The 144,179-nt window shown below is 37.3% G+C and overlaps 2 protein-coding genes, 1 long non-coding RNA gene and 3 pseudogenes across 3 annotated transcripts; 4 read left to right on the top strand and 2 right to left on the bottom strand.

The window, feature by feature from the left end:
• Window positions 1-504: 504 nt before the first annotated feature.
• Window positions 505-2,444, bottom strand: LOC147498979 (pentatricopeptide repeat-containing protein At1g18900 pseudogene; annotated as a pseudogene).
• A 49,654-nt stretch (window positions 2,445-52,098) lies between these two features.
• Window positions 52,099-53,244, top strand: LOC147498978 (F-box protein At3g22700-like). Its single transcript, XM_086563388.1, has one exon. The coding sequence runs from the start codon at window positions 52,099-52,101 to the stop codon at window positions 53,242-53,244; it is 1,146 nt and encodes a 381-aa protein (XP_086419514.1).
• Window positions 53,245-71,073: 17,829 nt separating this feature from the next.
• On the top strand, window positions 71,074-77,739 carry LOC147498977 (endoribonuclease Dicer homolog 1 pseudogene; annotated as a pseudogene).
• Window positions 77,740-77,766: 27 nt separating this feature from the next.
• On the bottom strand, window positions 77,767-84,811 carry LOC147498976 (endoribonuclease Dicer homolog 1 pseudogene; annotated as a pseudogene).
• Window positions 84,812-109,839: 25,028 nt separating this feature from the next.
• Window positions 109,840-112,412, top strand: LOC147498975 (uncharacterized). The gene is made up of 3 exons (XR_015194390.1): window positions 109,840-110,134; window positions 111,861-111,914; window positions 112,023-112,412. It is a non-coding gene; the product is annotated as an uncharacterized LOC147498975 (long non-coding RNA).
• A 5,702-nt stretch (window positions 112,413-118,114) lies between these two features.
• LOC147498974 (glutathione S-transferase F13-like) lies at window positions 118,115-119,866 on the top strand. The gene is made up of 3 exons (XM_086560800.1): window positions 118,115-118,428; window positions 118,556-118,604; window positions 119,307-119,866. The coding sequence occupies exons 1-3, from the start codon at window positions 118,282-118,284 to the stop codon at window positions 119,753-119,755; spliced, it is 645 nt and encodes a 214-aa protein (XP_086416926.1). The 5' UTR covers window positions 118,115-118,281; the 3' UTR covers window positions 119,756-119,866.
• The last annotated feature ends 24,313 nt before the right edge of the window (window positions 119,867-144,179 follow it).

Genomic DNA, 144,179 nt, shown 5'->3' with positions numbered 1-144,179 from the left:
ATTTGATTATATATTTGCAAGGGAATGTAGTAGAGACTTTCAATCGTTTACAATGGGACTAACAATAAAATGCATCTAGAATTGAACTACTGCTACCTGCCAGACAAATTTCAGTTCTGAAATGGGTTTAACTGCTACTGCCTTATGGGGAATCATGAACAACATTGATTCTAGAATACCAGCTGGTGGAAGAGAAAAAGAAACAAATATCCATGTACTAACATTTGATCATAGCGTTAGTGGAAGAGAAAAAGAAACAAATATCCATGTACTCCATCCTAGATAAACAGATGCCTCCATCCATATACTCCATACTAGATAAACAGATGCCTCCTAGTTTTGCATTTGCAACTCCACAAGATCATTCACTAGAGGAACTTGGGTGCAGCAGCAGCAGCAAAATAAAATGGGTTCTTTTCCTTTTTCTCTTTGGTTTGCGCAATCGATAGTATGGATTTTCATTCGGCTTCTTAGTGTTCTAGTGGGAAAAAACAAGAACGAATATACATGTAGTCCAGACATAAATAAACAAATACGTCTCAAGTAAGTATTTACAACATCCCCAGAGTTACTAAATTAGAAATATACAAACACTCGACATAAATAAATAAACAAACACTTCTATCCCGACCAAAAAGTGCACTACCACAAACAATGAAGAACAAACATTCTCAAGCTAAAGTAGGTGCATTCTTTCCACATAAGACTGGAGCAACCATCTGCTGAGAGCCTCCCCTCGCCCAACAAAACACCCTGAGTTACCGTTTTCGGTGAAGAATCGAAACCCGAAGATATGTAGCAGCTCCTGCACAGATTGTCTGACAAGAGAAGTTCCTGTAACCCTGCTACGTCGACCCCAACCTGTCACAATATCTATCCATGCCAGCGTCCTCGACAATGCTGTAACAGCAGTACCATCAGACATAACATAAAGATTGATAAGCCAATAGCAAGAACTTTTCTCCCTCAATGCATCAGGGTACACATTTCGCTGAGAAGCCACTTCCCATACTGAACTGGCCTCCGCCTTCAGACCTGACTTGTGGAGGAAATCTATAACAGCATCCACAAGTCCTCTTTTGCTTTCTCTATCCTCACTGTGCATTAGATCCATGAAGTTGCTTGCATGATCTCTCACGTTCTGACCATCTAGTCCAGCAGCTGGCATGGACACCAGAAATGCATGAGCAGCGTGGCCAGTGATTGTCATGAGCTCACCACAAAACATCATATCACCATGAGTTCTTGTGTCTGTACAGCAGCTGAGGAGCAATGTGTAAGTCTGCAAAGAAGGTTGCAGACCCAAAGCCAGCATACTCTGAAGCACTTCATAAGCATCAGGGAACCGGTGTGCCCGAAGGAATGCACTAAGAAGAGAGTTGCATGTGGGAACATTAGGGCACAGCCCTGCGTCAAGCATAGCTTGAAACCATATGCGAGCTTTATCAGCATTTCCAGCCTTTCCCCATAAATCTACCAGGTGCCCGTACACAGGTTCATCTGGAACCCAATTCTTCCGTTTCATCTCTTCAAAAAACAGCTTCTGCTTCATTTAGATAACCACAATGGCCAAGGACTTCCATCACAATGCTGTATGTCACCTTGTCAGGTTGGAATCCAGCATTCTTAATGTCACTGTACAGCTTTAATGCACTTTGGTAGTTTGTAGCCTTGGCTTGCAACGCAATCATAATGTTGTATGTGACCAGATTTGGAACACAACGCAGAGAAACCATTTCCGAGAACAGCTTGTTGGCAGCGTCCAAATGACCAGCTTTCCCAAGGCAGTTGATCATTACACTGTATGTGAAAGTATCAGGCGAAACTGCGAAAGTCCTGCTTCCTGCATTCTTTTGTACATGTCCATTGCAACATCAAGAAATCCCGCTTTAGCATGAATGTCTATGAGGGTGCAGTAGGTGACTCGGTCTGGTTCACAACCTGCTTCTTGCATCTTGTAGAAGACTTTAACCGCCTCATCCATGTAATTAGCACGCCCATAGCTATGAATGACACGATTATATGTCACCACATTTGGCGTGCACCCATCCCTGACCATCTCATCAAGTAACCTGTTCATAGCATCAAGAATGCCAATCATGGTAGTAAAACTATGCCCATCATGTTTAAACCCAGGCTGCTGTTTCAACCAATAAAAAAAGCCAAGAGCAACAGAATGATCTTGGAGCTGTTTGATGATCTGGTTGGCTTGGTAAGCATCCAAGTGACACTTGAGACTCTTCAAAGCCTCTTCTGCCACAGGTCCCCTTGCTACGTTGCAAAACTTGATAAACACGTTCAGCAGAAAGCCTCGGATTAACAAACTGCTTACCCAGTGGGCAGTCTCTGCTGTCTTTCTCACAGATCTCAAAGGCTTCTGATTGTCGTTTGCAGTTTTAATGCCTTCATCATAAAATTTCATAACCTTTTCTCCACTCCATCTACTAGAATTAAGCTTTGGATCCGACCCATATGTATTTGTTTTTGACCTCTGTGGCAACTGGCATCAACCTATGCCTTTGCATCTGAAGGTACGTTTTGGGTCCCCACTGAATTTTCTGTCCACTTAACATGGTTCAAATCTTTTACTGAACCAGCTCCTTGGGCTTTACGTTTTGGGCCTTTGAACTGAGGTGGGTTACACTTTTTAACCGTTGGTTTTACACAAACTCTGGAAATGTTTCCTCTGGAATGAGGTTTTACATAGGAATTGGAGACACGGGGAGTGGTATCAACCACAGAACTTTGTGATGATTGATACGTCCCATTCCCATCTAAGGTTGGAATCTTATAACTTACTAAGTCAGAGAGAAACCCAACTGCTACAATACCAGCCTTGACAAAATGATCCACGATATGACCAGATGATTCCACCATCTCTTTTTGGGAAGAATGAACATCTCCAAATACGGAACTATCACCATCTGACCTTCGCAAGGAGCTGGGATCCGATGATACGGGAGCAGAAACTGATGATAATTCCACTCGTGGCAGACCACGTGCCTAGACTACAAGCAGGTCGTACATACGACCTAAGGTCAAGTCGTCCAAACGACTTAGGAAATGTAACCGCTACAAGCTGGTCAACAACATCATTAATAACAGATCATTACTTCGTAACGGAAGAAGTAAAAACAATCATCAAAACAGCACAAAAGGGGGATCTACGCCTATAAAAGGAGGCATCTTCTCCATTCTCAAGGAGGCTGACATTCTCTCCAACTCCAACTTCACTAAAGATGATGAACTACGTCTGACTTGATTCCAGTTCATCAGAGAACTGGATACGTAGGCAGCTCAGAACACCGACCTGAGTTTAGTCAAACATCTTATACAAACTCTATTCTCCGAGATTGTAAGGTCATGCCTAAAATGTACCTCCACATTGGCGCCGTCTGTCGGTTCGTTTTCTTGGGAAAAAACATTCACACCATTTTCTCAAGCCCACGAAACTTGGTAAAACCACCAGGAGAAGAACAATCTGCATTCTTTCATTTAACTATCAATGGCAGCAAGCGAAAAATCAACATTCTAAGAGATAAGTCTACATTCAACTATCCTTCATTTTTACTAATCTTTAATCTTAGATCAATTCGGATAATTTGTGCACACTTCTATGTTACAAGATATACTTCATATTTACAGATCACTTGCAGTCGATCCAGTACGTACCAACTCAAGGGCTGCAACTACCACCGTGTCACACATTCCTTTATGGCAAATCGGTGACAATACAGATCCAGGTATCTAGCTTACAGGTCGCTCATTACTAGGTCAACTAAGGTGTTGGTTTAGCCAATCTCAAACAGAAATTTCAGAGCATGCTAATATCAATGAGAAAAAGTGCACACCAGCATAACTCATCACAGAGCTATATCAAAACCTCAGACAGATCTCATGCAAAGACCTCAGCCAGGTTGTCCTCCTCCAGGTCGTTCTCAGCTCAGGTCGTCCTCAGCCAGGTCGTCTGATAAGAGCCAAAAACTGTAGTTTTAACCCCTTAATAATACTATTTTTAGACTAATTATGCGAGTAATAAATAAGAGTTAATGCTAATTACGTGCTTTTATGTATTTCAGGCATGAAACTCAATTATGTGCAGAAACGTGCCACTTTGGCGATATAAAGGAGCAAAGGGTTGGTTGCTAAGAAGTTCTGTGATAAAGGCCAAGATTCAAGGAGACAAAGCCTTTATAAAGCCTGGTCAAAAGCTACAAAGTCAACACGGGCAAAAATAGTGCACAAGTCAGCAGAATTTCCGAAGACCATATCTTTGGACTCAGGCCTCGGATTTGGGCCTACCTTACGTCAAAACGACCGGCTCGGAAATAGCTTTCTAATGGTCTAAGCCTTGACCCAATCAGAGGAGCAAAAGTGGACGAAAAGTCTGCTAAAGTCAAAGCTAGCTAAAACGGGCTCTGTGGACTGAAGATATTAGGCTTTGGGCTCAATTTTCCGGGCCCAAAACATGGCTCCTCAGCCCATACACGAAATTATGGATCGGGTCTCCTCCTTTACATAAAACAAGACTTAGCTCTTAAGAAATATATAGTTAGAGAATCTAGAATAGATAGTAGCCATTAAAATAGCTTGTAGATATAGTTTTTGAATTCAATTAGTTAAATTAATTAGTTTCATACATTGTTTTAGATTAAATTCTTTGAATCATAGTTCTTCATTGATTAGATAAATAAAATAGTTATTTTTTGTTTATTTCAATTTTGTCATTTAAAATTGTTAGATCTAATTTCAGTTGTTGTTATTCAATTCTTAGTTATTAATATAGAATTCAATTATTGTTTAGTTAAATTTAATAAAGTTATAATCTTTATATTACATCTAGTTTTAATTCACATCGTAGTACAATTCTCACCATTGCTCTCATTAGACTTTGAATAGATTAGTCAATCTAGGAAACTTGAATGCTAAAGAACTAAGAGTGGAACGAACTTTTTATTTACTCTATTTCGATAGAATTGGGAGTATAGAAATCTTTGATAGCAACGCGTAATTAAGTTTAGTTTCACTTGCGTTTTGAGTTTCATCGTTCATTTCATAGGTAAATTATTCAATTTTACGTTTATCAAATGGCGTCGCTGCCATTTTAGTATTCTTTAGTATTGTTTTCTGTAGACTTGATACTTTTTCAAAGTCCCATAACCCACCCACCCTTGTTTGGATTCTCACTGTGGTTTTGTCGTTTCACTTTGCAAGTTTCCACGAAAAATTACTCGGGCGCTTTTTCCTGGGCAAAAGCCAAAGTGGAGCGCACCCCCGCGCCCTGCGCTGGAATCCCACCCTTTGGCTGAAGCCACCTGCCTGCGCCTACCAAGGCCAATTTGAGCGCCACCTGCGCCCACACGCTGGAATCCTACCTTTTGCTGGTAGCGACTGCGCCCCGCCTAGGCATATTATGGCGCACACCCTCTCTGCTGAAAACCACGATTTCCACAAAGTTTGTTTCGAACTTCCATTTCTTCAAAGTTTTCAGTGTTCTAACTTGTTATATACACTAAGCACGCATAAACAAAACCCTATTCATAAGCGAAGCAAGGAGGCTTTCAGGTACTCTTTTATTCCACACCTCGTATCTTCTGTTAGAGGTTCTTACTAGCATATCAGGATTGTTTGGAGTGTACGTTGTTGTGTTTCATTAATATTGGTCTTAGCCTTGCATGAGATTAAGGTCGGGCCGAAGAAAAACACCTAACGTAATTAACCGACAACGGCAACAAATAAGTATTTCTAGTATACCACTCACTACACCTCTAGCTAGCATACCACACACACCACCTGAAGTAATGGCTAAAGAAAGAGAGTCTCCTCTCTCTGACTTTTACAAAGCCTTGAACGATAGCCCTAAATCTTGCATCTTTCTATCAGACCCAGTAGGGGATTTCCGAATCCCCTCAAATATATTTAATTTGCTACCCGTTTTTCATGGGTTAGACCATGAAAAATCTTATCAGCACATGCGTATTGACCAAGTCCTTACTACTTTCCACCATCTTTCGGTTGGTGTTGAACAAATTAAACTGAGGGTATTTCCCTTCACCTTAGCCGATAAGGCGGTGTCTTGGTTAACTGTCCAAGCGCCTAATTTTGTGGACTCGTAGGCTAAACTTGTTCAACTGTTTATGGAACATTTTTACCCACCACTGAAGACCGATGAAATGCTTTCCAAGATTCATTTATTTCAATAGAATCCTCATGAATCATTTTCAGAGGCTTAGAATCGTTTCACCGACCTACTTATAGAGTGTCCACAGCATAACCTCGCGAAAGACATGTTAGTTCGTGCCTTTTTCAAAGGACTTCTACACCACCATAAAGAACTCCTTAACATAATGAATGGGGGTAGTTTCTTAAGTAAAAGAGCCTCGGAGGCTTATAAATTTTTAGAAGATCAGACTAAGCAGAATAATAATTGGGGTAGTGATGATATCTCCGTTCTCCGCTTAGTTCTTCTAAAACAGCTAAAGTCGCCGGTATGTTTGAGATGAAACCCGATCCAGAACTTAAAAATTTAATCGAATCTCTAACTAAAAAGGTAGATGTTATTTTTGTCTAACAAAAACCTATCCCCCGTCATGAATGTCAACTCCAACCCATGTAATTTCTGTTTGAGTCCAGAGCTCCCCGACTCCTATTGTCCTTTAATTTACGAACAACAAACATTACAATAAGATAACGTTTGCTCAATTAATAGTTATCCTATTCCTAACGCCCCTTGGAGACAACACCCCAACTTCAGTTGAATAAATAATCAACAAGTAACAACTCCAGGATTTAATAATCAAAATGTTAGGCAAGCAAACAATTATAACCAACCTCCACCACGACAAGGACAAGGTCAGGGTAATTATAATAATTATAACAACCAAGTGCAACCACAACAAGGTCAAGCACAAGGTCAGGGTAATTATAATAATTTTAACAATAATAATTATAATGCAAATTGATATATCGTTCTGGTTAATAATAATAACTATCACAACCCACCCATAAATAATCAACGTGACATAGTTCCTGTCACACAACCTATAGCTAACACTCTTCCACAACCGGATCATTTCGATACCTTTATGCAATCTCAACAACAGATTTTGCAAGCCATCCAACTTTCCTTACAACAGCTAGCTCAAGAGAAAGTACAACCCAAAGGTGTGTTTCCAGGACAAGCGATACCTAATCCTAAAACACCAAACACAGCCTTTGAGGTGAACGGTAATACTAGTATGGAAAATGTAAACGTAGGTGAGCTAAATGCCATCACCACTCTCCGTTCTGGTAGAGTGGTTGACAACAATGTAAATATGCCTATAGTTACCCCACAAGTATTCCCTACACAGGAGATTGAACTAGATACCGAAATGGAAACTGAAGAGCCTACCCCTGTAGAGGTACCAGTTAAACCACAACCTAAGAAACAAAAAGCAAAGGTTAGACATCCAGTTGAATCATACGCTAAGTATAAAGAGATACCACCGTTTCCCTAGAAATTAGCTATGTTAAACAGAGATACAAACTTTTACGAGATTAGGGAAGTATTCAAGAATCTAATGATTAACTTACCCTCTCTCAAAGCAATTAAAAAATTACCTCACCACGCTAAGTTTCTTAAGGAGTTGTGCACTACTAGGCGTAGGACAAATATTCCTAAAGACGCCTTTCTAACTGAACAATTTCCAACTTTAACAGAACATAATGGAATTGTAAAGTACAAGCTAGGACCCTGGTTGTCCTACTGTACAATGTACCTTAGGAGATTCTCACACAACCACCGCTTTATTAGACCTGGGGGCAAGTGTCAACTTACTCCCGTAGTATTTATACAAACAAATAGGTCTACAAGAGATGCAACCTACTCAAATGATGTTGCAATTAGCGGATATGTCTATTAAGTATCCTAAGGGTGTGGTTGAAAACGTGCTAGTTAAGGTCCAGGATTTTTACTATCCTGCTGATTTTGTTATCCTCAATACAGAAGTCGTTAATGACTCTGCTCCGATCATCTTAAGGCGTCCATTTTTGGCAACTGCCAACGCGCTTATAAACTGCCGAAATGGTTCAATGTCCTTGTCTTTTGGCTATCTTTCGGTTGAGGTAAATGTTTTTAAAATGATGAAACAGTTACCAGATTCATTTATAGATGGAGAGATTAGCATGATCGAGAGCTTAGCGCAAGATTACTTTAATAACACATTTCCAGAAAACCATATGCATACATTCTTTTCTTTTGGAAGTTCAGATTTTGTCGATGACTCCTACATACAAGAAGTCAACACCATCTTCGAGTCTACACAAATCGTAGAACCTTCGATTGCTCCATATACAGAGTTTGAAGACCTACTGCCTAAGCAAGTATTCATTACTCAAGATGAGGACACCCCAGAAGCTTTTATTGACATACCAACTACCCCGGTACTTAAACCTCTTCCTCCTGAGTTAAAATATAATCAACTTGATCCGGATGGTAGCTATTCGGTAATTACATCTTCTCTGTTATCTAAGGAGGAAGAGACACGTTTAATTAGGGTGATTAAGGAACATCGTTCTGCGATTGGTTGGTCCCTAGCCGATATTAAGGGAATTGACCCTAATGTGTGCACTCACCGTATCCATTTGGAGGATAACGCAAAGACTTCTCGCAAACCTCAGCGTCGTTTGAACCCGGCCATGAAAGAAGTGGTAAGGGAAGAAGTCTTTTATTTATTTGATCGGTATATCATATACCCAATCTCACGATAGCAAATGGGTGGATCCCATTCATGTAGTTCTAAAAAATCGGGGATTACAATGGTGCGTAATGCCAAGGGTGAATATGTTGCCACACATGGTCCTATGAAATGGAGGATCTTTATTGATTCTGACGTTTAAATGCCATGACACGAAGGATCATTTTCCATTACCCTTTATAGATCGATGCTAGAACGCCTAGTCGGGTCATGTTTTTTACTATTTTTTGGATGGCTACTCTGGCTATTTCCAAATTATTATTGATATTGATGACCAAAAAAATACTACCTTTACATGTCCTTTTGGAACATACGCCTATAAACGAATGCCTTTTGGCCTTTGTAATGCTCCTGGTACCTTCCAGCGATGTATGCTTCATATATTTAGTGACATGGTAGAGCGTTTCATGGAAGTATTCATGGATAATTTTCTATCTATGGAGACTCGTTCACTGACTGCTTGTCTAACCTATCTAAGGTTTTGACACGGTGTGAAGAGAAGAGTCTAGTTTTAAATTGGGAAAAATGTCATTCCATGGTAAAAAAAAGGGTATAGTACTAGGTCACATTGTATCTAGTGATGGCATAGAAGTTGATAAGGCCAAACTAGATAAGATAGCGACTCTACCTATACCACGGACTGTCCATGATATTAGAGCCTTTCTAGGCCATGCAGGTTTTTATAGGCGCTTTATCAAAGATTTTTCGAAAATAGCTAGGCCGCTAACTAATCTGCTTTTAAAGGATGTCATCTTTGATTTTAATTTTAACTGTAAATAGGCTTTTGAAACTTTAAAAGCCGCCTTAACTTCTGCACCCATTATACAGCCTCCCGATTGGTCTAAACCTTTCGAACTTATGTGTGATGCTAATGATTATGCAGTTGGTGCTGTCTTGGGACAGAAACTAGATAATAAATCCACTATTATTTATTATGCTAGTAAAACTCTAAACGATGCTCAAGGAAATTATACAACTACTGAAAAAGAATTCTTAGCTGTCGTTTATGCTTTAGATAAGTTTCGTCCTTATTTGGTTGGTTCTAAGACCTTAGTTTACACCAACCATGCAGCCCTTAGGTACCTTCTCGCAAAGAAGGATGCTAAGCAGAGATTAATCCGATGGATTCTCCTTCTGCAAGAGTTCACATTAGAAATAAAGGACAAAAGAGGGGTCGAAAACGTAGTTGCCGACAACTTATCTAGACTGACAAACGACGATGATAGTGATTTGGAGTCCATAACTGACTCTTTTCCTGATGAATATTTGTATGCTATTTTTTCTACACCATGGTATGCTGACATCGTGAATTATTTAGCGGCTGATGCTATTCCTTATGATTGGTCAAGAAATAAACGTAAGAAGTTCTTGGCCAGAGTTAAGTTATACTACTGGGATGAGCCCTACCTTTTTAAGTATTGTACGGATCAGATTATTCGTCGTTGTATTCCCCAGTGGGAATATAATGAGGTTCTCTCATTCTGCCATGAAAAAGAGTGTGGTGGCCATTTCAGTGGTATGAAAACAGCTGCTAAAATTCTACAATGTGGGTTTTATTGGCCTACTCTCTTTAAAGATGCCCAAGTGCATTACAAGGCATGCATTCATTGCCAACAACTTGGGCGAATCATGAAGCGTAATATGATGCCATTGAATCCAATCATGGTGGTAGAAATTTTTAACGTATGGGGCATTGATTTCATGGGTCCCTTTCCAGTTTCCCATGGTTTCATCTATATTCTAGTTGCCGTGGACTACGTGTCTAAATGGATAGAGGCCATGGCTTGCCGTAGCAATGACCATAAGACAGTTGTGTTTTTTGTTAAAGAGTATATTTTCTGTCGATTTGGCATTCCCAAGGCCATCATTAGTGATAGTGGAACACATTTTTGTAACAGAGTTGTTGCATCTCTTGTGATGAAATATGGAGTTACACATAAGGTAGTAACTCCATATCATCCACAAACTAGCGGACAAGTAGAAGTTTCTAATAGGGAAATCAAAAAGATTTAAGAAGCAATTGTAAATCCTGATAGGAAAGACTGGTCAAAGCATCTATCTGATTCCTTATGGGCATAAAGGACTGCTTTCAAAACTCCTATAGGTATGTCTCATTTTAGACTTGTATTTGGGAAACCTTGTCATTTGCCTGTTGAATTGGAGCACCGTGCTTTGTGGGCTATAAAAATCCTTAACTTCAATTTTGATGAGGCTGGTGTCAAGCGCAAGTTGCAATTGAATGAGTTTGAAGAAATCCGTAGCGATTCTTATGACCTCGCAAAGGATTATAAAGCTAACATGAAACGTGTTCATGATAAGGAAATTTTGTACAAAAAGTTTGTGGTAGGTCAAAAGGTCTTACTTTACAATTCCCATCTACATATTTTTCCAGGGAAATTAAAAACCCGTTGGACTGGTCTTTTTCTGGTTTCTGAAGTCACCCCTTACGGGGCAATCACCTTGGTAAATCCCAAGAACAACAATACCTTTCAAGTAAATGGCCAACGGTTGAAACATTTTCACGAGCTATTGTCCCCTGATGTAGAGGAAGTCCTTTTACAAGATCCTGTCTATGAGGACTGACTTTTTCATTGATGTACTTCCTTTCATTTCCATATATTGGTAAGTGCACCATTAAGGTAATCGGGCCCTCCCTATGGAGTGTGTGGATGTAAGTATCGGATCCTAAGTCCACATTTAATATAATTCACGTTTTCCACTCTTGTATGTTTTCTCGGTTTTTGAGTCATGTTCTTCTATGGTGTGAGTTATTCATTTAATGCTTTCTTGTTTTTCTTATATTAAATTTTATTCATAAAAAAAAAAAAAAAAAAAAAAAACTCTGTTGTCAAAAATTTGTTTGTGGGTGGGGTGTTCGTTTCCATTCTGGATTGTTTAGCTTTCTAGTGGTGTCGTTTAGGCCGTTTAATTGTATTCCGATTCGGATTGACATTTTCTATTTACGTTAGATTTCATTCATTCGCATAACTTACGTCATGCACGCACTACAAGGCATTTTCCATGTTTTTATATGTCACCCACGGTCGGAATAGAGTGTTTTATAAATCATTAGATTGGAAATTCTCTCCTGATCATTTCCATATCTCATTCGCAAAAATCGGACCGGTAACGAAGCGGCAAATTAAGTTTGAAGTTGCACTAAAAATCGAATTTTTTATGGGATTCGAATTGGGCTTGGGCCCAAGCCCACAGTGCAACCCAAGAACGCATCCCACAGTGCAACCCAAGAATGCATCGCGTTCTTCTTCCTCCTGTTTTTCAAACCGCCATTAACAAAAAAATAAAAAAGCTTCAAACCTAAAATAAAAATAGAAATAAAGATAAAACCTAAATACAACCACGCCCCAAGTTTAAACCCACCCCAAATCTCCTCCTACCTACACCCACCACCACCTCCACCAATTTCAACAACAAAAAACCACCGAAATTTCAGAAATTTTGAACTGCCACCACCACTACCGCGCCTCTTTCCATTATTTTTAGTTAGAGTGTTTTAAAACAAGTCTCCCTAGCTTATTCCAACCAACAAAACTTATCAAAACTCCAATGGCCCAAAGACGTCGGATATTGCCGGAGCACGCTTTTACTGCCGACCACTTCGTGCCATTTTATGGTGATGAGATGGTTAGGAGAGACTGGAGTGGTTTGTGGTACTCGACAGACGATTTTTACCATGAAGATTTGGTCCGAGAGTTTTATAAGACGAGGGAGTTGAATGGGAATCAAATTTTTGTTAAGGTGGCTGGGCGGAGGAGAGAGGTTACTACTGGGTTGTTGGCTGAGATTTTAGGCATTCCACCTAGACACCATCTTGATGCCACATTACAGGATTCCCAGTTTACTGCTGTATAACCTTTGATAAACACGACTGTTGCGGAAGGGAACTACAATGCGAGTTCGCATTGTGTTCGCCAATCGTCTCTCCGAACCAATCAGCATGCTGTAGCTCAGTGGATTAGTAGGAATGTCATAGGGAAGGAGAAAGTCAACGATATAGGTCTGAACTGCCTTCACGTTCTATGGATACTCCAGGAGCAGAAGTATGAGTTCTGTATTTTGGATTTTTTGCGAAACATGATTATGGGAGTTGGAAAGAGTATTGCACCTCTCCCTGTTTTGATAACGAAGATCATGATAACCTTGAGAGCGACTCTGAGGTCTGATAGAATTTGCCTGAAGGAGCACCGAAATCATCATATTTATCACGGTGTATCCAGAGTTTGGAGGTTGCCTGAAGAGAGGGTAGTCGAGGAGACTGACTCGGAGGATGAGGATGACACGACATGTTTTGATGCCGATGCCTTGGAGAGGTATAGGTCGGATGCAGAACGCATGGCTGTGATTCACCATGGCATACGTTCTCTCAATACTATTTGTGAAGACCTCCGAACTCGGCAGGCTACCATGCATCATAACTTCGAGACTCGTGCCCGGCGCGAGGATGAGCAATGGGAACAGATGAGGGCTGAGATGGAAGCTCATCGCCAGTTCTGAGATGACATGCTTGCACACTTCCCACCCCAGGGTGGTTCTTCTTCTTCAGAGGAGTCTGTGAGGCACGAGCGTCGTCGCCGCAAGATGGATGGCTCTGGCCCATCAGAAGCCCAAGGGCCATCTGCTTCTCGAGCACATTCCACTACTAGCAGCGAGTGGTTTAGGGATCTAATAAGTTGATTTGTTTTATTGTATTTGTTTTTATTTAGTATGGATGTAAAAAGATTAGTTCAGTAATTAAATTTGAATTTGGTTGTCGTATGTTATTTGAATTCAATTTTAATATAAGTTGGTTAATTTCGAATTATGCGTTGTTTTTATCATTAATCCCACCTACCCGAATTGTTTGGGGGTGGTACTATTTAGCCTAGCATAATTCGTTATATGATCATCTATTTTAAGAATTTGTTTTGGAGTGAGGGTTGAGAATATTGTCGATATGGGCATCGCTATAAATAGATATTGTGTTAGGATGAAATCTCGATAAATTAGGTAGTATCTAACCTAAATTCAACCTAAAAGATATTAGGTTTGTTTTGGAATAGAGAATATGGGTAGTTTCCGTTTTCGATTTTGGAAATTTTATTATTTCCGGCAATTGCCTTAAAACTTTTTGGTAACTTCCCGATTCGTTTTAGCAATTTAAATCCTATAAAAACTACATTCATTCTATACTCACAACCCCAACTATATCTCACATTCATCTTTCACGTTTCATTCCCACTTTACCTTATTTTTCCTTCGCGATCTTCGCCTAACAGCCTCGAACACTCGCGCCTTGATGGAGCCACCGCACCCTCAAAGATCGCCGAGAAATTCTACCCCGAAATAACATGCATCATCTCCAAACCAAAAACCGAAAAGTGCCACCTGCGCCCAAAACACTGGACTTCCAGTTTTCATCCTGAGCGCACCCCGCGCCCATCTCAGAGTAAAAGTGAGCGCACCCTGCGCCCAAGTGCCTGGAATTCAAAATTCAACAAAGCGCACCCGCGCCCATCCTAGGCATACATTGAGCACACCTGCGCCTATGGGCCCCAAAAATTTCCAGTTTTCCGAGGGTTGTTCTAGGATAGTTGCAGCTGTTCTAGAGAGTAGTTTTGTGATGACTTCTCCTATAGTAATACTGGAGCAGTCTTTCGAACACTTGTTAGGGAGCGAGTCTTATGGACATTGGTTCTACGAGAGGATCATGCAGTTCGGATGGAGGCATCTTCTGGTAAGTGAAGACGACTCGTATTCACCTAAGCTTAATGAATTTTTCTACAATAATGTTAAGTTCTAATGTTACCAGGATGGAGAACAAGAATTCTCCGTCACGGTTGATAACACACCCCTAGAATTCAATAAGTATGTGGTAGCATTAGTTTCAGGAATACCAATACCTGATCCTATTCACACATGGGGATATATGACCGATAATTCATACCTCTATGACTATACATATTTCCATGAGTATTATGGGGGAGGGGTATTTCGTATAATGGACCAAGGGCGTTACAACATAGCCCTTGGTAGCCTGTCCCTAAATGTAGGCACCACCATGTTATTCATCCTCATGAATATTCTAGGGGAGTGGCAGTTTACTTCTGCAAATAGTACCGCTGGTGACGTTTTCCTTGCTTTAGCTGAGGGACGTCACCGATATTACATTCCCCGAGTATTAATGACTAGTCTTAAAAGAGCCCAAAGCATGCGCCATAAGTATCTTCTTATGCCTGTTTTAGTTTGCCGCATCCTGCTCAGTTGTCTACCAAATTTATGTACCTAGTTCACGGATTGGAAAAGGGTTAAAGTCATGAGACCCACCAATTGGGTGGTTCACTCATTTCGAGTAATGACTTGGCCGGGATGGCAGGTGCAACCTCATTTGGTTGCTCCTTACACCCCATCGCATAGTAACACTAGACAGGTTAGCACAAGTTGACGACACATGGCGGCAGGCTTGGCAAGTTATCATGGCATGGCAGGATGCGAAGGAACCTCATCTCTTTGAAGAGGGAAATGAGGAGGGAAATGTTTAAATGGGAATGCAGGTAAGTGTTAGTTTCAGTTAGTGTGCGCCGTCCCCAAGCAATCTATTTCTCATTAACCCCATAACGGGTGGAACTCTTATAGAGTTGCGTCAGTTTTCTTTTCTATATTAGTATGTTATAACCTTGTTTTGCAGATGTTCCAAAATTTCACGCGTTTCAATGGTATTTTCTTACCCTCTTTATTTAAAATACTTTGAGGATAAAGCATTCTTCTTATTTTTCGGGGACATAGAAACTTCGTGTAATTAAGGTATCTGTTAGGATATAGATATGTAAAATATGCACTTGTTTTCTAGCTAAAAAAAATTCAAAATTTTTAAAAATATAAATAAAAAGTATGCTATACACTTAGGAACATTAGTATTGTTTTCTTTCTTTATGCTCTCAATAATCTAGAAGTCTCACGTAGCTTTTGCATTAGAATAGTTTTTAGAAACTTAGCCTAATATGTAGGTAATAATCCTTGCATCCAAATATGTTACATGAGTATCTATGATTGTTGGAAGTAAGTTTCTGAAATCTAGGCTAGAGTACTTATTCTACAAATCCTGTGAGAATATAGCCTAAGGCCTTATATGAGTGAAACATTTGAGAAATGACACAAGGGATAAGTAAAATCCGGATAGAGAAATCACACGTCCATTTGCTTGATCACTTTACCATATCCTAAGCGAGAATTTAGGCCATCTTTGGATCGATATAGCCAGAAATTCAAACCTATGAATTATTTTCCGCTAGTCACCCCTCTAAGCCTTTCTTTAGCCTTTCATAAACTGCAAATCCTTTACCATGTTACAAAACAAAACAAAATAAAAAATCAACCTACCCAATTCTTTGAATAAGTCTGAGAATAGAGATGAAGAATAGAAAAGAGAAGAAACTCTGAAATCAAGAATTCGTTAGTTGCTTCAGATAAGAAAAGGAAGTTTCCATCCAAATAAAAAACAAAATAAAAAGTTAGAACTCCAAAAAAAAAAAAATAGAATCAAAGGAGTCAAAAGCCAAAGAAAAGAAAAATATAGCTAAGAATGGAAACAAAGTGTAAAAGCAAAAGTAAGGAACAAGGTCTAATATAGTTACATAAAATGAAGAGTCTATTATCTCAGACTCGTCCTTTTTGAATATCCATTTCCTTCCTTCTTAAACCATCTCCTAATCTCCGCAATACCTAATAAAGACCTCTAGCTCAATTAGGAATAGGTTAGTGTGATAGTAAGTGGCAGATGTGTTTGATCGACTCCGGCTTCCTTGTGTGTCATAGAGATTGTAAGGTAAAGTGTGCCCACTGCACACTGGAGTATCAAAACTTGAGCGGAAAAATCAGAGTGGTTTTTGTCTTGACATTTATATGAGGACCTACTTAAGGACGCTATTCCGAGTTTTCAGAAACGGACCTGCTAGTTCATCTCATAGTATTACTCATTGTATATATGTTTATTCATAGATGATAGATTATTATGCATATATTAGTTTAGATTTCGACTTGATTATTCTATATTCATTTGCTAGTGAGATGTATAGATAATTGAGACATAGATAAGGAAACAATAGTTTTATTTCTGAGTCAATGTAGTATAGATGAAGTTTGTGAGTACCTTCACTGGAAAACTCTCACGAGGCTATAACTCGTCCACTAGGGAATTCCTAGTGGTTTAAGGCCTTGTTGCATATGGTCAATGCAATCGCACTCGGCGAAATGAGATTAGTTAGAACTCCATTTTTGGTCACTTATGCTAATTTCTCATATTTGCTTGAGGACAAGCAAAATGCTGTTTGGGGTGGTTTGATAAGAGCTCAACACTGTAGTTTTAACCCCTTAATAATACTACTTTTAGACCAATTATGCGAGTAATAAATAAGAGTTAATGCTAATTACGTGCTTTTATGTATTTCAGGCATGAAACTCAATTATGTGCAGAAACGTGCCACTTTGGCGATATAAAGGAGCAAAGGGTTAGTTGCTAAGAAGTTCTGTAATAAAGGCCTTTAAGGAGACAAAGCCTTTATAAAGCCTGGTCAAAAGCTGAAAAGTCAACACGGGAAGAAACAGTACACAAGTCAGCAGAATTTCCGAAGACCATATCTTTGGACTCAGGCCTTGGATTTGGGCCTACCTTACGTCAAAACGACCGAATCGGAAAGAGCTTTCCAATGGTCCAAGCTTTGACCTAATCAGAAGAGCAGAAGTGGACAAAAAGTTTGATGAAGTCAAAGCCAGCTGAAACAGGCTCTGTGGACTGGAGAAATTGGGTTTTGGGCTCAATTTTTCGGCCCAAAACATGGCTCCTCAGCCTATGCACGAAATTGTGGATCTGGTCTCCTCTTTTACATAAAACAAGACTTAGCTCTTAAGAAAGATATAGTTAGAGAATCTAGAATAGAAAGTAGCCATTAAAATAGCATGTAGATCTAGTTTTTGAATTCAATTAGTTAAATTAATTAGTTTCATACATTGTTTTAGATTAATTCTTTGAATCATAGTTATTCATTGATTTGATAAATAAAATAGTTATTTCTTGTTTATTTCAATTTTGTCATTTAAAATTGTTAGATCTAATTTCAATTGTTGTTATTCAATTCTTAGTTATTAATTTAGAATTCAATTATTGTTTAGTTAAATTTAATAAAGTTATAATCTTTATATTACGTCTAGTTTTAATTCACATAGTAGTATAATTCCCACCATTGCTCTTATTAGACTTTGAATAGATTAGTCAATCTAGGAAACTTGAATGCTAAAGAACTAAGAGTGGAACGAACTTTTTACTCCACTCTATTTTGATAGAGTTGAGAGTATAGAAATCTTTGATAGCAACGCGTAATTAAGTTTAGTTTCACTTGCGTTTTGAGTTTCAACATTCATTTCGTAGGTAAATTATTCAATTTTACGTTTATCATCGTCCTCATCTAGGTCATCCTCCGCCAGGTCGTCCTCATCCAGGTCGTCCATTAGATCAACACATCATCAGCTCAGGTAAGACAAAAACAGAAAAAAATGAATTTAGAGGGGAAAAGAGTGGATTTTGACATCGAAAATGGCCACCACAGAGTGAAGCTAGTTGGTGGCAGTGTGCACGCTGCCGAGATCTTTCTGAATTGGGCTCACACGCATGATTCTGACGACTATAGCCAAAGTTATGGCCAAAATACTAAAACACAACCAAACTTACTCCAATTAGCTAAAGAACAGCTCATCTTCAGATCAACACATCCTCAGCTCAGGTCGTCCTCAAGTCATCTCATCCTCAGAACAGCTCATTCTCAGATCAGCTCATTCTCAGCATAGGTCGTCCTCAAGTCAGCTCATTCTCATATCAGCTCATCCTCAACTCAGGTCGTCCTTAAGTTAGCTCATCCTCAGAATAGCTCATCCTCAAGTTAGCTTATCCTCAGAACAGCTCATCTTCAGCTCAGTTCGGCCTCAAGTCAGCTCATTCTCATATCAGCTCATCCTTATATCAGCTTATCCTCAGCTTAGGTTGTCCTCAAGTCAGCCCATGCTCAGAATAGCTCATCCTCAACACAGCTCAGGTCGTCCTCAGCTAGGTTATCATCAAGTCAGCTCATCCTCAAGTTAGCTCATCCTCTAATCAGGTTGTTCTCAGCTCAGGTCTTCCTCAGGTCAGGTCGTCCTCAGATCAAGTCATCCTCAAGATAGGTCAGAGCAGGTCTACAACCTGGAAGAAGCAACCAATATTCCAACTATCAGTTCAACTCGAACACAATCACTGTCAGTTCAGCTTGTACACAAGTTGTCATCAGTTCACTGGAGCTTGAACGAACATCAATATTCTAGGTCGTCCCAGACTGACCACACCACAAAGCTCGCATCGATGATGTCAATCAATCTAAAAAAACTCACCCGCCATGGAGTTATACCATACACAAAAAGTTGCCAACATATCCATCATCAATTGAAATAACAAATCAAGGGGAAGCAATACTTTGTCAAATCAAGGAATCAATAATTCCAAACCGAGAAGCATCCAAGTGTTCCCGAATCAGGCTGGGGGCTAGCCATAGCCATCTCCGAACTGGGACAAGTTATTTCACAGGGGCTAAACAACATTAACACCCACAACAAGCTGCTTCTACTACGAACTGGGGGCTAGTGATATGCACTCCAGCGAAAGGATAATGATCAATCATAGTAATGCCCCCAAAAGGCTTATTATCAGCCAACCAAATTGGCATTTACGATCATAGTAACCCCCAAAAGGCTTACTATCAGCCAACTCAAATGGCATCTACGACAATAATAGTGCCCCTAAAAGGATGGCTATCAACCAATCAGCTTGACGTCCTGCTAAGGATCAAGTTCGAACCACGCACTACGATGTCAGATCGCAATCAAGGACACTCAATGGGAAACAACCATAGTGACGCCCCCAAAAGGCTAACTATCAACAAAAATGCCCCCAAAAGGCATACAATCAACTTAACACCAACGGCATGGTTAAGCTTGATTAAACCATAGTGATGCTCCTAAAAGGCTAGCTATCAATCATAGTGACTCCCCCAAAAAGCTAGCTATCAACAAAAATGCCCCCATAATGCGTACAATCAACTTAACACCAACGCCAGGGTTAAGCTTGATTCAACTATAGTGGCGCCCCTAAAAAGCTAGCTATCAACTATAGTGACTCCCCCAAAAGGCTAACTATCAACCATAGTGATCCCCCAAAAGGCTAGCTATCAACCATAGTGACGCCCCCAAAAGGGTAACTATCAACAAAAATGCCCCCAAAAAGTGTACAATCAACTTAACACCAACGCCAGGGTTAAGTCTGATTCAACTGTAATTACCACTCAAAGGCTAATTATCAGTCAAAACCAATCTACGAACTGCGATCTACGATCTACACACTATGAGCTACGACATACGATTTCCGATCTATGCACTACGAGCTACAATCTATGCACTACCACATCAACACCCAACAAAGTTCTAAGCAACAAACAACATCCAGCCTACAAACATAGAAAATTCAATTCACAGCAATCTCTATTTTTAACCAAGTAAGACACGCGGTCTCCTTTATTATCTTTCTTTACAACACTATTCTACAAATAGTGATATAAAGAAATGGGGCTATGTCAGTACCCTCCACTCTCAACCACTCATGGAAGACCACGTGTTCAGACTATAAGTAGGTATATGTCAGTACCCTCCACTCTCAACCACTCGTGGCAGACCACGTGTCCAGACTACAAGCAGGTCGTACATACGACCTAAGGTTAAGTCGTCCAAACGACCTAGGAAACGTAACCGCTGCAAGCTGGTCAAAAGCATCATTAATGACAAATCATTACTTCATAATGGAAAGAGTAAAAGCAATCATCAAGACAGCACAAAAAGGGGATCTACGCCTATAAAAGGAGCCGTCTTCTCCATTCTCAAGGAGGCTGACATTCTCTCCAACTCCAACTCAATCACTCAAGATGATGAACTACGTCTGACTTGATTCCAGTTCATCAGAGAACTGGATACGTAGGCAGCTCAGAACACTAACCTGAGTTTAGTTAAACATCTTATACAAACTCTATTCTTCGAGAATGTAAGGTCATGCCTAAAATGTACCTCTACATTGGCGTCGTCTGTCAGTTCGTTTTCTTGAGAAAAAACATTCACACCATTTTCTCAAACCCACGAAACTTGGTAAAACCACCAGGGGAAGAACAGTCAGCATTCTTCCATTCAACTATCAATGGCAGCAAGTGAAAAGTCAGCATTCTAAGAGATAAGTCTACATTCAACTATCTTTTATTTAAACTAATCTTTAATCTTAGATCAATTCGGATAATCTGTGCACATTTCTATGTTGCAAGATATACTTCATATTTACAGATCACTTGCAGCCGATCCAGCACCAACCCGAGGGCTGCAACTACCATCGTGTCACACGTTCCTTTATGGCGAATCGGTGACAATACAGATTCAGGAATCTAACTTACATGTTGCTCTTTACCAGGTCAACTAAGGTGTTGGTTTAACCAATCTTAAACAAAAATTTCAGAGCAAGCTATTATCAATGAGGAAAAGTGCACACCAGCACAACTCATCACACAGCTATATCAAAGCTTCAGATGGATCTCATGCAAAGACCTCAGCCAGGTTGTCCTCCTCCAGGTCGTCCTCAGCTTAGGTCATCCTTAGCCATGTAGTCCTTAGCTCAAGTCGTCCTCAGCCAGGTCGTCCTCATCTAGGTCATCCTCCTCCAGGTCGTCCTTATCCAGGTCATCCATCAGATCAGCACATCATCAGCTCAAGTCGGACAAAAATAGACAAAGACAAATTTAGAGGGGAAAATAGTGGATTTTGACCTCGAAAATTGCCACCATGGAGCGAAGCTAATTGGTGACAGCGTGCGCGCTATCGAGATCTTTTTGAATTGGGCACACCCACGTGATTCTGACAACTGTAGCCAAAGTTATGGCCAAAATACTAAAACACATCCAAACTTACTCTAATTAGCTAAAAAATAGCTCATCCTCAAATAAGCACATCCTTTGCTCAGGTCGTCCTCAAGTCATCTCATCTTCAGAACAGGTTATCCTCAGATCAGCTCATCCTCAACTCAGGTCATCCTCAAGTCAGCTTATCCCTAGAATAGCTCATCCTTAAGTTAGCGTATTCTCAGAACAGCTCATTCTCAGATCAGCTCATCCTCAGCTTAGGTCGTCCTCAAGTCAACTCATTCTCATATCAGCTCATCCCCAGCTTAGGTCATCCTCAAGTTAGCTCATTGATAAGAGCCCAAAACTGTAGTTTTAAACCCCTAACAATAATACTTTTAGACCAATTATGCGAGTAATAAATAAGAGTTAATGCTGATTATGTGCTTTTATGTATTTCAGGCATTAGAGTCGATTATGTGCAGAAATGTGTCACTTTTGCGGGATAAAGAAGCAAGGGTTGGTTGCTAAGAAGTTCTGTGAATAAATGCCAAGATTCAAGGAGAAAAAACCTTTTTAAAGCACAGTCAAAGCTAAAAAGTCAAAGTCAACGCGGGCAGAAACATCGCATAAAAGTCAACAGAACTTCCGAATGTCGTATCTTTGGACGCAGACCTCGGAATTGGGCCTACCTTATGTCAAAACTACCGGCTTGGAAAGAGCTTTCCAATGGTCTAAGTCTTGACCTAATAAGAGGATCATAAGTCGATGAAAAGTCTACTGAAGTCAAATTTAGCTGAAAAGGGCTCTATGGACTGAAGAAATTGGGCTTTGGGCTCGATTTTTCTGCCCAAAACATGGCTCCTCAGCCCATGCATGAAAATGTGGATCTGGTCTCCTCTATTTCAACATACAAAACTTAACTCTTAAGCATCTAGCTTTGTAGGTAGCCATTAGCATATAGTTTTAGATCTAGATTTTAATCTCCATTAATTAGTTTTAATATCTTGTTTTAGATCTAGTTTTACCCTTCAATTAATTAGTGTTAGACAAGTAGATTATTATTTTAGAATCAAATATTAGTTCATAATAAAGTATTCAATTTCATTCCAATTTAGTTTATTGATTAAATTATTGTTTAAGTTTTAGTTGTTTCAAATTCATAAATTAGGTTGTCTTCAATTGATAATTAGTTAAATTATAATTATAGTTCCAATTAGTTTTAAATCTTGTTTTAGTTCATTTGGAATCATTATATTTTTATTGTTTAGATCAAATTAGTAAATTTACAATCTTTATATGATGTCTTGTTTAAATTCCATGAGAAATGATAGTTTAATGACTCTAAGCTAAACATCCATTAGAGGGGTTTGAGGAAGCCTTGATGAAAGATTGATTGTTGTTAGCGTAGAATAGTCATAATTTTCCATTCCAATCTAGAAAGTAATTAGTTCACCATGAGAATGAGTTTGATTGCTTCACATGCTAGTTGTTAGTTGGTAGAGATTACCATGAACAATTAGGGATTAGGAACACCCAATTGCTATGCGAAAACATGGCAATTCGGATTACAATGAATCTTCGCTAGTTAATTAAGTCGAGTTAAGGTGGAATCAATCCCCCTTAATTCTTTATCTAGTATCAATTTAGCATTTCGTAGTTGAGTTTATCGTATCTTGTTAGCATCAATTGCATCGTAGTATAATTCCCTTCATACTCTCATTAACTTTGGTAGGACCGATAATCTTAGAAGCATTGAATACTAAAGAACTAGGAGTGGAACGAACTTTCTACTCCAACTCTATTTCGATAGAATCGAGAGTGTAAAAAACTTTGATAAACCCCGTAGTGTAAAATAGTTTTAGTTTTACTTGTGTTTGAGTTTCGTTATTAATTCGTAGGTAAAACTAATCATTTTACTTTTATCAAATGGCGCCACTGCCATCTTAGTTCCCTTTAATATTGTTTTCTTTAGTATTGTTAGTCTTCCAAAGTCTCATAACCCACCCACCCTTGTTTGATTCTAACTGTGGTTCTTTGTTTCAGAACTGAATTTTTCCTCGTAGGAATACACGGAGCGCGACCCACGCCCTACTAAGGCAAAACTTGAGCGCCCCCCATGCTTGGAACTTGAGTTTTACCTGAGCGCGACCCACGCCTTGCCAAGGCAAATTTCGAGCGCCCCCCGCGCTGAAGTGCCTGGAGCTCGAATTAGACCTGAGCGCTACCTAGGCTGATTCTGAGCGCGCCCTCTACTATGAACCGCCCGGTTTCCACAGGTTAGTTCAAACTTCCATTACTTCAAGTTATTCAGTGTTTCTAACTCGTTATACATACTGAGCACGTATATAGAAGACGCTATTCATAAGCGAAGCAAGGAGGCATTCAGGTACTTCTTTCTTCCACACCTCACATCTCCTGTTAGAGGTTCATACTAGCATATCAGGATTGTTTGGAGTGTTGTCATGTTTAGTTAAGATTGGTCTTAGCCTTGCATGAGATTAAGGTCAGGCAGAAGAAAAACGCCTAACGTAATCAACCGACAACATCAACAAACACGCCTTTCTAGTATACCACTCACTACACCTCTAGCTAATATACCAGACACCACACCTGAAATAATGGATGAAGAAAGAGAGTCTCATCTCTCTGACTTTTACAAAGCCTTGAACGATAGCCCAAAATCTTGCATCGTTCTATCAGACCCAGTGGGGGATTTCCGAATACCCCAAAATATATTTAATTTGTTACCCATTTTTCATGGGTTAGACCATGAAAAGCCTTATCAGCACATGCGTAGGATTGACCAAGTCCTTACTACATTCCACCATTGATAAGAGCTTAAAACTGTAGTTTTAACCCCTTAACAATAATACTTTTAAACCAATTATGCGAGTAATAAATAAGAGTTAATGCTGATTACGTGTTTTTATGTATTTCAAGCATTGAAGTCTATTTTGTGCAGAAATGTGCCACTTTGGCGATATAAAGGAGCAAGGGTTGGTTGCTAAGAAGTTCTATGAATAAAGGCCAAGATTCAAGGAGAAAAAGCCTTTGTAAAGCCCGGTTAGAAGTTGAGAAGTCAGAGTCAATGCGGGCAGAAACAGCACACAAAAGTCAGTAGAATTTCCGAAGACCGTATCTTTGGACTCATGCCTCAAAATTGGGCCTACCTTATGTCAAAACGACTGGCTCAGAAAGAGCTTTCCAATGGTCAAAGCCTTGACCCAATCAGAAGAGTAGAAGTAGACGAAAAGCCTGCTGAAGTCAGATCTAGCTGAAAAGGGCCCTGTTGACTGAAGAGATTGGGTTTTGGGCTCGATTTTCCGGCCCAAAACATGGCTCCTCAGTCCATGCACAAAAAAAATGGATCTGGTCTCCTCCATTTGTATGGAGAAGACTTAGCTCTCAAGCATACCTAGATCTAAATTAGAAAATTAGGTTAGACTACATTAATGAGTTAAAATAACTTAGTTTAGATCTAGTTTTTACATTCAATTAATTAGTTTGTTTTAATTTGATAAGTAGTTATTCATAATCTTAGTTCTAAATTAGTTTTAATTTTAGTTTTAATTCATTTTGAATAATTATTGTTATTGTTCAAATAGATTAATAGAGTTTAAATTAGTTATTAAATTATGACTTGTTATTATTGTTCTTGTGTTGGGAATGATAGTATAGAAATTTCACATCACATATTACTCTCACCATTATTCTTTGTGTTTGTTCAATTGAATTTGTTTAAGTCTTGAGAGTTAAGAGTGGAACAATTCTGTACTTGATATATTGCATGAATATATATGTGAGAGTAGGAAATAAATAGTTGATACCGTAAGAATGAGGTTAGAGTAATTTAGTTTAGTTTTTATTGGTTATCAAATGGCGCTGCCATCTTAATCTCATTCAAGACAAGAATTCAATTGCTTGAATTCAAGGGGCAATCCCCCATTCTCTACCCACCCACCCTTTTAATTTTTCATTCTTATTTCTTGAATTTTCGGAACTGTTCACTGTTTTAGGCATAGGGGCTGCGGATTCACAGAAGAAAACACTGCCGTAAAGGTATTTGTAAATTTCGAAAAATTTTAAAAATTTACAGGCGTAATCCTTAAGGTGTTATTGATTTACTGTAATTGTTTCAGATTTTTCCTAGTTGTTTTACCTAGTGAACTAATATAATATTTATAGTGCTGCATTTCAATTTTCAAACCGTAAGTTCTTGAAAAACAGACGAGTAAGGTTACTTAGGAAGTTCTAAAAATTCTAAAAATTTTACAGGAGTATCTACCTTATTCAAGAGTTTTCAATAAAAAGTTGACGAGTTTTTTATTTGGTTTGACCTCCTAACTAGTGGAGTGTTTCCAGTGTGTTTCTGCAGTTTTGCAAACACTTAATTTCTTGAACAACAGCCGATACGGAAGGTTTATAGAACTCCAATTACTCTAAAAAAATTTCAGGAATACCCATGATCTGTCTTGAGTCTCCAGTAAAATTTTAGCGATTTTTGTCTCTGTTTTGATTGGTTAACCATTCGGTTGTTTTTATTGTGTCCGAAAACTATTTCACAAACTTTGAAGGGCAGTAGAAGGACTTTCATAGCTCCGATTGATCTGAAATTTTACAGGCTACTTGATAGACGTCTTAGAAATCTATTGTAAAAATTTCAAATTTTTTGGAGAGCGCAACCTGCGCCCATACAAGGCCAAACCTGAGCGCGACCCGCGCCCAAAACACTGGAATTCCAAATTCCACCTGAGCGCGATCCGCGCCCTAGGTAGCCTATTTCCAAGCGCGCCCTGCGCTCAACTGCCTGGACATTGTGTCAAGCATGAGCACGACCCATGTCCTAGATAGCCTATTTCCGAGCGTGCCCCGCGCTCAACTACCTAGAACTTGAGTTAGACAAGAGCGCGACCCGCGCCCTACCAAGGCCATTTCTTAGCACGACCGCTCCCTCTTCTGGAGCAGCCCGATTTTAACAGGTCAGTCCAAATTTTTATTTCTTCGAGTTATTCAGTGTTTCTAACATCATACAAACATTGAGATTGCATATACAAGACGCTATTCAAACGCGTAGCAAGGAGGCATTAAGGTACTCCTTCTTCCACTCCTCGACTCTTCTGTCAGAGGAGTTTTAATTCTAGTATAATCAGGCTTGTTTTTCATAGACATAAATACCACACGCCTATCTAGAATTTCACACACTACACCTGCATCAATGGCTAAAGAGCAAGAGACTCCTCTCTCTGATTTTTATAAAGCCCTAAACGATGGCCCTAAGTCATGCATCGTTCTTGCAGACCTAGTGGAGGATTTTTGAATTCCCCCCTAATATATTTAACTTGTTACCAGTTTTTCATGGTTTAGACCACGAGAAGCCTTACCAGCATATGCGTAGGATAGACCAAGTTCTTAATACATTCCATCATCCTAGCGTAAGTCCGGATCAAGTTAAACTTAGGGTGTTTCCATTCACCCTAGCCGACAAGGCGACGTCTTGGTTAACTGCCCAAACGCCAAACTTTGTGGACTCATGGGCTAATCTTGTTCAATTGTTCATGGAATAGTTTTACCCACCATTGAAGACAAATGAAATGCTTCAAAAGATTCATTTCTTCTGCCAGAATCCTCATGAATCCTTTTCAGAGGCCTGGAATCGTTTTATTGATCTTCTCATTGAATGCCCGCATCATAATCTTGAGAAGGACACGCTTGTTCGTGCCTTCTTCAAGGGGCTTTTACATCATCATAAGGAGGTTCTAGATATCATGACTAGGGGTAGTTTTCTTAGTAAAGGAGCCTTGGAGGCTTATAAATTCTTAGAGGATCAATCTAAGAGGAACAACAATTGGGGAGGTAATGAATCTTCCCGCTCCACTCCTTCTTCTTTTGAGGTTAAACCTGATTCCGAGCTTAAAACTCTTATCGATGCCCTCACTAAAAAGGTAGATTCCATCTCTGTTAAACAACAACCCACTCCTGTCATGAACATTAAATCTACTCGTTGTAATGTCTGTTTTAGTCTTGAGCATTCTGACTTCTATTGTCCTCTTGTCTATGCACAACCACCACCACAACCATCAAACTTCCACCAGTTAACTCAACCTCAAGGACTAGGAAACTTAGGTGACCAGAATAAGGGTTTAGTGCCCATGACCCAGAACTATCAACATCAAGACATGAACGCTCAACAAGCCTTAATGCCAGTTCAACCATCTACAGACAAATTAGTAGTGGCCTTGTTGGAAAAAAAAATCAAATTATGCAACAAAACTTAAACTTGATGAAAGATTAGCATGATCAAAACTCTAATATGTTGAAACAAACGATGCAAATGATGCAGTCATTGTGCCAAAAGGTTATTGACATATCTCCTAACCAAAATAATAACCAAACAGGTGTGTTTCCAGGTCAAGCAGTGCCTACTCTTAAGTCAACAAACACTGCCTTCGAAATAAATAGTATTCACTCTAATGGTAATATAAACCAAGGGGACCTACAGGCAGTCACTACCCTTCGTTCAGGGAGAGTAGTTGATAACAAAGTAACTATGCCTGAAGAGCACCCGCAAATAGAAGCTGAATTGAAACCATACCAAATACCGTAATAGAAATTGAAGACCCTACAACTGTAGAAGTACCAGTTAAACCACAACCGAAAGGGAAAACCTTACAAGACCCAATAATAGAAATTGAAGACCCTACACCTGTAGAGGTTCCAATATGGACACCTAGATGGAAAACGGATAGAGATAAAGCAAAGACTAAAATATTGCTAAATATAGAGATAAACCACCATATCCCAAGAGACTAGTTATGTCTAAGAAGGATGAAAATTTTGATGAGATTAGGGAAGTGTTTAAAAATCTGACTATAAACCTACCTTTTCTAGATGCTATAAAAAGTCTACCTTAACATGCTAAGTTTCTAAAAGAGTTGTGCACCAAGAAGAGGAAAACCAACATACCCCACGAAACATTCTTAACTAAACAATATCCCTCTTTATCTGAACATAACGGAATTGTTAAGTACAAGGACCCTGGTCGACCTACTGTACAATGCACCTTAGGTGATACCTTCATAACAACTACTTTATTAGACCTTGGGGCGAGTGTTAACTTACTCCCTTTTTATTTATATAAACAACTAGGTCTAACAAAACTTCAACCAACCAAAATAACTTTGCAGTTAGCCGATCGTTCTATTAAGTATCCCAAGGGTGTAGTTGAAAACATTCTCGTTAAAGTGCAGGATTTTTATTATCCAGCCAACTTTGTTATTCTTGACACAGAAGTTGCTCATGATTCTATTCCCATCATCTTAGGGTGTCCTTTCTTGGCAACTGCCAATGCCCAAATCAATTGTCGAGATGGCTCAATGACTCTTTCTTTTGGAAATCTTTCTGTGGAAGTTAACATGTTTAAACAAAAGCAAAGACAACTAGGTTTTCCTGTATAAGGTGAAGTTAAGTCTATTGAGAGTTTGGTATATCACATTGGTGCTTCCGACGATCTCATCCCTACACTAGTAGATACCCCTCTTATGGAAGAAGATAAAGATCACAATTTTGACTCCTTGAACATAACTGAACTAGAGAAAGAATTTTCCACCCTGCCTTCCGACACTACAAGAGATGGAGTAAACCTCACAATAGACGAGATAGATGAATTCCTCAAAGATGGAGATGAATACCATAATTATATGGATGCGAACAACCTAGATGAGGAATTCGAGGAGTTTCTAAGAGCCTGTGATGATCCACCCTCTCAAGCACTGCCTAGAGCACCACCCTACCACCAACTACCTGAGCTAATCCCTCACAGAATCCAATCATTCTTCCCACCCTTTTCTTCTAATACTTATCCACATCCCAAGTATCTTCCACAACCATCCATTTTTTCACACTTATTCACTTGGCCACCTCTTCGTTGGAGAAAAAAAAAGGTGCATGCTCGGTTATGTTCTAGATCTATCAGACTTCACTTTCATTTTAGTAAGTTGCGTCGTCGAAAATCTTGGTGCTTGTTTCTATTTGGGGGTAAATTCCACGGTAATTATTTATGGAACAATCCACAACTATTTCGGTTATTGATATATGGTAAACTATATGTTCATTATATACATATGTGTTAGATAAAGTCTTGAGTATCTGACTATAAAAGACTTATTTTATTCTTCGGTGTACTTCCTTTCACTTCCATATATTGATAAGTGCATCATTCAGGTAACCGGGCCCTCCCTAGGGAGTGTGTGGCTGTAAGTACCAGATCTTAAGTCCACAGTTAACATAATTCACGTCTTCCACTCTTGCATGTTTTCTCAGTTTTTTAGTAATGTTTCTTTATGGTGTGAATTATGCATGTCTTCCATTATTGTTTTTATTAGTTCGTATGTTAATTTTGAATTCCGTAGTTAAATTTGAATTTGGTTGTTAAATATTGTTTGAATTTCAATTTTAATATAATATAGTTCTTTTCAAATTGTACATTGTTTTTATTGTTAATCCCACATTCCCGAATTGTTTTGGGGTTGTATTATTTACTCTAGGATGATTTGTTATATGATCCTCCATTTTAGAAGTTGTTTTGGAGTGATGGTTGAGAATATTGCCGATATGGGCATGCCTAGGATTAGATGTGGTGGTAGGATGAAAGCTATAAGAGTTTAGAAGTTACTATTCTAAATTCAATCTAACGGATATTAGGTTTGTATTAGAATCAAGAATATGGGTAGTTTCCGTTTCCGATTTTGGAAATTTCTGTTTCCGGCAATTGCCTTAAAAAGTTTTGGAAACTTCCCAATTCATTTTGGAAACTCAAACCTATATAAACTTCATTCATTCTCCACACAAAACTAACATCTCTCACCTTTCACTCCCAAATTTTCTTTCTTTTTCCTTCTCACTTCCGCATTTCAAAGACCTCGAGGCGCACTGCGTGATGAAACACCACCGCCTTAGGCACTGTCTATCAAAATTTAACCTGAGTGCGACCCGCGCCCATCCCAGGCAAAAAGTCAGCGCGACCTGCACTTAAGCACCTAGAACTCAACAATTTTCCTCACACCCACCCCCCTACCAAGATAAAAGTGAGCCACTCGCTACGGAACTAGAAATTCACCCAGCGCACTTCCGCCACCCCCAAGTATAGGTTGAGCGCACCCCGCGCCTTGACCCCCGTGGGCACGAAAAATTCCAAATTTTTGTGGGTTGTTCCAGAATCGTTGCAGCTGTTCTAGAGAGTATATTTGTGATGACTTCTCCTATAGTGATACCGGAGCAGTCTTTCGAACACTTGTTGGGAAGCGAGACTTATGGACATTGGTTTCGCGAAAGGATCTTGCAGTTAGGATGTGAAGGAACCTCATTTCTTTATAGAAGAGGTTGACAATGCTTAAACGCTGGAGTTAAGGTTAGTTTTTATTTCAGTTAGTGTCTGCTTATGTCCCAAGCAATTTGATTCTAGTTAACCCCATAACGGGTGGAACTCATATCAAGTTGCGTAAGTTTTATTTGCTATATTAGTATGTTATAACCTTGTTTTGCAGATGTTCCAGAATTTCACGCGTTTCAATGGTATTTCTCTACCTTATTTATTTAAATACTTAGAGGACAAAGCATGCTTCTTGTTTGGGGGCATAGAAACACGTATAATTAAGACTTCTGTTAGGATATAGATATGTATAATATGCACTTGTTGTCTAGTTAAAATTTCAAAAAAATAAATAAATAAAAGTTACGCTATACACTTAGGAATATTGATATTGTTTTCTTTCTCTATGCTCTGAATAATCTAGATGTCTCACGTAGCTTTTGCATTAGAATAATTTGTAGAAACTTAGGTTAATACGTAGGTAATAATCTTTGCATCTATCTATAAATATATTACATGAGTATCTTTGATTGTTTGGCAGTAAGTTTCTGAAACCTAGGCTAGAGTACTTATTTTACAAATCCTGTGAGAATATAGCCTAAAGCCTTATATGAGTGAAACATTTGAGAAATGACATAAGGGAGAAGTAAAATCCAGATAGAGAAATCACACGTCCACTTGCTTGATCACTATAACATATCCTAAGCAAGAATTTAGGCCCTCTTTGGATCGATATAGCCAAAAATTCAAACCTATAAATTATTTTCCGCTAGTCGCCCCTCTGAGCCTTTATTTAGCCTTTCATAAACCGCAAATCCTTTACCCTGTTACAAAACAAAACAAAATAAAAAAAAATCAACCTACCCATTCTTTGGATGAGTTTGAGAATAAAGATGGAGAATAGAAAAAAGAAAGACCTTTGAAATCAAGAATTAGTTAGTTGCTTCAGATAAGGAAAAAAAAGTTTCCATCCAAATAAAAAATAAATAAGTAAATAAATAAATAAAAGAAAATAAAGAGTTAGAACTCCAAAAATAGAATCAAGGGAGTGCCAAGGAAAAAGAAAAAAAAAATATGGCTAAGGATGGAAACAAAGTGTAGAAGCAAAAGTAAAGAACAAGGTTTTCTCTAGTTACATAATATGAAAACTCTATTATCTCAGACTTGTCCTTTTTAAATATCCATTTCCTTCCTTCTTAAACCATCTCCTAATCCCCACATCACCTAATAAAGACCTCTAACTCAATTAGGAATAGGTTAGTGTGATAGTAAGTGGCAGATGTGTTTGATCGACTCCGGCTTCTTTGTGTGTCATTGAGATTGTAAGGTAAAGTGTGCCCTGCCCACACTGTATTAATCGGAGTAGCAAAACTTGAGCAGAAAAATCAGAGTGGTTTTTGTCTTGACATTTATGTGAGGACCTACTTAAGGACGTTATTCCGAGTTTTCATAAATGGACCTGCTAGTGCTTTTCATAGTATTACTCATTGTATATATGTTTATTCGTAGATGATTGATTATTATCCATATATTAGCTTAGATTTTAACTTGATTATTCTGTATCCATTGCTAGTGAGATATATAGATAATTGGGAGCATAAATAAGGAAACAATAGTTTTTTTTCTTAGTCGTTGTAGTATAGATGAAGTTTGTGAGTAACTTCACTGGAAAACTCTCACGAGGCTACAACTCGTCCACTAAGGAATTCCTAGTGGTTTAAGGCCTTATTGTATATGGTCAATGCAATCGCACTTGGCGAAACGAGATTAGTTAGAACTCCATTTTTGGTCACTTATGCTAATTTCTCATATTTGCTTGAGGACAAGCAAAATGTTGTTTGGGGGTGGTTTGATAAGAGCCCAAAATTGTAGTTTTAACCCCTTAACAATAATACTTTTAAACCAATTATGCGAGTAATAAATAAGAGTTAACTCTGATTACGTGATTTTATGTATTTCAGGCATTGAAGTCTATTTTGTGCAAAAATGTGCCACTTTGGCGATATAAAGGAGCAAGGGTTGGTTGCTAAGAAGTTCTGTGAATAAATGCCAAGATTCAAGGAGAAAACGCCTTTGTAAAGCCCGGTTAGAAGCTGAGAAGTCAGAGTCAACGCGGGCAGAAACAGCACACAAAAGTCAGTAGAACTTCCGAAGACCGTATCTTTGGACTCAGACCTCAAAATTGAGCCTATCTTAAGTCAAAATGACCGGCTCGGAAAGAGCTTTCTAATGGTCTAAGTCTTGATCCAATCAGAAGAGTAAAAGTGGACGAAAAGCCTACTGAAGTCAGATCTAGCTGAAAAGGGCCCTGTTGACTGAAGAGATTGGGTTTTGGGCTCGATTTTCCGGCCCAAAACATGGCTCCTCAGCACATGCACGAAAAAGTGGATCTGGTCTCCTCCATTTGTATAGAGAAGACTTAGCTCTCAAGCATACCTAGATCTAGATTAGAAAATTAGGTTAGAGTCCATTAATGAGTTAAAATAACTTAGTTTAGATCTAGTTTTTACATTCAATTAATTAGTTTGTTTTAATTTGATAAGTAGTTATTCATAATCTTAGTTCTAAATTAGTTTTAATTTTAGTTTTAATTCATTTTGAATCATTATTGTTATTGTTCAAATAGATTAATAGAGTTTAAATTAGTTATTAAATTATGACTTGTTATTATTGTTCTTGTGTTGGGAATAATAGTATAGAAATTTCACATCACACATTACTCTCACCATTGTTCTTTGTGTTTGTTCAATTGAATTTGTTTAAGTCTTGAGACTTAAGAGTAGAACGATTCCGTACTCGATATATTGCATGAATATATATGTGAGAGTAGGAAATAAATAGTTGATACCGTAAGAATGAGGTTAGAGTAATTTAGTCTAGTTTTTATTTGTTATCAACCATCCTATGGTTGGTGCTGAATAAATTAAACTGAGGGTGTTTCCTTTCACCTTAGTCGATAACAGTGTCTTGGTTAACTGCCCAAGCGCCAAATTCTGTGGACTCGTGGGCCAAACTTGTTCAACTATTTATGGAACATTTTTACCCACCATTGAAGACTGATGAAATGCTTTCCAAGATTCATTTCTTTCGACAGAATCCTCATGAATCATTTTCAGATGCTTGGAATCGTTTCACCGATCTTCTTATAGAGTGTCCACACCATAACCTTGCGAAAGACACGTTAGTTCGTGCCTTTTTCAAGGGGCTGTTACACCACCACAAAAAGGTACCGGTGCTTGACATAATGAATGGGGGTAGTTTCCTCAGTAAAGGAGCCTCAGAGGTTTATAAATTTTTAGAAGATCAAACAAAGCGTAATAATAACTGGGGGGGGTAGTGACGATATCTCCCGTTCTGCTAGTTCTTCTACAATAGTTAAGGCCACCGGTATGTTTGAGATGAAACCCGATCCTGAACTTAAAAATTTAATCGAATCTCTCACTAAAAAGGTAGAGGCTATTTCTGTTCAACAAAAGCCTATTCCCATCATGAATGTCAATACTAATCCATGTAATTTCTGTTTGAGTCCTGAGCATCCTGACTCCTATTGTCCTTTCGCTTATGAACAACAAACATCATAACAAGATAATGTTTGCTCGATTAATAGTTATCCTATTCCTAACGCCCCTTGCCGACAACATCCTAACTTCAATTGGAGAAATAATTAACAAGTAACACCTCCAGGGTTTAATAGTCAAAATATTAGGCCAGCAAACAATTATAACCAAGCCCCACCACGACTAGGTCAAGGACAAGGTTAGGGTAATTATAATAATTATAAAAACCAAGCTCTACCACGACAAGGACAAGATCAGGGTAATTATAATAATTATAACAATAATAATTATAATGCTAATAGAGGTATCGTTCTGACAAATAATGACTATCAAAATCCACCCATTAATAATCAACGTGACATAGTTCCTGTCACACAACCTATAGCTAACACTCCTCCACAACCGGATCGTTTTGACGCTTTTATGCAAACCCAACAACAGATTTTACAAGCCATCCAACTTTCCTTACAGCAGTTAGCACAAGAGAAAGTACAACCCAAAGGTGTGTTTCCAAGACAAGTGATACCTAATCCTAAAACAACGAACACAACCTTTGAGGTAAACGGTAATACTAGTAACGAAAATGAAAACGTACGTGAGCTAAATGCCATCACCACTCTCCGTTCTGGCAGGGTGGTTGATAACAACGTAACTATGCCTATAGTTACCCCACCAGTAGTCCCTATACTGGATATTGAACTAGATACCGAAATAGAAACTGAAGATCCTACCCCTGTAGAGGTACCAGTTAAACCAAAGCCTAAGAAACAGAAAGCTAAGGTTAGACATCCTGTTGATCCATACGCTAAATTTAGAGAGAAACCACCGTTTCCCCAGAGATTAGCAATGTTAAACAATGATACAAATTTTGAAGAGATTAGGGAAGTTTTTAAAAATCTAACGATAAACTTACTTTTATCGTTACCTCACCATGCTAAGTTTCTCAAAGAGTTATGCACTAAAAGGTGTAAGACAAATATTCCTAAAGACGCCTTTTTAACAGAACAATTTCCAACTTTATCATAACATAATTGAATCATTAAGTACAAGGACCCTGGTCGTCCTACTGTACAATGCACCTTAGAAGATTCCCACATGACGACCGCTTTACTAGACCTGGGGGCGAGTGTTAACTTACTCCCGTATTATCTATACAAACAAATAGGTCTACAAGAGATGTAACCTACTAAAATGACGTTGCAATTAGGGGATCGATCTATTAAGTACCCTAAGCATGTGGTTGAAAACATACTTGTTAAGGTCCAGGATTTCTACTATCCTGCTGATTTTGTTATCCTCGATACAGAAGTTGCTAACGACTCTGTTCTAATCATTTTAGGGCGTCCTTTCTTGGCAACTGCCAACGCGCTCATAAACTTCCGCGATGGTTCGATGTCCTTGTCTTTTGGCCATCTTTCTGTTGAGGTTAATGTTTTTAAAATGAGGAAACAGTTTCCTGACACGAATATCGATGGAGAGGTTAGCATGATCGAGAGCTTAGCTTATGATTATTTCAAAACCACATTTCTGGATGATCAGATGCAAAAATTCCTTTCCTTTGGAAGTTCCAACTTCGACGAGAACTCCCTGGAAGTCGAGGAAGATTTCCTTCGTCTCTTTTGGAACTCTTCCTTGCCACCTCGCGAGTCCCACCCTGCCAACATTCCTTCATCCCTTGACACTATGACGGAAGATGAATTTTTCACCCTCTATCCTAGTGATTCTTTTGACCCACCTAACAAGGAATGTCTTGCATATCTCAAGGTTTCTAATGATCTAGACCTGAGAGCTCTAGCTGACACTCATTCGTCTTCCATCACCAATTTTCCCCACCTTCCACATTTTCAAAGGAACCTGGAGTTTGCACTTGACCCTCTTGCTTCTTCTGTGCTTAATGATTTTCTAAATCTTCTTAATACAGAAATAATTCCCAAGGGAAAGGCACTTGACACCTTCATTTTTAGAATTGAGAAAGTTCCCACCTACACCATGAATGAGTTTTGTGCTAAACCCACATTCTCATTTCTTCCATTCCTTACGTCTAAAATTCATCCATATCCACCATATCTTCCACAAACATCCATTTTCTCACGCTCATTCACTTGGAAACCCTCTCGTTCAAAGGTGAAAAAGAAGGTGCATGCTCGGTTACGTTCTAGATCTATCAAGCTTCGCTTCCATTTCACTAAGTTAAGTCGTAGAAAATCTTGGTGTTTGATTATGTTTTGGGGGTGCATTCCATGTTATTTATTTATGGAAAGACCCACAACTCTTTAGGTTGTTGATTTATAGAAAACTGTAGGGTATATATATATATATATATATATCCAGTTATTTGTTAAAGCCTCGAGTATCTGACTATAAAAGACTCACTTTGTTGTTTGGTGTACTTCCTTTCACATCCATATATTGGTAAGTGCACCATTCACGTAACTGGGCCCTCCCTATGGAGTGTGTGGCTGTAAGTACCGGATCCTAAGTCCACGATTAACATAATTCACGTTTTCCACTCTTGCATGTTTTCTCAGTTTTTGAGTCATGTTTCTCTATGGTGTGAATTATGTCTTTATTGTTTTTTGTTTTCTTATATTAAATCTTATTCATAAAAAGTAAAACATATCAAATCCATAAAAATAGTAATTTAGGAAGTCTCTGGAATCTGACTTTAAAAGACCCACATTTAAACAAATTTTCTAAACTCTGTTGTCTAAAATTTATTTGGGGGTAGTGTGTTGGTTATTCCATCCGTGATTGCTAAATTTTCCATTTGTGTTGCTTAGGCCATTTAATCGTATTTCGATTCAGGTTGACATTATCTATGAATTTAGATTTCATTCGTTTGCATAACTTACGTCATGCACACACTTTGAGGCATTTTCTATTTTATTATATGTCAACCACGGTTGGAATAGAGTGTTTTATGGATCATGGGATTGGAAATTCTCTCCTGATCATTTCCATAGCTCATTCGCAAAAATTGGACCGGTAACGAAGCGGATATTTTAGTTTGAAGTTGCACGAAAAATCGACAAATTTCGATACATCGAATTAGGCTTAGGCCCAATCTCGCACGCACGTGCGTCTCCTTCCTCCAAATCAAAAATAGGATCGCGATTTTCTTCACTTCTGCCATTAACAAAGCTTTCAACCCTAACTAAAAAAAAGGAAAAAGAAAACCTAAATACACCCACGCCCAAAGTTCAAATCAACTTCAAATCTTCTCCAAAACATTCCCCCACCAATTTCGACCTTTTGGAATACCAAAAACATACAAAAATTCAAAATTTCGAACTGCCACCGTGCCTCCTCCCATTATTTTTAGTGAGTTTGATTTTAACTCCATCCCCACATTGCATTTAAACCCTCAAATCGTTTCAAAACTCCAACGGCGCAAAGACGGAGAATTTTGTCGGAACAAGCTTTTACGGCCGACCGCTTCGCGCCGTTTTACAATGACGAGATGGTTAGGAGAGATTGGAGGCATTTGTGGTATTCAACGAATGATTTTTACCACGAAGATTTGGTCCGACAATTTTATAGGACGAGGGAGTTGGATGGGAATAGAATTTTTGTTAAGGTGGCCGGGATGAGGAGAGATGTATCTACGAGGTTGCTGGCTGAGATTTTAGGCATTCTGCCTAGACTCCATCTCAATGCCACATTGCAGGAATCCCAATTTGGTGGGATCAAGCCTTTGATGAACGCGACGGTTTTGGAAGGGAACTACAATGTGAGCTCGCATTGTGTTTGCCAGTCGTCTCTGTGAACCAACCAGCTGGCTGTAGCTCACTGGATTGGTATGAATGTCATCGAGAAGGAGAAGGTCAGTGACATCAGTCTAAACTGTCTTCACATTCTATGGATACTCCAGGAGCAGAAGTATGAATTTTGTATTCTCGAGTTTTTGATTATTATGATTAGGGGAGTTGGGAAGAAAATTGCACCTCTCCACATTTTGATAACAAAGATCATGATGGGTTTGAGGGCAACTCCAAAAATTGAGCGTACTATGATTAAGTTGCATACGAATGTCATAGCATATACGGACTGTGTTCAGAAGGTTTGGAGGTTGCCTGGAGAGAGGGTAAGGGAAGAGACTGACTCGGAGGATGAGTAGGACACGGCATGTTTTGATCCCGATGCCTTGGAGAGGTGTACGTCTAATGCAGAACGTTTGTCGGTGCTTCATCGTGGCATACGTTCTCTTAATACAATTTGTGAAGACCTTCGCACTCGCTAGACTGTCAATCATCGTAACTATGAGACTCGTGCCTAGCGCTAGGATGAGCGTTGGGAACAGATGAAGGTAGAGATGGATGCACAGTGCAAGTTCCGAGAAGATATGCTTGAACGTTTCCCACCCTAGGGGGGTTCTTCTTCTGAGGAGGCGTCTGTAAGGCACGAGCGTCGTCACCGAAGGACGAATGGCTTGGGCCCATCTTCATCTCATGTTCCATCTTCAACCAGTAGTGTGTGGTTTAGGGAGTTTATTGATTGATGTGTTTCTATTGTTTTTATTAGTTCGGATGTCAAGTTTGAATTCAGTAGTTAGATTTGAATTCGGTAGTTAATTGTATTTGAATTTGAATTTTAATATAATTTAGTTCTTTTCAAATTATGCGTTGATTTTAGAGTTAATCCCACCTTCTCGAATTGTTTGGGGGTGGTATTATTTCTTTTATCATGGTTTTTATATGATCCAAAATTTATTATGTAATTTTGCGATGATTGTTGGGAATATTGCCGATATTGGCATGCCTATGATTAGATGTTGTGGTAGGATGAAATCTCAATGAGTTAGGCAGTTACTATCCTAAATGCAACCTAAAAGATAATAGGTTGGTTTTGGAATAAAGAATATGAGTTGTTTCCGTTTTCGGTTTTGGAAATATTTTGTTTCCGGCAATTGCCTTAACACTTTTTGGCAACTTGCCGATTCGTTTTGGAAACTCAAAACCTATATAAACTTCCTTCATTCTACACTCACAACCCACACTACATCTCACTTTCATCTCTCACCTTTCACTCCCAAGTTTCCCTCTTTTCTTCTTCACTTTAGCACTTCAGCTGCACGGAGTGCGCCTACGCCTCAGTTGAGTGCCACCTGCTCTTGAACCACCTGTAACTCGAAATTCACCTAAGCGCGACCCGCGCCCTACCCAGACCAAATCTAAGCGAGCCCTACGCCTAAGTGCCTATTACTCAATTTAGACCAGAGCGCACCCCGCTCCCATCCTAAGCTAAAAGTGAGTGCGCCCTGCACCTAAGTGCCTGGAACTCGAACATAGCCAGAGCGCACGCTGCGCCCTCACAAAGCATAGCCAGAGCGCACCCTGCGACCTCACAAGGCCTAACCAGAGCGCACCCCGCGCTCTGACATCCATAGGCATGAAAAATTCTAATTTTTGGTGGGTTGTTCCAGGATCGTTTACAGCTGTTCTAGAGAGTAGTTCTGTGATGACATCTCCTACAGTCATACCAGAGCAGTCTTTCGAAGACTTTTTGGGAAGCGAGACTTATGGAGGTTGGTTCCGCGATAGGATCTTGCAATTAGGATGGCGGCGTCTACTGGTAAGTGATGACGACTCGTATTCACCTCAACTTACTGCATTTTTCTATAATAATATTACTTTCTATTGTAACCAAGACGGAGAACAAAAAATTTCCCTTGCAATTAACAACACGACAATGGAATTCAGTAAGTCTTTGGTAGTGTTAGTTTCGGATTGCCCTTGCCTGATCCTATGCACATGTGGGGATATATGACCGATAATGTATACCTCTATGACTATACATATTTCCATGAGTATTAAGGGGGAGGGGTGTTTCGTATAATAGACCAAGGGCGTTATAACATAGCCCTTGGTAGCCTGTCCCTAAATGTAGGCACCACCATGTTATTCATCCTGATGAATATCTTAGGGGAATGGCAGTTTACTTCTGCTAATAGTACCGCTGGTGACGTTTTCCTTGCTTTAGCTGAGGGACGTCGCCAATATGACATTCCCCGAGTATTAGTGGCTAGTCTAAAGAGAGCCCAAAGCATGAGGCATAAGTATCTTCTTACGCCTATTTTGGTTTGCCGCATCATGCACGGTTGTTTACCTGAATTCTGTACCCAGTTCACGGATTGGAAAAGGGTTGAAGTCATGAGACCCACCAATTGGGTGGTTCGTTCGCTTCGAGTTATGACTTGGCCGGGTTGGCAGGTGCAACTTGATTTGGTTGCCCTTTACACCCCCTCAGACATAGTAACACTCGACAGGTTAGCACGAGTTGATGACACATAGCAACGGGCTTGGCAAGTTATCATGGCATGGCAGGACGCGAAGGAACCTCAACTCTTTGAAGAAATTAAGGAGGATGACAATTAAACGAAAGTTAAGGTAAGTTTTTATTTAAGTTAGTGTCTGCTTATATCCCAAGCAATTTAATTCTCTTTAACCCCATAACGGGTGGAACTCATATAGAGTTGCGTCTGTTTTTCTTTTTCTATATTAGTATATTTTAACTGTGTTTTGCAGATATTCCAGAATTTCACGCGTTTCTATGGTATTTTTCTACCCTTTTTATTTAAATACTTTGAGGACAAAGCATGCTTCTTGTTTGGGGGTAGCATAGAAACACGTGTAATGCAGGCATCTGTTAGGATATAGATATGTATAATATGCACTTGTTTTCTAGTTAAAATTTCAAAATTTGAAAAATTCAAAAAAATATAAATAAAAAGTTTTTGTTGTACACTTAGGAATATTGGTATTGTTTTCCTTCTCTATGCTCTTAATAATCTAGAAGTCTCACGTAGCTTTTGCATTAGAATAGTTTTTAGAAACTTAGGTTAATATGTAGGTAATAATCTTTGCATCTATCTATAAATATGTTACATGAGTATCTATGATTGTTTGGCAGTAAGTTTATGAAATCTAGGCTAGAGTATTTATTCTACAAATCCTGTGAGAATATAGCCTAAAGCCTTATATGAGTGAAAAGTTTGAGAAATGACATAAGGGAGAAGTAAAATCCGGATAGAGAAATCACACGTTCACTTGTTTGATCACTATACCATATCCTAAGCAAGAATTTATGCCCTATTTGGATCGATATAGCCATAAATTCAAACCTTATGAAATTATTTTCCGCTAGTCGCCCCTCTGAACCTTTCTTTAACCTTTCATAAACCGCAAATCCTTTAACCTTTCACAAAAACAAAACAAAATAAAAAATCAACCTACCCATTATTTGAATGAGTCTGAGAATAGGATGAGTGAAGAAAAGAGAAAGGAAAAATCTGTGTAAACAAAAATTAGTTAGTTGCTTCAGAAAAGAAAAAGAAAAGAAGTTTCCATCCAAAGAAAAGAAAAGAAAAGTAAAGATAGAAACAAAATAAAAACTCCAAAAATAGAATAAAAGGAGTCAAAAAGCCAAAATAAAAAGGCTAATGATGGAAACAAAGTGTAGAAGCAAAAGAACAAGGGTTTCTCTAGTTACGTAACATGAAGACCCTATTATCTCAGACTTGTCCTTTCTGAATATCCATTTTCTTCCTTCTTAAACTATCTCCTAATCCCCACAACACCTAATAAAGACCTCTAGCTCAATTAGGAATAGGTTAGTGTGATAATAAGTGGCAGATGTGTTTGATCGACTCCGGCTTCCTTGTGTGTCATTGAGATTGTAAGGTAAAGTGTGCCTACTGCACACTGGAGTAGCGAAACTTGAGCGGAAAAATCAGAGTATTTTTGTCTTGACATTTATGCGAGGACCTACTTAAGGAAGCTATTCAGAGTTTTTAGAAACGGACCTGCTAGTGCATTTCATAGTAGTACTCATTATATATATATATGTTTATTTGTAGAGGATTGATTATATATGTATATATTCGTAGAAACCCTAACATACTTAAGATAGTACACTAACCATGCTACATTCGAAGCTAAAAAAGCAGAGATAGTTGTCTTACTTTCTCCTCATGATTTCCTTAACAATCTTAGGATGATCCTTCCTAAGGTGATTCTACACTTTCTCTCAACAACATTCACTCCTGAGTACACAGTCACCAACGAAAACTCCCTTTGTTCCCACTCAAATTCCTTTCCCTCTCTTTTCTCCTATCATATTTACTCAGATATACACCATCTTTCATTCTATAGTAGTTGTTGAAAAGAAAACGGATATGACGATATTGGGTATGGTATGACAGATTTAGAGGGCACCGAAGGGTTGAAAGCGATCCTAAGCACTATGTGCCTGCGAAGCCAAAGGAACGATATATGCATATGTGCCAGAGGATCATTGGAACTGGACTTCTATGAGGAAGTTGGTGAAGTAGAGTAAATTGTATTGAAAATGTTTGGGAACTTTCGTATTGTCTTATATCTTAGTTTTGTTGTTGTGAAATGGAGTTCTTGTATAGGAAATGTATGACAAGGCCTGCTTTTTCATTTTAATTAATGATATGGTTATGTTAATCCCATTATAAGTATATGGTAGAACAAGGTAGTTTTTATCTGTACAAAAGTATACCTGTAAAAAAGAAAGATGTTATATCTTAGTTTTGTTGTTGTGAAATGGAGTTCTTGTATAGGAAATGTATGACAAGGCCTGCTTTTTCATTTTAATTAATGGTATGGTTATGTTAATCCCATTATAAGTATATGGTAGAACAAGGTAGTTTTTATCTGTACAAAAGTATACCTGTAAAAAAGAATGATGTGAATGCAACAGTAGAACACGGTAGTTCTAGTTTTTATGTGTTGTACAAATGTATATATGGGTAAGAAAAAATATGTGTATGCCCAAAACTCAATATCGAAGAAAATATAAATATATCCAGTCGAAAGAGAGAAGTTAAAACATGTAGTGGAGTATGATCTTGCCCATATATAAAGTACCAATATACAAACAAATCTAAGAAGCACCACGTGAGTAGCTTCAATAAGTAGTACTGGAATGCTATGATGTTGTTTAGAAAATGGTAATATGAGTAGAGGCATCAGAGATCAATTTATTTCCAAAGAAAGTTTATAATGTCTCAATGGTATTGTACGTTGTTTTAGTCTGGAAAATAGATCACGTGGGAAAGAAAGATCTATATAAACTTTTAATTCATGGCATACCCCAATTGACGGCATGTTGTCTTCGTTTAGGTGATGTTAGTAGTGTAGGCAAAAGTAATTAATTAAGAATGATTAATCTTAATTAAAGCAATTAAAAACAAAATCCAGTGGCACGTAGTTTAGTTTGTCCATCCAGGGACTCAAGCACTGCATTTTTGTGTTTTTTCACGGTCAACCCCGATTTACCATTCCGTTCAACCCTGATTCTACCATTCCGTTCAACCTGGCAAGCAGGTCAAGCCACAAACAAGCGAGTCTTTGGCCACCATATTTCTGATCATGGCCCCAGTCCAGGTGAAATTGAGACGCTGATTTCGTAGTAGCTGATCTGCAAAAGCCAGTACGAAGACCCTACAATTGTAAGAATCTGTCTACTTTACACAGCCGGCGTATTTGATATTCCACTTTTTATGGAGCTTCGATTGTGGTATACAACCTTTGTCAAGCATTAAGAGGGCATACTAAAGCAGGGTACCGAGCTTTTTGAGGCGGGGTGTAGGGTCAACGATAGGCTCCACCAGCAAATCATATATCCAGCAAGTCCAAGTGGGGAAGTTGAAGACCACCAGTATCCAATGCATGTTTGAGATATTGAAGCCCATCATCATGCCCTTAGATCAGGTGATGTATGGGATGCGGGTGTTTTGTTGGAGCATATCTCTGAAGGTCATCTTTTGGTTCGATGAAAGGTTGGAAGCAAAGACTGAAATCTTTTGTTCCGTAGTCAGGCTCGGATCAGTAAAGCTCACTTCAACAGTCGTATACAATGACTGCCAACTGAGCTGCATCAGTTGAAACAAAAGTTATTTGCACAGTCTCAGAAAGCCTAGAAAAGTACGAGAAAAGAAGTGGGTTCTGGTCAAATAACCGAGATTAGTGTATCGGGGATGATAGTGTAGGACTGCGACGAATCACGTTTTCTGAGTACTTCATCAAAGTTGGCAAGTCTGTTATGGGCCCTGTCAAGAAGCGCCATGTAGAGCGAAATGACCTTGGCAACAAAAAGAAATAACGAATTTATCAATAGGATGAAACGAGTAGTGAATTAAGTTGGGTAAGTTCAGATTAGCAGTTGACATACCTCAACATTTAGCCATTGATTAGGGCTAAGCAAGTGGTATGTGCTCATGCTTAAGTCCAAACCCCGACCATAAAACCTGAGCTTTACAGAGTTAGAAACACCGAACTTTATTAGGTCACGTTCATGGTACCACCAATACAACTGTGCAAGGTATTTTGGATCAGTGCAGAATGCGGGCTCCAAAGGCATATTTCTCCTGGTAACAGTGGAGGAATTCCTCTTTATTAATGGGCCACCCACAATCATGTGTTCCAGAAGCTTCTGATCACATAATTCGACAGCTTGCTCCTCCAGATCACAGAATTTATTCCACCGATTCAACTGAGTAACTCCCAGAGCACCGTGACTAGAACTCTCAGAGAAACTCCCAGAGCAACTCACAGTACCATGATCGACAATTTCTTCCGGACCCAGAACTTTCCCATCGGTAACCTAAGAAAAAATCAAAATCGTAAGAGATAGTAAGTATCTTGTCTCGACAGGGGAACATAAAGTGTTACGATAATAACAATATGATATGTGACACTTTAATATATTTTGAAGATCTCCCCCTAACAAGTCCTTCGCTATTCTTTTCCTGATATACATTCACCTTTTCGATGCAAAGACAAGCGACGAATTTTCGAGTAGGCAGTCTGCAAAGGCAAGTGTGAACGTGCTATAGCTGTTGTCGTCGTCCTGTTTGGCACATTTCGCAAACTCCAGATTCCACTAACTACCCAATTTGGCCATGTCTATAGATCCACTATCCAGGCTCAGAAGTGTGTAAGGAAGCACTGTCATCAACTTGGTTAAACGTGGTGTTGGGTCAAGAACCCAGGTGGCGCCATCCTTCGGCTTCTTCAATGAGTCATAGATTTGAACACCCCACGTGACAAAGTTAACAATGATGAGGATCCAATGCACTCCTTCAATATTGACCTTCATCATCAACCCACGACAGTTTCTCAAGTGTGGCCCCGAATTGTCACGCCGAACCAGTCTGATGATACGAGTCTTTAAATTACCTACAATTTGCAATCTTGCTGCAGAAAGCTTATCTTCTAAGGGCATCTGCTTGTCTTCTAAAACAGTGGCCAATCTGTTGTACAAATCACACAAATAATGCTGTCATTACATAATAAAATAAATCATTATACTGAACAAATAAATCATTATAGAATAAATGACTAGAAACATGTGTGAAATTACCGAGAACCACGACTCAACAACTATGATGTACAAATTCTCCATTCCACCAGGGTGTGCTACGGCAGTGTACCACCGACTCAGTAAGTACATGTAGGAGTCTAGTACATAGAACCCAAAAAACAAGAATAAATAATCAACAAAAAGTATATGTATAGGAAGTACTTTAATAGACAGAGGCATACCACATCATTAAGCCATCCTCCCCCCCCCCCCCCCCAAACAGTCCATAAAAGTAGTTGATGTCAATTTGGAACTCACTCCCGTACCGTCTAACAATGTCAAAGTGACTGGTTTCATCATTGTCATGCTTATTCCAGTAATACTGCACTTGTACATTTAAGATATGCAATTCCATCAGGTCATCTCTAACACTTTTCCGACTAGCAACACCAGGAGCTCTTTTTAGCAATCCCACTCCCTAATTGAAAACACTGAAAACACCAAGAATCAAATCATGGCAAATGTCAGCCATTTCCACTTGGAGTTGACTCCTCTTGTTTTCTAAGAAAATTCGTAGCTGCGACCTCCGTGCCATATCATCCTGCAGCATATAAGTAGGGATAGAATTTTGTCCATCTTCTTCGTCATCAACCATGATGCAATCTTCCTCCATATTCTCTAACAACAACAAATTCTCAGAAATTCCAATACCACGATCATCCACAACTGATATCTCAAAAGTATCCTATGCCAAAAATGGAAGAAGTCAAAAAGCAGCTATAATGTCTCACAGTAGGGACATAATGTTCCACTAAAATAACAACCTTTCCATCCACATTTAGATGATAACTTAGAGTAATTTGGGAGTTATGTAAAAAAAGAATAATGTACCTTGACTGCAGTTTCCCCTTCTAAAGGAGCAGTTGGAGCAATTAGAATTTCGAAAATAGTCTTCCCACGAACACAGTTTTGTTTAGAATCAGCACCTTCTATAGCATCAGCACCACCACCCTGAACACTCACAGCAGGCATAATGCATCTTTCTTCGGCTTGCATCCCTAATTCCTTCAAAATAGTAGCCTAAAAAAACATAATAATAACCTATAGACACGACAATATTTAAAAAAAAGTAATTAATAGTGAAGCACAAGCATCAGTATTACCATATCAAATGCAAAGTCATCAGTGTATTGTTCGTTAGGATCAAATTCTAGTTCCCCATCTTCTAAGTTGTCCTCACAAATTGGAACTAATTCAACTTCACAATCACTTGGAGTCACATAGACAACCTAAATAAAACTTTATATAAGCTCAGAAAGTATCTATGATGTCTCAAAGAAGCCACATAATGTCCCACTCATATACAAAGCATTTAATCTTTACTAAGAAGATAAATAAGTGATAGGGACACTTTTAAATTTCACTTACCTCGGACGCACTTACAACATCCACAGCCGAAATTGATGCAGTTTCATTACTTGGATTTTCCTCTTGATGAGCCCATTCCCCATCGATACATGTCGTCTCAATCTCAGGAAGTGCCTGTAGGAACCGTTATTTCAGAATATAAATTTCTACAAACCGTGACACCCACGCGTAACGAAATTAATGGGGTTCACGATTTTGATTGGAAAACATACCTGTAGATCAGCTGTGATAACTCTGAGAATCCAGAATCAGCAACCTCTTAATCTTCTGTTGTATTCCTATGTACAAAGTGGACGTTATATGGGCAACGATCTTCCAACCTCTTCTTTCTCTCTTGGCCTCTCTCACTCACAAACCTTGGAACCGATTTTTAGATCTGTTTTTGCTTGAGTGATTTCTGAGAGAGAGAAAAAAGGGCTAGAGAAAGAGGTTTCTTTTTATAGGCTACAATAGGGACCATGAGGAGAAATTAGGGTTGGGCCTCCTGACGGGCTTGGGCTTCCCATGTTCGCCCAGAACACATAGCCCAAGTCCGTCAAAAAATGGCTTATTTCACTAAAAGCCATTGTTGCACTACCGCCCTAATCCCAAATTACGTGTCAGCGTTTATGGGCTCCATATTATATGCTCGTTGATCTCCCCGTGTTTAAGATACCGAATGCCTGTTGATTAAGTCAAGTTACTGACAACTAAATTAATTAATTTATTATGTCCTTGAGTAGTACCACTCAACCTCATTGTCATGTCGGATCAAATTCACCTGCAGGGTTTATATGACAATCCTTATGAGCTCCTCAATGGGACATCATCAGCCCGACTTCTTGCGGGACACAGATTCCTTCTATAATCAACAACACACCTTACATACAATGTCATTACCCAATCCATCGAGTTTGTTGATTCACAAATGAATCTCACTCATTGATGATTTAAAGCAATGTACAATGCACGTAAGTGCCCATTATTATATCCGGTTTAAGAGGACAAGCATCCATAATAACATAGGTGTTTGTTCTCTTATATAGTCAATATAAAGAGAAACAACCTCACTTGGTCCTGTTCAATACACAAAGTGTACTAGTGTAATCCTGTAGTTAAGATAGACTAATACCAGATTATACTACAACCGTACCAATAGTTTGTCCAAATCCATCTAGGTTGTGAACATTTACTTATACTTTATAAGGTACTGATAATATGATCTTTTGTGTGTTACCATACACCATATCATCTACAACATAGAGTATTAGACACATGCATATAACTAATAACATATATAATATGCATAACATTTTTCTATATGGTTCTCATTCAAAATATGAAGAATTAGAGTTAATACAAAAGTAATGCTTTTAGTATATAGCCCTATCAGCGCCTTCTCATTACCTACTGCCTATATTTGGAATTGCTGATTCCTTGACACATACGATTCGTATACTTCCATGTCACTCATGCACCCCCTCAAGTGTTCACTTGCCCTAGCAGCCAGCTTAGGTTGACTCTGCTCAGTATAACACTTGATAAATTCTTCAGCCGAAACATCTTTCAGCAAGTCTTCTCCTCCCCTATCAATAACATTAGGCTTACTCCCAGACAACTACCCGCCTCGGTAGGTTTTGAACATCCCTTCCAATTCATCGGGAGGGACAGAGGAGTTAATGGCATGAGCAGTGCACATAACTATTTGTTGCACCTTAGTATCTTCACTAGGGTTATCAATCTGGCCCAGTTAAAGTTGAGTTGGCACTTGGTGGTTAGTGATGTGACCTAGTTCAGATCCGTTGGGCATGTGATTGAAATCCTGTAAGAGATAAAATATAGAAACAAAAGTTCTTTTGGCATACTTAGCCACAGAGGTGGGGTCTAAGGTGGTTGCAAAAACACCCAACAAACCATGTCCTACTTTTGTCGTGAAAACGACCATTTCACTCACCAAACGTTCACTTGGCTTCCACAGTCTCTGATTTAGAGCAGGCTCCTCCTCTGGTAGTGGATTGTTGACAAGTTATGGTAGGCTAGTTTGGCCTATTCCGAGTTCAAGACCCCTGTCTTCAACTTCCCCAGGGAACGATAGAGGCTCCCGTTCAGTCCCCCCAACACACTGGGGAGCAAATGGAGTTCTATCTACCTTGGACAATGGTTTACGTTTGCTTTGGACATATTTTGCAATAGGCATCATGTCAGGCAAGCTGTTGGTTGAAGAAGTTGCATCCGTGGTGACTTTCATCGCTAACCGTGGTGACCTCCGAGGGGAAGCAATACCAAACACCCTATTTAGGACTGTGTTTTGGGTTGTAACCTTAATTTTTGGAGGGTTTCCATTCTTCTTCAAAGTTGCTGGAGGTGTCTTCTTCAAAGGTGGTGGTACTTGTTTCTTGTTCAAACTTGAGGTTTCTTGATTGTCTGTCACAACAACAACATGTGTCATCATGCTGATGACCGTACGTTGTTTCTTAGTCAGACTCCCCAATTTTATGGAGCTATTTTCCCTGGCAGTAGGACGTCGCACCCTCTTCGCAGTAGACTCTTCTTCACTGTTAACTCATTCTTCCTCTTCATCCTCTTCCCCATTATCCTCACTATTTTCACTGCTAAGTTCTCTTCTAGCCTTTTTCCTGACAACTATACTGAATTAGCCAATCGCATGAGCAGCATCAAGGAACTCCTCTGCAGTTTTGTTCATCACCTGAAATGAATAAACGTAAAGGAAACAATAAGAAACAGAAATGCAAAAATGGTAAAAGAATAGCAATGCAAACAAAAGGTCCGCATCATAGCCATACCGATCCAGTATTCTGGTCTAGTCTTCCCTTTTCCAACAGGAGATTGTATGCCAAAGTCGGACTGACCCTCTCTCGCTGTCACAATAAAGCATAAAAGTATTAAAACAAGCATGAAAATATGTTTAACACAAACGAATTTAGAAGGCTGTGAACACTTGGGTAAATGAATATGAATATACACCTCCAAAGCATCTTTGACCACCGGTTCATCCCTAACAACTGGGGGAATGCCTAACCATTCCAGAACCACTAGTTTTTTCTTGCTACTAAGCTTTTTATCCCATGCACTGTCGCGGCAACTGTGTCTAGCAACTCGCACCCACCCTTTAAACAATGGGAAGGTCAGTGGATCCAACCTTCTTGCCTCCAGAGATGGAATGTGGAGGAATAGCCAAATGGTGAATGCAAAGGCACAACCTTAGAGTGTGCTAGTATACTGCTGGGTAGTGCCTTGGAGAAAGTGGTCAATAATACTATGATACAACTCTTCCAACTTTTTACAAAGGAGTTCATAGGCAAGATATATACCCCCAAGGAAAAGCATCAAACACCTCCAAATTAGCAGCAATGTCAACCCATCTTACATCGACTCCTTCCAAGCCAGTAGGTATGAGGAAAGCTCCAAAGACGTATAGCCTATTAAGGCGATGTATGTCATTCTTCATCTCCACATTATGTAATGCATTAGCCTTTGCCACCTCCCTAGCTTGCTCAATAGAAGTCAATTGAATTTGACCACGTAGAGAACCCCGACTTTCCTTAAAATACCTCAATCTGAAATCAGTCAGATTCTTGGGATTCAAATCATAATAGTTGTTGCTTGGACAGGCGGTGGAAAGCTCGGTGAGTAACAAGAAATCAGAAGACTTAAAACTGATATATTTGTTCCCAATTTTGTAAGTCAATGGTGCAATTCGTCTTTTCAGAAAGGATACAACCAATTGGGGGTTGGTAAAATGATAGTACTTCCTTTGTTTTGGATCCAGAGGGTCCACATTGCCATCAACAGTCAGTAGAAACCCAAACGGAGATGATGCAAACCTACTTTTTTCCTCCATATCAAACCCTTGGAAAAGCTTCTCTCGAAGCATTTTTGGACAGCAGCGACAAGTAATCTTTGTTCCTGGCATCCATGGCAGTGCTTCAGGTTTTTAACTATTTCCACTACACATCACACATTAAGCCATAGTGTGATAGTATTAGGACAACAAAGCATGGGTAAAAACTACTATGGCTATAGGTGATTAAATTAACCCTTAAATTAATTAGACGCATACTGCCTAAAAATCGAATTCTCTCAGGTCAACCCAATATCAAACACAGAGAACTAAAGTATTAAATTAAAAACTAAAATACCAGACAAATGAATAATCCTACTAAGGTTTTCTTTTTTATTCAAAAAAACATGTAATCAAAGCCAATTGTATAAAAGCAAGGAACAAAAAAAAAACAAACCTTTTAGTTTTGGGGTGTATCGCTTTAGGGTTTGTCATGATTTAGGCGATTCTGAGTTCTAGAAGAAATTCGGTCACGGTTTAAGGAGGAATTTGGAGTTGATGTGCCGAACAAGCGTACATCTCAGTTCCCAATGGAACCAACCTCGCCCCCAAACTAATGTTATCTAGTACGCCGCACACATCATAATTAAAGTGGTAGCGTGGTCCGTCTGTACACCATGTGTGACCATCACAATAGACTTTTCAGGACAAACCAACTACTTCATAGGACAATATAAAGACAGTTAAGGGCATTATAAATAATAGTATCAAACGATTATTGATATACAATTAGAGTACTGATGAAATACAGTTATCCAAATGATTTGGCTATTTCTAACCGCCCCATAGAGAGAATACCATAGTTATAAAACCAGTAACATAGAGAAGTAGGTCCTGAAAAGTCCCATATGTTCACCATTTCAAAAACACCATCAACCAAAAACTTACAATGGCGGTCTCTTCTTCGAATTGTGACAACCAGAGCCAAGGATACAACATGCCACATGACCTTTGTGTAGAAATTGTCAAACGTGCTCCACTTCCATTTCTTAAAAAGGCCAAGTTTGTCTCTCAAAAATGGGAAACCTTTACAAATTCAAGTTCCTTCATAAAGGAGCACGCATTGAAGACAAGTTCATTTCTGGGATACATGATAGACACGGAAAGAAGATGGGAATCAAGAATATCTTTTGCCTCCAGCATTGGCCATAGCCCTACAATTCCAGCCCCAACTATGGACTTCAAACCATATGGTACGTCGGTAACTGTGTCTACATTGGAAGGTATAGTTCTCTTGAACACCACACACGAGAAAGACCAAAAAATTTACGTGTGCAAATCGACAACTAGACAAGTGCGTCGCCTGAATAATCCTTGGATCAAATTCTTCACTGAATGTGTGGGAATGTTGGTGAAATCGATGGCACCTTTAAGTTTCACTATAGTTAGGATCTCAAAACCCAACTACAACATTGTAAGACAAAGACGAGACAACAAGAAGGAATTTTCAATCATTCACCATGTTGAATTGTTTGATTCACAAACATTCAATTGGCAAAGGTTGAACGACTTAGCACTTCCCTTTAATGCTGAACACATAAACAGGCAGCCCGGGGTGGATGCAAAGGGATGTCTCCACTGGTCTCTTTATGAAGAAGGCATATTGGTATTTAACATTGGCTGGCAACAATGGACAAAGATTATGCTACCACAAACCGAATCCCCGGCCAAGTCCTACAAACTTTTTCGCTTCGATGTCATGATTGCTGTTATGTTCTCATACTGGGGTGAGGACAACATTACTACTGAAATATTAGAACTGAGGGTATTGCATAAATACGAGAACATGTTGTGGAGTGAACCGAGGAAGTTTTTGTTGGACAAATTGTATGAATGTTACCGTCATCCAAAATTCGTCGACTTACTATCAACAGAAGTTGGAGTTTTCAGTTGGAACAACATGATCATATGGTACAGTTTCAAGGACAAGGAGGTGTTATCAGAATCAAAAATCCCAACAATTGACGTTCACTCCATTCTACCATTCATGTCAGACTTTGGCAAAACTCAGTTTGGCCCAACTCAGTATAACTAGTAATATATATCTGTATTTATATTTAGAACTTAAAATAAGATATTGGAATAGAGCACCATGCATGAACAAAGCATGTTTCCAATAGGGCAACTTAAAGTCCTTACAATACATTATGTACACCATCTTGTAGGCAAATCAGGCGGTAAGATTCAAATTAAAAATTAGAACACCATGAACACGAAACATACCAAGTATGACAACATAAAGTCCAAATAAGCCATTAAGTGTACCATTGTCTAGTGGAGAGAGAAGCAACAGTTCCCAAGGTTAATTAGGCGGTTAGATTCAAATTTGAAATTAGAGCATCCTGAAGACGAAATATTGCTGATATGACAGCATACATTATGTATATGTATACCATCCTCTAGTCATAATGAGAAGCGAATGTGATTGTGTTAATTAGTTGGTTAGATTCAAATTTCAAATTAGTGCATCCTAAAGATGACACATTCGTGATATGACAACCTAGATTTTGGATAAGACATTATGTATTCAATACTCTAGTCGTAGAGAGAAGCATCGGTATTAGTGTGAATTAGGTGATTAGATTCAAATTTCAACTACAAGTTCCTTATTTAACATCATAACGTCCCTATAGTACATTATATATACCATCCTGTAGTTAATTTGAGAAGCAAATGTTTTACAAGTTCATTAGGTAGTAAGATTCAAATTTCAAATTAGACCGCCCTGGACACAACACCTACCTGATATGACAACATATATAGCTATCATATAGGCCATTATGTATTCCATACAGTGGGAAAGAGTGTAGCATCAATTTTTGTGTTATCTTTGTGGTTAGAATCTAAGCCTATAATCTAATTTCAAATTAGAAAACCCTGAAGATAGAACGTTCCTTATATAACAACATACTTCACCTATACAACATTATGTTTTCCAACTATGGTTGAAAGTGAGAACCATAGATTTTTGTTTCTTGTTTTAATTATGTCGTTAGATTCACTTTAGAAAAAAGTCGTGACCTTTCAGTTCTTCAATAAACGGTTGTTTGAAAGACTAAATGTCTCCCAAGATTAAAAGCACTCATTTCCATTTATTGGGCAACTTGTAGGCATTGAGAGAATATCAAACATGAAAACTCCACACTAGATATCAAACCCACCTAAATTGAACAACAATGGAAGGATCTTCTTCATCTGTATCCAAAAAGACCAAGAACAACTCCACCAACACCGACACCGACACCGACAACAACAACAACAACAACAAGGAGATGCTAGATGAAATCTCTGAAGAGATAGTCAAACATACTCCACTTCCATTTCTCAAAAAAGCAATGTTCGTCTGCCGAAAATGGGCATCCTTTACAAGTTCAAGTTCATTCACTAAGGACCATGTATTGCTGATGGGATCTTTTCTTGGTTACATCATAAATACAGAATACAAATGGGAATCCAGGATATCTTTTGCATCCAACATTGCAAATAACCCACCAATTCCAGGGCCAACTTTGGACTTCAAACCTGATGGCACATCGGTCCATGCCTCGTCAATGGAAGGTATTGTTCTCTTGAACATACCTAACGAAAAATACCAAAAGTTACATGTATCCAAACCAACGATTAGAAACATTCGTCGCCTAAATAATCCTAGGAACAGATTCTTCACAGAATGTATGGGAATGGTGGTGAATTCTGTGGAACCTTTGCGATTCACTATAGTTAGGCTTTCAATACCCAACCACAACACTTTAAGGCCTTCCAGGGATAACAAATCGAGGAAATGTATCATCTATCATGTTGAATTGTTTGATTCCCAAGTTAACTAATGGAGAAGGTTGGAGGACCTGGAGTTGTCTTTTAATGATGAACACATTAAAAGAAATGATGGAGTTGTTGCAAAAGGAAATCTTCATTGGTCTCTTTGGGATGCGGGAATATTGGTTTTTAACGTTCGACGTGAGCAATAGACAAGGATTAGGCTACCAGAGACTCAACGTCCACTGAAGTCGTACATGTTGTTTCCCTATGATGGCTTCATAGCTATTATGTTCTCTTTCTGGGGTGAGGACGGCACCTGTATTGAAATATTAGAACTCTGGGTTTTGCAGTAGTACGTACAAGAACTGTGTGTGGAGTGAACCGAGGACATTTATATTGTATGAAAGTTTGCGCCATTCAAAATTCGTCGACCTACTGCTATCAGACATTGGAGTTTTCAGTTTGTACAACAAGATTATATGGTACAGTTTCATGGAGAAGAAGGTCCTATCAGATCATGTAATCCTAGCAAGTGGCATTCATTCCATTTTCCCATTCATGTCGGACTTTGCCAAAACCTAATTTAACTAGTGGTTTATATATGTAATTATTTATTTCCTATTATTCAGTATGTTTTAATAGACTGGGTACTTATGTATCAAGTGCAGGAAGCACTGCATTGTGTTCAATTAGTACTTAATTAAACATGTTATTTCATTTTCCTCAATGGTTACATGTAAGACAACATAACTATCCCATAAGCTAAGCCAACATAGTGTATCTCTAACAGTTTACCAACATAAGATGTTTTTGCCTCTTAGAAGACCCAAAGGTTTTATAACCTCTTATAAGATGTGGACCAGTGATTTCGGACATATTTTGGTTTGTTTTTTGCCTCTTATAAGAGGCATTCTACTAGAAATGTCTTATAAGAGGCATGATTTCTGTAAGTACCCAAATTGGATCTACTACAATTTTGTAAGACTTGTAAGCTGGGAAAAGACACAAACGCCCCAAGCACACTATGCTTTGCCCTCATTATCTCTTCTTCATTCTTCCCAAACAACCAAGTAGCTGCTGCTGCCACCAATCACGAGCTCCATCTCTGATATCGACCGAGCGACTTGGTGCTGCTGCCACAACCACGAGAAAGTGTGAAACTGTTGCCACCACTGTCAAGCTCGATCGAGCCACTCGGTATGCAATAGAAACTTTTTCAGCATTGATTAAATTGGCGAGCTATCTCTTTGATTATGCTAGTATTCATTGACTCTGTTCATTATTAAATTCGCACTCGCACTCTCTCTCTCTCACTCGCACTTGCATTATTGTTGTTGCATTATATGCTATTGTTTCAATTTCTTTTTATTAATTGTTGTGGCCGGTTTGCTGCTGACTAATTGATTTTTGGCTACTGATTTATTTATTTTATTTTAGTATTTGATTTTAGGTTTGTTGCCGACTGGTTCTCTCTTTATTTTAATTTTGGGTTGTTGCCACCTGATTGATAAGAATGTGTTTAGTTTAGGTTGAAATAGATCAATAAATCAAAGATGGAGTATTAGCAAAGGAAGCCTACGTTTGAACTTTGACAGAGAACCATGCCATTTTATATTTTGTACGATAATGGAAGTGCACTTTTCATTATAAATTGCTGATGGACATTATGGTTAAGATGATTGCTTTGGTGTTCCTGATGCTTGCTCCACTAGCAACCCAAGTTCACACACACTCATAATTATGCCAAGTTCTAGTATGTTATTCTCTCTTTGAAATGCATAAACTGTTTTTTAATTTGTTTGCACCGAATACAATGTAATGGATACATTGAAATGGTTATCCTTGTTATATGTAGGTCTATATGGATTATTTTAAGTTATCCTTGTTGGTGAGTCTTATAGCATTAGTGATATTGCTCAAACATGCAAGAAGAAATACACTCCCAAGGAGAGTCTGTCACAAGATGTGCATTTCCACATGTAGTGGATAAGATTTAGTTAGGGAAACTTTGAATGGTCCATCCGAACAAATTTTCCAATCTTTTAGGATGTTGAAAGAATCTTTTCAAGCATTGTGTAGTCATTTTCGAGAGAGAGGGTACTTGGCCAATAGTAAACACCTACCTTTGGAAGAGAAAATGATGATGTTCTTGTTAACACTTAGTCATAACACTCGTATAACACATGTAAGTTAGTTATTCCAACATTCTTGAGAAACAATTCACAAGTACTTTCATGAAGTGTTGAAAGCTATGATTGAGTTTTCCAAAGAGATGATTGTACCACCATCTTAGGATGCCCCAGTTGGAGAACTTAGAACTTATAAGGAAGTTAGAGAAAGAGCATTCAAAGGGGCTGTTGAAGCATTAGATGGCACTCTCATTGATGTAGTTAGTCCTCCTAGTAAACAAACCCCTTACAGAGGCAAAGGTGGAAAATATTATTGGCAAAATGTGTTGGTACTTTGTGGCTTTCACATAAAATTCCAATTCATATATGTTGTGGTTGGTTGGGAGGGGACTGCCCATGATGCTAGGGTGTTAACTACTTCAGTGGGGAATCCAACTTTCAGGTTTCCATAACCTCCTCAAGGTAAGTATGTAGACTTTGTTTTATTGTAATTTTATCTACAAACTTATTACTTGTATATGCGTAGTAAATTGTCATCTATTTCCATTGTACAAATAAGTATTATCTGTGTGACGCGGCTTACACGCATACTTTGGGACTTTATGTCCCCATATCGTGGTGTACGATATTGGCTTGCTGACTACAGATGTCCTAGGAGTCGTGCTAGGACTAAGGAGGAGAAGTTTAACCATTGCCATTCAAAACTAAGGAATATGATTGAGAGGAGCTTTGGAGTTTTGAAAGCTAGGTTCCCTGATTTTAAGCAAGATGCCAGGGTATAAGTTTCCAATTCAGAGGAACATAATCATTGCTTGTATGGCTCTTCATAACTTCCTTCGTAGAGTGGCCCTCAATGATGTTTTATTCCAAGCATATGGTAATGAGGAACTTCTTGTGAATAATCAGATTCCAGTAGACCCAGAAACAATTTATGGTGTTGAGCAAGTTTTTAAGCCACAAGATCAAGCTCATATGGTCAATTTACGATCTCAAATTGCAGATATCCTTATTGCAACTCCTAATAATCCCGAGTGATGTTCTTCTTAGTCATGTTTTATGATGTATAAATTCTTGTTTTATTTGCTATATTTATGACTTGTAAGCTCTTGTTTTCTGACATATCGACGATATGAGAATGTTTAGACTTTTTTGCTTGGTGTATGAGTTTATTATATCATGACATGTAAATAGGTTGATTATCATGAGATATATGACTTGATTTGAAATTACTGTCAATATTTATAAGTAGGTAAGATGGCATCAAAGGGAGATAAAGACGTTCTTTGCATCTGTGGTGGGGGTACAAGTAAGACTAAGGTATCGAAGACTTCAGAGAACCCTGGGAGAGCATACCTTACATGTCCAAAGGGTGCTAAAGGGTGTGGACTTTGGCAATGGGTGGATAAGGTGAAAATGTGTCCATGTAATGAGGGAATTTGTAAGATAAGAACCTCACATACTATAGGAACCGTTATGGTTACATCGAATGATTTACAAACCGTGAAAACCCATGTGTAGCGGAATAAAGGGTGTTCATGATTTTGGTTAGAATCATACCTTTGATCAGCTGTGATAACTCTGAGAATCCAAGCTCTACAAATCAGCAAGCTCTTGATCTTCTGTTGTATTCCTATCTTTGGAATGGACGTTGTGTGGGTAATGATCTACCAACCCCTTCTTTCTCTCTTGGCCTCTCTCACTCACAAAGTTAGAACCGATTTTGGAACTCTCTTTTCTTGAGCAAAACCTGAGTTTCTCTTAGTGTAAAACGGCCATGAAAGAGGGGTTTCTTTTTATAGGCTACAACAGGGACCATGAGGAGAAATTATGGTTGGGCCTCCTGACAGGCTTGGGTTTCCCATGTTCGCCCAGAACACACGGCCCAAGTCCGTCAACAAATGGCTTATTCCACGAAAGGCCATTATTGCACTACCGCCTTAATCCTAAATTACGTGTATTACATTTATGGGCTCCATATTATATGCTTGTTGATCTCCCCGTATTAAGATATCGAATACCCGTTGATTAAGTCAAGTTACTGACAGCTACATCAATCAACTTCTTATGTCCTTGAGTAGTACCACTCAACCTCATTGTCAAGTCGGAATAAATCCACCTGCAGAGTTTATATGACAATCCTTATGAGCTCCTCAAGGGGACATCATCAAACGGACTTCCTGCGGGTCACGGATTCCTTTTATAATCAACAGCACACCTTACATACAATGTCATTACCTAATCCATTGAGTTTCTTGATTCAGAAATGAATTTCACTCATTGATGATTTAAAGCAATGTACAATGCACGTAAGTGCCCGTTATTATATCCGGATTAAGAGGACAAGCATCCATAATAACGGAGGTGTTTGTTCTCTTATATGGTCAGTATAAAGAAACAACCTCACTTGGTCCTGTTCAATACACACAAAGTGTACTAGTGTAATCCTGTAGTCAAGATAGACTAATACCATATTATACTACAACCATACCAATGGTTTGTCCAAATCTATCTAAATTGTGAACGTTTACTTATACTTTATAAAGTACTGATGATATGATCTTATGTGTGTCACCACACACCATATCATCTACATTATAAAGTATTAGACGCATGCATATAACTAATAACATATATAATATGCATAATATTTGCCCATAAAGAATTAGAGTTAATACAAAAGTAATGCTTTTAGTATATAACCCTATCACATACCCCAAGAAACCCAAATAGAAAATTTTATCGTTGCCCACAATCGACTAATGAAGGATTTGCAGGATGTGGATTCTTCCAAGGGTTTGGGGAGACGAGTGGCACAAGCTCTACGCCTGCCATAACAAAGAATGATTCTAGTAAACAGGAAACGCTTGCCAAATTGCGCACATTTGTTGAGATGAAACAAGCTATAAGAAATGATGTTTGTGCGGGGTTCTTGAAGAAAATGGATGAACTTGGGTTCAATGATGTAGAGAAGAAGGATAATAAGGAATGAGTTTTATTAGGATATCAAAACTATTTTTTATGTTGTATTTGGATTTAAATGTATTGTATAAGAGGATTTCTATTTTGAAACGTTGCTTGTATGTGAATTGGTGGCTATGAAACTAGGCGCGAAAGAAGATCATTTTGTTGAATAATGATTGGAAGTTTTAGTTATATAATGGTATGTAAAACATGGTTATATTTGTCAAATTGTCATTTATAAGATGTTGTCGCCATTTTTTCCTTTTTTTTGTAAGTGCTTATAAGAGGAACTTAAAATGTAAAATAAACCAGTTTATAAGACATACTTATAAGGCCCTCTTATAAGACATGGTCTTATAAGACTCTCTTATAACTTAAACCAAAAAAACAAAATAACCCCTTAATTAGGAAACCCCTATATTTGTCTATCACCTCTATTGGTGTTAGTCTAACTGTCCCTTTGTTGAGTTCTTGTTGTTTTTCTAAGAACTTATGTAAGTAAGTTTAAGTTTCCTATTATGTATAAGTTGAATTCATGTTTCTTGAATCATTGCTCATTATCATTTCACAGTTTAAATACATCGAATGCATTTCAACCTAGGGTTAAACTTAAGCTATCAGTATATCAGATCCATTACAGTTCAATCTACAAACCCTAAAGACTTAACAAGTGCTGAAATATCTTAAACAGTCCCTTCCATGGTAATTTTAGAGGTACAGTTCCCCTCTTCTGTTACCTTCACCTTCCATCTTTCTATGACCTTTTCTTCCATAGTGGTAGTTGCTTGATGGGTGGCCTCATGTTTTGCTTCATCCGGGAGATTGTGAGGGAGATGATGCCCTAAAGATTGGGGATTTAGTTAGGATATTTATTTCAGATATTGGGAATAACCCTGTCGGCTAATTGAGCCCAATGAAAACACAATTTGAAACGTTCTAGTTATATTACATGATCATGTGTAGTTTCAACTACTGATAGTCCTCGACCATGCTATGATCGATGATGGATTTGTTCATTTGAAGGAAATGATTAGCACTTATTTGTGATTATTCAACGCAAGACATCATATTGACCGGATATAACATTATAATGTTCTATGCGATTCACCATATGTGCTGTCTACTTGTAAGATTCCTATCATCACAAAATTACAACACTCTAACAAATATCAACTAGTAAATACAAATCAGGGACTAACATAGACCGTAACACATGGTTAAACTATTAACCCTTCACATATACAACAAAACTAATCTAAATTCGTAAGACGATAGGGATAGTCACTAGCACTACAGTTAACGACCTAGAACAACATAACATAAACGTATAAACAATCAAGGGCAAAGAAGCCACACGTACAAAGTCTTGATGTCAGATGCCTTGTGAGATTGACCTAGGTGTGTTTGCATTCGGGGTCAGAGTTTGTAGATGAATGTGATTGGTCAATGACACATCAGAGCTTTTGGATAATTTCACTTCAACTTTCAAGAGGTCCAAAAGGGACATTTACTAGAATGAGTAAGCTGGTATTTTAGCATCCCCACACTATGTAGTGGATTAATGTGCGAGAGCCTAACCAAGATCTTTTTTAAGTGTCTGCTTGACAATGGTAGGAGATGAGAAAACTTGGAACATTGAGATTAGAGAATGAGAGAATCTTGCATTCAAACTTCAAAGAAAGTTGTCGGTTTAGCTTGTAGTTGGGACAAACTCGTAGAAGTTGCATATTTCATTCTTGCAAGATTTTGTGTCTAGTCCGTTGTTTCTAACTTTCAGTATGGATCATGTACCTTAAATCCTACTCAAGTATGTTAGTCAAGTCCCAAACTCATGGATATTTAAGCTGAAACACCTCATTTTTTTAATAGCAAGTTGGATCAAACGTAGAGGATACTGTCAACACGTCCTGGAAATGTAAATTGTAGGTTTTTTTTTACAGTCGTTGGTGAAGGGAATTGAGAAAATGGGTGATTCTTCGTCCAATACTGATACTAAAACTCTAGCTGAACAAGTATATAAAATTGTTTTAAGGAGTGGGATGTAATGTGAAAAGTGTTGCTACAATTTCAATATTTGTTCATGTCTCTCCCTCTCACTCAATCATCCAAGTACATGCATGTTGTGCTATAAAATCATCGAGTACTCGCCGGGTACTCCCTACTCGATACCTAGCCGACCAGTTCAGCCCATTACTCCCATGAGTGATTGGGAATGAAAAATCACTAAGAAATTGGCCGATATTTCAATTAATAAGTACTCGGGACTGGGCGAGTTAATAGTGTGAAATCGGGCCTTTTTTTTGGCCTGCGAAACAGTTAACAAAAAAGGTCCAAAGCAAATTTAGGGCTCGCGAAACATTGAAACGACTAACAAAAAAAGGTTCGTACGCTCTTCTCCAGCAAACGTTCAGTTCGTCTTCTCCACTCCAGCACCTCCAGGACTTCCAGGTATGCTAGCTCTTCTTCTTCTCCATTTTTTGAGTATGATTGATAAGTGTTAGTAACCACCATTGTCTTGTTGGATTTTGAGAGTTCCATTTACTCTACTTCAATTCTTAGTGTTTAGTTGTTTACCGATTGATTTTTTTTACAGAGACTTTTTATGTTGGTATATCCATTAGGCCACAGAGTCATTTATTGGCTTTATTATGTTGGTATATCAATGCTTTTACTTGTTAATTATATTTAAGTAATTTAACAGGTATATGTATAGAAATATAGTGTTTAGAAAAAATCGCCCAAGTAATCACGATTAATCCCTGGCCAAGTAGACCTACTCGCTACTCGCTCTTAGACCGAGTAGCATCCGATTTCCGACTAGAATCTGGCTAGCTTTAAAAGTCACCTATTACATTACATCTAACAATGAATGTCATAGATTAAATCTATGGAATGGTTTTTTGCTGTTTCCCTTCTGACTTTTAACTTTTTTTTTTTGCTAGATACTTTTTAACTCAGTGCAAAAAAGTTGTTGACATGGATTTTATTTTTTTGTCTAATTAGGAACACCCCGTGGTCTAATTGAAGTCGTGATGGACACAAATGGTACATTCTCAACTTTTACATTGTTCAAATACTGGGCTCAATTTGGACATCCACAATACATATCAAGAAATTGAGTATCGATAAACACCCATATCCTGATATTTTGTACTATGTGTGTAGGTATTCCAGATGAATGCATGCATAAGAACCAATTGCAAGATTATGCTTAGAAATCCAAACTGCCACTTCTGACCTATACTACTGAAAGCTTTGGAACTGCGCCACAATTTAGATCTTCTGTTTCGGTTGATGGGGTAAATTATATGTTGGTTGAGACATTTCTACATAAGACAGAGGTAGAACAGAATGCTGCTAAAGTTGCTCTGGAATCTATATTGAAGAAGATCAAAGACGAAGGATGTTCAATAATAGATAAGGTGTGTGTGTGTGTGTGTGTGCGCACTCATGTTATATGGCGATTAGACTGTTTCACTTGGATGACATGTCCAAAATCCAAATCATAGTGTTGTCCAGTGGCCTACTAGTCAAGACTTGGGAGGTTGGTATCAAGGTCTTGGGGTAAGGACTTGAGGGGAATAAATGGGATTAAGGAAGAAAAGTTTTAACTATAATTGAAGAAGGACATGTCCAAGTCATAGTTATGCTGTGACTTGATTTAATTAAGCCTTATTTATGATATTTGATCTAGTTATGTTGTAATATACATCATGTTCTATTATTCTAACATGACATATACTTTGTAGTCTGTTATGATATATACGTTAACATGAGACACCTTGTCGTAAGAAAGGTCACATTTCTATCCGTGTGAATTATTACTTTTATGGGAGCTATTTTGTTTTAAGTGATAAAAATAAAGCTCATATGCAACTATGCAAGCTTGTAAATTCTCTTCTAGTTAATGTTGATGAAAGTATGCATCTGTTTGCAGCTTGAGTGCCCAATTTTGTTTTTCTTATTGTTTTAGATAAAAACATGAAATACTCTGTAGTCTTGTGTTGGTTGGGGATGAAAATGGTTAGTGTTCCCACCCACCCAACCAACAAAGAATGTCTGCAAATTTCTTGTGAGCAGTGCCAAGGTTGCCAATAGTAAATTAGTGAAGTATGTTTTGACTCTCAAGGAAACAATACTCAAGAAACATTTATTTGAAAAGATTGGAAAAAGTCTATCTTAGCTTTTGTATATGGTGTTCTACTGTGACGTATAAACAAACACCATGTTCACAGGCTATAATAATCATTGGTTCCAATTGAACTAATATTTGAATTATTTTTGGTTTCCTGAGTAATTTTACTATTATGTTAAACCTTGTTCTACTTTTTCCTCTTATGCAAGTTATTTTAATGAAGCCATGTTGCTGTTAAATTCTCTTCCAAGTATACTGTAGTTAGAACTATGTCAATATGTTGCTGTCATGCCATTTTTCTTTTGTGATTGTTCATTATATAGTTAGACTACCTTATAATAATACCTCTCTTCTTTTCCTTAATTCTTGATTTCATTTGTTTTCATTACAAGAATATTAGGTTGGTAACCACCTAATGAAAATATATGGTATTATTGGAATTTTTTGTGGTCTTTTGGCTTGTAACTTTTCACTGTTTCCTTACAGTTTTATTCTTTATACATTATTGTTGCAATGAAGTATAATTTGTGTGTAACTTTGAAACTATGTTTAGACCCCTTTAAAGTAAGCGGTTTCTCAATTTACCTAAGCGATACTGAGAGAGCAAAATGTTGATGTCCAACATTGTCAACGCCAGCTTGAGTTTTTCCAGTTCGTAATTTTATGCTTTATTTATTTATTTTTGTATAATTTGGGGGTTGGTATACAATTATATACTATGGTACATGGACATGCCATATTTTAGAAATAATATCTGTCAGATACGTGTCCACATGTCTGTGGAAACATTGTATGTGATATACCTCAAGTTTTAATATTTTGCCGTGTCAGACACTTCATATTTGTGTCAGATGCGGACACACGTATCCGTGTAAATGTAACTTAGGTTATATATTTTTATTTGTTTTTGTCACTCTTCCAGGATATGACCTACTGCAAATCCATCCTTAATGAATTTGCTATGAAGATTGGTTTGAAAATGCCTATTTATACAATTACCCAGTCAAATTGTGTTATTCCAGTGTTCATTTCAACTTTGGATTTCCATGATAAAACATATACCGGTACTCCCGCCAGGAGCAAAAAGGCGGCAAAACAAATGGGTGCACGTTCTGTTATCAAGTTAATTTTAGGTAGTTCTTTATGTTTTGATTCATATTGATTAGATTTGTGGTTACATGGATTTTATTTGAACTACCTCTTAGATGATATTATCATGCAATTAGACCTGTTTGTTGGAGTGCTTTGAGTTTGCTTATTAAAGTAATTTGTAGGTACTGAGGCAGGATCACTTCTATCTCAAATCATCAAATCCAAAAGGAAAGTTTTTGATGCATTTCCCAAAGTCAGTAAGAACGCAATGCTGGCAATGGTTCCGTGTTCAAAAAAATCTGCACAAATTAGAGATGCCCCAGAAATACATATGGATGTCCAACCATTAAAAAGAGTAAAGTTGGAACATTTGTGTGGATGTAGTACGGGTGTGGTTGAAAATTTCACATCTGACCAAACAGGACTAATTGGTGGCCTGGTGACAGCTGTTGGTACTAGCAGAAGTAAGCGCCCTCCCTCGCAAGAAGAACAAAAAGTGTACTGTGTTTTCACCTTGTGATTAAAGTGTTTGTAAGCACCTTGTGGCAGCTACAAGGTCATCTAGTGGGATGGTTTTCTTGCAATTTCTATTTGGCACATATTTTTCTAGTTTCTTAACTTCAATTAGTTTCTCATTGTTAGTTTTAAAACTGTGGTTAAAAGACTTTTACCACTGTATATAACATGTTTTGTAATGCAGAATCTCCTCTACGTGAAATAACAATGGACTTCACATTACTTCTCCTTCACAATGTAAAACATCAGCCAAAAACTTTAGCAAGCCTAAAATTTGTGTAACAGTATAGTATCAGCCCTGGTCCTGTCGATTCACATCTTTCAAAAATTATCCTAACACAAATCAGATCCAAAATGTAGAGACCTACGAGCTTTTGAATAATATTTTTCCCCTATAGATCCCAAATGTAGACACAATGATCCCCTATAGATCCCAAATGTAGAATTTGATAGGATATCAACTTAGGCATAAGAAATATTAAAATTTTAACTTAAGTACATCACAATAACAACCAGATAGAAAATTCAATGTCGTTGCACTAACTGACAAATAAGAGAATGTTTGTCAATAGTCTAATCCAGAAAACACACCTATACACTTCGACTCAATAACGAAAAACATTTTCTTAATACTAACTGAAAATATCAATAAGAGAATGTTTGTCACGTCGCTGGGATGACGAACCATCCTTACTACGAGATGGCGCCTAAATAATACTGTACACGACATTATGTATACCATGTTTTAGTCAAATGGAGAAGTAAAGGTTTTTGTGTTAACCAGAGGTAAGATTCAAATTAACAATTAGAGAAGCATGAACAGGATACGTTCCACATAGGCCAACATAATTTCCATATAAGCCATTATGTGTACCATTCTCTAGTAGGTAGAGAGATGCAAAGGTTCTTGTGTTAATTAGGTGGTTAGATTCAAAATTTAAATTAGAGCACCCCGAATTGGACACATCCCAGATATAACAGCATATATAATGTCCCTATAAGACATTGAGTATGCCATCCTCTAGGCTTTAAAGAGTAGCATCAGTTTTTGTGTTACTTAGGTTGTTAGATTCAAATATCAAATTAGAGCTTCCTGAACACGACTCGTTCCTCTGATGACAACATAGCTACCCGATAGGCCATTATGTACGACATACTCTAGGTCGTCAATATAAGGATCGGTTGTTGTGTTAATTAGGCGGTTAGATTCAAATTCAAAAATAGAAACCCCTTAACACGACACGTGCCTGATATGACACCATAGCTGCCCGATAGGCCATTATTTACGCCATACTCTAGTCCGTAGCGATAAGCATCAGTTTTAGAGTTAATTTGGCGGTCAGGTTCAAATTTGAAATTTTAGCACCCTCAACACAACACCTTACTCTTATGACAAGATAGGACTTCTATAAGACATTTTGTGTGCCATAATCTAGGCATAATTGAGAAGCATCGGTTTTACTATTAAGTAGGCGGTTAGATTCAAATATCAAATGAGAGCTTCCTGAACACGCCATGGGAATCGATAGGACACCATAAGTTTACTATAAGACGTTATGTATGCCATACCCTGGTAAAAAATGGTTGAGTTAAATATTAAACCAGAAAACTCCACACTAGAAATTAAACCCACTCGAAAGAACAACAATGGAGGGATCTACTTCACATGGAAAAAACAACAACAACAACCAAACCAACAAAACTAACAAGGACATGCTAACAGAAATTTGTGAAGAGATTGTCAAACGTGCTCCACTTCCATTTCTCAAAAAAGCCAAGTTCGTATGCCAAAAATGGGTAGCCTTTACAAGTTTAAGTTCCTTCACCAAGGAGCATGCATTGATGACGAGATTTTTCTTGGTTACATCATAAATACGGAAAACAAAAGGGAAATAACGATAACTTTTCCTTCCAGCATTACAAACAACCCACCAATTCCATTTCCAAGTTTGGACTCCAAACCATATGGCACATTGGTCATTGCCTCGTCAATGGAAGGTATTGTTCTCTTGAACACACCTTACGAAATATACCAACAGTTTTACGTATGCAAACCAACGATTAGAAACATTCATCGCCTAAATAATCCTAGGAATAGATTCTTCACCGAAAGTGTAGGCATGGTGGTTAATTCTATGGAACCTTTGCAATTCAATATTGTTCGGATTTCAATACCGAAGTACAACACTGTCAGGCTTTCCCGAGACAACAAATCGAGGACATGTGTCTATCGTCATGTTGAATTGTTTGATTCTCAAGTTGACAAATGGAAAAGGTTGGACGACCTGGAGTTGACAAATGAACACATTAACAGGAATGCCAGAGTTGTTGCAAATGGAATTCTGCATTGGTCTCTTTGGCATGCAGGAATATTAGTTTTTAACGTTCGTCGGGAGCAGTGGACAAGGATTAGGCTACCGGAGACTTAACGTCCATTTTAATCTTATAAATTGTTTCCCTATGATGGCTCCATAGCTATTATGTTTTCCTTGTGGGACGAGGGCAGCACCTCTACTCAAATATTAGAACTATGGGTTTTACAGCAGTACGAGAATAGCCAGTGGAGTGAACCCATAAGGTTTATAGGGTTTAAGGATGCAAATTTTGTCGACCTACTGCCATCAGTTTAGTTGGTACGATAAGATCATATGGTATAGTTTCATGGAGAAGAAAGTCATATCAGATCATATAATCCCAGCAAGTGCCATTTACTCTATTTTCCCATTCATGTCAGACCTTGCCGAAACCCAATTGAACTAGTCGTTTATATATGTAATTATTTCATTCCTGTTAGTCAGTACATTTTAATAGACTGAGTACTTATTATGTATCAAGTGTAAGAAGCACTGCATTGTCTTATGGTTATGTTAAATTATTACTTATTAATCATGTTATGTCCTTTCCTCAATGGTTAAATGCACGACAACATAACTATGTACGAAGACAACACAGTGTATCTATAATAGAGTAACATACATAATCTGGAAACACCTGTATTTGTCTAATTGTCCATTTGTTGAGTTCTTGTTGTTTTCCTACGAACTTTTGTAATTATGTGTAAGTTTCTCATTATGTTTAAGCTGAATTCATGTTTCTTGAATCATTGCCCATTATCATTTCACAGTTAAACTACATCGATTACAGTTAAAATACATCCATTACATCATTTCACAGTTAAAATACATCCAAAATGTTCACTCACTTCAACTTATGCTATTAGTAGATCCATGACAGTTCAATCGACAAACCCTAAAGACTTAACAAGTGCCAAAATATCTAGGTTTTAATTTACGCTTATTAGCTAGTTTGTGGCTAGCTTATACATATATGACACTACATAAGCTGTGTAAGACACTATATAACATGGCCGTAAACAGAAACTTAGTTTAATAGAAAGTCTGGTGTTTGAGCCCATATCTTCTGTTGCAGTATATTTGAAACACACTTACACAAGAGTGAAGTTAGAGAAAGGTGTCAGCAAAATAGCCAAGTACATAGCGCAGCATACAAATATACCCAGTACGTACATACATGGCGAAATACATATACATAAGCAAAACGGCAAAATATCCATATACATAGTTTCTGCACCTACAACAGGAAAATCAACCTAACCATTAGAGCAATAAGAACAACAAGTAGGCCAATAATTACGAGAGCCATGTTCTTAAGTTAAACGTATTGGCTATTGTGCTCGGTTTGCATGGAAGTCTCCCCTGTAGTAGTGTTGACCGTGGGTATGAGTTGTACGGTTGTCTCTTCTAATGTCTGATTGAACTCATTGTAGTAATTATTGATTCCTTTCTTTCTAAGCAGTAACTCCACCTCTTCACGAATTAGTTCACAGTCCCATGTACTAAGGGATTTAGAAAGTAAATGGAATTATGAGAATCCAGTTAGAAAAACATTGGAGGGAAAGAATTTCAGTTACCTGGTCCCTGCAGCTACTCCAGTGCCTGTATATACATGGTTGTCACCCTCTAATGACCGCGTAGAATAACTTTGCCATAAGATTTATTTAGTTGTGCAAAATGAAGTTCGAGTATGAAGGATTTTATTTAGTTGGGTGACAATGAAGTGTCATAGGACATTCACTCATTGCTCTAATAATAATAATAATAATAATAATAATTAAACAAAATAATAATGAAAAGTACAAAGATAAACATCTCGAACAACTAAGCACTCTCTCTCTCTCTCTCTCTACATTCTTCACCATTTTCACTGTTTTTCTCTATCATCAACATTTTCCTCAAACTTAACCTAAAATTGGACATGATAGAGTTAGCTCTCAGGTGGATGTTTTGTTATAATGATTTATCCCCTCAAATTGAAAGTTTTTTCAACTTGAGAAGAAAAACCACTATAACAAAACAAGCACCGTTCTAGATAAGAGAGCTTATGGGTTCAATGGATATGGAATCAAAATCTGAAAAGGAAGTTCTTCTGGACAATGGCTATACCGAGAGAATGTTCATGGGTTTGGAGGGGAGTTCTTGAGATGAGAAGTATAGCAAGGAAGTTTAGTACATACAATATATCCACAGGTGCCACAACTCTGCTATGGCACGTTATCTGGTGTATGAATGCCCCTCTGAAGGAAGACAACACAGCTAAGAATGTCTTCTTTTTCCCAATGGATGCTACAGTAAGTGAACTTATTACAGATGAGTATGGAATCACTTAGTTCATGATCTGCCACAAAGTGTACTCAAGGCTAGCATCTTAGCAATAGAGATCAACACCAACCTTACTGAAGACAGAGTCATTTGGAACCCCCACCCTAATGGCACCTTCTCTTCCAAATCAGCATATGATGCTCTCCGTATTCCAAGAGAAACAGTTAGATGGTACAATATGGTGTGGGGGATGCTAGTGATTCCCAAACATTCTTTCACAGCTTGGTAGCTACTATCGGGAAATTTACCAACACAAGATAGGTTGATCCAGAGGAAAGTGCTAAATTCCTCTAAGTGTTATTTGTGTAATAACTTGAGAGAGAATTCAAACCACCTTTTCTTTGAGTGTTCCTACACAAAGAAGGTATAGAGGAGGGCGAAGCAACACACAAGAATCAATGTACATGCCCCCAAACACCAATAGGGAGTGGATGCAACTTATGAGAATCTGTCAAAGAAACTCTATAGAAGCTGAAGTGTACAAGGTGTACATTTGCGCAGTTGTCAATTATATATGGAAGGAACATAACTTCAGAAGATTCAGGAACATTGCACAAGATTGGCAAGTGGTTACAAGTAGGTTGATCAACAACATGGGAGTATACTTGCAATGTCAGCTAAAAGAGGTGAAGTATTTAGGAGAGCTGAAGAATTTACTGGAGAGATTGGGTGTCATCGCTGAGTACACTATTAAAGTTCCAAAACAATGTATATGGGGGAAACCTCAAAGAGGGATAAAGAAGTTAAATACTGATGGATCACTGAAAGATGAGAAGGGCAGTATTGGTGGTATAGTATTGCTAGCTTATACTGGAGCAGGAGGGTTAAATTCAGTTTGTTCCAAGAACTAAAACCCATTTTGGTAGGATTGCAGGGTTGCTTGAAGATCCAAATACCAAAAGTTGAGGTTGCCTCTGACTCGTTGAGAGCAGTAAATATTTTGAAGGGCAAAGAGAGCCCCATGGAAGTGTGAAGATGTAACTATGGCTATAAGAAAGCCACTGCACCTTTTTGACAATGTTAGCTTCATTTATGTATATAGAGAAGCCAATAGGGCTGCAGATTACCTTGCTTCTTTAGCTAAGGAAGATGTAATAGAGTACTTTGTACCTCCCCTGAACGTGGATCTTATGAACATTGTAGCGGATGACAAAGAAGGGTGTATATATATTAGAACGTAATACAGGTAGATCGAGGTCAGCCATAACCTCAACTCTATTAAAAAAAAAACTTTGGTTCATATACTTTTTTCAAGCTTGCGTACTGAAGAATTGTATATATATATACCTCTCTACCCTTTCTGCAAATGGAAGGTGTTGAAATTCTCCTTTTGGTATTTCAAATTATTTATGTGAGCTTGGTTGAGAAGATGAACAAGTATGTTCTTTCTCTCATTGTATTTTGTGTGATAGTCCTATATTGGTTGGAAAACTCTTGGAAACCAATTTTGCACTCTATATTATTGTTTTAGTCCCACATTAGTTAGTTAGCTCTTGGTGAGTGGCATTGAACCTCTATATAAAGGTGTGTAGTCTTCCACCAAAGCTAATGATTCAGAAACCCAAAACCTTTTCTTTCTCTTCCTCCACCATAGAGAGTCGTTTCCTCCACCAGAGAGAGTTGTGTTGTTGTTCTACAGAGTATCCTAGCCTATTGGAGTGTACTGTTAATAGGTAAAATGATAGTTTTACCTACGAATAAGCGATGGCGCTCAAACGTAAGTAAAACTAAAGCTATTTTGTTGCTTAAATATCAAATTTCTACACTCTCGATGATATTGCAATAAGTGGAGTAGAGAATTCGTTCCACTCCTAGTTCTTTAGAATTAATGTTAACGACGATTATCAGTTCCATCAAAGTCAATGAGAGTACATATTAATGTAATTATGCTAACAACGAGGAAAATAACGTAATCGAAATGTTCTAAATAATAAGATGGCAATTAAAATACTAAGATTTGAATCTAGATAAAGAATTAGGGGAATTTGATTCCACCTTAATTCGACTTAATCAACTAGCGATGAATTATCGTAATCCGAATTGCAATGCTTTCGCTTAGCAATTGGGTCTTTCTAATCCCTAATTGTTCATGGTAATCTCTACCAACTAACAACTAGCATGTGAAGCAATCAAACTCATTCTCATGGTGAACTAATTACTTTCTAGAATGGAATAGATTATTACAAACAATTCTACGCTAAAAACAATCAAGTTTCATCAAAGCTTCCTCAAACCCCTCTAATGGAGGTTTTAGCCTTGAATCATTATACTATCATTTCTAAAACAAGAACAAATAGAACAACTCATTATTGAATAAATGATTAAACTTATAAATCTAATTTAACAATAGTCTAAGATTTGAAATGAATTAAAACTGAATTTAAAACTAATTTGGAACTATGATTATGAATAACTAATTATCAAATTAAAACAAACTAATTATGAATTTAAGACAACTAAATCTAAATAAGAATTGAATCATAAAACTAAGTTGAAATGAAAAACTAATTCTTTATTATAAACTAAATCTGATTCTACATAAAGTTCTACTTTGTTCTAAAACTAATTAATTGAATGTAAAAAAACTAGATCTGGTACTAAGTTATTGGATAATTGCTAAGTAAAAAAACTAGATGCTTAAGAGCTAAGTCGTTGTCTCTCATATGGAGGAGACAAGATCCACAAATTCGTGCATGGGCTGAAGAGCCATGTTTTGGGCCGGAAAATCGAGCCCAAAACCTTATTACTTCAATCTACAAAGGAGTTTTCAGCTAGATTTGACTTCAATAGCCTTTTTGTCCACTTTTATTCCTCTGATTGGATCAAGGCTTGGACCATTAGAAATCTCGTTCCAAGCCGGTCGTTTTGACATAAGGTAGGCCCAATTCCGAGGTCTGAATCCAAAGATACGACCTCCGAAAGTTTTGCTGACTTTTGTGTGCTATTTCTGACCTCGTTAACTTTGACTTTTCAACTTTTACCGGGCTTTAAAAAGGCTTTTTCTCCTTGAATCTTGGCCTTTAATTATAGAACTTCTTAGCAACCAACCATTGCTCCATTATCTCGCAAAAGGGCGTATTTCTGCACATATTCGACTCAAATGCCTGAAATACATAAGAACACGATAACAGTACTAACTCTTACTTATTAATCACATAATTGGTCAAAAAACAATATTGTTAAGGGATTAAAACTACAGTTTTGGGCTCTTATCAAACCACCCCCAAACAGCATTTTGGTTGTCCTCAAGCAAATATGAGAAATTAGAATAAGTGACCAAAAATGGAGTTCTAACTAATCTCGTTTCATCGAGTGCGATTGCATTGACCATATGCAACAAGGCCTTAAACCACTAGGAATTCCCTAGTGGATGAGTTGTAACCTCGTGAGAGTTTTCCAATGAGGATACTCACAAACTTCATCTATACTACAACGACTAAGAAATAAAACTATTGTTTCCTTATTTATGTCTCAATTATCTATGTATCTCACTAGCAATGAATACAGAATAATCAAGTCGAAACCTAAGCTAATATATGCATAATAATCAATCATCTACGAATAAATATATATACAATAAGTAATACTATGAAATGTACTAACAAGTCCGTTTCTGAAATATTTGGAATAGCGTCCTTAAGTAGGTCCTCACATAAATGTCAAGATAAAAACACTCTGATTTTTCCGCTCAAGTTTCACTACTCCAGTATGCAGTGGGCACACTTTACCTTACAATCTCAATGACACACAAGGAAGTCGAAGTCGATCAAACACATCTGCCACTTACTATCACACTAACCTATTCCTAATTGAGCTAGATGTCTTTATTAGGTATTGTGGGGATTAGGTGATGGTTTAAGAATGAAGGAAATTGATATAAGAAAAGAACCAATCTGAGATAATAGAGTCTTTATATTATGTATCTAGAGAAAACCTTGTTCTTTACTTTGCTTCTCCACTTTGTTTCCATCCTTAGCCATTTTTTTTCTTTTTCTTTGGCTTTTGAATCCTTTGATTCTGCTTTTGGAGTTCTAACTCTTTATTATTATTATTATTTTTTATTTTTTTTATTTGGATGGAAACTTTTTTTTCTTATTTGAAACAACTAACAAATTCTTGATTTCAAAGGTCTTTCTCTTTTCTATTCTTCATCTCTATTCTCAGACTCATTCAAAGATGGGTAGGCTGATTTTTATTTTTATTTTGTTTTGTAAAAGGGTAAGGGATTTGTGGGTTATGAAAGGCTCAGAGGGGCGACTAGTGGAAAATAATTCATAAGGTTTGAATTTCTGGCTATATCGATCCAAAGAGGGCCTAAATTCTCGCTTAGGATATGGTATAGTAATCAAGCAAGTGGACGTGTGATTTCTCTATTCGGAATTTACTTCTCCCTTGTGTCATTTCTCAAATATTTCACTCATATAAGGCTTTAGGCTATATTCTCATTGGATTTGTAAAATAAGTACTCTAGCCTAGATTTCAGAAACTTACTGTCAAACAATCATAGATACTCATGCAATATATTTATAGAAAGATGCAAAGATTATTACCTACATATTAACCTAAGTTTCTAAAAACTATTCTAATGCCAAAGCTAACGTGAAACTTCTAGATTATTGTTTCGGCAGTAAACTACTTCAACACAACGAGAGCAATGGTAAAGAACGCACTAAGAAACAGAGGAATTTGATGTTGGGGGAGATGAAACTGAACCAAATAATGGTTGCCTACGTACCCAAGATCTATTCTCTAGGGATCAAGTTTCAACGTAGTTCCTTATGAAAAATAATGTGGTATTTATAGAGGTAGAGTAGAGAGTCCTTGTAGCTCAAGTAATCTTGTTGCTTGAGTAATTGTGATAGAATATAACTGCCAACTGATAATTATCTCTTTGATAAGAAATGAGTCTGGACATAAATCAATATACATTAGTGGCAAGCCATGTGGCTAAGGCTCAGCCTTAAACACATGAGTTAATGGGCTTGTACATTGATCCATGATATTGCGAATTCGGCTTTAGCCCTATTGATTAAATGAATAAAATAGAGACCCCTACTAATGGACGTTTGCCACGTAGGTGGGGGTCGAAACACTGCCCCCTCTTTGTCAGGCGAACAAAGTTCACATGGCAAAGAAGAGAAGATAAATCACGGAAAACGTGAAATAATAAAAGAGTAAGCGGAATGTATAACAAAGTGTCGTGTGAACGTAAACGATAAGAAAATGGACAATCGGAAAAAATTCGTGAATTAGCGGAAATGAAAAAAATTCAAATTAACGATCACGATCGCAAAGGGCGTAGTTAAATAAAAATGGCGAAAATGCACAGATAAAATAAAAGATGCACATAAATAAAATTTCAAAAGAAATTGAGTGCGAACACATGTACATCAACGATTACGTTCAACGCGAAAGATATGTTGACGACGCCGTGCCCGGTGAGAATATCGATCTGACGATGTGAACGTTGAAATTAAACATAGGGGCAATATAGTAATAATAGTAATAAAAGGAATTTAACTACGACTTGGATTCAAAGTTTTCAGATTAAATAAGAATGTAGAGTAGATAAGAATTGAGAGTAGAGATGAAGTTGGAGTTGGAGAAGAATTCCAGTAGCAATGGAAAGCCAGCGCGGAAACCCTATATAAATAGTGGCTATGCTGCCGGTTTTCCCAATCCATGAAAAACTAGAAACTGATCTACAAGAAACAGCCTCTTATAAGAGGTCGTGGTGTATCATACTGCAAGAACCTCCTCTCCCCTCGGTTTGAGAATCCAGAAGATCAGGAAGCTGAATCCGAAGACGCTCTTGACAAAACATACTATGTTTTCCTCCCTCCCGAGTTATGTTTTATTCATCCTCTTCCGGGTTCACTTGTTCGAGGTGCTTAGAGATTGCCTTCAATCATGAGGAGGGTTGAAAGTATGCTTCTTGCTGTTCAGCTCAAGGACATGATTAATTATCCTCTACACCTTTCAAGATTTTAGAAGCCTTGATCACGCATCGTGTCAAGAGACGTTACGCTATGAAAGAGCGAGTTACTTGGGGATGCTTACGAAGTGGGTTGTTAGTAGATTTCTTTTTCTTAAATACCCCAAAAACACAAGGGTCAACTTACAAGAATGAGGCAACAAATGGTGAGTAACATGGTCTGTATCGGTTTGCTTTCAACAAAAGACTTCAATCATTTATCCAAGTGATCGATTTGCTCCATCTAGATGGGCTGCTCCCGAGTACTTCCTGTTTTTTATGAAGAGACTAAGGACGCTTGAGACACATTCATATTTGGTGAGGGAGGCCGCTCTGGCGAGAGACGAGAATCGAGAAAAGGGTCTCCGTGATGATGGAGACAAATACGATATGGAAGATGGGGAGGTTGAGAGTGATTTGAGTTGCTATAGGGTTCTATATAGCAAGACACTTGCAGATGTTGTTGAAGCCTTAATCGGTGTTTATTATGTTGAAGGGGAAGAATCTGCACACCACCTCATGAATTGGATTGGAATTCAGTGGAGTTTGATCCTAAAGAGATAGAACGTACAAACAAGCCATGCAACGCGTCGAGAGAGCATATTGAGGAGTGTTAACTTTGATGCTCTGGAAAGTGCCTTGAATATAAAGTTCGAGATAGGGGTTTGTTGGTGGAAGCTATTACTCATGATTCCGGCCTTCATCCGGGTTTCCGGTTACCAACGACCGGAGTTTGTCGGTGGCTGTCTTGGATCATCTAATTACAAGGTACCTGTTCTTTTACGCATTACCTGTATCTACCTCCGGTAAACGACCGACTTGAGAGCGGCGGCTGTGTAAACAATGAAAACTTTGCTCGTGTCGCAGTTAAGCACAAGCTTCATGTCCACCTAAGGCATGGATCAAGTGCCCTTGAAGCATAGATTCGAGAGTTTGTAAAGGAAGTTCGGGATGAATTATTGAAACCAGTGTTTAATTCCTTTGGTTTGGGAGATTGCAAAGCACCTAAAGTACTTGGAGACATTTTTGAATCCATTCTTTGCACAATTTTTCTTGGCGGTGGTCGACATCGCTTCTTTGTTATGCGGGTATTTCAACCGCTTTTACACGATAATGGTTACTCCCCAAACACTTCCGATGCATCCAAATGAGGGAGCTTCAAGAACGATGCCAACAAAGGCTGAAGGCTTGGAATACAAAGCCACTCGAAATGGCAATCTTGCCCGCAGTGGAGGTTTACATTGATGGTCTTCAAATTGGGAGTGCTCAAAACCCACAAAAGTAATTGACTTCGAATCTGCGGCAACTATCTTTACCCAACAAAATCCATACTCCCTTCGGTCTCCACCAACATTATCTGATATAGCACCATCTAATGAAGGAAACGAGCCTCAAGCTAAGTGAACATGGAAGCCGCTATAACATCCGGACGATGTTGTTATGCAAGCCGGTGGCGCCGATATCAAAACTAGTTTTAAGTTTTGAACTAAAACATGATACGGTGCAACTCCCACAAAGGAAGGGCACCGTACCTTCTTTCCTTTATCTGGTGGGCATTGGAACTTACAAGAACATACATGATATGGTGCGCCCCGTAAAGGAAGAACACTTGCACTGTGTTGAACCGATTTGGCACAGTGAACCCGATTTTTTGAGCTTCTTGACCGGTTTTGACCCATCTGACCCGTTTTCTTGTTTTTTCAAGTAGTAACTACCGTACTATACGGGCGAAAAATACTCGAGAAGAAAATTTGATGACGATCGCAGTCTTGGTGAGGTGGAAAGAAGGTGACAGATACAGTGACTACCTGAAACCGCGTCGATGGTCGCTTAAAAATAATAAAAAAAAAAATACTAGGATTTGAGAAATTTGAAATGGAGGAAGTGTACGAATTTGAAACGAAAGTCGAAGAAGATGAAGTAGTAACGGCTTACTCACAATTAAGTTGCGGGAGTGCAATTTAATCAAAGAAATTGAGAAATTATTGAGTTATTTTGAGCTGCCCGAAGAAGGCGGAGAAAAAGTTCGAGAGAATATGACAAAGCGGTGGCAAAAAATTCGACATGAAACGGTATGTCGATATTTTATTTTTTTTCCAGTTAGCTTCAAATTTTGGTTAAGTCCGAAAGACTTACGAAAAAATTGTATTTATCGTCCGAGGTTGAAACGGGCGAATTACGAGCAAAAGATATTGACGAAAAATTTTGAGCGGAAAGATCACAATGCCGTAGAAAAATAATAATAAAAAGAAGCTGAATAAAGTTTTAAAACAGAAAGTTAACGTAATCGCAATTTTTGCCGCAATGAGAAACAACGGTTATACGAGCCTCGGAAAGTTTAAACTCGAAAGTTCGGGCTTAATGCCTTAGAAAAATAATGAAGCCGCCAAAAATTTCGGTCGGTAAATTTCTCAGAGAAAGATCGTGAGAATGCCTTAGAAAAATAATGATAATGGCGAAAATTTTTCGAGAAAATTTTTAGGAGAAAAGATCGGCACAATGCCATAGAAAAAAAAAATAATGACTTTGACCGAAAAATTTAAACCGGAAATTTTTTAGTAGAAAAAGATCGACGCGATTGCCATAGAAAAAAAATAATGATGGCCGAAAATTTTTAAACTCGGAAAATTTTAATTAGAAAAAGATCGGCCACGATTGCCTTAGAAAAATTAATGAAGTTGACGAAAATTTTTAAACCGGAAAATTTTTTCAGTAGAAAGATCGGCAACGCCACCTTAGAAAAATTAATGAAGTTGGCCGAAAATTTTTCGCCGGAAAATTTTAGAGAAAGATCGACACAATGCCTTAGAAAAAATAATCAATCTGCGAAAGATAGTTAACCGAAAGTGCTAAAAAGCCGGCGAATCTGATTTCGAAGAAAACGAAGATTTACTCGGCGGCCGTAAGATAATTGGTGAGACAATGGATTAGGTAATTGTGTGAATGTAATACCATAGAGCTAAAACTTCTTTTGATGAAAAATAAATAAAAATAAAGTATGTGTTTGCTATTGAATGTTGTTTTTGTGACAGATAACATACCTGTGGAAAATTGACAATGTTGTTGATTTATGTAGTTGAAATGAAATAGAACGAGACGCCCCCATGTAGAGAAAAAAAAACCCCCAATGCGTATTTAAACTTTGCAAAATTAGGCTAACCGAGCATAAAAGCGTTCAAACTTAGGCTGACGAAGCTAAACGTGGTAACCTCGTCAGATTTTGTCGGAACGATAGTAATGGACTAAGCGAGCGTAAAAGCGTTCAAACTTAGACTGACAAAGTTAAATGCGATAACTTCATCAGATTTTGTCGTAGCGATATTAACGAACTAAGCGAGCGTAAAAACGTTCAAACTTAGACTAGTGAAGTTAAATGTAGTAACTTCGTCAGATTTTGTCGTAGCGATAGTAATGAGTAAGCGAGCGTAAAAAGTGTTCAAACTTAGACTGACAAAGCTAAATGTGGTAACTTCGTCAGATTTTGTCGTAGCGATAGTAATGGCTAAGCGAGCGTAAAAAGCGTTCAAACTTAGACTGACAAAACTAAATGTGGTAACTTCGCCACATTTTTTCGTAATGATAGTAACGAATTCCTTGGACATGAAGCTAAACTTAGGTGGACATGAAGCTTGTGTTTAACTACGACTCGAGCAAAGTTTTCATTGTTTACAGCAGCCGCTCTCAAGTCGGTCAAGCGACCAGGAGGTAGATCTGTGTACGTAAAGAACAGGTACCTTGTAATTAGATGATCCAAGACAGCGTCACTGGCAAACTCCAGTCGTTGGTAACAGGAAACTCGAGATGAAGGCCGTGAAGCATGAGTAAAAGCTTCCACCAACAAACCCCCTATCTCTCAACTTTATATTCAAGGCACTTTCGAGCATCAAAGTTAACACTCCTCAATATGCTCTGGGGGCGTTGCATGGCTTGTTTATGCGTTCTATCTCTTTAGGATCAAACTCCACCTGAATTCCAATCCAATTCATGAGGTGGTGTGCAGCATTCTTCCCCTTTCAACATAATAAACACTGATTAAGGCTTCAACAACATCTGCAAGTGTCTTGCTAGATAGAACCCTATAGCAACTCAAATCACTCTCAACCTCCCCATCTTCCATATCGTATTCGTCTCCATCATCACGGAGACCCTCTTCTTCGATTCTCGTCTCTCGCAGAGCGGCCTCCCTCACCAAATATGAATGTGTCTCTGCGTCCTTAGTATCTTCATCAAAAACAGGAAGTACTCGGGGAGCAGCCCATCTAGATGGAGCAAATCGATCGGCTTGGATAAATGATTGAAGTCTTTTGTTGAGCAAAACCGATATAGGACCATGTTACTCACCATTTGTTGCCTCATTCTTGTAAGTTGACCCTCGTGTTTTTTTGGGGTATTTAAGAAAAAGAAATCTACTAACAACCCACTTCGGGTAAGCAACCCCAAGTAACTCTGCTCTTTCATAGCGAATGTCTCTTGACACGATCGTGATCAAGGCTTCTAAAATCTTGAAAGCGGTAGAGGATAATTAATCATGTCCTTGAGTGAACGACAAGAAGCATACTTTCAACCCTCCTCATGATTGAAGGCAATCTCTAAGCACCTCGAACAAGTGAACCCGAAGAGGATGAATAAAACAAAACTTCGGGAGGGAGGAAAACATAGTATGTTTTGTCAAGAGCATCTTCGGATTCGACTTCGATCTTACGGATTCTCAAACCGAGGGGAGAGGAGGTTCTTGCAGTATGATACACCACGACCTCTTATAAGAGGCTGTTTCTTGTAGATCAGTTTCTAGTTTTTCATGGATTGGGAAAACCGGCAGCATAGCCACTATTTATATAGGGTTTCCGCACTGGCTTTCCATTGCTACTGGAATTCTTCTCCAACTCCAACTTCATCTCTACTCTCAATTCTTATCTACTCTACATTCTTATTTAATCTGAAAACTTTGAATCCAATTCGTAGTTAAATTCCTTTTATTACTATTATTACTATATTGCCCCTATGTTTAATTTCAACGTTCACATCGTCGTATCGATATTCCGCTGGCACGCGTCGTCGACATCACTTTCGCGTTGTTACGTAATGCGTTCGGTACAGTGTTCGGCACTCAATTTCTTTTGAAATTTTATTTATGTGCATCTTTTATTTTATCTGTGCATTTTCGGCCATTTTTTATTTAACTACGTCCTTGCGTATCGTATACGTTAATTTGAATTTTTTTCATTTCCGCTAATTCACGAATTTTTTCCGATTGTCCATTTTCTTATCGTTTACGTTCACACGACACTTTGTTATACACTCCGCTTACTCTTTTATTATTTCACGTTTTCCGTGATTTATCTTCTCTTCTTTGCCATGTGAACTTTGTTCGCCTGACAAAGAGGGGGCGGTGTTTCGACCCCCACCTTCGTGGCAAACGTCCATTAGTAAGGGTCTCTATTTTATTCATTTAATCAATAGGGCTAAAGCCCAATTCGTAATATCATGGATCAATGTACAAGCCCATTAACTCATGTGTCTAAGGCTGAACCTTAGCCACATGGCTTGCCACTAATGTACATTGATTTATGTCCAGACTCATTTCTTATCAAAGAGATAATTATCAGTTGGCAGTTATATTCTATCACAATTACTCAAGCAACAAGATTACTTGAGCTACAAGGACTCTCTACTCTACCTCTATAAATACCACATTATTTTTCATAAGGAACTACGTTGAAACTTGATCCCTAGAGAATAGATCTTGGGTACGTAGGCAGCCATTATTTGGTTCAGTTTCATCTCCCCCAACATCAAATTCCTCTGTTTCTTAGTGCGTTCTTTACCATTGCTCTCGTTGTGTTGAAGCAGTTTACTGCCGAAACAATTATTAATCGAAAGAAAACAATACCAATATTCCTAAGTGAATAGCATAAACTTTTTATTTATGTTTTTTTTTTTTTTTTACTAGAAAACAAGTGCATACTATACATATCTATATCCTAACATATGCCTTAAATTACACGTGTTTTAATGTCACCCCCAAACAAGAAGCATGCTTTGTCCTCAAAGTATTGAAATAAAAGGGGTAGAAAAATACCATGGAAACGCGTGAAATTTTGGAACATCTGCAAAACAAGGTTAAAACATACTAATATAAAAAAATAAAAACAGATGCAACTCTATATGAGTTCCACCCGTTATGGGGTTAACAAGAGTAAATTGCTAGGGACATAAGCAAACACTAACTGAAATTAAAAACTTACCTCTTATCCCCAGCATTTAAGCGTCATCCTCCTCCTCTTCATAGGAGCGAGGTTCTCTTGCGTCCTGCCACGCTATGATAACTTGCCATGCCCTTCGCCGTGTATCATCAACCCGTGCTAACCAGTCAAGTATTACTTGGTATGATGGGGTGTAAGGAGCAACCAAATGAGGTTGCACTTGCCATCCCAGCCAAGTCATAACTCAGAATAAATGAACCACGTAATTGGTGGGTCTCATGATTTCAACCCTAACCCAATCTGTGAACTGGGTACAAAATTCAGGTAAACAACTGCGCATGATGCGGCAAACCAAAACAGGCATAAGAAGATACTTATGTCTCATGCTATGGGCTCTCTTTAAACTAGCCACTAAAACTCTGGGAATGTCATATAGGCGGCATCCCTCAGTGAAAGCAAGGAAAACGTCACTAGTGGTACTATTTGCAGAAGTAAACTGCCACTCCCCTAAAATATTCATCAGGATGAATAACATGGTGGTGCCTACATTCAGGGACAGGCTACCAAGGGCTATGTTATATCTCCCTTGGTCTATTACACGAAACACCCCTCCCCCATAATACTCATGCAAATATGCATAGTTATAGAGGTATGCATTATCAATCATATATCCCCACGTCTTTGTAGGATCAGGCAAAGGCAATCCCGAAACTAACGCTACCAAAGACTTACTGAATTCCATTGTCGTGTCATTAATTACAATGGAGAATTTTTGTTCTCCATCAGGTTGACAAAAGAAATTAACATTATTGTAGAAATATGCAGTAAGCTGAGGTGAATACAAGTCGTCATCTCTTACCAGTAGATGTCGCCATCCTAACTACAAGATCCTGTCGCGAAACCAACCTTCATAGGTCTCGCTTCCCAACAAGTTTTCGAAAGACTGCTCAGGTATGACTGTAGGAGATGTTATCACAATAACTACTCTCTAGAAGAGCTGCAAACAACCCTAGAAATCTAACCAAAAATCATAAATTTATAGTGGCTGCGAAGGTCAGGGCGCGGGGTGCGCTTCAAAATGGCCTTTGAAAGGCGTGGGTCGCGCTCCTTTCTAAATCAAGTTACAGGTGTTTCAGCGCTAGGCACGCTCAGAAATGGTCTTGGTAGGGTGTGAGGCGCGTCCATGTACTCTGGGCAGGATGAAGTGAAAAACAAAAGGAAAAATTTAGAGGTTCAAGGTGAGAGATGCAAGTGAGATGTGTGGGTTGTGAGTGTAAAATGAATCAAGTATATATAGGGTTTTTGTTTCTAAAATGAATCAACAAGTTGCCAAAAAAATTTAAGGCAATTGCCGGAAACAAAATATTTCCAAAACCTAAAACTGAAACAACCCAGATTCATTATTCCAAAACAAACCTAATATCTTTTAGATTGAATTTAGAATAGCAACTTCCTAACTCATTGAAATTTTATCGTACCACAATATCTAATCCTAGCCACACCAATATTGGCAGAATTCTTAACCAACTCATTGCAAAATTATTTCTAAAATGGTGGATCAGATAAAAGCAATGCTAAAAATAATAATACCCCCCCCCCCAAACAATTCGGGAAGGTGGGATTTACGCAAAAACTCATCGCATGATTAGACAAAACCCAATTTAAATTAAAATAGAAGTTCAAATAACAATTAACTATAGAATTCAAATTGAACTAATGAAATTAACAACTTAACATCCAAACTACTAAAAACAATAAAAACAACATGAAAACAACAAATTTCTTAAACCACTAGCCACGAGATGAAGATGGGCCCTGAGACGAAGAAGGTCCATGAGATGAAGAAGGTTCATGAGACGAAGAAGGGCCAGACGCCTCCTCAGAAGAAGAAGAACCCCCCTGGGGTGGCAAGCGTTCTAGCATTTCTACTCAGAACTTGCGTTGTACCTCCATAAATTCTCTCATCTCTACCCAATGCGCATCCTCACGCTGGACGAGAGTCTCCATGTTAGCCTGGTGATCCGATTGACCATCGTTGAGCAATTCAAAATTCGTCTGAAGGTTCTTTTGGTTATGTTGCATTCTAACCAGCCTAATCTGTAAGTCTTGACAAATATTATTAAGGGAACGCAAGCCACGATGCAGCACTGACATGCGTTCTAAATTAGAAGTACACCTCTCCAAGGCATTGGCATCCAAACATACCATATCCTCCTCATCATCCAAATCAACTACCCTATCCTCCGGCAACCTCCAAGTCTTCTAGATACACTCTATATAAATAGTTTCATTTGAATGCCACTTTAACATAATACGATCAGATTTTGTAACAGCTCTAAAAGACATCATGATCTTAGTGATCAATCCAGGGAAGGGTGCAATACTTTTTCTAACTCCTCTAATCATATTTAATATAAAATCGAGGATACATAATTTATACCTCTTCTCATGCAATATCCAGAGAACATGCAGACAGTTCAAACCAATGTTGCTGACTTTCTCTTTCCCAATGACGTTCTTACCAATCCACTGAGCTACATCCAGCTGGTTGGTTAGATAGATGACTGTCGGACACAATGTGATTTCGGATTGTACTGTCCTCCAAGACGGTGTCTCTCATCAATGCAGGAACTCCAGCATACTGGGATTCCTGCAAGGTGGCTTCGAGATAGCGTTCTGGCGTAATGCCTAAAATATCAGCCAACAAATCTCTAGAAACTTCTCTCCTCGTCCCAGCCACCTTCACAAAAAAAAAATTGACCCTCCAACTCCCTCTTCTTATAGAATTGTTCGACCAAATCGGAGTGATAAAATTCATTCTCCGAATACCACAATCCATTCCAATTCATTTGAATCATTTTAGCATCAGTAAAACAAAGCCAAAGTGGTCGACTTTTAAAGCTTGTTCCGCAAAATTAAATTCGTTTACGAGCCATTGAAGTTTGGAGTCGATTTATGGGCTTGAGTGCAATGTGGGGAATGAGTTTGAATCAAACTCACTCAAAAATTTGGAGTGGGCGCGGTGGTCCTGGGAGTTTATTAGTTTTGTCTATATTTTTGGTGGTTTAAACTTTTGATAATGGTGGTGGAGATGATTTGGAGAAGATTTGGAGTGGGGGAAAATTTTTGGTGTGGTGGTATTTGGATTTTTTTTTTTTTCTATTTTGGTTAAGGTTTGGTTGGTGTTAATGGCAGAATTGGAGAAGATGAACGCGTGAACTGTTTTTGGGTTTAAGACGCCACACGTGCGTGCGATAATTGGGCCCAAGCCCAATTTGATTTTACACAATTCCATTTTTATGCGTGCAAATTAAAAATGAAATTCTCGATTCGTTACAGGTCCGATTTTGGCGAATGAGTTATGAAAACAATCAGCAGAGAATTTACAATCCAATGATCTATAAAACACTATATTCTAACTATGGTTGACTTATAAAAAAATGGAAAATACCTCGAAGTTCGTGCATGACATCAGTTATACGAACAACTGAAATCTAAATTTATAGATAATGTCAACCCAAATCAAAATATGATTAAACTGCATAAGAAGCAAAAAGGGAAAGTTAAGCAATCAAGGATGGAAAGACCAACACCCCACCCCTAAACAAATTTTATAAAACAGAGTTTAGAAAATTTGTTTTACGTAGGTCTTTAAAAGTCAAAATCCCGAGACTTCCTAGATTACTTTTTTTATGGTTTTGATATTTTTTTTCTTTTTATGAATATGGATTAATATAAGAAAAATGAAAATCAATAAAGACATAATTCACACCATAGAGGGACATGACTCAAAAACCGAGAAAACATGCAAGAGTGGAAAACGTGAATTATGTTAAACGTGGTCTTAGGATCCGGTACTTACAGCCACACACTCCATAAGGAGGGCCTGGTTACCTGAATGGTACACTCACCAATATATGGAAGTGACAGGAAGTACACCAACAATAACGGTCATTCCTCATAAACAAGATCCTGTAAAAAGACTTCCTCCACATCAAGGGACATTAACTCGTGAAAATATTTTAACCGTTAGCCATTGACTTGAAAGGTACTATTGTCCTTGAGATTTACCAAGGTGATTGCCCCGTAGGGGGTGACTTCAGTAACCAGAAAAGGACCAGACCAACGGGTTTTTAATTTCTCGGGAAAAATATGTAGACGGGAGTTGTAAAGCAAAACCTTTTGACGGACCACAAATTCTTTGCACAAGATTTGCTTATCATGAACATGTTTCATGTTAACTTTATAATCCTTCGTGAGATCATAAGAATCGCTACGGATTTCTTCAAGATCATTCAATTGCAACTTGCGCTTGACACCCGCCTCATCAAAATTGAAGTTAAGGCTTTTCATAGCCCACATAACACGGTGCTCCAATTCAACGGGCAAATGACAAGGTTTCCCAAATACAAATCTAAAAGGAGACATACCTATAGAAGTTTTAAAAGCAGTCCTATACGCCCATAAGGCATCAGTTAGACGCATAGACCAATCTTTCCTACCAGGATTTACAGTTGTTTCTAAGATTTTTTTGATTTCTGATAAGAGCCCAAAATTGTAGTTTTAACCCCTTAATAATACTACTTTTAGACCAATTATGCGAGTAATAAATAAGAGTTAATGCTAATTACGTGCTTTTATGTATTTCAGGCATGGAACTCAATTATGTGCAGAAATGTGCCACTTTGGCGATATAAAGGAGCAAAGGGTTGGTTGATAAGAAGTTCTGTGATAAAGGCAAAGATTCAAGGAGACAAGCCTTTATGAAGCCCGGTCAAAAGTTGAAAAGTCAACACGGGCAGAAACAGTGCACAAGTCAGCAGAACTTCCGAAGACCATATCTTTTGACTCATGCCTCGGATTTAGGCCTACCTTACGTCAAAACGACCGGCTCGGAAAGAGCTTTCCAATGATCTAAGCTTTGACCCAATCAGAGGAGCAAAACTGGACGAAAAGTCTGCTGAAGTTAAAGCCTGCTAAAACGGGCTCTGTGGACTAAAAAATTGGGCTTTGGGCTCGATTTTCCGACCTAAAACATGAGACCTCAGCCCATGCACGAAATTGTGGATCTGGTCTTCTTCTTTACATAAAACAAAACTTAGCTCTTAAGAAAGATATAGTTAGATAGCTTAGAATAGAAAGTAGCCATTAAAATAGCTTGTAGATCTAGTTTTTGAATTCAATTAGTTAAATTAATTAGTTTCATTCCTTGTTTTAGATTAATTTTTTAAATCATTGTTCTTTATTGATTAGATAAATAAAATAGTTTATTCTTGTTCATTTTGAATTTGTCATTTAAATTTGTAGATCTAATTTCAATTATTGTTGTTATTCATTCTTAGTATTAATTAGATTTGAAGTATTGTTAGTTAAAATTAGTAAAGTTTAAATCTTTATATTATGTTTAGTTTTAATTCAATGGGAAATGATAGTTTGATAAATCAAGGCTAAACCTCCATTAGAGGGGTTTGATGAAGCCTTGATGAAAACTTGATAGTGTAGTATAGAATTGTTGTAAGAATCTATTCCACTCTAGAAGGTCGTTGATTCGCCATGAGAATGGGTGGACGACCTCACATGCTAGTTATGAATTAGTAGAAATACCATATATAATTAGGGATTAGAACGACCAATTCTTACCGTGAGAACGTAAGAATTGGTTTACAACAAATCTACGCTAATTTATTAAGTTGGAGTAAAGGTGGAATCAAATTCCCCTAATTCTCTATCTAGATTCAACTCTTAGCAATTTGTCATTTCGTTATTCGTAGCTTGTTATTTGAATTCACATTGTAGTATAAATTCTCTCATAAATCTCTCATTGACTTTAGATAGACCATCAATTGTAGAAAACTTGAATGCTAAAGGACTAAGAGTGGAACGAATCTTCTATTCCAACTCTACGTCAATAGATTCGAGAGTAGAAAACAAATATTTTGATAAGTAACAGTTTAGTTTATAGTTTTACTTTCGTTTAGAGTTCATCGCTTTATTCATTAGTTAAAACTATCTTTTTACGTTTATTAAATGGCGTCGCTGCCATCTTAGTACTCTTTAGTATTGTTTTCTTTAGAATTGATAGATTTCAAAGTCCCATAACCCACCCACCCTTGTTTGGATTCTCACTGTGGTTGTCTGTTTCAGCTTTGCAAGTTTCCACGAAAAATTACTCGGAGCGCACCTACGCCCTGGGCAAGCAAAAGTGGAGCACACCCTGCACCCAAATGCCTGGAACTCCACCTTTTGTCTGAGCGCCACCTGCACCCTACCAAGGCCAACTTGGAGCGCCACCTGCGCTCACACGCTTGTAATTCTAACTTTTGGCTGAGCGCCACCTGCGCCCTACCAAGGCCAACTTGGAGCGCCACTTGCGCCCACACGCCTGGAATCCTAACTTTTGCCTGAGCGTGATCTGATCCCTGCCTAGGCATATTCTGAGCGCACCCGCGCACTCTGCTAAAACTGCCCGATTTCCACAAGTTTGTTTCGAACTTCCATTTCTTCAAAGTTTTCAGTGTTCTAACTTGTTATATACACTGAGCACGCGTAAACAAGACGTTATTCATTAGCGAAGCAATGAGGCTTTCAGGTACTCTTTTCTTCCACACCTCGCATCTTCTGTTAGAGGTTCATACTAGCATATTAGGATTGTTTGGAGTGTTGTTGTGTTTCATTAAGATTGATCTTAGCCTTGCATGAGATTAAGGTCGGGCCAAAGAAAAACACCTAACGTAATTAACCGACAACGACAACAAACAAGTCTTTCTAGTATACCACTCACTACACCTCTAGCTAGCATACCACACACACCACTTGAAGTAATGGCTGAAGAAAGAGAGTCTCCTCTCTCTGACTTTTACAAAGCCTTGAACGATAGCCTTAAATCTTCCATCGTTCTATCAGACCCAGTGGGGGATTTCTGAATCCCCCCAAATATATTTAATTTGTTATCCGTTTTTCATGGGTTAGACCATGAAAAGCCCTATCAACACATGCGTAGGATTAACCAAGTCCTTACTACATTCTACCATCTTACGGTAGGTGCTGAACAAATTAAACTAAGGGTATTTCCCTTCACCTTAGGCGATAAGGCGGCGTCTTGGTTAACTGCCCAAGCGCCTAATTCTGTGGACTCGTGGGCTAAACTTGTTCAACTATTCATGGAACATTTTTACCCACCACTGAAGACCGATGAAATGCTTTCCAAGATTTATTTCTTTCGACAGAATCCTCATGAATCATTTTCAGAGGCTTGGAATCATTTCACCGATCTACTTATAGAGTGTCCACATCATAACCTCGCGAAAGACACGTTAGTTCGTGCCTTTTTCAAAGGACTTCTACACCACCATAAAGAAGTCCTTGACATAATGAATGGGGGTAGTTTCTTAAGTAAAGGAGCCTCAGAGGCTTATAAATTTTTAGAAGATCAGACTAAGCGTAATAATAACTGGGGGGTAGTGACGATATCTCCCGCAATGCTAGTTCTTCTACAACAGTAAAGGCCGCCGGTATGTTTGAGATGAAACCCGATCCGGAATTTAAAATTTTAATCGAATCTCTAACTAAAAAGGTTGAGGCTATTTATGTTCAACAAACACCTATCCCAGTCATGAATGTCAACTCCGATCCATGTAATTTCTGTTTGAGTCCAGAGCATCCCGACTCCTATTGTCCTTTCGCTTATGAGCAATAACAATCACAACAAGATAACGTTTGTTCCATTAATAGCGAACCTAACGCAGCTTGGCGACAAAACCCCAACTTCGGTTGGCGGAATAATCAACAACCTCCAAGGTTGTTTAACCCAAATGTTAGGCAAACAAACAATTATAACCAAACTCAACCACGACAAGGTCAAGCACAAGGTCAGGGTAATTATAATAATTATAATGTTAATAGAGGTATCGTTCCGATAAATAATAACTACCAAAATCCACCCATTAATAATCAACGTGACATAGTTCCTGTCACACAACCAGTAGCAAATACTACTCCACAACCAGATCGTTTTTATACCTGTATGCAATATCAACAACAAATTTTACAAGCCATCCAACTTTCCTTACAGCAGTTAGCTCAAGAGAAAGTACAACCCAAAGGTGTGTTTCCAGGACAAGCAATACCTAATCCTAAAATACCAAACACAGCCTTTGAAGTAAACGATAATACTAGTAACGAAATTGCAAACGTAGGAGAGATAAATTCCATCACCACTCTCCGTTCAGGCAGAGTGGTGGATAACAAAGTAACTATGTCTATAGTTACCCCACAAAGAGTTCCTACCCCAAATATTATACTAGATACCAAAACAGAAACTGAATATCCTACCCCTGTAGAGGTACCAGTTAAACCAAAATCTAAGAAGCAAAAAGCAAAGGTTAGATATCCAGTAGAACCATACGCTAAATATTGTAAGAAACCACCGTTTCCCCAGAAATTAGCTATGTTAAAAAAAGATACAAACTTTGACAAGATTAGGGACGTTTTCAAAAATCTAACGATTAACCTACCCTTCCTCGACGCAATTAAAAAATTACCTCACCACGCTAACTTTCTTAAGGAGTTGTGCATTACTAGGAGTAGGACAAATATTTCAAAAGACGCCTTTCTCACTAAACAGGTTCCAACTTTATCAGAACATAATGGAATAGTTAAGTACAAAGACCCTGGTCGTCCTACTGTACAATGCACCTTAGGAGATACTCACACGACCATTACTTTATTACACCTGGGGGCGAGTGTTAACTTACTCCCTTATTATTTATATAAACAAATAGGTCTACAAGAAATGCAACCTACAACAATGACGTTGCAATTAGCTGATAGGTCTATCAAGTATCCTAAGGGTGTAGTGGAAAACGTGCTGGTTAAGGTTCAAGATTTCTACTATCCTGCAGATTTTGTTATCCTCGATACAGAAGTCACTAACGACGATGTCCTGATTATTTTAGGGCGCCCCTTCTTGGCAACTGCCAACGCGCTTATAAATTGCCGCGATGGTTCGATGTCCTTATCTTTTTGCCATCTTTCCGCTGAGGTCAATGTATTTAAACCGATCACACAGGTTCCTGATACCAATATCGATAGAAAGGTTAATATGATCGAGAGTTTAGCTCATGATTATGTCAAAACCATATTTCCAAATAATCAGATGCACAAATTCCTTTCCTTTGGACGTTCCAACTTTAATAAGGACTCCTTGGACGTGGAGGGAATTGAGGAAGATTTCCTTCAACTCTTTTGCAACTCTTCTTCACCACCTCAAAAGTCCCCTCCTATTGATAACCATTCACCCACCTCACATCATTCCCCTTCCATCAATGTATCCCATTCTACACCTTTTCAAAGGAACTTGGAGTTTGCACTTGACCCTTTTGTTTCTTCTTTGCTTAATGATTTTCTAAATCTGCCTAACACGGATATAATTCCCGAAGAAAAGGCATATGACACCTACATTTTCATAATTGAGACAGTTCCTACCTACACCATGACTGAGTTTTGTGCTAAACCCACATTCTCATTCTTTCCATTCTTTCCTTCTAATACTTATCCTTATCCACCATATCTTCCACAACCATCCATTTTTTCACACTCATTCACTTGGACAACCTCTCATTTAAAGATGAATAAGAAGGTGCATGCTCGGTTATGTTTTAGGTCTATCAGACTTCGTTTTTATTCCACTAGGTTGCACCGTAGGAAATCTTGGTGCCTGATTATGTTTGGGGGTGCATTCCATGTTATTTATTTCTAGAAAGACCCATAACTCTTTAGGTTGTTGATATATGGAAACTGAAGGGTATTAATATATATATCCAGTTATTTGTTAAAGTCTCGCCAGATCGACTATAAACGACTCATTTGGTTTATCCGGTGTACTTTCTATCACTTCCAGATAATCGATAAGTGCACCATTCAGTAACCGGCCCTCCCTATGGAGTGTGTGGCTGTAAGTACAGGATCCTAAGTCCACGATCAACATAATTTACGTTTCCACTCTTGCATGTTTTCTCGGTTTTTGAGTCATGTTCTTCTATGGTGTGAATTATGCATTTATTGCTTTCTTGTTTTCTTATATTAAATTTTATTCATAAAAAAAAAATTGTTAAAATCATAAAATAGTAAGTTAGGAAGTCTCGGGATTCTGAGTTTAAAAGACCCACTTTTAAAAAACAAATTTTCTAACTCTGTTGTCAAAAAAAAATTTTGGGGGTAGGGTGTTCGGTAGCCGTTCTGGATTGTTCAACTGTCCATTGGTGTTGTTTAGGCCGTTTAATTGTATTACGATTCAGATTGACATTTTCTATTAAGTTAGATCTCATTCGTTCGCATAACTTACGTCATGCACGCACTTCGAGACATTTTTCATCTTCTTATATGTCACCCATGGTCGGAATAGAGTGTTTTACGGATCATTAGATTGGAAATTCTCTCCTGATCATTTTCATATCTCATTCACATAAATCGGACCGGTAACAGAGCGGGAATTTTAGTTTAAAGTTGCGCAAAAAATCGACAAAAATCGGAAAATCAATTTGGGCTTGGGCCCAATGCACGCACGTGCGTCTCCTTCCTCCGAATCAAACAGAATCGCGATTCTTTCAATTTCCGCCATTACCAAATTCAAAAACCTAGCCAAAAATAAAAATAAAAATAAACCTTAATACACCCACGCCCACAATACAATTCCACATTCAATTCTTCTCCAAAACACTCCTCCACCAATCCCAAAAATTCTCACCACCGAAAAACACCCAAAACCTCAAGGAATTTGGAACTGCCGCGCCACCCCTGCGCCACCACTACTGTTTTGTTAGTGAGGGAGTCTCAAACTCCATTCCCACATTCCAGTTAAACCCCCAAATCGTTCTAAGATATCATGGCTCAAAAACGAAGGTTGTTGCCGGAACAAGCGTTTAAGGCCGACCGCTTCGCGCCGTTTTATGGTGACGAGATGATTAAGAGGGGTTGGAATCGGTTGTGGTACTCGACACATGAATTCTACCACCCCGATTTGGTCGAGTAGTTCTATAAGAAGAGAGAGTTGGACGGTCAGAAAATGTTCATGAAAGTGGTTGGGACTAGGAGAGAATTATCGAGAGCGAAATTGGCTGAAATTTTAGGCCTTACGCCTGGACGAAACCTAGAAGCCACAGTGCAGGAGTCCCAGTATACTGGAGTTCCTGCATTGATGAACGACACCCTTATGGAGGGTCAATATAATACGACTTCTCATTGTGCTCGACAGTCATCTCTGCGAACCAACCAACTGGTTGTAGCTCAGTGGATTGGTAAGAACGTCATTGAGGAGGCGAAAGTGAGCGACATCGGGTTCACATGTCTGCACGTTCTCTGGATATTGCAAGAAAAGAGGTATGAATTATGTATCCTCGAGTTTTTGCTAAATATGATTAGAGGAGTTGGGAAGAGTATCACACCATTTCCTATTTTAATTACGAAGATAATATTGTCTTGGGGGAATAAACCAAGAACTGAGCGGATACTATTGAAATTGCATGCAAATGAAAGTAGTTATAAGGAGTGTATCCAAAAGACTTGGATGTTGCCGGAGGATAGGGTGGTGGATTCGGATGAGGAAGGGGAGGACATGACATGGTTGGATGAAGATGCCTTGGAGAGGTGTACGTCTGATTCAGAATGCATGTCAGTGTTGCATACTAACGTGCGTTGCATTTACGCTATTTGTGAAGATATATGAGATAGATAGATTATAGTTCGAAATAAACAAACGAACCTTAACACGAGTTTTGGAATACTTTCGAAAGGGTCGAAGATATCTTGATTAACATGGAGAATATCCACCAGCGTCACCAGGCCCAGTATACAGAAATAAAGGCTGAGATGGAAGCACAGCGCTTGTTCCGAGTATAGATTCTACGACGCATGCCACCCTAGGAGGATTCTGTTTCAGATGAGTCTGAGAGGCATGAGCGTCGTCGCCAAAGAACTAATGGATTGGGCCCTTCTTCATCCCATGACCAATCTCCATCTCAGGGCCCTTCTTCAGCACATGGCTAGGTGTTTCGAATAATTTTGTGTTTCATTGTTATTTAGTTGTTTTTATTGTTTTATTAGTCGGATATTAGTTAAGTAATTAAATTTGAATTTGGTTGTTTTATGTTGTTTGAATTAAAATTTAATATAATGTGGTTATTTTCGAATTGTGCGTTGTTTTTATCATTAATCCCACCTTCTCGAATTGTTTGGGGGTGGTATTATTTAGCCTAGCATAATTCGTTATATGATCATCTATTTTAAGAAGTTGTTTTGGAGTGAAGGTTGAGAATATTGCCGATATGGGCATCGCTATAAATAGATATTGTGTTAGGATGAAATCTCGATAAATTAGGCAGTATCTAACCTAAATTCAACCTAAAAGATATTAGGTTTGTTTTGGAATAGAGAATATGGGTTGTTTTCGTTTTCGGTTTTGGAAATTTTATTATTTCTGGCAATTGCCTTAAAAAAATTTGGGTAACTTTCCGATTCATTTTAGCAACTTAAATCCTATAAAAACTGCATTCATTCTACACTCACAACCCCAACTACATCTCACATTCATCTCTCACGTTTCACTCCCACTTTACTTTATTTTTCCTTCACACTTCGGCCTCACAACTCCCCGAAAGCTTTTGCACCCTGGGAGCGCCACCTGCCCTCCCTGATTGTCGAGGAATTCTATCCCGAAGAAGCGACCTGCCTTTTCCAAAGATAAACCCGAGAAGCCACCTGCGCCCAAAACACTGGAATTCCAGTTTTCATCCTGAGCGCACCCCACGCCCATCCTAGGCATAGCTTGAGCGCACCCTGCGCCCTGACCCCAGTGGGCACCTAAAATTTCCAATTTTTTTAGGGTTATTCCAGGATCCTTCGCATCTATTCTAGCAAGTTTATTGGGGATGACATTCCCTCGTATCATACTAAAACAGTCATTTGAAGATTTATTCCAAAGTGACACCTATGGCGCGTGGTTTCGCGAAGTGGGCATTCTAGCAGGATGGGAGCCACTATTGGTAAGTCCTGATGAACTTTATTCTCCCGCACTTACATCTTATTTTTATGATAACTGTAAGTTCTTTGATAGACCAGATGGAGAACAAGTGTTCTCCATCACCATCGGGGATGAACCAATGGAAATTTCCAGGTTCTTGATAGCCTTTGTGCTTGGACTTGTTATGCCGGCCGAAATACAAGACTCATGGGCCTATTTGGTAGATAATATGTACATGTATAATTATGATGATTTGCATGAGCATTATGGGGCAGGAATCTTTAGGATAAAAGACCAAGGGGATTATAATGTCGCCCTTGGTAGCCTGTCCATGAACGTGGGCACTGTTATGTTTTGGATTATGCTAAACAGTAGAAGGGAATGGCGTTATTCTTCTGTGAATGACGAAACTTGTGATATTTTCCTTGCTTTAGCTAGGGGACGTACACTCTATGATATTCCCCAGACCTTAATGTCTAGTTTAGCCCGAGCCCATGCCAAGAGGCATGAGTACCTTCTTATGCCTATTTTAATTTGCCGTATAATGCTATGTTTTTTTCCTACCAATTGTATTATATGATCGTTCCGTGCAATGACTTGGCAAAGGTGGAGGATACAACCTCATCAGGTTGTGCCTTACACCCTATCCGACCAAGTGGCACTTGACAGGTTAGCTATAGTAGACGATAAGTGGTGTGAAGCTTGGCAAATCACCATGGCATGGCAGGATGTGAAGGAACCTCATTTCTTCATTAAGGATGAGGAGAAAAATGTTTAAACAGGAGTGCAGGTAAGTGTTAGTTTTAGTAAGTGTCCGCTTATGTCCCAAGCAAATTTGTTTCTCATTAACCCCATTACGGGTGGAACTCTTATAGAGTTACGTCAGTTTTGTTTTCTATATTAGTATGTAATGACCTTGTTTTGCAGATGTTTCGGAATTTCACGCATTTCAATGATATTTTCCTACCCTCTTTATTTAAAATACTTTGAGGACAAAGCATGCTTCTTGTTTGGGGGGGCATAGAAACACATGTAATTAAGACATCTGTTAGGATATAGATATGTATAATATGCACTTGTTTTCTAGCTAAAAAATTCAAAAAATTTAAAAAAAATATAAATAAAAAGTATGCTATACACTTAGGAATATTGGTATTGTTTTCTTTCTCTATGCTCTCAATAATCTAGAAGTCTCACGTAGCTTTTGCATTAGAATAGTTTTTAGAAACTTAGGCTAATATGTAGGTAATAATTCTTGCATCTATCTATAAATATGTTACATGAGTATCTATGATTATTGGTAGTAAGTTCTGAAATCTAAGCTAGAGTACTTATTCTACAAATCCTGTGAGAATATAGCCTAAAGCCTTATATGAGTGACACATTTGAGAAATGACACAAAAGAGAAGTAAAATCCGGATAGAGAAATCACACGTCCACTTGCTAGATCACTATACCATATCCTGAGCGAGAATTTAGGCCCTCTTTGGATCGATATAGCCAGAAATTCCAACCTATGAATTATTTTCCGCTAGTCGCCCCTCTGAGCCTTTCTTTAGCCTTTCATAAATCACAAATCCTTTACCCTATTACAAAACAAAAAAAATAAAAAATCAACCTACCCAATTCTTTGAATAAGTTTGAGAATAGAGATGAAGAATAGAAAAGAGAATAATCTTTGAAATCAAGAATTCGTTAGTCGCTTCAGAAGAGAAAAGTAAGTTTCCATCCAAATAAAAAAAAATAATAAAGAGTTAGAACTCCAAAAATAGAATCAAGGAGTCAAAAGCCAAAGAAAAAAAAATATGGCTAAGGATGGAAACAAAGTGTAGAAGCAAAAGTAAAGAATAAGGTTTTCTCTAGTTACATAATATGAAGACTCTATTATCTCAGACTTGTTCTCTTTGAATATCCATTTCCTTCCTTCTTAAACCATCTCCTAATCCCCGCAATACCTAATAAAGACCTCTAGCTCAATTAGGAATAGGTTAGTGTGATAGTAAGTGGCAGATGTGTTTGATTGACTCCGGCTTCCTTGTGTGTCATTGAGTTTGTAAGGTAAAGTGTGCCCACTGCACACTGGAGTAGCGAAACTTGAGCGGAAAAATCAGAGTGGTTTTTGTCTTGACATTTATATGAGGACCTACTTAAGGACGTTAGTCCGAGTTTTCAGAAACGGACCTTCTAGTTCATCTCATAGTATTACTCATTGTAAATATGTTTATTCGTAGATGATAGATTATTATGCATATATTAGCTTAGGTTTCGACTTAATTATTCTGTATTCATTTGCTAAGTGAGATGTATAGATAATTGAGACATAGATAAGAAAATAATAGTTTTATTTCTGAGTCGTTGTAGTATAGATGAAGTTTGTGAGTACCTTCACTGGAAAACTCTCATGAGGCTATAACTCGTCCACTAGGGAATTCCTAGTGGTTTAAGGTCTTGTTGCATATGGTCAATGCAATCGCACTTGGCAAAACGAGATTAGTTAGAACTCCATTTCTGGTCACTTATGCTAATTTCTCATATTTGCTTGAGGACAAGCAAAATACTGTTTGGGGGTGGTTTGATAAGAGCCCAAAACTGTAGTTTTAACTCCTTAATAATACTACTTTTAGACCAATTATGCGAGTAATAAATAAGAGTTAATGCTAATTACGTGCTTTTATGTATTCAGGCATGGAACTCAATTATGTGCAGAAATGTGCCACTTTGGCGATATAAAGGAGCAAAGGGTTGGTTGCTAAGAAGTTCTGTGATAAAGGCTAAGATTCAAGGAGACAAGCCTTTATGAAACCCGGTCAAAAGTTGAAAAGTCAACACAGGCAAAAATAGTGCACAAGTCAGCAGAACTTCCGAAGACCATATCTTTAGACTCAGGCCTCAGATTTGGGCCTACCTTACGTCAAAACGATGGACTCAGAAAGAGCTTTCCAATGGTGCAAGCTTTGACCCAATCAGAGGAGTAAAAGTGGACAAAAAGTTTGCTGAAGTTAAAACCAGCTGAAACGGGGTCTGTGGACTGAAGAAATTGGACTTTGGGCTCGATTTTCTGGCCCAAAACATGAGACCTCAGCCTATGCATGAAATTGTGGATCTGGTCTCCTTCTTTACATAAAACAAAACTTAGCTCTTAAGAAAGATATAGTTAGATAGCTTAGAATAGAAAGTAGCCATTAAAATAGCTTGTAGATCTAGTTTTTGAATTCAATTAGTTAAATTAATTAGTTTCATTCCTTGTTTTAGATTAATTCTTTGAATCATTGTTCTTCATTGATTAGATAAATAAAATAGTTTATTCTTGTTCATTTCAAATTTGTCATTTAAATTTGTAGATCTAATTTCAATTATTGTTGTTATTCATTCTTAGTATTAATTAGATTTGAAGTATTGTTAGTTAAAATTAGTAAAGTTCAAATCTTTATATTATGTCTAGTTTTAATTCAATGAGAAATGATAGTTTGATGAATCAAGGCTAAACCTCCATTAGAGGGGTTTGATGAAGCCTTGATGAAAACTTGATAATGTAGTATTGAATCGTTGTAAGAATCTATTCCACTCTAGAATGTCGTTGATTCGCCATGAGAATGGGTGGACGATCTCACATACTAGTTATGAATTGGTAGAAATGCCATGTATAATTAGGGATTAGAACGACCAATTCTTACCGTGAGAACGTAAGAATTGGTTTACAACAAATCTACGCTAGTTTATTAAGTTGGAGTCAAGGTAGAATCAAATTCCCCTAATTCTCTATCTAGATTCAACTCTTAGCAATTTGTCATTTCGTTATTCGTAGCTTGTTATTTGAATTCACATCGTAGTATAAATTCCCTCGTAAATCTCTCATTGACTTTGGATAGACCATCAATTATAGAAGACTTGAATGCTAAAGGACTAGGAGTGGAACGAATCTTCTATTCCAACTCTACGTCAATAGATTCGAGAGTAGAAAACAAATATTTTGATAAGTAACAGTTCAGTTTATAGTTTTACTTTCGTTTAGAGTTCATCGCTTTATTCATTAGTTAAAACTATCTTTTTACGTTTATCAATTTCCCTATTCGAAACTTCTACTTGGCCACTAGTTTGTGGATGATAAAGAGTTTCCACCTTATGTGTAACTCCATACTTTTTAACTAGAGACGCAACAACTTTGTTGCAAAAATGTGTTCCACCATCACTAATAATGGCTTTAGGAATGCAAAATCGATAGAAAATATATTCCTTAACAAAAAAACACAACTGTCTTATGGTCATTGCTACGGCAAGCCATGGCCTCTATCCATTTAGACACGTAGTCCACAACAACTAGAATATATATAAAATCGTAGGAAATAGGAAAAGGACCCATGAAATCAATGCCCCATACATCAAAATTTTCTACCACCATGATTGGATTTAATGGCATCATATTACGCTTAGTGATTCACCCAAATTGTTGGCAACAAACACACGTCTTGCAATGCACTTGGGCATCTTTAAAAAGGGTAGGCCAATAAAACCCACATTGAAAAATTTTAGCAGCTGTTTTCATACCACTAAAATGCCCACCACACTCTTTGTCATGGCAGAATGATAGAACATCATTATATTCTCACTGAGGAATACAACAACGAATAATCTGATCCGCACAATACTTAAAAAGGTAGGGCTCATCCCAATAGTAGAGCTTCACTCTGGCCAAAAACTTCTTACATTCATTTCTTGACCAAACATCAAGAATAATATCAAAAGTTAAATAATTCACAATGTCAGCATACCATGGTGCAGAAAAAATAGCATATAGATGCTCATCAGGAAAGGAGTCAGGTATGGACTCAGAATCACTATCATCGTCATTTGTTAGTCTAGATAAGTGGTCGGCAACTACATTTTTGGCTAATGTGAACTCTTGCAAGAGAAGAATCCATCAGATTAATCTCTGCTTAGCATCCTTGTTTGCGAGAAGATACCTAAAGGCGGCATGGTCCGTGTAAACTAAAGTCTTAGTACCAAACAAATAAGGACGAAACTTATCTAAAGCATAAACGACAGCTAAAAATTCTTATTCCATAGTTGTATAATTCTTTTAAGCATCATTTAAAGTTTTACTAGCATAATAAATGATAGTGGATTTATTATCTAGGTTCTGACCTAACACAGCACCAACGGCATAATCACTAGCATCACACATGAGTTCGAAAGGTTTAGACCAATCGGGAGGTTGTATAATAGGTGCAGATGTTAAGGTGGCTTTTAAAGTTTTGAAAGCCTATTTAAAGTTAAAATTAAAATCAAAGATGGCATCTTTTAAAAGCAAATTAGTCAAAGGCCTAGCTATTTTTGAAAAATCTTTGATAAAGCGCCTATAAAATCATGCATGGCCTAGAAAGGCTCTAATATCACGAACAGTCCGTGGTATAGGTAGAGATGCTATCTTATCTAGTTTGGCCTTATCTACTTCAATGCCATCACTAGACACAATGTGATCTAGCACTATTCCCCTTTTTCACCATGAAATAACATTTTTCCCAATTTAAAACCAAACTCTTCTCTTCACACCGTGTCAAAATCTTAGACAAGTTAGACAGGTAGTCAGTGAAAGAGTCTCCATAGATAGAAAATCATCCATGAAAATTTTCATGAAGCACTCTACCATGTCACTAAATATATGAAGCATACACCGCTGGAAGGTACCAAAAGCATTACAAAAGCCAAAAGGCATTCGTTTATTGGCATATGTTCCAAAAGGACATGTGAAGGTAGTCTTTTCTTGGTCATCAATATCAATAATAATCTGAAAATAGCCAGAGTAGCCGTCTAAAAAATAATAAAAAGCATGACCAGCTAGACGTTCAAGCATCTGATCTATAAAAGGTAAAGAAAAATGATCCTTTTGTGTCATGGCATTTAAACGTCTGTAATCAATACAGATCCTCCATTTCATAGGACCATACGTGGAAACATATTCACCCTTAGCATTACGTATCATGGTAATCCCTGATTTCTTAGGAACTACATGAATGGGACTTACCCATTCGCTATCGGAGATTGGGTATATGATACCCGCATCGAGTAAACGTAAAACTTCTTCCCTGACCACTTCTTTCATGGCAGGGTTCAAGCGACGCTAGGGTTCGCGAGAAGTCTTTGCATTATCCACCAAATGGATACGATGAGTGCAAACATTAAGGTCAATCCCCTTAATGTCGTCTAGGGACCAACCAATCGCTGAACGATGTTCCCTATTTACCCTAATCAACCGTGCCTCTTCATCCGCAGATAACAGAGAAGATATAATTACCGGATGAATAGCATCCAGATCAAATTGAATATACTTTAACTTAGAAGGAAGAGGTTTAAGAACCAGGGTTGTGGGAATGTCGATAAAGGCTCCTGGTGGTTCCTCATCTTGAGTAGTGAAAACTTGTTTAGGTAGCAGGTCTTCAAACTTAGTAGATTGAGCAACAGAAGCGTCTACTATAGGAGTAGACTTGAAAATGGCGTTGACTTCCTCTACGTAGGAGTCATTCTCAAAATCTGAACTTCCAAAGGAAAGGAATTTATTCATCTGGTTTTCTGGAAACGTGTTATTAAAATAGTCTTGAGCTAAGCTCTCGATCATGCTAACCTCCCCATCTACAGACGAATCTGGTAACTGTTTCATCATTTTAAAAACATTGACCTCAACAGAAAGATGGCCAAAAGACATGGACATCGAACCATCACGGCAATTTATAAGAGCATTGGCAGTTGCTAAGTAGGGACGCCCTAAGATTATTGGAATAGAGTCGTTAGCGACTTCTGTATCGAGGATAACAAAATCAGCAGGATAGTAGAAATCATGAACCTTAACAAGCACGTTTTCAACCACACCCTTAGGATACTTGATAGACCGATCCGCTAATTGCAACATCATTTTAGTAGGTTGCATCTCCTGTAGACCTATTTATTTATATAAATAATACAGGAGTAAGTTAACACTCGCCCCCAGGTCTAATAAAGCGGTCGTCGTGTGGGAATCTCCTAAGGTGCATTATACAGTAGGACGACCAGGGTCCTTATACTTAACGATTCCATTATGTTCGGATAAAGTTAGAAACTATTCAATTAGAAAGGTGTCTTTTGAAATATTTGTCTTACGCCTAGTAGTGCACAGCTCTTTAAGAAACTTACCATGGTGAGGTAACTTTTTAATTACTTCAAGAAAAGGTAGGTTTATCGTTAGATTTTTGAAAACCTCCTTAATCTCATCGAAATTCGTATTCTTAGTTAATATGGCTAATCTCTGGGGAAATGGTGGTTTCTCTCTATATTTAGCATATGGATCAACAGGATGTCTAACCTTGGCTTTTTGTTTCTTAGGTTATGGTTTAACTGGTACCTCTACTAGGGTAGGATCTTCAGTTATTACTTCGGTATCTAATACAATATCCGGTGTAGGGACGACTGGTGGGGTAACTACAGGCATAGTTACGGCGTTGTCAACCACTCTACCAGAACGGAGAGTAGTGATGGCCTTTAGCTCACCTACATTTCCATTTTCATTACTAGTATTACCGTTTGCTTCAAAGGCTATGTTTGTTGTTTTAGGGTTAGGTATCGCTTGACCTGGAAACACACCTTTGGGTTGTACTTTCTTTTGGGCTAATTGCTGTAAGGAAAGTTGGATGGACTGTAAAATCTGTTGTTGGGTTTGCAGAAAGGCATCGAAACGATCCGGTTGTGGAGGAGTGTTTGTTACAGGTTGTGTGACAGGAACTATGTCACATTGATTATTAACAGGTGGGTTGTGATAGTTATGATTAACCGGAACGATACCTTTATTAGCATTATAATTATTATTGTTATAATTATTATAATTCCCTTTTCTTTGTCCTTGTCCTTGTCCTTGTTGTGGTGGAGCTTGGTTGTAATTGTTTGCTGGCCTAACATTTTGATTATTATACCCTAGAGGTGTAACTTGTTGATTATTTCTCCAACTTAAGTTAGGATGTTGTCTCCAAGGGGCGTTAGGAATAGGATAGCTATTAATGGAGTAAACATTATCTATTTGTGATGTTTGTTGCTCGTAGGCGAGAGGACAATAGGAGTCGGGATGCTCAGGACTCAAACAGAAATTACATGGATTAGAGTTTACATTCATGATGGGGATAGGCTTTTGTTGAACAGAAATAGCTTCTACCTTTCTAGTGAGAGATTCAATTAAAGTTTTAAGCTCAAGATCAGGTTTAATCTCAAACATACTAGCAGCATTAACTGTTGAAGAAGAACTAGTGGAGCGCGGGATATTGTCACTACCCCCCAGTTATTATTACACTTTGTTTGATCTTCTAAAAACTTATAAGCCTCTGAGGCTCCTTTACTGAGGAAACTACCCTCATTCATTATATCTAGGACCTCTTTATAGTGGTGTAAAAGTCCCTTGAAAAAGGCATGAACTAACGTGTCTTTCGCAAGGTTATGATGTGGACACTCTATAAGAAGGTCAGTGAAATGATTCCAAGCCTTTGAAAAGGATTCATGAGGATTCTGTCAAAAAAAATGAATCTTGGAAAGCATTTCATCTGTCTTCAGTGGTGAGTAAAAATGTTCAATAAATAGTTGAACAAGTTTGACCCATGAGTCCACAGAATTAGGCACTTTGACAGTTAACCAAGACGCCAACTTGTCGGCTAGGGTGAAAGGAAACACCCTCAGTTAAGGACTTGTTCAATCCTACGGATATGCTGATAAGGTTTTTCATGGTCTAACCCATGAAAAACGGATAACAAATTAAATATATTTGGGGATTCGGAAATCCCCCACTGGGTCTGCAAGAACAATGCAAGATTTTGGGCTATCGTTCAAGGCTTTCTAAAAGTCAGAGAGAGGAGACTCTCTTTCTTCAGCCATTATTTCAGTGTGTGTGTGGTATACTAGATAGGGTTGTGTGTTGACGATCACGATAGATTACGTTAATCGGTTTTTCTCTTCCTGGCCTTAATCTCATACAAGGCTAAGTCCAATATTAAAGAAATACGACAACAGTCAAAACAACCCTGATATGCTAATATAAATCCTCTAACAGGAGATACGAGGAGTGGAAGAAAGAAATACATGAATGCCTCCTTGCTTCACTTATGAATAGTGTCTTATTTACGCGAGCTCAGTGTAATTAACAAGTTAGAAACACTGAATAAATTGAAGAAATAGAAGTTTGGACTAACCGGTGAAAGTCGGGCTACTCAAGAAGAGGGTGCGGGTCACGCTCAGAAATAGCCTAGATAGGGCGCAGGTCGCACTCCTTTCTAAGTCTAGTTCCAGGCGTTTCAGCGCAGGGGACGCTCGAACTTTGCCTTGGATGGGCGCAGGGCACGCTCAGGCTTTTTCTGGGAAATTTTTTAGTTTCTGAACCAAACAATCACTGTTAAAACCAAACAAGGGTGGGTGGGTTTAATAGGACTTTGGGAAGACTAATAATACGAACGAAAACAAATCTAAATAGAACTAAGATAGCAGCAGCGCCATTTGATAATAGGTAAAATGATAGTTTTACCTACAAATAAGCGATGGCACTCAAACGTAAGTAAAACTAAAGCTATTTTGTTGCTTAAATATCAAAGTTCTACACTCTCGATGCTATTGCAATAAGTGGAGTAGAGAATTCGTTCTACTCCTAGTTCTTTAGGATTAACGTTAACGATGATTATCAGTTCTATCAAAGTCAATGAGAGTACAGGTTAATGTAATTATGCTAACAACGAGGAAAATAACGTAATCGAAATGTTCTAAATAATAAGATGGCAATTAAAATACTAAGATTCGAATCTAGATAAAGAATTAGGGGGATTTGATTCCACCTTAATTCGACTTAATCAACTAGCGAGGAATCGTCGTAATCCAAATTGCAATGCTTTCGCATAGCAATTGGGTTCATGGTAATCTCTACCAACTAACAACTAGCATGTGAAGCAATCAAACTCATTCTCATTATGAACTAATTACTTTCTAGAATGGAATAGATTATTACAAACAATTCTACGCTAAAAACAATCAAGTTTCATCAAGGTTTCTTCAAACCCCTATAATGGAGGTTTTAGCTTTGAATTATTATACTATCATTTCTAAAACAAGAACAAATAGAACAACTAATTATTGAATAAATGATTAAACTTATAAATCTAATTTAACAATAGTCTAAGATTCAAAATGAATTAAAACCAAATTTAAAACTAATTTGGAACTATAATTATGAATAACTAATTATCAAATTAAAACAAACTAATTATAAATTTAAGACAACTAAATCTAAATAAGAATTGAATCATAAAACTAAGTTGAAATGAAAAACTAATTCTTTATTATAAACTAAATCTGATTCTACATAAAGTTCTACTTTGTTCTATAACTAATTAATTGAATGTAAAAAACTAGATCTGGTACTAAGTTATTGGATAATTACTAAGTAAAAAAACTAGATGCTTAAGAGCTAAGTCTTTGTCTCTCATATGGAAGAGAAAAGATCCACAAATTCGTGCATGGGCTGAGGAGCCATGTTTTGGGCCGGAAAATCGAGCCCGAAACCTTATTACTTCAGTCCACAAAGGGGTTTTCAGCTAGATTTGACTTTAACAGCTTTTTAGTTAACTTTTTCTCTTCTGATTGGGTCAAGGCTTGGACCATTAGAAAGCTCATTCCGAACTGGTCGTTTTGACATAAGGTAGACCCAATTCCGAGGTCTAAGTCCAAAGATACGGCCTCCGGAAGTTCTACTGACTTTTGTGCGTTATTTCTGCTCGCGTTGACTTTGACTTTTCAGCTTTGACCGGGCTTTAAAAAGGTTTTTTCTCCTTGAATCTTGGCCTTTAATCATAGAACTTCTTAGCAACCAACTTTTGCTCTATTATCTTGCAAAATTGGCGCATTTATATACATATTCGACTCCAATACCTTAAATACATAAGAACACGATAACAGTACTAACTCTTACTTATTAATCACATAATTGGTCAAAAAACAATATTGTTAAAGGCTTAAAACTACAGTTTTGGGCTCTTATCATGTACCTTAGGTCTGTTTCTTGTCATTGAACACCAGAGAGAGTTGTTTCCTCCACTAGAGAGAGTTGTACGTGTTGTTGTTCTGCAAAGTAGCCTATTGGAGTGTACCTTATGTTTGTTTCTTGTTATTGAATCCTGTGAGTAGAGATGCCTGTGATAAACCTTTAATTTACGCTATCTGAGGAGGCAAAATCACTTCTTAAAGACAATGAATTCACACGCCGCGCCTTGACATGCAATCCATTCTTCCTCTGTCATTTAGTTCTATTCAATTATCTAACCCCAGCCAGCCTATTCTAAGAAAAGCTACCCCCCACTGGCTTCATCAAGTTATGATGTATTGAACAACATGTTGGCTGTGGTGGTATAACAGCATATCATAATGGAATATAATTGTGATATTCACATACATTGGGGGTACGGTGGAAACAAAAGATTGGTTTTATACCAAGAGCTCAAGGCAATCGAAGTCGGACTCCATGCCAATTGTATTAACAACATGGCTTCAACAAGATTTTGGTGTGTTCAAATTCACTAGCTAGGGTCTATTCATATCTTAACAGGTCAAAAGAATGCCCATGGTATTCCAACAATTAATCGTCATGCAACCATAAAGCATATAACATATCAGATGCATGAGATAATTAACTCCTACATCTTACATCTGATATGTTATAACCACATGTGTATCGTTAAGTGAATAAGAGCGCTGATCATTTAGCTAGTCGTATTCTCTACATGTTGATGAAAGTTTTATTTGTAATGGTCCTCCTCTTACTAGTGTGTTAACTGAATTAAATGCAAATGATGTAAGAGGAGAAGTCTATGTAAAATTATAATTTCCTAATGCAGGTAAGGGTCTGCCTAACCCTATTAACCTTTTCAAAAAAAAAAACTTGTCTATGTCTCCCTGTATAATGGTAATAGTAAACTCTGTCTAGCTAACTAGTTCTGAACTTCCCTTATGGTGTTTACTTGTGAAGGTGAGATAGATTACTATCGAGATTGGTTCCCTTGATCAATCTTAGTTACCTATTTTTCCTTCTCTTTTATTTCATGTAACTTTCTCCATTCATTTTGTGCAATAGTAACTTATTATCTAACAAAAAAGTAGTGGTTATTCCTTTTCTACCAAGATTCAAATTACTGTTTTTAAAGGTGTTTGAGAGCGTACGTCTTGAGGCGCGAGGCGTACCTAAAGCGCCCTAGAAGCGTTGAGCAAAACACTTTTACACTAGAAACAGGGCGGATCTAGGATTGCCACTCAAGAGGGGATACTACAACTAATACACTACAATTATTATTTTTGGGGTGAATTATACACTATTATAACTAGTATTTTTTTTTCGACGGAAAAATTGGGTGTGTTGCAGCCCACCCCCGCCCCTGGAAGTACACACTTCCATGTGTGAGGCGTTCATGAAGTGCTGAGGCGTATGCCTCCATTGCAAAATAATTTGTCCACATTACTTCAGCATTTATAATATTTTTTTTTGCATTAAAATAAGAAGACATCAAACTTTAAGTAGTATGAACTGATTGAGAAACCTCCTTGGTATTGTTCCAATTTAGTAGCTAGTATCAGATTTATGGCCTTGAACTTTGTAAGCATGCATTAGTTTCAAGAATGTGGGTGTTTTACTTGTGTTACTTAGAAATCACAGTGTTTTTAATTGCCAGAACGCTCATTACTTAGCTGCAGAACCATGGGCCATCGTAATGTGGCACACACAGATGATACAACCAGCATTAAAATAGATCTGCTCAAAATGTGAACGAATCTAAAGCTGAAAGCCTGAAACTACATTGTACTAAAGAATAACATGCTACGAGCAACTGGAACTATTCCCAAACATGTCCCTACGTATACATTATCGGGAAAAAAAACATGTCCCTACGTATGAGCTGACCTTGTAAACTTGGAAGGAAATTTTTGTAAACACGCAACTCCAATGGCACTTTAAATTCATATAAATCAAGTGTAAACATTTGTATTGCCAGTGTGAGATTAGAACGCAGGCAATTCACCCCTGGGTCGCAAGTAAAAAATTCTTTAGTTGAGTTACTTATTGGAATTTTTTTTCGTGAATACGTACATTAGGATTCCTCATTTCCTCAAATTCTAGACTTGATGTCATCTGTCCCTTAATGATATTCAGCCTAGGGGAGTGCCGGCTCAACTGCTGAACTGCACCCAGACTACCAGAGCAATGAGAAGCTCGCCTAGATAAAACAATTTACATATGTCACTTCCTTTTTGGGAAACTACGTCCACACTCTCACAGAGAACCAGTGAGATTTAGAGGGCTCACAGCTAATCTCAATTGGAGAGGGTTCACAGCTACGGTACCTCATATCATTGCTGACAATCAGTGGTGTATACCAACGGAGGTGACCCAGATTTTTTCTAATTTGGGGGTTGATTTATCACAACTTCAATTTCCTAGTGGGAATACTAATGACACTATGATATGAAGCCTGCAAGGGATGGTAATTTCCCTGTTAGTTCAGCATTTGAAGCTATTAGGAAAAAGGAAGGTAACATGTTTGGGCAAAACATGTGCATTCTTTGTGTTTGTTATGATGGAAACACTATGGAAAGGAAAGGAAAATAAGAGTGGTCCACCTTTTCCATAGTTTTTAAGGCATTTATTTACCCATAGAAAGGAAATGGGTTTTTCCATATGGAAACAAAATCATAGAAATAGAAAAGGTTTTGTGTCCTTAGCTGATCCCTGAAAATTTTGTGAAAAGGAAAGGAAATGAAATAGATAGATAGGGACTTACTACTAATACACCCATGACCCAACAATACAATTATTCATTTCCATAGTTTTTGCAAACAAACATGATTATTCCTTTCCCCAGTTTTTACTTTCCTTTCCCCAGTTTACCAAACACATACCATTTAAAATTATTTCATTTCCATTCCATTCCATAGTGGACCACCCATTTTATTTCCTTTCCTTTCCATGAGTTAAAATTTAACAAACACACCCTAGATGCTAAAATGGCGTCAGAAATTAGGCCTCAGTATTCGGTTTTTAGCATCACAATAAATCAAAAAGTTTTTGATTTTTTTGGAGAAAATACTGAAAAAAATAGTGACGGCATATAGGCGTGAAAGCTATAAATATTTTAGCTAATAAAAAATTAAAACTAGCGCACGTGAGGCGTCATACCCAAAAGACTTGGGTTTCTTCTCGATCTCAACTCTCTCTGTACTTAAGCCCCAGGGTTTTTAGTAGAAGAATGGAAAAGTTTGAAACTCATATTCGTCAGTTTGAAGCTAAGCTTCTATTATTTGCTCTCAAGCGTTCAACGATCTTCCCACTCATTGTAGCCCTCTCAATTTTTCAGGTGGGTTTCGTTGTGGATCATGGACAACAAGAGTTCAAGTCCTGCCAAGCGAATTTCTAAGTCCATCTGAAGGTAACTATTTCTTCAATCAATTGTTGGGGTTTTCAAATAAGCTCAAGAAATGGCAAACGAAACCGAAAAACAAGTAATTTTTTTTGTATTTTTTTATTCGTAGAGTTATTTTTATAAATTGATTTGGGGTTATGAAATTCACTGAATTGGGGGTTTTGCTTCACTGTGGGTTTGCCACCGCTAGTGGAATTGGATTTTGTATAGTTCTGAAAAAAAATTCAATGTTATGTACTTCTATTGAAGAATTTTATACTCTATATTTGGGAATATTTCTAAACTATATAATCACTTTGCTTGAACCTAGAGCTACAAATCATATATCCAATTTTGGATCGATTATACAATTTTCAAGCTAGTGCACATGTAGGTATTATGAAAAACTGTAACTATTTGAACTGCAACTTAAATGTTTGTATTAGGTGGAGATTGCTCTGTATTCTGTAATATAATCTACATTAATTAGGTGGAGATTACTCAACTCATTTAGAGGTAGGGATGGTAAATTAGTAGAGCTGCTCAAGCTTGGCCCCTTTGTTAGCTCGCTCAAACTCAACTCGACTGTGTGATGATATACCCAGAGTATGAACATATTTTAAATCCTGTACGTCTAAAACAAGTCGAACACTCGAACCTGAAAATATTGAAACTCATCGACTACCATCCTACAACAGTAGACTAACTGAGATACTCGAGCTCAGTATAGCTCGGATACTATCTAGCTCACTCGAACTAGTGCCAATTACACTGTGTTGCATGGGTACGGTACGAGTGTCTGGTTTGGACACGGGTACAACGATTTGGACACGACGAGATCTGAGAATTAGGGTACTGTTTTGCTTGTGTCAGGTCCGTGTGTCCGTGTCCGTGTCCAGATCCGTAATCCGCATGACACGGTACGCCGATATCTGAGGAAATTAGGGCGTACCCATGCAACAGAGCAATTACATAATGAGTTGAGAGCCTCAACATACTTGTGTCGTAAACCAAACAATAATTATATGGTTGTAAATCAGAACATGCCTGTAAATCATCGAATGATCTTTGTGGACCCAAAGCCTTTATTTATTTTTCAAAATTTTAGTTGCTTACTTGAAGGTATGTTTTTTGAACTTCTAACATTAGTTTTCCACTTAAAGTATGTTTCTTTATTATTATAATCTGATGTCTAATTTCTTTTCTTCTGTTTTGGTTTTTGTATAGTTTGTTTCTTCGTGATAAGTATTGAGCTTGTGTTTTTCTTTACGTTGATAGATTACAAGTTATTGATATTGTCTAGTATTGTTCGATTGAGAATTATAGTTAGTTTTGATATCCTTTGTTTCAATGTGTGTTCATATCAATGTTGAAACCGACCACTTTTGATTACTTTTTTCCTTCAAAAGTTGGAATCTTTAGTTCTTTGGTTCTCTCAAATTGATTTTGGGGTTTGTAATTTCATGTCGGGCTTCGAAGTTTCACACAATAGCGGCAAGGTTTAATCATATTGGCATTGTTTATATATAATGGAATTCTGTCATCTACATCAAGTGCGAGGTAAATCTAATTTAGAACATCATTTCACTGAATCTGTAAGTGAGAGGATTTGGAAATCACAAATGACTCTCATCCTAGCAGAAAATGTCTGTAAAATAATGAGAAGAGGAAGTGCGTGGGCTCTGTTTGATGGGGGTGGTGTCCTTATGTCATTTTTTTGGCTAATATGTTGAATTTTGTTGTTGGTTTATAGTTCAAACGCCTAGAGAACAAGTAGCTGATGCTGAGGCATTTCTCGACTTAACCAGTATGTTTGCAACTTTTATTTGTCAAGTCAAAATGCAACGAGGGAATAAAACCATCTGATTTTGTAACTTTACTACTTTTTTTTTTTCTTTCTACTCCGAGAATTTAGTGGTACTCTCGCGCCTTGTTGGTTTGGAAGTACAATGGTAGTTTTGCGCCTAAAGTTCTTAAGAACACATTGGGATTCGGCTGGTGAGGAAAGCGCTGGTGGATCTTAGGTGAGTTAACTATGGATGTGTGTTGATTTCTTGGCGAGACTGTTTATTAGATGCAATAAAGATCTTAGTTATATGCTCTTTGAATGATTTTTTTCTTTTAGAAAAACATTATAAGTATCTTCGCCATTGCTACTTGAGATGAATGTTTTCCTTGTCATTTATAAGTTGTTTAGTTATCAACTTGTTTACCATTATTTTGGTTCGTGTTATCATTTTTTATTTAAGTGGTCGATTGGATTTTCCATTTACTTGCGTAAACTTCTTTCTCATTTTGTGGTGGTACTAGATCCGGTGTCGGTGCTATCGCATACCGCAGCTTTTCCAGTCTTCGCCGCTAGCTAGTGCATGAGTGTGTGCAGGTGGTGATGTGAGTGTGCTGCTAGCTAGTGTGTGAGTGTGTGCATGTGGTAATGTGAGTGTACTGCTAGCTTGTGTGTGTGTGTATGTGAGTGTGTGCAGGTGGTGGTGCTCGCTTCGCTGCTTCTTGGGTGTTGTTCTTTGCACCGGTGCCCGCCTTCTGGGTGGTGGTGTTGATCTTTGGGTGCCTGCTTGCTGCTGCTGGTGGTGGTGTTGTCTTTGGGTGCCCGCTTTGCGGTGTCGCTCATTGGTGCCCCGCTTGCACCGGTGCCCGATGTCGCTAGTGTCTACTACAGCCATGGACCTGCTATGATGTATCATTAGACAGGTATCAATCGTGTTTCGGTTGCTCATAACGATTAGGTTCGTAAGATGCATTTTGACCTAGTGTTTTCTAAGTCACTTGCATACAGCTTCTTTTGTGGGCAGGGACTTCTCCCTTTGCCAAACACCTAGACTAGGCTAGCTCATTTATTTCCTTTCTTTCTTCAAGATGTTTCATATACTTAATCCTTTAGTTCCCCCTCCAGTTCCTTTTTGATTTAGTCACTCTTCTTGAAATCTGGTTCAGTCATGGGCTGTACAAGGTATGAAGGTGGACTGGGATAGGAAATCGGATTTTATGTTCCAGTATCAAACTGGTTACTTTTTTTAAAAAAATATCAATAGCAACAGTATGAGACATAGTTTAATATTTTCTCATTTCCGGGGAGGCTAATCATGGGAGTGAATATTAAATATTTACTCACTAAAATGAGATTCTGGTATATTAATTCTAGGAGTTGTGGAACGATCAATTTGTGTTCAATAAGAATACTGTTGTTTTGCTACTTAAATTGCCGTTTCTTTTATTATTTCTCTCTTAGTGAGCTCCTTTGTAACTAATATCATTCAATACCAATACACAATAAAGTCTTGTAGGTAGAAGCCTTCCATGTTTCATTTTCAGCAAAAAATGTTTGAAAAATATAGTATAACAATTTGTAGCACTTAGTTAAAAGGGAAGCAGAAGAACTAGTTCTACTACTCGTAGATGATGTGGAGATGACATTTGTAGATAAAATGAATGATATATAATTCAGATAGCCTCCATGTTTACATTCGCTTCCTAGAGATTAGAAGTCATATTCCACTGATGATATTAATTTCTCAGAATCGGCGTTTTGAATTGAACCATTCTATCCATTAGTGTTGCTTTAGAAGAGACACATCAGTTGTAGTTGACCAAATAATTTAGACCAAGAATGTTGCGCATGCGGCCAACTTAGTCCGCTTTCAGCAATATTTTCCTTAAATTAGCATGGATTAGCATAAAGAGATTGTCCCATATGTTTCTATACGAATATGAGTTTCAAGTAAAAGAAAAACAATGTATATAGCTTGTGTTCATGTTCTCAAAGGCATATGACCACAATTGTCTTTCATCTCACCTAACGGATGTTGGTAGAAGTTGGCACAGGATTTTTTTTATTTGTTGTTCTTCGCTTTTTGTTTAGGTTTAATCTCCAATGTTTTAAGCCACGAGTTTATGTCTTGTTCAAGGCTGAGGAAGGCACGGATTTACTTGCAGAGGAACTTCATTTGATTAGGAGTTTGTATACAGCTATCACAGAGGAAAGATATCAAGATGCGGTACTTGAAATAACATATCAATTTACATTTCTTAGTGTTCATTATGTTGGGGCGGATACTTATCGTAACAATTTGCTTTATCTTGTGTGATTATTTATTTTACCCTTTTTAAAATAAAAGTTGAGCTATTCTTGTATTTCCTTCTTGATGTGATACTTCTTCTTCTAGTGATTCCGAGGGACAAACTCACAAAGCTTCGGACACCCGGATATGAATTTTAACTGGTTTCGAGGTACACCCTTACTCTATATAAAAAGACAGTAGACTATCCACTTTCTTCATTTTAAAATTATGGCGAGTAAATTGTGTATTTTCAAGTTCTCTCAAGTCTGAATTAGTGATTGCATAATCATACAATTCTTAAGTCATAAGTTATTTCAGTAAAGCTGTAAACAAGTTGGTAGTGCTCGAAGCCATGTATACAGAAGTGCTTACTATAGTTATTAGTAGCCATTGATTGTATTACAGCCTTCAGGGGTCTCTCATTTTTGTTTTAAATGTCTGCGTATTGTTAAGCATATTTTGTACTTGTTATCAAGCGTGACAGTAGTTAGGACTTTAGGCATTGTTTTATGCAGCTAATAGATGATGCTTGCTTTGACCTTTGCATACGTGTTTATGCGTCACAAGTTTGATACGGTTGTATTTTCCCAGGAATAGGATCCATACAAATAGCGAACAATATCAGCAAACTGTACAAGAATGGAATGTATAGTACTTATAAATAGAAACGTTTCGCATATGTGGATCTAATGTATCCTCTTGAACTTTCAGTCAGCTGTTACTTCCACAACGCAGTAGTCAGTAGAAGATAGTACTTGTATATTTCTAATATATCTTTTAGAAGCGGATGCTTGGTAATGTTACCTTCACCCCATAATTTCCAGAAGATGATCCTCATAAAAACGATGGGGGGAGGGTTAACTACCTTTCACTAGACATAGAGTTGGTTAGTTTTATATTGAAGTAATCTACTGAATAGACATATTGATCATATGCTCCATTTATTCCTTGCAGGTGGGAAGAATGTGGATGCTTTCATGGGGGAACTATTCTGGAAAGCTTCAAGTAGAGCTTTTTTTTGGTAGTGTAAATTTATGAACACTTTCATACTGTTCAGTAGAAGCTTGTGTTGTGTTTGGTTTCTTTAGTTTTACACTTTTACTTTTCTTTTGTACATGTTTAATGTTAATACAAGTGGAACGTATAGTTTGGGACTATGTGGAAGGTGTAATGTTAAATGTATATTGAGTATTGAGAACACAATGTTGTGTAAAGTTTTCTCTTTTTGTATTTATAAAAAAGTAATGTAGTTATTGTTCTTGTTAGGACTTGTGTGGGTGAATGAAAATTCTAAGTGATTCTTGGACTGATTATTTAGATTACGTGAATGTAAGCCCCAAATTTGGGGCTAATTGTGCAATATATATTTTTTCAAATTAATTCAAATTTAGTGACGCCATTTTGGTGTCACAAATATCAGTGATGCCATAATGACGTCACAAAAAATATTTGTGACATCAAATTGGCATCACAAATATTAGTGACGCCAAAATGACGTCACAAAAAATAAAAAATATTTGTGACATCAAATTGGCATTACAAAAATGTTGTTCTGGTGTAGTGAGAGCATCGACGATTGCCTGGAAAATTATGCACAATGCGTTTCCTACTAGTGATATAATTCAAAAGAGTGTCAAGCTTGCATCTGTGTAAACAACACGAGGAAACTGCTACACATCTCTTCTGGGACTACTGTGAAGTTAAGGTGCTTTGGGACTGGTTGGCTGAGCTCTTTCAAGTCTCAAGTTAAAGATATTATCTTAGTAGCATGGTGAGTGCAGTGAAGAACAAAAGCCCTCTTGTCCAAGACCTTTGGATTGCGGCTATGATCAATTTGCTAGTTTAAGTTTGGAAAGCAAGGAATAAGATGAACTTTGAGGATATACATGTGAACAAGTTCTTCATGAAGAAACAAGTCCTTAAAAGCGGGCATGTTATCTCACGAATTCATGAGGAATGACCCATTGGAGCTTACTCTTCTGCATAAGCTCAATGCCAAGTGTCAATTTAGAGCCTCTTCCATCATTAAACAGGTATCGTGGATACCACCAAATGGAGATGTCATAAAAATGTACACGGATGGATCTTCTCTAGGAAATACGGGATATGGAGGTGTTGGTGTGATCAGTAAAAACAGTGCAAATGAAATTGTAGGGGTGCTTGCTCAAGGGTTTGGAGTTGTTACTAACTTCGAAGCAGAGAGTGTGGCTATTGTACTGCAGTTGAGAATGCAGCACGACATGGATGGATGAAAATATGGATAGAAGCTGACTCTTCCACAGCTATTTGTTCCTCTAAACTGAGACAGAGATGGGTTAGGGGAACTAACAAGTCCCCCATCAAGTTTCAGGAGGTTAGGATTACACATGTACTTCAAGAAGCGAATTTTGTTGTAGATCCAGTAGCAAAAAAAGATCACACTTTCCCAAAGATGTGTTGCTATAGAGTAGCAGTAGGCCTTAAGTTTGTAAGAGTTATAGAATGTCCTCGTAAAACTTACTTTAGGTTCACCTTAAGATTCTAATGTTGTAAAGGGATCCTCTCTACACTCTGTAATATTACTTCTATATAATATACCTTACTTGTGTGCAAAAATAATAGTGAAATTTAGTGGAGCCTTGTGTCGTCTCTACTAATTTCAATAAAGAGGGTCTGGTTATACCAGAGGTTATATCGGCGACCTGCTTCAAAGCATGACTCGCAGCGAAAACCGTAGTTGTTCATTAGAGCTAGGCTACTAAATTAAAAGTAGGGTTATGAATCTATGAGACTAAACTTGATATGGTTAATTTGATCTCGACAAAGGCTCGACATGTTATTCAACATCCGTTTGGAATCTAGACTGGTCAACAATGTGGAAGATCTTATGAAATTACCAACCACATGAAATTTATGAAGACACTTTATGGTTTTGATTACTGATTACAATGTCATCTAACATTATTCAATCCTAATTCAAAGTTGTAACCATAGATTCATACTTAAATACTGCGGTAAACGCATCGTACATGACGAAAGAGTTGAAATGTATCAATTTATGCTAAAAACATATAAGACTATATAAGAGTACTCAATATATAAAGAGGCCTTTGGTGTCTGTCTGAGACTCTGAGTCCATGTAGAATCTTACTGGGACTTTGTCTCAAAATCATTTACTAATCCTCTCTCTATGAGGACTAAACTTGAATATATCATATGAATACGGCCGGATAAACATTGACATTACCATCCTAATTTTAAATTCGATTGCGGATTAAGTATTAACTATTAAGGGGGGGTTCATCCAATTCAAATTAATGCATTGATAGCTACATCTCAAACATATAGAGCTTTCACCCATAGCCACCTTGTTGAATAACTGAATTATATCTACTGAGATTTAAAGATTGTCCATTCAAGAAGGTCGAACTGTCGAAGTACCCGGTGAAACAACATTTGGTCTCGACACCATACTGAGACCACCCGATGGTCCTACATTTGTTGAAATGCGGAAACCTCACTTTCCTATCATATAAATGTCAGCTAATTTTGACCCATTGGTATACTAGTTTAGTTGTCCGCTAATTTTGGTCATGATTTCGCCAATGCGCCCATGCTTCTAGACACTTCTGCTCTTTTCCTAATTCTTTATTGCTTTCTCCAACTACTCGCTATATAGCTGCAATATTCACACTGTGGACTCATGCAATTGAAAAGAAAAGTCTCATCATATACATTCACACCTCTTATAAATTCCTTCACGTTATCAACAATCTTTTACTTCCTTAAAGCTCTTAGATCCTCTCCGAGATGTCCATAGATATGATCGTCAACCATGAAAATGCTTTTACACCTTCACGTGATCCGACATAGTGAATAAAATGAAGATCTTTTACCAACTTTCAAACGCAATAATACCTTTACTTATATCCTATAGTATTAATACTATCCACATCTTTATGGGAAACTTTTAGGCTTTTAGCTGTGAAAACTGAAAAGTGCTCTCCCTTACTCTATAAATACTACCCAAAGTCGAACCTAACTTCCTCACTTCATCATCATCTTAGCTTCCCTCAATTTGTTGAAAAAAGACTAAGTTTCTTTTGTGATCAATTAGAAATGGCTTTGAAAGTGTATGGAATTTCAAAGTCTACATGCACAACTCGTGTGTTAACATGTCTTGGAGAGAAGGGTGTTGAGTTTGAACTTGTTCCTGTTAACATGTCTGTTGGTGAACATAAGCAACCCGCTTTTATATCAAAAAATGTAAGCTTAATTAATATTTCTCCAGTAGATATCTTCGTGGGATTGTGGACGATGATCTGGTTTTTACGTTTGGAACTTTTAATAGTATGGATGAACTTATATCAAGTTTTTGGTTTTTAATCTACAGCCATTTGGTCAGATCCCTGCTCTTGAGGATGGAGAACTAACTCTCTTTGGTAACTTTTATTTTACTTGATTTTTTCTCTACATGTCTACATGTCTCCATTGTTTCATATCTTCTTCATCAATTGCTTTCTTGAAATTGAAATTAGGCAATCCTAATTCCTCATTGGGTAATTAGAGACTGCGCACATCTGACCTGACCGGCACTAGCAAAAGGCCAACGTCTCGTGCACAGTGCACTGGCCTAGCCTTCTGAGATTTACTATGTGAAATCATGAATTGTCGGCATTCATTTGTACAAATACGTACGGACCAACAAATGAAGTCTGGCCTTTGTTTGGGTCACTACTGAATACTGATAGAAGTATAGAACCCGTGTCTCAGGCAGTCAGGCTCCAGCTAGGAAATGTCAAAATTTAAGATGAACCGTACCTAGATCCATCAATCCATATATGTGTATTTTTTTTCCGATAATAATCAATCCGTATAAATGTATGCAAAATTGATAGAGGAACAGTGGAGAATCAAATAATATCTACATTTATGGTATATATCCAATTTAAGTCGTTGACATTTATTTACCAAGTTGATTGTTGGACCACTAGGCACTAGTACCACCTAAAGTTTTTATGAGATTCATCCATTTATATATATCCTTATTATTTGGTTACTTCGCTATTAATCTGCAAGATCCTATCATAACTAATTATTAAATATATTTTATTTGTGATATAATTTTCCAATTCAATCACCAGAATCGCGCGCAATAACAAGGTACATTGCGACCAAACATAAGGACCAAGGAACAGATCTTCTCAAACTTGATGATCTAAAAGAATCAGCAGCTGTGAATGCATGGCTAGAAGCGGAGGCTCATCACTACAATCCAGCAATTTCACCAATTGTTTACCAAAGAATGGTGATTCCAGTCTTTTATAACGGAACTCCAGATGAAAAAATCATTGAAGCCCATGTTGAGAAACTTAACAAAGTTCTTGATGTTTATGAGGAAAAACTATCAAAGACTAAGTACTTAGCTGGTGATTTTTTCAGCCTTGCTGATCTTCATCACCTTCCATATACTTTTTATCTCATGCAAACTCCTGAAGCTAAGTTAATTGAATCTCGTCCTCATGTTAAGGCTTGGTGGGAGGATATTTCTTCTCGTCCTGCTTTTAAGAAAGTAGCTGAGGGAATGAAGTAACTATCTAAGTAGTTGTTGAGAGATTGTGAGAACGATGTATTGTCATCTATCCTTGATGGAAGAAATAAAAGAATATTAATTAGTACTGAGTTTTGAGTACTGATTACAAAATGAGCGAGTTCTTGTGTTAATTCTAGTATTATTTACATGAGCGCTCTATTTGGATTAGGGGGTGGAACTTGGGTTGGGTTAGCCCAAGTTTGATGGGCTAAAACCCGACTTTTGTTGGTCCTGTGTAACATTTCAGGTCTGTGGTCTGGACTTGGTCTTGTAAAATCAAAGTTTGACTCCGTTTTAAGTTAGGCTCAAATTAGAATATCAAACAATCAAAAAACCCGAGCCCGTATGCAGTAGGTATATATTTCATTTATTCTATTATATTATATTGTTTTCTTATAAAAATTTATTTTTGTAAAAAATAAGGTTAAAAATATTAATTTAATAGAAAATAATTGAATCAATAAGGTTAGTTTTTTTTTCAAATAATCAAATCTTTTTAATTTAGTTAGAATATTATAATTTTGGTATTATTTACTTTTTAATTTATTTATTTAACAGTGAAAAGATGTTAAGTTATTCATTGTTTAATACTAGGATTTGTCCATGCCGTACAACAATAAAGGCCAACCCAATTTCCTATTATCCATAAGCCTACTATGTCAAATTTGGAGGCCCAACAGTATATGGGCTAGCCCAGTGTTTAAGCACCGTAATTGTTGACTTTCTAGATAGATCCGATGGATACTGAGTGTTTTAACAAAATTGCACAAGCCCCTAAATCACTTGTATTCGTCATGTCATATTTTGTTGAAAAAGATTTTGAGTCATTGGATAGGCCCTTCGGCCTCCATACTGTTCTGTTTTGTTAGATAGATTAAAATCCGAGAAATCTGACCAATTCAAATTGGGCTTGGGCTGAAAATTTAAAGACCGACTAGGATTTGGTCCCAGACTCGAGTTAAGCCTCAACCTGACCCAACCCGCCCGAGTTCCACCCCTAAGTGGCAAGGGGCATTGATCTCGCGGGATTATATTAATATTGTTACTACAAAAAGAAAGGTTTATCATTTAACCATTTGGTATGTTAAACGATATCCTTTAACCATTTGATTATGAAAAAAAAAATAAAAAAAAATTGTATGTTAAACGATAAATCAAATAACGATTCATAGTGTACATTAGGGGTGGGAATTTGGCCCTAACGACCCTAACCCGGCCCTGACCGACCCGACCCTAAGCCCTATAAAGCCCTCACAACTAAAGCCCTCACAGAGTTTAGGGCCGGCCGGCCTACCCCAATGCCTGCTCTAGGGCGGTGGCTAGGCTAAGATTCTAAAACATAGGTCGACCCTAACCAAGCCCTAACCGCCCCTTTTCATACTTTCACTATAAATACACATACCATAATTGTCCAACTCTTTTGTTAAATATTTTCAATTAAAATAACATTGTCCTTTGTAATTTATCACTTACACCCAATGGTACTTCCAATAACTTGTTTTATATAACAAAAACTTGTCAACTTAGCAGCCATGAAGAACAATGAGCACTAGCCTAATAAAAATAAGACTTTATTCCTTTGATCATCAAGTCAAAGTCCATAACTTATTATTCTCAATTTCTTTTCTCACTTATTTCTTATAAATTATATTTTTATTCACATCCAAGCCAAGTCTAAAACTAAAGATTTCCTTCCACACCATTAAAGCAAAATACAGAGCAGACATTTGTAACATAGAAACCAAAAAACAACCTTTGTCAGAAAAATGACATTTGTAATCTCAAACCTTTCTCCATCACTTGTTCAAAAGCCAATATTTTCATTTCCATATACAAAGCTTGAATCACTTTTAAATTAGAAGAAAGGTAATATTATATTTGTTTGAATCTATTATAGAAATAATTTATGATATTACAAATAGTTTAACAACTTCCATGACCTTAACCAAAACTATTATGTTTCTTCTTTATATATATTACTTCTTCCTTTAAAATGATAATATAATTATTTGTCTATGTATTTCAATGTTAAATGTAATTTTAGTGAGGTTTGAGTACAAGGAAGAACAAATTCCGAACTCTCGATGTACTTCAGTTCATTAGATTGTGGATGTGCATTTTAAATTTTTGGACTTATACAGGATTATTACTAGATTGGTTGGACTTTGAGTTTGTAGATTATTGTACATTTTTGTAATATAAATGAGTTTTAAAACTGATGTAGTAAAAAAAAAAATATATAGGCCCTAGGCTAAAGCCCGACCCTAAAGCCTTTAAAGAGGGCTAGGGTCAGGGTCAGGGCTTGAGGTTTCGACTTGTGACCCGGCCCGACCCGGCCCTATGCTGACTTTAGGGCCGGGCCAACCCGGCCCTAATATCTTAAGGGCTTTAAATGTTTAGGGCCGGCTTAGCCCGACCCGGCCCATTGCCCACCCCTAGTGTACATTGCCTTTAGAAAGCCGGCTAATGAGAAGTTTAGAACTCGGCCCTGCAATCAACGTTATTGCATAGTACGACGGCCAGAACAATTGTCTAAGGCAAACTGAGGAAACGACACGTATTCGACCATTAATCTGAAAATGTGCCAAGTTTAAAATGACCAAATGAATGTCATTTCTTTCTAAGTGAACTTATTTACTTCCTGTGGGGTAAGTATTCACCCCCTGCAGAAAGTTACTCCGGGTATAACCGGATACAGAGATTAATCTCTGTAACCGTGTTATTTAACCGTTGGATCGTCTCGAAATACACATATTTACCTCGAAATATAGGCCTCGACCTCAAATTTCGTGTGTTGTTTATCTCGACACAGTTTTAACAGTGAAATAACACGGTTACTGATATTAATCTCTGTACCCAGTTATAGAGGAACCGGACTCGAAAGAAAATGTAACTCCATTTAGTCTCAAAATAGGGAATTCTACTTTTCCAAAGATTATCTTGCCCCTCATTTTACTCTTAAACTATAGTAGTTGTTTGTATAAAAAGGGAAATTTAGATAATTGGGATATAAATGATTTTTTTTTAATAAAGTGAAAATTTTATTTATAACGAGTTTTATAAATAATTAAGACAAGCGGCAACAAGTTGCGCCGCAAGTTCTTTCTAAATGACAAATCCTATCTTTCTAAATACAAACTCATTCAAACCAGTTGTCATTACATTGTTGTCCATAACTTTCTACAATCTCTTAATGAACTTAACTGACTGTTGTGCCAAGAAACTGAAGGGAATAAAACAATGTTGATTAGCCCTACAAACTTCTTCATTCATAATAGCTTCCTCTCTATTAATGGATCCTATGACATGAGCCTCAGGAACATTATGTTCATTTACTGCATGGGTCTCCTCATGGGTTAGATCTCTCACAACCGTGGATGTAGAGCCAACATTCTGATCCCCATCTTCCACCACTGTGTTGACAGCTTCAGTAGGTTTTTCCTTGTTTTTATTCCTTTTTTTTTTTTTGCCTCGGCAACTTGAGTCTCACCTTGTTTTTTAGCTTGCTTCTCAGCCTGGTTCTCAGATGATCGATGTTATTTCATCCCTTTAAATATCTTTCTGCAAAGCCTTGCACTCTGTAACGAGGTGACCTATTGACTTACAATGTCCACAAAATTTGGGCATCTTGACTACTTCCACCTCTTGGAAGCTAGAAAGTTTTGCCCTCCTCCTCTGCAACTAGAATTTGATTTGGTACTAGTTTGGAGAGGTCTACGTTGACCAAAACTGAAGCAAAGTACCCAAAGTACCTTTGAAGAGTATGTTTGTCAACCCCAATAAGACCTCCAATATATGGCTCTACCAAGCAACATCACAATCTCATAGTCCCAATATTGTTGTCCTAATTTAGGGAATCTAATCCAAACTAAGGCATTAGATTTTACCTGAGCATCCGGATCGAACTTTGGAGTCCACTTTGTTAGCCTAAGTGTTTGATCCTTAAATCTCCATGGACCGCTACACCATATCTTCCTTCAGTCTTCCTCACAAGTTAATCGAATCATGAAGAAGGATTTTCCTAAGAGAGTTAATTAGTTTCCAATCTCCTTTGGGATGCCAAGTTTCCAAGGCTATTCTGCGAACCTCATCAACATTATATTAAGCCTTTTGAGATCCAACCTACCAACAAGACAATATTTGCAATATTGCCTACTGCGCTCAATTGCATTTTTTGGTAGCTTGATCATCGGCGTATTTCCTTTCAATTGAGGAAGTAGAAGAGAGTCCAAATCCAATTGTTGAGGTTGGTCCCCCCGTACCTTGTCAGCAAATGGGACTCTTTTCACACCTCCTTCATTGTTACTGATAAGTGCTCAAAAAGTGCAATTTAACCCTCGATTATGCATCTTGTTTAGCTATCTTAGTGGACTAATAGTGTTTGTAAGTTATGTTTTAAGATTCTACAGGTGAAAAAGAGAGTTTTGTAGAATATTAGAGAAAAATGGGTAAAACAGAGCAATACGGAGCATTAAGGATCACATGGGAAGCCCGTGGACAATCATGGAAAAGGTCAAGGAATTGAAGCTATTAAAGATGCGACTTGGACCTATTTTAAAGCCTATTTGGAAGCCCAAGTCCAAAGGATTCGTTGCTTGGACCAAAGCCCGCAAAAGAGGATAAAAGGATAGAGCAGAAGAGACAAAATAGGCTTACGCTGCCTCGGGGCGATAGATCGAAAGCATCCGGACGCATTGATCAAGTCCGGGACGATGGATCGAAAGCGCCCGTGACGCGATGATTAAGTCCGGGGGCCTGAATAGTGCGTCCGGGCGCATGAATCGACACTGTAGCCAATTCCTTCTCAGTTTTGGAGATGAAGTTGGACTCTAGAAGAAGTCTATTTGTATTAGGAAACAAATGACGGTTTGGAATGCTTCTAGAGCTCATTGTAACCCCTATAAATAGAGGACCTAAGTGCCTCATGTATTTTGCCAATTCACTTATGTTCTTGTCTCCAGAACTTGAGGCAGAGAGAGATTAATAATAAAAGATCGGTTTTAACTAGCTGAGTCTTAATAAATTAGTCTTTCTAGTCTTATGTTCTTCGACTCTTCTTCTTCTCGTTCTTCGTGTTCTTCCTTCTATATGGAAGGCTAATCTTCTCCTTCAAGGGAGGAGATGAAGCCAGTGCTTAATGTTTAATGATTCTTCTGGTTTATGGTGTTCTTCAATCAGGTTAGTTTTTTATGTTTTTAGTTATTAGTTCCATTGCCCAAACCAGGGGATAAAAGTATAGATTAAGGTTTTTATTTATTACAATTGAATATCATGCTAGCTTAGGGTTTTATTTATTGCAATTGAATATTTGATAGTGACATTCTTTTATTTATTGCAATTGAATATAATGCTAGAATAGGGTTTTATTTATTGTAATTGAATATTATACTATTATTCTCTACTTTTCTTCTAATTGTGTACTGTTTTAGAGTAAGGGAAGTATTCCTTGTGTTTGCCTTAGATGGTGATTCATTGAATAGCTGTCCAAGCTCACATAAAAGGAAAGAATATACTAGTAACATGAACATAGGAACAACCTTGAGTAGAGTTAATTGTTAACGATGTTTCATCCAAGAGGGCATCTCCGGCACTTTCGATTACTGATTGTAGTCTACTTAGAGAACAACATGAAGCAAAAAGTCATTGAATCAAAAGCATTGGTGGATTTGAATCTCTTGAATCTGTCTCTCTCATATTCTCTCCCTATTTCCAATTCTTAGCTTTAGTATAAGTTTAGTTAGTTTAGTTTAGTTTAGCATTAGAATCTAAAATCTCTACAATTATAGTTTTAATCCCTCAAACCCCTTTTCCAAATCCTCGGCCCTTCATATAAACATACACTTAAAAGTGGAACGATACCCTACTCATCCTTTACTTATTGAGAGATAATTAGGTTTTGATACGCTTCTATTTGTTCAACGACCATCATCTATCTACATCATCCATATACCATCTACACACACAAAAAGGAGCGAGTGTCAAATGGCGCCGCTGCCGTTTTAAGTTGTTTATGTTTAACATTTTCTTTCAAGATTAGAAGTTTGGATCTTAAGGTAATTTTAGCCATTATCATCCATCCTTTTGAAAGAGAGAAGCTTGAAGGACATCTCAAGACAAGATCTACCATCCGGGTTAGTCAATCTTCATTCTTTTTATTTCATTCTTAGTTTAGTTGCATCATAATTAGTTTAGTTTTATTGCTTTCTAGTATAATTGCATTTAGGATATTTTCAACAACTGAAGTTGTAAGCCAACACAAATGAAAAATCAAACTCTAGTGTTTCTTTGTCCTATCTTGACAAACGACTATCGATCGTGGGGCGTGGTACTTAAGCAATCCAAGTGATTCACCATAACCCTAGAAGAGACGAAATTTAGATTAAACGGGCGAGATACTAGTCGCAAAGCCCAACCCAAGAAGGAAAGTAGTTTTGCATATTAGTATAATTTAGAATAGTTGCATATTAGTTTAATTGCATTCAAGCATAGTAGGATAGTTTTTCGTCATTTTCGCATAGCATTTTCTAGTGTATGCCCCGTCGTCCATATCATCGTCCGGTAAGAACACAACAGTGGACAAGGTTTAACAACCGACTCACAAGAATACTAGACGAGATTGAAACAATGGCCGCAAGCAATGATGGAGGTGTTATGAATCTAAATAATTCTGAAGCTATCCCACCCATGCAAGCACAACAGAGGAAGAAGTTGAAATGATTTCTATTCGCCAATCATTGGAGACCCACCCAAAAAGATATTGTTTTTCCGAAACGTAAGCTAACCGGTTTGAGCTTAGAGCATCGGTAATCTCTATGCTTCCAAAGTTCAACGGTTCGCATAATGTTCAAATTTTTATGTTCACATGAACAAATTTCTATCGATCCTCAAAACTTTCAAGAACCGAAATATATCGGGGATGAGAGTATTAAAAAATCATTCATTTCCCACTCTCACCGAAGGTAAAAAGCATCCGAATGGTTAAGCTGCCAAACCGATCAATTCAATAGACAACCGGAGAAGTTGAGAACAAAGTTTATGAACAAGTTCTACCCACCCCCCGATGATGAGGATGCCATGCAAAGAAGCCATCAACAATTTCAAAGGGAAGGTGATCAAGAATATCATCAAAGCCGGGAGAAATTCAATAATCTGCTAGTCTCATGTCCACATCATAGATAATGACATGAGCACATCGCTCATTTTTTTTCTATCGAGGACTCTCGATGATGAACAAGCAGATGATCTGATCAATGCACAAAGGCAAGTTTACATCAATGGATAGAGAGGAAGCTTACAACTTTCTCAAGAATTTAGTGAAGAAACACAACAATGGACTACTAGCAACGAGGATGTCGCTAGCATGGAGGGGGAGCCAAAGCAATTTGGCTACCAAGCACATGAACAAGCAGATCAAGAACTGAAGTCTACATTGGCCAGCCTGGCCACCATCATTGAAATTTTGAGTAAGAAATTCAATCAGTTCTCCATGAATCCCTCCAAGATCAACAAGTTTCAAGCTAAATCTTTCCCAGTCATGCAAGCTAGCCAATGCTGCGAAGTCTGTTCGGACACTTCTCATGCAACTCTAGAATGTCCTGTTTATTATCAACATGCATTAGTTGGAGAGTACAATATTAACTCATTTCAGAGGCCCAACCAAGGTGGTAATAACTTTCAAGGCAATTATTGGAGACAGAACGATGGACCCCCAGATTCACAAAATCAAAGTTATATTCCACAGACAAGTCAAGCTTCACAGTTGGTTCCTCAACAACAGTTATACTCTCAGCAGAATTCCAATACAAGTGGAGAGTTAGTGCCAGATCCTAGGAGAAATTATGCCACACCTGCCAACCTGGAGAATGCAATTACTTTGCTATCACAGAAAAATCAGAAGTTTGAAAGTGTTCTAGAGCTTATTGCACGCCTGCACTCAATCTCCGGCAATCTCGGGCAAGTCAATGTTCTAGAATGGAGTCTCTAGAGGCTAAGGTCGACAAACTCACTCTTTGCTTTGTCTCAAAGAAGACCAAGCCACTCAACCTAGCTTATTGGAACCAATATTGAGGAGTGAAGATGTATGCCACATTAGGACAACTTCTAGTAATCGATCACCTCCATGATCATGTCACCTTCGCTTACTACTCGATCGATTGAAGATTGACAACAAGGTTGACTTACCTTCTCATGATGACATTGCTTCAGAGCAATCGGTCAAGATTTCAAATAAAGTTCGAAAGGAAGTGGGAGAAATCCTTTCAACTCCCATTTGTCAAGACAACCAAGACAAGATATGCAAGAATGCCAAAGAGAAAGAAGAGCGCATTATCTACGCGATGTGTTTGTACCAAAGGCACCTTTTCCTATATTTTTTGCTCAAAGCAAAAAGGACAAGCAATTTTTAGAGATGAAGGGGGCATTTAAGAAAGATAACATCAATATCCCCTTTCTCAAAGCGATCAAGCAGTTGCCATCATATACCAAATTCTTGAAGGATGCATGCAACATAAAGAGAAGTACTCATATTCCAAAGCGAAGCGTTTCTAATTTGGACAAACAATATCTATTATCCATCGCCAAGCTCCAAGCTCAAAGATCAAAGATCTAGGAAGTCCTACAATATCATGCAAGATAGGAGAAAAATTCATAGGTAATGCTCTTTTAGACCTTAGTGCTAGTGTTAATCTCTTGCCATATCATGTGTACCAAGCGTTGGGCTTAGAGAACCTAAAGCCTACAAAAGTCAAATTGAAGTTAGCTGACCGGTCTACCAAGATTGCCAAAGGCATAGTTGAGGATGTTCTTGTTCAAGTAGCTGATTTCTACTATCCAGTGGATTTCATTGTGATAGACACCCAGGAAGCCTTTGATAAAATTCCAATTATTCTAGGCCGACCTTTCCTCTCTACCGCAAAAGCTTTGATAAATTGTTACAATGGTGAAATGAAGATCAACTTTGGTAAGATGTCCATGGACATAAATATCTTTCACCTGTTGCATAAGGATTATGATGACACCGAAGGTGAAGAGGTGTACTTCCTTGATAGTATGATACAAGAATTCGTCCCATTCAAAGATACAATTGAAAGTGCTCAATCTACAGAAAACTGTGATGAACCTGAGAACCCCACCACAGAGGCGTTGCTAGCCATGTTCTTGGAATCTCTGCAGAAAATTCAGAAATTAAGTGAGCAGAATGGAAAATTGATAGAGAGAGTATCATATCTTGAGAAGATTAACTCTACATTTCAGGATGAACAACAGACTTCTATCTAGAAAAATCAGTTGCTAGAGAATCGAAGGCAAGAAGTTTTGGAAAAACAACAGAATCTAGAAACTGAAATGAGCCTTCAGAAGCATAAAGTGAACCATATTGATAAGGAGAATTGCACTGTTGAAGCTTTTTCTACACCCTCATTGTCTGAACGAGAGAAGTATGTGAACCAGTCTACACCCCCCCGAAAGCGATCGGCCCGGACATCCATTATCATTACTGTGGTGGTAAAAGGCACATCAGATACTATTGTCCTGTTAGAAAGAAAGATTTTCGTCAATCTTCTACACAGGGGAACCACAAGGCCTATCACACAATCATCAGACCTGAAATAGTTCAAGGTAGAGAAGCAACTTCACCAGTAATCTTTCCAGCATATCAAGGAGTATTTTTAACAACCCACAAGGTGAGACCTCCTCGTCCTCCAAACATTCGTCAGATTTGGGTAAGAAAATCTGATCTCCTCACTCCAAATTGATAATACATTACATCTTGGGGATCTGACATAAAAAGACCTAAAAATTCGGCATCAATGGTAATATCCTACCTTTTTCTCATCCATTTCATTTACTTCTTTATACATTGAGGTCAATGCATGCATAAGTAGGGGGAGGGTGTACTTGAGAAATGAATTTCGAAAATTAGTTTTCAAAAATTAAAATATTTTTTTTTTCTATATCAGCAGCATGAGAAAAATGAATTTTAATTATGAGTCTGGGATATAGATTCTATAATTTGCTTAGTGTTAAGTTTGATAGATAGTTGATATTATTGATTTCATTCTTTGCTAGACTATTTATTATGCTTTCTGACATAGTTCTTGTTGATAGAATTCTTTATCAAGGCACCACCATAGTACTTGGTCAGTTTTGTGTACTTTTGCTAGAAGAGAGATTTAAACCCCTAGTAAACTGGAAGTAGAATTTTTAGACTTAGCCTGTGAGACTTGAGCTTTATACCCATTTTTTGGAGAGTTCTTACGAGAAAAATCCGAGTCTTAGTGATTCAACATCTTTCAGTTATTTATGTCGTTGTAATATAGTCTCATTATTCGTTGATTTGGTTAATCATGAAGTGATATCAACTGGGGAGATAGCCATTAGGTCTTGTAGTCTATTCGAAACAGAGTATCATACTGATAAGTCAAGTAGTGAACCCATTCTGCCTTTATCCCACCTAGTAGGACCATCATATTAAACCCTTTTGAGCCTCACAATAAGCCATTTTCTTCCAAAACCTTTATCCTTTACCCAACTCCAGACAAGGAGTATAGCCAAAATCTTTATCAGCCATACCCATATGTTTTTGAGAATACGAGGGGCACAAGGAGGAAGAAAGACCACAAAAAGAAGATTACAAGGAAATATCAGGGAGATACAATGAAGACCATCATTCTGTTCAAAGTGAAAGAAGCTAGTGGAAAACAAGCATATCCAGTACTAATCAAGGATATACCACCGAAAAAAAAAAAAAAAAAAAAAAAAAAAAAAAAAATGGAAAAGCTAAGACAAAGGAAGAATTTTCTCCTGCAATACAGAAATTTGAAGAAATCTTCCAAAGAAAGAAGCAAAACCCTTTAGTGTTTTCGAAAACAAGCTTAGAATCTTTTTACCTTTCCTTCATAAACCAATACCCAAGCCAAGTTACAATCCATGACTTATCACTACAGTATGGTACGAAGTCTAGAATAGGTGAGAGGATGCTAAAGTGAAGGACCCGACACTTCATATGTGATTGACATTTTTTCCATGAGACTACTTTCATTCAGAAGTCTGTTTTTTAAGGTAGTATGTGGGATGTTAGTATGCATTATTCTTTTCCCCACATACATGAGGTAAAATAGTAGACCATCTTTTGAGAGATTCTTTGTTGAGAGTATGACCGGTGAGGATTGAAAGTCGAGATTTTCTGTCTAAAGGTAAACTAGGGATTCCGTTTCTTGGATAGGAGAGTATAGGAGATTGACTAAGTACAAACATAAGCCTTGATTGAGAATTTTGTCAATTTTTACTATCTCCCATCATAATTTATGAGTCTTTGCAGCAATGTAGTTAGCAATGGATACCGTCTGTTGGAGTAAGCACTAAGTGGGTAAGGAATTTTTCTCTCTGAAAAATACTATCATTCTTGAACATGCTATTGATTGATTTTGTGGGTATATCACCTGAAAACCCTCACGAGAATATAACTCGTCCTTTTTGGGGAACTTAAAGGTTTAAAGCCTTGTTGCATATGGTAAATGCAATCGCGATGCCTGCGAAAGTGAGTTAGGATTTTATTTTTTAGGATGTAATTTTGATCACTTATCTATTTTTTATTTTATTTGCTAAGAGACTAGCAAAAGGCTAGTTGGGAGTTGTGATAAGTGCTCAAAAAGTGCAATTTAACCCTCGATTATGCCTCTTGTTTAGCCATCTTAGTGGACTAATAGTGTTTGTAAGTTATGTTTTAAGATTCTATAGGTGAAAAAGAGAGTTTTGTGGAATATTAGAGAAAAAGGGGTAAAACAGAGCAATACAGAGCATTAAGGATCACATGGGAAGCCCGTGGACAATCATGGAAAAGGCCAAGGAATTGAAGCTATTAAAGATGCAACTTGGACCTATTTTAAAGCCTATTTGGAAGCCTAAGGCCAAAGGATTCGTTGCTTGGACCAAAGCCCGCAAAAGAGGATAAAAGGATAGAGCAGAAGAGACAAAATAGGCTTACGGTTCGGGGGACGATAGATCGAAAGTCCCGACGCATTGATCAAGTCTGGGATGCATGGATCGAAAGGCCCGGGCGCGATTGATTAAGTCTGGGACGATGAATAGTGCGTCCCTGGACGCATGAATTGACATCTGTAGCCAATTCCATCTCAGTTTTTGAGATGAAGTTGGACTCTGAAAGAAGTCTATTTGTATTAGGAAACAAATGACGGTTTGGAATGCTTCTAGAGCTCATTGTAACCCCTATAAATAGAGGACCTAAGTGCCTCATGTATTTTGCCAATTCACTTATATTCTTGTCTCCAGAACTTGAGGTAGAGAGAGATTAATAATAAAATATCGGTTTTAACTAGCTGAGTCTTAATAAATTAGTCTTTCTAGTCTTATGTTCTTCGACTCTTCTTCTTCTCGTTCTTCGTGTTCTTCCTTCTATATGGAAGGCTAATCTTCTCCTTCAATGGAGGAGATGAAGCCAATGCTTAAGGTTTAATGATTCTTCTGGTTTATGGTGTTCTTCAATCAGGTTAGTTCTTTATGTTTTTAGTTATTAGTTCTATTGCCCAGACCAGGAGATGGAAGTATAGATTAAGGTTTTTATTTATTACAATTGAATATCATGCTAGCTTAGGGTTTTATTTATTGCAATTGAATATTTGATAGTGACATGCTTTTATTTATTGCAATTGAATATAATGCTAGAATAGGGTTTTATTTATTGTAATTGAATATTATACTATTATTCTCTACTTTTCTTCTAATTGTGTACTGTTTTAGAGTAAGGAAAGTATTCCTTGTGTTTGCCTTAGATGGTGATTCATTGAATAGCTGTCCAAGCTCACATAAAAGGAAAGAAGATACTAGTAACATGAACATAGGAACAACCTTGAGTAGAGTTAATTGTTAACGATGTTTCATCCAAGAGGGCATCGGCAAGACTTTCCGATTGCCTGATTAGTCTAGTCTACTTGGAGAACAACATGAAGCAAAAAGTCATTGAATCAAAAGCATTGGTAGATTTGAATCTCTTGAATCTATCTCTCTCATATTCTCTCCCTATTTCCAATTCTTAGCTTTAGTATAAGTTTAGTTAGTTTAGTTTAGTTTAGCATTAGAATCTAAAATCTCTACAATTATAGTTTTAATCCCTCAAACCCCTTTCCAAATCCTCGTCCTTCATATAAACATACACTTAAAAGTGGAACGATACCTTACTCATCATTTACTTATTGAGGGATAATTAGGTTTTGATACGCTTCTATTTGTTCAACGACCATCATCTATCTACATCATCCATATACCATCTACACACACAAAAAGGAGCGAGTGTCAGTTACCAACCAAAATTGGATCTCCAGCAAGGGGCGTTTGTTGAACAGTATCATATCCTTATCTCTTGCTTGAACTATGAGTTCAAACACCGAAATGTTGACAAAATTTTAAATTTATGAAATGTTGAAAATACAGAGGAAATAACTCGGTCGTTTTTTTTTAGAATGTGATGTTTAGTGGTTGTTTTATATTTTAGTTCTAGTCTAGACTCGTGTGAGTCAACCTCGTTCACGTCCTGATTGATATTTTAGATGGTTGAATATGGGAATATTCAATTGTCTGAAAATTGGGGGTGTAACACTAGTATCTTGGATTTTTGTTCATGTTTTTTACATTACCTTTTTGTTCCTTATAGATATGTAGCTTTTATATGTGGGGTTGCTAATTAGAATACTATTTTCTGTATAGTACCAAAGGGCAGCCAGCTAAGCTTTAATGGACAGGGTCCTAAATAAGAAATCATCCACCATAACCACTGTAAGGTAGTCAGAGTGGGAACTAGAAGATTTAAAGCTAGATCAGCAGAGGAAGCCGAAACAGTGGCAATTGAAGTGGCTATTTTGCTAGTTATATTTTCTGGGTGGACTACAATATTTTTGGAAGAAGACTGTGCAGAAGTGATCAAAGCATTCAACAACCCTACATGTTCATGGCTGTTAGAAAGCTTGAGAGATTCTGTAACAAACTTGATAACATCCTTTTCTTTTTGTAAGTTTAAATGGATTAGTAGGATGTCAAATGGGGATGCACACTTAATTACGAAATTGACTAACCATCAGCTACGAGTGTATAAGCTACCGAGTTGTCTGTTTACATAGAACAATATGCCTGTATTCTTTTAGGTTATATATATATATATATATGTGTGTGTGTGTGTGTGTGTGTGTGGGGGGGTCCTCCTCTTCTACATGACGCCAACTAGCTACCCCTGCCAACTACCCCTATGTAGTTTCAAACGAGAAATTGTCAAATTCATGTTGACTCATACACTCGGAAAGAAAAGTCTCGCCATTCCTAATTCGTTCACTGTTCACATCTTCTAGCTTCTCAAAGTCGCAACTAACTTCTTCGATCACTTCATCATCCTAACATACAAAAAAGAAGTTTCTTTTGTGATTAATTAGAAATGGGTTTGAAAGTGTACGGAGTTGCAACATCTACATGCACAACTCGTGTGTTAACATGTCTTGGAGAGAAGGGTGTTGAGTTTGCACTTGTTCCTCTTGACATGTATGCTGGTGAACATAAGCAACCTGCTTTTCTCTTAAAAAATGTAAGCGTAATTAATTTTTCTCCATCATATATCTTTGTGGGATTGTGGATGATCTAGTTTTTGGTGTTTGGAACTTTTAATTGTATGGAATAATTCTGGATGAACTTATATCAAGTTTTTGGTTTTTAATCTACAACCATTTGGTCAGGTCCCTGCTCTTGAGGATGGAGAACTAACTCTATTTGGTAACTTTTATTTTACTGGATTTTTTCTCTACATGTCTCCATTGTTTCATACTGTATCCTCATCAATTATTTTCTGGAAATCTACTATCTATATACTAAAGCAGAGACTTCTAATGGAGGATTTTCTCTCTTCTATATGTCACTCTAATATGAGAGTTAGTTTTTTTTCTCTCCTATGTGTCACTCTAATATGAAAGATAGTCTTTTCTAATAGTCTGCAATCCCACGTATATTGAATTTCTTTGGAGAGTGTATTTCTAATTCTTATATTTAGAGAGTGTATTTCCAATTCTTATATATTTGATCAAATAAAAAAATTACTAAAAAAATATGTGATTTGTAAAAGGGAATTTCCTATTACGAATCAAACACTTTTAGTGTTCCAATTCTTATATATTTGATCAAATAAAAAAAATTGCTAAAAAATAGGTGATTTGTATAAACTAATTCCCTATTACAAATCATACAATTTTAGTGTCTATGATAAAACACCGACTTATTTCGAATATATCCTTAACACGGCCTCAAAATATAGTTAAAAAACAATTATACAAAAAATAACATCACAAAATATATAATAGAAAATGAAAAAAAAAAAAAACAAAGCAATAATGACAGATTTAAAAATATATATAATACTGAATGAAACTAACGTCAAAAAATAATTAATGGGGAACCGAAAACTGGATGCAAATGTATCGAACTAACCTCAAATAATATTTAACGGAAAATTGAAAATTGGATCCAAATGCAAACATTAAACTAATCTTAAAAAGTAATTAATAGAAAATTGGAATATGGATACAACTTTATTAAACTAACCTCAAAGAATAATTAACGGAAAATCAAAACTTGGATGCAAATACATCAAACTAACATAAAAAAATAATTGTCAGAAAATCAGAAACTGGATGCAAATGCATTGAGCTAACCCTTCAAAGATTAAATTAACAGAAAATCGAAAACTGGATGCAACTATATTGAACTAACCTCAAAGAAAAATTAATTATAAATTGGAAACATGATGCAAATGCGTGGAACTAATCTTTAAAAAATAATTAACGAGAAATCGGAAATCGGATGCAACTGCACTGAACTAATCTCAAAAAATAAACTGGATGCAAATGCATTGAACTAACCTCGAGAAATAATTAACGGGAAGTCGAAAACTGGATGCAAATTCATTGAACTAACCTCAAACAATAATTAACGGAAAATCAAAAACTAGATGCAAATGGAACTTTATCAAATAATAAACGAGAAATCAGAAACTGGATGCAAATGCATTAAACTAATCTCATAGAATAATTAACGGGAAATCAGAAACTGGATGCAAATGCATTGAACTAACCTTAAAGAATAATTAACAAGAAATTAGAAATTTGATGCAAATGTGTTGAACTAATCGAAAAGAATAATTAACGAGAAATCAGAAACTGGATGCAACTGCATTGAACTGATCTCAAACAATAAATAACGGGAATTGGAAATTGGATGCAACTGCATTGAACTAACCTCAAAATATAAATAACGGAACTCCTTGCTATTTAAGTAGCTTCAATATATATAAATTTTACCTTATTAGGCAATCTCACAAAACTTCAATCAAACTTCTATTATTAAACAACAAAATGAAGTAGGTTTTATCAAAGGTGAGTTCTTTTTTTTAATGGAGAGTGAGGTTTTCACGTTATAAGAAATTTGGTTGAGTGATCAATATAATATTAATATATAATAGTTCTGCATATTTGTAAATATTTTTCAGAATAATTAATATAACAAGACCCGTTCATAGATAATCTTTGAAGAATCCACATAGTGAGTCATGCATAATTTAAAGAATAATTAATCAAAAATCGGGAACTGGATAATCTTCAATGATCCCACATAGTAAATCAATCATAATTTATTTTTTATGTCATGTTTGCAAGGATACTACAGATGGATCAGTAGAAGTTGGTATTATACACCACATTGGATAATTAAAAGGAAATCGAAAACTGGATTCAAATACATAATTGAGCTCAAAGTATAATTAACGTGAAATCGAAAATTTTATGCAAATACAATAAACTAAACTCAAAAAGTAATTAACTAGAAATCGAAAATTGGGTGCAATTGCATTAAACTAACGTCAGATAATAACTAACGGAAAATTAGAAATTGGAGGCAAATCCTTGAAAAATATTTAACGGGAAATCGGAAACGGTATGCAAATAAATCAAACAAACCTCATATAATAATTAATAGGAAACCAGAAACTGGATGCAAATGCATTGAACTAAACTCAAAAAATAATTAATAGAAAATCAAATACCGAATGCAACTGCATTGAACTAACCTCATAGAATAATTGGTGGGAAATCGGAAACTAATTAAATGCAAATGCATTAAAATAATCTCAAAGAATAATTAAAGAGAAATCAAAAATCGGATTAATTGCATCGAACTAACCTCAAAACATAAATAATCAGAAACTAGATTCAGATGTATTGAACTAACCTTAAAGAGTTATTAACTGGAAATCGGAAACTGTATCCAAATGCAATGAACTAATCTCAAAGACTAATTAATGAAACATTGAAAAATGAATGAAACTGCACTAAACTAACCTAAATGAATAATTAACAGAAAATTATAAATTTGATATAACTGTATTAAACTAACCTCAAAAAATAATTAACAGAAAATCGAAAACTTGATGCAAATGCATTGAACTAACCTCAAAGAACAATTAACATAAAATCAGAAATTGGATGCAACTGCATTGAACTAACCTCAAAGAATAATTAACGGAAACCAAAAATTGGATGCAACTGTATTAAACTAAAATTAGAGATTAACTAATGACAAATCAGAAATTGGATGCAAATGCATTGAAATAACCTAAAAAATAGTTAACTGGAAATCGGAAGTCGGATGTAACTGCATCGCACTGACCTCAAATCATAAATGTCCATTTTTTAGCCTTCTCACATGAGTAATTATGAGCAATTAGGAACCCAAAATGAAAGTGAGTTTATAAAAATAGACTCTTACATGTATGCAAAATGTATAGAAATTGTAAACTATCGAACTAACCTAGAAAAACAATTAACTGGAAATCAAAAACTGGATGCAGATGTATTGAACTAACCTCAAAGAGTAAGTAATGGGAGATTGGAACCTGGATGCAAATACAATAAACTAATCTCAAATACTAATTAACTAAACATCGAAAACTGGATGCAACTGTACTGAATTAACCTTAATGAATAACTAACAGGAAATCATAAAGTGGATGCAATTGCACTGAACTAACCTCAAATAATAATTAACGGGAAATCGAAAACTTGATGCAACTGCATTAAACTAACCTCAAAGAATAATTAATGAGAATTTGGAAACTGGATGTAACGTACTACATTAAACTAACCTCAAAGAATAATTAATTAAAAGTCAGAAACTTGATGCAAATGCATTGAACTAATAACCCTAAAACATATTTGTATTATATGTAGGGGGAATAAATATCTCGACAAATATAGTTTTGCATTTTAAGTAGTGTTTATCATAATTCTTTTATTGTGATTGGGAATGTCTTGCTATTCAAGTAACTTCAATATTATCTTCGCCACATTGGGCATTCTCACAAAACTTTAATCAAATAACTTTTATTGTTAAATCTAACAATAAAAAGAAGTCGATGAGTTTTATCAAGGTCTGATGCTTCCTTTTTATAGAGAGTGGTGCCAGAAATTTAAATGAGTAATTAATATAATTTTTATATCTCATAGCTATGTATAGTTGCTAATATTTTTTAGAATAATTTAATATAATGGCACCCGTTCATAGGACATGTTCATGTGATAAATATTTTCAAGTGCATGGGAGTAGTGTATTCTTTGAGGATATGGAAACAATCAATCTGTTTTAGTGATTTTTACACATTAGTACGTAAGCTCAGCGGTGATGATTTACCGCTAAATCACCATAAATCTAAGAAAATTATTATACAAACTAGATCGAGTTTAAGATAATTCTATTTAAAAATTACGGATTAATATCCTAAACCACAAAGTGAAGAGGCCATCTCAATTTGATCCCTAGTTTTCAAGTACTTATGCACCATAATCGCTGCTCATTAACGTATTTCGGTTTATTTTCAATAAAAATATATTCTTATTCAAAAATTTGCTGCTAAATCACCCATAAATCTAAGAAAACTATTATACAAGCTAGATCGAATTTAAGATAATTCTATTTGAAAATTATGGATTAATATCCTAAACCACAAAGTGAAGAGGCTATCTCAATTTGATCCCTTAGTTTCCAAGTACTTATACACCATAATCGCTGCTCATTAACGTATTTCGGTTTATTTTCAATAAAAATATATTCTAATTTGAAAATTTGTGTGAGACATTTTGTAAAGCCTTTTCAGCACACAAAATATTTAATAGATCCCGGGCGTATGCCGGGGTCCAAAATCTAGTAATTAACCTATCCTAATTCCTCGTGGGGTTAAGGTTGCGTACATCTGAGCATAGTACAAAATATCAGGATATAGGTATTTATCGATTTTCAATTTCTAGATATATATCATGGATATATCTCCCTTTTTGGGGATACTTGACATTGTTTCACATGCAATTATCGTGGATATTTCTTGATATATCATAATATATTATTTATATTTATTTGAAATATAATGGTAAATATTAAATAAAATTGTTATATATACAAAATATCATCAAATATCTCTAAATATCACAAAATATCACAAATATCGTCGAAATATCACAGATATTTGCAGTCGTATATATCTCTAAACATATCGTGATATTTATATATCTTTCTCTAAAATCTGGATAGATATCCCCAAATATTACGATATATCGGGATATTTTGTACTATACATCTTTGTATCTGAGGTGAGCCCACACTAGCAAAAGGCCAAATATAGTCTCGTGCACTGGCTTAGTCTTCTGAGATTAAGAAGTGGAGATCATTAATTAATTGTCTCCTCTAATTTGTTCAAATATATACGTACGGCTCAAATGATGGACTCTGGTCTTTGTTTGGGTCAGTCGTTTTATTTTGAAGAACCCATTACCATCGTGTCGCAGGCTCTCCGCTAGGAAATGTTGAAATTTTAGTGAACCGTACCTAGATCCATCAATCCATATATATATATACTAGTTTTCGAACCCATCCTACGAACGGGTGTCGTTATATTAAATTATTGTAAAAAATATTAACAACTATGCATAGCTATGAGATATTAAAATTATATTAATCACTCATTCAAATTTCTTGTACTACTCTCTATAAAAAGGAAGCACCAGACATTGATAAAACCCATTAGTTAATCTCTAATTTTAGTTTAATGCAGTTGCCTCCAATTTATGATTTTTCGTTAATTATTCTTTGAGGTTAGTTTAATGCAGTTGCATCCAATTTCTGATTTTATGTTAATTGTTGTTTGTGGTGAATTCAATGCATTTGCATCCAGTTTCTGATTTTCCGTTAATTGTTTTTCTAGGTTAGTTCGATAGTTTACAATTTCTATACAGTTTGCATACATGGAAGAGTATATTTTTATAAACTCACTTTCGTTTTGGGTTCCTAATTACTCGTAATTACTCATGTGAGAAGGATGATTAGGAACTCCTTGCTATTCAAGTAGCTGTACTTGAAGAAATGATTATTCTTGTAAGTCTAGTTTACTTCTAAAGTACATTATCTGCAATTTTAGAACCCCCTTCTGCATCTGCATCTAGTTTCTGATTATTTATGCTTTGAGGTTAGTTTGATATAATTACATCCGGCTTTTTATTTCCTGTTTACTATTCTTTGAGGTTATTTCAATGCATTCACATTTAGTTGTTGATTCCCAACCAATTATTTTATGAGTTTAGTTCGAACCATAAGACTTCATTAAACGCCACAGAAAACTTTATTGAACACCCAAAGCTCCATCCACATGCAACAGCTTCGCTTAATTAAACTTTTACTATATATGTGGAGCTATGAGATATGAATATTAAATTGGCTTTTACTTAATTTTTTATATAGATGATTCTTTTTCTTCTCCAGTTCGGTTGTGTAACTGTTATCCACATGTTCTATGTAGAGCTATGAGATATGAATATTATATTGGCTTTTACTTAATTTTTGATGTGGACGGTTCTTTGTCTTCTCCAGTTCGGTTGTGTAACTGTTATCCATATGTTCTATGTATACCTATGAGATATGAATATTATATTGGCTTTCACTAAATTTTTGATGTGATTCCTATGAATATCATTAATCAGTATATCTCTCACGTTGAAGAAAGAGATGCTGAAGTAACCTTAAGTTGAAATAGCTGTCACGTAATATTGCTTCAATCTAGTTATTAGAAAATGATACTAGGCTACACTATGAATAAATTATGATCGAGCATTTAGTAATGTTTTGTTGTTGTTTAGCAAAAAGGTGTTAATCTTTTCAAGTTTAAATCCATTATCAGCTATATTATTTGGTTGGTTTATGTAAAGGAATTGGGAAATAAGTGATTGTGGACAGAGTATAGGTGTAAATTGAAGGTGGCCAGAAACTGTAAGATTTAAGGAGAAAGGTTATCCTGGGTTGCATTATCCCACAACTCTTTTGTTGTACATAGAACTTGCTGTTGATTGGATATGATGTTCTTTTTCAGTCTTTTAATGTAAATTCATCAAATTTTGTAATGGAAGAAAGTAAGAGCAACGAACAGGAGCTGCGCAGAAGAAATGTTATCAATGCATCTCTGTTGCTATTTTTTATTATGTATTAACCTTGTGAGATAAAGCGCTTTAGAAAAGACAATAACTTATTTTCATATTTCACTTTTCAAGTGAATTGAAGCTTTCATTTCCTCTTTCTATGCATGTTTCATTGTTCGTTTCTATAATAAAATAGAATATGATGTAAGGAAACCAACATGAATATTTTGTGCCATTGCACTTACCTTATGACCTTGCTGAAATCATTGGCCTCACTGTGTTGATGAACTTGGCTTGAGGTTTTATAAGGAATGGTGAATTTATAAGGAAGAGCGGGAATAATCTGATGCATTCTAGGCAAGTGTTAACTCCTTGTGCATTGTAAACACAATTTTTGGTGGTTTGATATACTTTACGTCTATCTTTCTGCTTGCTTACGTTTGCCTATGGAGCAAAGAAGTATGCATTACTCGGTGTCATTTGCCAACCGGGCATAATTTTGCACTTGGGAGCAGCATTATTATTTTCCTTTCTATATTGATACTCTAGTACAATCTTGTAGGCATTGGGCCTAAGAGCAGATATAGCTGATCAAACCCATATATTTGCATGCGACATTACTATGAATTTGGCAATGTAGAGGTTTCTTCAAGCACAGAACATTATGAACCCCTTAGCTTACTGCTTACATAGCTACTGGGATCTTTTTCTTGCATTTGCTTTTCACTTGTCTTTGAGCTTTCAAATAGGGTTTTAAATGGGTTATGATATATTGATTTGGTATCTGCTTACTTTCAATTTCGTTCTATTATACGAAACAGAAAAATGAGTTGTAACAACGCACAAAGAAAACATTTTGCGCTATGCTTTCCAGCTTTTGGCACTCTTCACAATTGGTTTGTACACACTTTCTTAGAATTAATATTTTAAACCCAACACTTTTGATTATGTTATAATTAATATTTTAAACCTAGCACTTCTGATTATGTCATACTGGCAAGTGGCAACACATTTTTTTTCCCCTATAATATACATGAGTAGAGCAATTTATTTGTTCAAAGATACTTGTCATTCTTTCCCCGTGGTTTGACGACTGGGGATAGCTTTTAAACTCCATTTGTAGACAAAACCTTGGCTAAAAAATGACTACATTTATTACTAAAGATATGATTTCATATATGTAAAAATGTCTGATAAGTCATCTCATCTCCAAGATTGAACAGATAATTACGTAGAGAGAATCATAACTCTTTATAATTGCCTTTAGATAATCAATATCTTCTTTCAGACTCTGAATTTTTTCTTCCTGAATTTGTATACACTGATTTCTAAGCGTGTCATTCTTTTCTGTAATCTCAAGTTTGTTGCAAATTTCTTCTATTTCTTCGTAGTTATAGTCTACTACTTCAAAGTCTATCTCACTGCGCAGAAAATCAATTGCTTTCTTTGATGCTGAATTTCTGAATCTTCTCGAGTTGTTGAATTTCCTTCGAATTGGTGATTGTCTTTGATGTTAAAGATTGGAACGTCAATTGATATTTGATATCTGTATTGATTTTCTCCCAATATTTCGTTGCAAAATTTTGGGTTGTCTATCTTTAATATTTTGGTGCAGTGCATCAGCATATCTTTGAATTTTAGAGGGATAAGTTTTTGAAATTGAATTCGCTGCATCAATTTATAGATCAATTTATTGTTAGTAAAACACTTAAAAATTACAATTAACCAAAAAAATATGAATGTTAAATCTGTTTACCTTTTTATTAAATTTGTTGAGACTCGAGTACCGTTCTTTATTTTCCTTGATCATGAGTTTGGTATTGTCTAAAATAATACTTCTAATATCTGTACTGGATATTCCATGACGTGCTTCAATTTTTCCAACCTAAACTTTAAAAAGTCAGTGATATATAACATATGAAAAATCATATTAAATAAAAAAAAAAACTTGCCTCTGTTCGTTGTTTGATATTCATTGATTTCTCGAGGAATTCGATTCTTTCTTGTTGTTCTTTGAAGAACTTTCGCTTGATTTTCAACTCCTCGAAGTTGTAGTCAATAACTTCGAATTCATTAACTTTTTGTGTAAATTCAATTTCCCATCTTGCTGCAGTGTTTTCAGTCTCTTCAATGGATTTTGATGGTACTCCTTTAAAACTTATGATTTCAGACACACCTTCCAGTACATTCCGTTATGTATTGAACTTTCGTAAAAAGATTGATCCAAATTTAGATCTTTCATTATTTCTTCCAGCATGGGTTTGAATGACACTTCAATCCCTCTTGAATATTGCTCTGTTCTCATCTCCATAGTGATCCTTTTCTGTTTTTTTATATAAGATAGCCAAGAAAAAGTGTTATGTTCACACTATAGTAAGTAGAAGATTATTTTTTTAATCGAAATAACTAAATGTAGTAATACATATTCAGAAAAAAAAAATACTTGTTTTAAAAAATCGTACCTTTTATGCTTATTGTAGATCCATATTGAGAATAGTATATCAACTTATTAGACATGATATGGAAGAATTAAAAAAATTTGATAGGCAATATTGGAAAACTTTATTTGATTCATGTATTGGTAAAACTACTTTGCCTTATGGATGTGGCATTTGGAGTAAAAATGAATGGGTGACCATATTGTTAGTGCCTTTGAAGCTAATTCTAATTTGTTTTGGGCTGAAAGGTATGGCAAAGAAACATTGGGTATGAATGATTTATTGGTTAAATATTGTGGGGTTAGTGATACTGGTAGTTTAAAGATTTGGGTATGACTGTTTTATTTTATGCTTATTGCGCTGTCACTGGTATTCCTACCATTGTGTTTTTACCTACGGATAAAATATCGATGGTGCAATTAGTTCAACCTATTGCGAATGGTGCTTTTGTTTTGAGTCTTGATAAGAGATCACGGCTGAGTTGCCTAT

Source organism: Coptis chinensis, chromosome 5 (genome assembly GCF_015680905.1).
Source record: "Coptis chinensis isolate HL-2020 chromosome 5, ASM1568090v1, whole genome shotgun sequence".
Classification (NCBI taxonomy): Eukaryota; Viridiplantae; Streptophyta; class Magnoliopsida; order Ranunculales; family Ranunculaceae; genus Coptis; species Coptis chinensis.
Note: the sequence above shows the minus strand (reverse complement) of the source record. Positions and strands in the feature narration are given on the sequence as shown.

What these genes read in the sequence shown, in the direction of transcription:
- LOC147498978 (XM_086563388.1), top strand. Translation starts at nt 52,099, where the DNA reads ATGGCGGTCTCTTCTTCGAATTGTGACAACCAGAGCCAAGGATACAAC.
- LOC147498974 (XM_086560800.1), top strand. Translation starts at nt 118,282, where the DNA reads ATGGCTTTGAAAGTGTATGGAATTTCAAAGTCTACATGCACAACTCGT. An exon ending in CCGCTTTTATATCAAAAAAT is followed by an intron (nt 118,429 to 118,555) that starts GTAAGCTTAATT and finishes TTTAATCTACAG; the next exon opens with CCATTTGGTCAGATCCCTGC. An exon ending in TGGAGAACTAACTCTCTTTG is followed by an intron (nt 118,605 to 119,306) that starts GTAACTTTTATT and finishes TTCAATCACCAG; the next exon opens with AATCGCGCGCAATAACAAGG.